The sequence below is a fragment of the Hevea brasiliensis genome, chromosome 8, assembly GCF_030052815.1.
Source record: "Hevea brasiliensis isolate MT/VB/25A 57/8 chromosome 8, ASM3005281v1, whole genome shotgun sequence".
In the NCBI taxonomy this organism is placed as follows: Eukaryota; Viridiplantae; Streptophyta; class Magnoliopsida; order Malpighiales; family Euphorbiaceae; genus Hevea; species Hevea brasiliensis.
The window spans coordinates 6383076-6527254 of NC_079500.1; the positions used below are offsets into that span (position 1 = coordinate 6383076).

At 31.7% G+C, this 144179-nt stretch overlaps 11 protein-coding genes and 1 long non-coding RNA gene across 19 annotated transcripts; 5 read left to right on the forward strand and 7 right to left on the reverse strand.

Moving 5' to 3' along the window:
- Positions 1-13524: 13524 nt before the first annotated feature.
- Positions 13525-15381, forward strand: LOC110653867 (putative disease resistance RPP13-like protein 1). Its single transcript, XM_021809675.2, has 2 exons — positions 13525-13922; positions 13997-15381. The coding sequence occupies exon 2, from the start codon at positions 14007-14009 to the stop codon at positions 15141-15143; it is 1137 nt and encodes a 378-aa protein (XP_021665367.2). The 5' UTR covers positions 13525-13922; positions 13997-14006; the 3' UTR covers positions 15144-15381.
- A 783-nt stretch (positions 15382-16164) lies between these two features.
- On the forward strand, positions 16165-20188 carry LOC110653885 (uncharacterized). Of its 4 annotated transcripts, XR_002494644.2 has the most exons (5): positions 16175-16411; positions 16525-16587; positions 16917-18697; positions 19276-19475; positions 19633-20188. XR_002494644.2 is itself a non-coding variant. In XM_058151099.1 (2 exons), exons 1-2 carry the CDS (start codon positions 19374-19376, stop codon positions 19876-19878), a joined length of 348 nt encoding a protein of 115 aa, XP_058007082.1. In that variant the 5' UTR covers positions 19161-19373; the 3' UTR covers positions 19879-20188. The 4 variants fall into 4 exon arrangements, 1 of the variants encoding a protein (XP_058007082.1); XR_009150531.1 differs by having other exon boundaries at positions 16165-16411; positions 16917-19475; XR_009150532.1 differs by lacking the exon at positions 16917-18697 and having other exon boundaries at positions 16191-16411.
- A 1988-nt stretch (positions 20189-22176) lies between these two features.
- On the reverse strand, positions 22177-24052 carry LOC110653866 (probable indole-3-pyruvate monooxygenase YUCCA10). Its single transcript, XM_021809674.2, has 4 exons — positions 23416-24052; positions 22865-23098; positions 22660-22782; positions 22177-22573 (listed from the first exon to the last, which is right to left on the reverse strand). The coding sequence occupies exons 1-4, from the start codon at positions 24022-24024 to the stop codon at positions 22364-22366; spliced, it is 1176 nt and encodes a 391-aa protein (XP_021665366.2). The 5' UTR covers positions 24025-24052; the 3' UTR covers positions 22177-22363.
- Positions 24053-26928: 2876 nt separating this feature from the next.
- Positions 26929-27943, reverse strand: LOC110653884 (zinc finger transcription factor YY1-like). Its single transcript, XM_058150617.1, has 2 exons — positions 27929-27943; positions 26929-27824 (listed from the first exon to the last, which is right to left on the reverse strand). Exons 1-2 carry the CDS (start codon positions 27941-27943, stop codon positions 27255-27257), a joined length of 585 nt encoding a protein of 194 aa, XP_058006600.1. The 3' UTR covers positions 26929-27254.
- A 39-nt stretch (positions 27944-27982) lies between these two features.
- LOC131169072 (uncharacterized) lies at positions 27983-29661 on the reverse strand. Its single transcript, XR_009150533.1, has 2 exons — positions 28681-29661; positions 27983-28383 (listed from the first exon to the last, which is right to left on the reverse strand). It is a non-coding gene; the product is annotated as an uncharacterized LOC131169072 (long non-coding RNA).
- A 5581-nt stretch (positions 29662-35242) lies between these two features.
- On the reverse strand, positions 35243-36836 carry LOC110653883 (serine/threonine-protein kinase-like protein At5g23170). Its single transcript, XM_021809682.2, has one exon. The coding sequence runs from the start codon at positions 36599-36601 to the stop codon at positions 35501-35503; it is 1101 nt and encodes a 366-aa protein (XP_021665374.2). The 5' UTR covers positions 36602-36836; the 3' UTR covers positions 35243-35500.
- Positions 36837-47531: 10695 nt separating this feature from the next.
- On the forward strand, positions 47532-53030 carry LOC110655255 (ferredoxin-like). The gene is made up of 2 exons (XM_058152025.1): positions 47532-47848; positions 52610-53030. Exons 1-2 carry the CDS (start codon positions 47655-47657, stop codon positions 52857-52859), a joined length of 444 nt encoding a protein of 147 aa, XP_058008008.1. The 5' UTR covers positions 47532-47654; the 3' UTR covers positions 52860-53030.
- An 18271-nt stretch (positions 53031-71301) lies between these two features.
- LOC110650248 (transcription factor TCP8) lies at positions 71302-73715 on the forward strand. The gene has a single exon (XM_021805132.2). The coding sequence runs from the start codon at positions 71593-71595 to the stop codon at positions 73237-73239; it is 1647 nt and encodes a 548-aa protein (XP_021660824.2). The 5' UTR covers positions 71302-71592; the 3' UTR covers positions 73240-73715.
- Positions 73716-78707: 4992 nt separating this feature from the next.
- On the reverse strand, positions 78708-87283 carry LOC110650250 (protein EI24 homolog). 2 transcript variants are annotated; one of them, XM_021805137.2, is made up of 12 exons: positions 86981-87283; positions 86662-86727; positions 85728-85878; positions 84439-84491; positions 83966-84103; positions 83759-83822; positions 80914-80999; positions 80748-80830; positions 80305-80381; positions 80089-80204; positions 79211-79278; positions 78708-79042 (listed from the first exon to the last, which is right to left on the reverse strand). In XM_021805137.2, exons 1-11 carry the CDS (start codon positions 87100-87102, stop codon positions 79212-79214), a joined length of 1023 nt encoding a protein of 340 aa, XP_021660829.2. In that variant the 5' UTR covers positions 87103-87283; the 3' UTR covers positions 78708-79042; position 79211. The 2 variants fall into 2 exon arrangements, with proteins under 2 accessions (XP_021660829.2, XP_021660828.2); XM_021805136.2 differs by having other exon boundaries at positions 79179-79278; positions 86981-87281.
- Positions 87284-87495: 212 nt separating this feature from the next.
- Positions 87496-90483, forward strand: LOC110650245 (uncharacterized). The gene is made up of 2 exons (XM_021805129.2): positions 87496-87682; positions 90049-90483. Exons 1-2 carry the CDS (start codon positions 87597-87599, stop codon positions 90152-90154), a joined length of 192 nt encoding a protein of 63 aa, XP_021660821.1. The 5' UTR covers positions 87496-87596; the 3' UTR covers positions 90155-90483.
- Positions 90484-91585: 1102 nt separating this feature from the next.
- Positions 91586-96966, reverse strand: LOC110650249 (probable magnesium transporter NIPA4). 4 transcript variants are annotated; one of them, XM_058151101.1, is made up of 9 exons: positions 96266-96964; positions 95138-95194; positions 94687-94777; positions 94431-94591; positions 94205-94332; positions 93978-94115; positions 93011-93103; positions 92346-92451; positions 91586-92133 (listed from the first exon to the last, which is right to left on the reverse strand). In XM_058151101.1, the coding sequence occupies exons 1-9, from the start codon at positions 96426-96428 to the stop codon at positions 92018-92020; spliced, it is 1053 nt and encodes a 350-aa protein (XP_058007084.1). In that variant the 5' UTR covers positions 96429-96964; the 3' UTR covers positions 91586-92017. The 4 variants fall into 4 exon arrangements, with proteins under 4 accessions (XP_058007084.1, XP_058007085.1, XP_058007086.1 ...); XM_058151102.1 differs by having other exon boundaries at positions 91586-92127; positions 96266-96962; XM_058151103.1 differs by lacking the exon at positions 93011-93103 and having other exon boundaries at positions 96266-96966.
- Positions 96967-104075: 7109 nt separating this feature from the next.
- LOC110648735 (ATP phosphoribosyltransferase 2, chloroplastic) lies at positions 104076-109702 on the reverse strand. Its single transcript, XM_021803069.2, has 11 exons — positions 109211-109702; positions 108509-108568; positions 107456-107569; positions 106618-106683; positions 106405-106512; positions 106210-106293; positions 105675-105776; positions 105424-105537; positions 105266-105346; positions 104921-105040; positions 104076-104428 (listed from the first exon to the last, which is right to left on the reverse strand). The coding sequence occupies exons 1-11, from the start codon at positions 109481-109483 to the stop codon at positions 104333-104335; spliced, it is 1218 nt and encodes a 405-aa protein (XP_021658761.2). The 5' UTR covers positions 109484-109702; the 3' UTR covers positions 104076-104332.
- Positions 109703-144179: the final 34477 nt, after the last annotated feature.

Below are 144179 nucleotides of genomic sequence, written 5' to 3' on the forward strand. Positions count from 1 at the left end.
ATATCATTTTTTGTGCTACTAACCATTCTCTTTGTAAGAAATTCTCCAACATGATGAAAAGTGAATTTGAAATGAGTATGATGGATGAACTTACTTTTTTCCTTGGATTGAAAATCAAACAAATGAAAGATGCAATTTTTATAAATCAGTCCAAGTACATTAGGGATATGTTAAAGAAATTCAAAATGGAAGACATGAAAAGTATTGGAACTCCCATGAGCTCAACAATCAAATTAGAGAAAGATGAAAAATGTAAGGAGATAGATAATAAACTGTATAGAGGTATGATTGGTTCTTTACTCTAGTTAACAATATCTAGACTAGACATTCATTTTAGTGTATGTTTATGTGCAAGATTTCAATCATGTCCAAAAGAATCTCATATTGTAGCTGTTAAAAGAATTTTTAAGTACCTCATTGGCACATATAACATTGGCTTGTGGTATACAAAATGTGAATTATTTGATCTTATTGGTTATAGTGATTCAATTTTTGCTGGTAGTAGATTGGACAGAAAAAGTACTTCTGGAACTTATCAATTTCTAGGTCATGCATTAGTTTCATGGCATAGTAAAAAGCAAACTTATGTTACACTTTCTACAGCAGAAGCTGAATATATTGCAGCTGGAAGTTGTGTTGCGCAAATTTTATAGATGAAGCAATAGCTTGAAGATTTTGAAATTAAATTTGATCACATTCCCATAAGATGTGACAACAATAGTGTTATAAACTTATCAAAAAAATTCTATCCAACACTCTAGAAACAAGCATATTGAAATTAGACATCATTTTATTAGGGACCATGTTCAAAATGGTGATATTCAAATTGAATTTGTCCCTTCTGAAAAACAACTTGTTGACATTTTTGCAAAGCCACTTAACGAGGAAACTTTTTGCAAAATAAGAAGAGAACATGGTATGATTGATGCTCTTGCTTAACATTTGATGCATATTCATGTTTCTATATAAAAATGAAGTGATATGTTGATTTGTAGTGTTAAAAATGTGTTCTGAAATTTCTGATGTAATTTGAAAATTTCTGGGTCTAATGTGACGTGAACAGTATTCTGCAGAATTTTATCATATTGGCATACTAATCTGTTTGCTAATTTTCTTGTTTGCTAAAAGCTTTACCACTGCTCCTAATTCTTCATTGGCAAACTGGTAGTCAAGTCTGATTGTACTAAAATTCTAAGATTATTTTTCTTTTCTGAGGGCCTGTTCTGTATTTAAAAAAAAAAGGCATATTACTTGAATACCCCTTTTTGTCTAAAACTATGTTTCATTATGTGTTTAGAGGGCAAAATAGACTTTTCATATATTAATGAACATAATTTCTGGCACAGGACTCAAAAATTTGAAGAACCATCAATCTTCTCTGCTTCTCCACTGATACACAGTATCAATCTCTCTGCAAAATTTCCATTTCTATCTTTTCAAGTTTAAATTTCAAAATTTTTCGCTTTTCCAACGCATCTATTCCCGAAATCTGATCGAATGCATATCCTCTCCATTGTTAACCCGTTTCACTCACAACCCTCTCAACCATCATCTCCCTTCATCTTCTTTAAAATTTCCGAAACCCATTTGCTCTAAAACAAAGCTCTCATTCCGCATTCTTCAAAACAGAAAATCCCTAAATCCTTCCTATTCATTCCTCGATATCTCTCTCACTTTGCCGAAGGAAATCATTCAAATTGATTTGTGTTCTCTCTACAAGTATTAGGTATTGATTTCAAAACATTGTTGGATAAGTGTTTTACATTTTTTTTTTCTTTCGTCTCTCACTCTTGAAATTAGTTGATGGATTTTCTTATATTGAGTATTCTCATGACACCAAAATGGGCTATATGAAAAAATCATGAATTTGTTGTTGTTGATTCTCAAAAACCCTAATATTTCTTACTGTCAGTCCTAAAATTTTTTAATAATACATGACATTGTGTCAAAAATGTGTTGATATACTTCTAATGGTTATACGTTGACTGCTCACATTATTCATTTTTGTGAACCTAGCTTCTCTATCCCTACTACCAACTTTTTCTGATTTGGTCATGGTACGGTCAAAAGGAAAAGGCAAAGAAAAGGTCACCACACCCTTATCATCTTCAGATTCTACCAATGCTAGTGTCCCTACATCACCTCCTCTATAGAAAGAAGCTCCTCTGGTCATTGGAAAAACAAAAGAAAAGTCCAAGAACAGGACCAGTGAGCCTGTCCAAGAGAAAGGTTCTAAAAAGGAAAAGACTTCAAAAGCTCCAATTGTGCTTATGGAAAGGGCCAATCATGAACCAAGGTACATTCACTGGCCTGCTTTTAATGAAGTCTCTGTTCCTTTACAGTCTTTATTTAAATACCAAAAATGGGACAAATTATGCTAGAATACTAAAGGAATATATGTGGATTTAGTTCAAGAATTCTACAAAAATTTGAGAATTGATGATGCTAAAAGTGATGAATCTTTTAAGGTTAAAATGAAAGGAAAAGTTTATGAGGTAACAGCAGAAAGGTTAGCCAGAGCCTTAGGCATCCCAAACAGTGAGAATAAAATCTATTCTCATAAAGAAGTCTTTACTGTTGGAGGGTTCAATAAAAGAGATTTTGAAGCAGAAGTATTTAAAGGAGAAGTGAAAGATAAAACCAGTATAACCCATGCTCACCAACACATCAAAATCCTTCATAACTTCATCATTTATGTGCTGAATCCTATAATTGGTAGTTCAAACTATTTAAGCACACTTGATCTCTGCATAATTTGGCATATTGTGAATGAAATTGAGTTTAATCTCGCCTACTTTATGCTAAAACAAATCATGAAATGGAAACCACCTTACAGACTACCCTATGCCCATCTTCTTAATGGCATATTTAAAGACTTTGGGATATCCCTAGAAAATGAGAAACTTAGAATAAATATGATCCCAATTACAAGTCTGCAAAAAGATGATGATGACAAAAAACTAAGGTTTGAACAAGGTGTTAATTCTAAGCGTAGTGCAAGTGGTACTTTTAATGTTGAAGGAATTCTAGAAGAAGTGAATAATTTAAGGTAGTTTGTTGAGATTGAATTTGGAGAAATACAAAAATTTAAATCTTTTCAAGATATTCTTATGAATGCACTTGATTCCAAGATCGATGAAACTTTGATGATGATGTATAAAATTTTGGATGAGTTATCCAAAATCAAAGTTCATTTGGGTCTTTCAAGCACTGAAGCTGGAGAAACCAGTAAGGCTGCTGCTACTAGTTCTGTTCCATAAACAAAAAAAGAAGAGGAAACAGAAGAGGAAGAAGAGAAAGAAGAACAATAAGAAAAATAAGAAAAAAGAGGAAGAAGAAAAGGAAATAGAACAAGAAGAGGAAGAAGAAGAAACTGAAAAAGAGGAAGAAGAATCAGATGATAGTAATGGAAAATGAGGTAGCAAAGAAGGAAATGGAGATGACATGAGTGACTTTGCTTCTGAGCCGGAACCACAAACTCCTACTCCTGCTGCACTTGCTAAAGGAAAAGCAAAATCAGCTAAAGAGGAACAAAGAAGTAAGCAGAAAGAAGAAACTGATAAACCATCTGGCAAAAAGGCTAAAACTGGCAAAAAGCCTATTGCAGAATCCGGTACTGTTTGTAACGCCCTCATCATAGGTAGTCTGTATATTTTACTATTTTGATGACTAATGTTTATTCGAACAGTCAAAATGTCTGGAATTACACCTAAACTATAGTGAGGAGGCATAAATTAAAGAAATAAATGTAAAGAAAATATAGGAAAAATTTAGAGAATTTATAAATTGGTACAAAAATAATAAAAATCACCCGGTATGCATTATGAAAGGCATTTCGGTCATTTCACTCCCAGAAGTGAATTTTGACCTAAATGTCAAAATTAAAAATTTGAGAGAATAAAAATTAACATAAGTCAAAAACCTTAGGAATTGAATTAGAAAAGAAGAAGAAAAAAAAAAGCATATGGAAAATTCAAAAATTTAAAGTACAAAAATTTTAAAATTATAAATAGGCACTAGAGGACAAACTCCCACCCACTTACATCTTCTTCCTCCATTTCTTCTCTCTCTCTTTCCCCTTGGAGCCGACACCTTTGTTCCTTCTTTCCTCCATTGATGGCAAGCTTTAAAGCTTGATTTTTCAAGCTTCTACCCATCAAAACCCATAGCCCACTTCACAAAAATTTCTCCCCACACCCTAAGGAAGCTATAGATACCCATAAAGAGGAGAAAAGTTAAAGTTTAGGAAGCTTGAAGTTAGGTCACCACAAAGGTTAGTGCTTTAAATTTTTAATCTCTTCTTTAAGCATAAATATTATGCTAAATCAAGTGAAAATTTACATGAAATTGAAAAGAAAATTTGAAGGAAAGAACTCTTGATTTTTAGCAGCCATGGAACTTGAAGTTTGTTGCTTTTAAGTGATGAAAAATGGTTCCATGAGAATGAGTGATGAGTTGAAATGTTTGGGAGTTTGATTGTGTAGTGTTTGTGTAAATTTAAAACTTTGAAAACTAGGGTTTATATAAATGATTGAGAACCTTATGTAAACGCTTGAAATTGACCTATTGAGTTGAGATTGTTGCTTATAGAAGTGTATTGCATGCAAATTAAAGTAAGGAAGTTGGAGGAATTGAGATATTGGGAGTGTTTGATTTTCTATAGGTTGGGATTTGAGGAGTCCAATCCCTTTATTAAACCATAACTAAAAATGTGTGTCTCCAATTGGTATGAGGCCAATTGGAGGTGAAATTAGACTCAAAATAGCATATTTTTCATGCAAACACTATGCCCAAATTTTGTCCAAATCATGATTAATTCTCTGCTCAAACCCGGATGACCAAACACTGAAACCCAGAAAATGACCAAATGAACATAAATCTCTCTATACTGGTCCAAATGACCTAAAATTTACATCAATGGAAAGCTTAGATATAGGGCTACAGTTTTCATGAAGAGCACTTGACCCAGTTTTGCCTTTAATCAAGTCAAATTGTTAGCACAAGTTGAGTTACTAAAACTGCCAACCTAGAAATTGATCAAAACACTGTTCCTTTAGTATGCTTGACCAGTTTTGGCAAAAATGCCATAACTTGGTCTCCAAAGTTGCAAATTGAGTGAAACTAGTGCCAAAAGTTTTATAAGATATAGCTCAACAATTTTTATGTTTTGACCAAGCTCCAAAACCCATTGCATCCTAGGGAAAATATTAGCTAAAGATAAGAATTGAAATCTTGAAATGTTAAGTTGAACCCATAATGCCATTTGATACCCATGTGTTCATTTGGCCATAACTCCCACTAGGAAATTCCATTTGAGATGTGCTAATATGATCTAGAAACATGATATTTAGGGCAACAACATTGATTCAGACACCTTTATCAAATTCTAAGTGTAAAGACCCTAAAAAGAGAGTCAAACATACTGCCTTGAAGTTTGACTATTGCCTTTATAGGATTAAGAGTCCTTGTTAATACATTGACCATAACTCACTACACCAAGCTTGAAAAATTATGAAATTGTACCTGGGAGTCTCTAAGACATAGAGGAAAAAATCTTATAAAGGAATCTAAGTCTAAAAATGACCATAAAATGATCAAATGACTGGTCAAAGTTTATTGACCAGGAATTGCCAATTCTGGACAGCTTAGAGGCAAATGGACCAGTTATGGTATTTTGACCATAACTTGAGCTCTATAACCCCAAATTGAGTGATTCAAACACTAAAATTCAAGTTTAAACATAGAAGAACAACTTCCATGAAGGAAGTGTGGCCAAACAGTGGCTACAAACTGATCATATAGATAGGTAAATGTGAGACACAAAAACTAAAACTAAAGAAAGGTCTATGAGATAAATTATCTTATGGTAGGAAATTTAACCCTAACAAGCTATTGAACACTAAACCATATGAAAGAGGTATTTGGGACCTATTTTTCCACTATAAAGTGATATGAACATGTAAATAAATATGTAATAATGTGTAATTGCCCATAGTATACCTAGACTTTTTTATTTAGTTTGGATCGATTGGTATACCAATTAGAGACTACAGATAGCAGTACTGCCTACCGAGAAAATCATGAACTGATAATGTATATCTGGTATAATTGTTCTATAGGCTACATGCCTACTTATTAGTCATTGTGCCAAACTTTATTCTAGCTTTACAAGCCTGACAGCGGTCCTCGTGCCTGACAGATGTATACTGGATAAACATATGGCTGTCTAACTAATATACTCCCATGTATCCATCTTGGATAATTTGTTATAGATTTCTTGGGCACTGATAATAATTAATTAAGACTGAATATACAATAAGTAAACAGAAAAGATCCCGATAATTTAAATTTTTCCAAAGTGAAATGAAAATATAAAATACCTAGAAATTATGAAATTTGCCATATATAGAATTATTATTTAAATTGCTTAGTTATTGTTATTATAAATTATACACCACTAAGCGTTATGCTTAGAGCGTTGGTTTTCTATCGCGTAAGTACTGGAGATTAGCAGCCGCTCAGGCAGCAGCCACCATAGTAGTGTTCGGACAGAGTTTCGACCAGATCTGCCATCGTCCAGAGTTCACCTCACCAGTCTTTTGTATTTTGGTAGGGCCCATGTATAGACTAGTATTTTGGTTCATTATGTCTAGTCATGATGTAATTACTAGTTTAAGATGTATTTCATTTTGGACTTGTAGGTAATCTTTGAGATTGAAATAAAAACTCGTAATTTATTATCTATGAATTTTCATATGAATGCAATAGATAATACTTCATTTTGAGATCTCATAATTAGTTGTGAATGATATAATAAAAGAGAATATGATATGGAAATGAGTGAAATGAATATGAACATATTAACAGGTGATTAGTGGAACCCGCCAGATGCTGATAAAACAGAGGAGGCTCTGTCCAGGTCTCCACAGAAATAAGTTATAAAAAAAAAAAAAAATTCTACACATGGATTACTACTTTTAAATGATATTAAAAGTTGACAATAGATATGATAAAACAAGATAGGGTGCTCCGACACCGAATGTGGCACTTCTTGTTTGGCTATACAGTAGACGGGTAAGGGGCGTTACACTGTTGCTGCATCTGAGTTAGCTGCTAGCCCTATTGTTCCTTTAACACCTGGAACTGCAATGGCTACTGAAATCCTTCAAACTTTGAGTGATAAACCTGTCAAGCCAAAAATGGTGAAGATGGCTGCTCCGAGACAAATCAGAAGAAGCTCTAGGCTGAAAGGATAGATCCTCATACTGAATGTTTACTGATTTTATTTTGTCTGACAGTTTGTCTCTTAGTTTGCTACTTTATTTGCTATTTTTAGTTTTTTGGACTTTAATTAGTTTGCTATATTATCTACTATTTTGTATATTTTAGTTCACTGCACTTAAACAGATTTGGTCTATACATATGTGTATGTTTTCTCCCATGTTCTTTTGATGCTGACAAAAAGGGGGAGAAGTGAATGATTGACATTACTAATATATCTTGTGATTTATATGTTATATGTTGTTATATGTTGTTTGTGAAAATATCTTGTGCATATTTTGAAAATATCTTTTGCATATTTAGTTAATATTCTAGTCATACTTGCCTAAAACTCCTTGTGACTAAAAATACTTATGAATATCTTATTGGAATTATTAAGGGAGAGTTATTTGTTAATATGTGTTGATATAAGTATATACATAGGGGGAGTTATTCCCACATATACATTCATACACATACTCACACTTGTCAATTCTTACATGGTGATTCAATTGAGTTTTGTCATCATCAAAAAGAGGGAGATTATTGACCCCATGAGCTCAAAGGAGCATAGATTTTGATGATAACAAAACTCAACTAAAATCAAACTAACATTGTTTTAAGTGTTGTGCTTCTTTAAGGATAAAAAAAAAAGATTCATGGAGTTGATGATGAACTTGTGTTTTAAAGAAAGGTTGACATCCTAAGAATAACACAAGATGAATCAAAGACAAAAAAGAAAGAAAAAGTTACCTTCCAAGCTGCATTAAAGATCAAATTTGAAGGTACATGTAGTATAAAAGTAAGTTTAAACTTTTAGGATTGCTTGTGAAAAGAATTGAGGAATAGAAGCCATTGGCACTTATTTTTAATCTCTCAAATTCTTATCCTAAGTTTTCAAAACTTGTTTTTGAATTATCAATGGCCTAAAAGTATTTTATTATAATTTGGTGTAAAGTTTTAAAGTGTTCAAAGTTATGCAGAAAAGTTTTCCTGTATGCTTACTGGTTAGCTACTAGTTCTGGTATGCTAACTAGTTTGCTATTTGTTTTGGTATGCTAACTGTCTCAACTCTGCACAACATCGCAGAAAACAAAAAAACAACAGCTATTTTCTTGAAATTTAAAATTGTAACATTCAAATGAGTTCTCAAACGGTAAAAAACGTTTCAAAGCTATAAATACATATATCCTTGGCCATTTTGCACTGAATGAAAATCTCTCTACTATTCCTAACCTTTTAAGATCATTAAAAGCTTTCATTCAAAGTGCTCAAATTGTTTTTATTGCTCACCATTGGCTTACCTACTCATCTCTTTTTTATAGATTCTGTTGTATTGAGTGAGATTGAGTTTTAAACACCTTCTTAGCATTTATAAGATGTCATACAAGCACCTATTGAAGTTTGGTTGTGAAAAGTGTTTGGGATAATACTTGGTAGAAGTGTGAAGCTACTTGTAAAAACTTTAGTGTAAAGATTTATAAAGGGCTTTTGTCTCTTGCCTTTAAAAGAGAAGATTAGTGGAGTGAAGACTCAAAGTGGGATCTTTGAGAAAGTGGATGTAGGCTTGTTACGCTGAACCACTATAAAAATTCAGTATTCAATTCTTTCAACCCTTACTCTTTAAATTTATGCACTTTAATTTTCTGATTGAAGTATATTTGCTGAGTTGAAAATTAATACTGTTTACTATTAACTCTGATGCAAACTGAGAAAATTTGTTTACTATTAAATCTGCTGATATCTGATATAATTTGCCTACTGCTATATCTGCTGTCAACTGATATATTCTGTTTACTGCTTTGTTTGTTGTGCAGTGATTTTATTCAGATTACTGAAATTTTTACTGACTATCAATATATTCTGTTAGATCAGTATACTGAATACTTATGAGCTAACTCTGCATAAATTAATTATTTGAGCAGTATCACACACATATTTCACATTAGAAAAATTAGGTTGAACTGAGCTGTAATTTTTCAAAGGTTTTGAGCAAGAACCGAAAAATTATTTTAAGTCCAATTCACCCCCCTCTTGAACATATTTTGGGACATCAGTGAGCTTATGATAACCTTATCCTTTTTTATTTAAGCTATAAATTTAAATAAATAGATAGTAATTTTAATTTATCTTTATTCAAATGAACCCTTATAAAAAAATAATTGTTAAAAATTTAATCTTTACCCTTTTATTATGCTATAAAAAAAGTCACATAATTACTCAGCTATTAATGCAATAACACAACACCAATACTACTACTAGTCGAATAACCTTAAATGTTAATTTATAGGCACCAATTATAACTTATACAAGAAGAGGTTGATCAATCATGAACTTGTTGGGATTATATATATATATATATATGTGTGTGAGAAAAAATATCAAATATACCTGTATAGTCTTTTTACCAAATAAGTTTCTATATTTTTTTAATTAAGGTCAAATAAATTCACATCTAATAAAATATTATTTACAATACATATATGTTTGCAATATATGTATGTTCGGAATTTATAAATTGAATCAGAAAATCCCCCTCCTCCCTCCACCCACACAACAAATTTAAGGATTAATCCACACCATGCGAAAGAAATTCATTGATGTGATTGATTTGCCAATAACCTGCATTAAGGATAAAAATTTATTGTTAGATTGATGTGGTGCCCTCATAACCAAGCCCAATATGGGTGCCATTTCAATTGGACCAAGCCCAACAAATAATTTTAATTAATAATTACTATGATCATTAGGTGCTTTGAAAATTTTATATAATCTCCATTTTATGCTGAAATGTCATATAGAATCTTGGTCATACAGTCTCTTAGAGAATCTTGCATATGGTATACCCCAAGGACGAGAAGCAAATGTGATATATTATGTCGGTTTGTCACCAAAGAATGTTTCAAAGGATTGAATATGAAATTAAAAGAATCTCTAAACTTCAAATAGTCAAAACTCCACATATATATAGCCAGATCAAATTAAGATCTCGCCATCTTTGGTAAGGGCACGACCAACCAAGTCCATGTCATTAGTATTGCGTACCTGCTGATTTCTTCATGTATAAGTTTGGAGATTTGACTAAAGAAAAAGAAAAATGCACAGTTCAAAACTTCAAACGATATATATCTACCAGCTTTGTAAATAATATTGACGACAATGAGCTGTGCACATGCACATTCATTAATGTTTTTGAAAGATTCTGGATAAGATTGCTGGATAGTTTGAACAATTAATAGAACCTTCTTAATTAATTTGTTAAAAAAAAAGAAAGAAAGAAAGAAAAAAAGATGATCATGCATTAATCGCTTATAAAATGCCCCCTTATGCTCTTCTCAGACCTAAACATCTCCATTCTCCAAGCATATTAGCTATGGAAATCTTTCAAAAGAAACTCACCTGTATCGATATCGACAAAGGTTTACAAATACCAGATTATAGTCTAGCAGCGTTGCCAGCTTCCGGAGATGGTAACAGGGTCGAATTTCTCGTGGCAGATATGGAAGGGAGGGCTTGGAATTTTGCCTGCACTACCAAAAGCGGAAACACTCTGAAGCCTGTATTTTCTAAGGGGTGGTTTGAATTCGTTCATCATTGGGATCTCAGAAGTGGTGCCACCATCACTTTTTTTAGGGAGGAAGACCAAGCTACTGGAGCTCAATACAAGATTAAAGTACGAAAAGTGTGAGAAGCTAAGCACTAACGCTTCATGTTTCTTAAGATATTGCTAGGTTGTGTGGTACTTATAATATCATTTGTTCTTTGTTTTGTATACCCTATAGGGAAATAAAGAATAATTGCTTGCCCTAAAAACAACAGATCGAGTCTGTGAACTTTCCTGTTATAGTCAGGGTTTGTCACATGCAGTGTTCTGTTCATTATGTTCTCTTATACTTGTTTTCAGCTGTTAGGGTTTGTTGGGAGTGTGCTTTGTAATTAACTGCTTTTAATATTAAATGCTTGTTTCTCATGGTTTTAGTTTGTTCGTTTATGTTTATATATATATAATTTTATAGTTTGTTCGTTTATGTTTATATATATATATATATATAATTTTATTTGAACATAAATTATATTTTTAAATATATTTTGAGTAGGAGAAAATAATATTTAATTAATTTTTGATATATATTGTAATCAATCACAGAAAATAAATTAATTTATCTAAAGTATTTTTAACAAATAAATTATTTTCTTTCAAGCAAACAACGTACTACTAATTCCCATTAAAATTTAAATGCTTGTAATTGGAAGAAGATTTGCTTCGATTAATCTTTCAAGGTGTGTATTGGACATTTTTTTGGATGTCGTCGGTTAATGAATAAATGTTTCAAGTCAAACTATTTAAACTCAAATTACAAAATATATTTAAATCTGTATTGAATTTAGTATTTTTTTTAACAAAATAAAATATAGAGCTTTTAAAAAAATAATTTAAAAATATAAAATTTCATATTGTTATAATTTTGTATAACAAATTTTAAAAAAATTACTTATAAAAAAATAATAGTAATTATTTTAATTTGAATAATCTAATTATATTGACAAAGTATTTAATTTTATCATTCGGTAAGAAACACGCTTCACTTAACGGTAATACAACATATTCAACTCTAAAGTCTTTCTACGAGCCCAATCTAAAATTCATCAAGTTTTGATCTCTCATAAAAAAAAAAAAAAAAAAATTACGTGCTATTATTGCACTTTTACCTAAATAACAAAATAAAATACTTAATATAACTCCATAATTAAAAAAAAAATCCTCATAAAAGAAGAAACAACAAATTCTAGATATTAACTTCCCACAAAAGAGGAGATACTATTTTTTTTTTTTTCAAAAGAGGAGATAAAACTCAAATTTATCAATAAAGTTAAACATAAATCTCGGATTTGATTTGACTATATTAATCATATTTATTAACTTAATGTATATATGACACATAAATTACAAATAAATAAATAAATTTTATTTAACATTATAATATATACCATTAAAATTTAACTAGTTTATAATTTTAACTCAAAGTCAAACCTAAAAAGAGTCTAATCTCTATAAATAACAATAAATATGTTCAAAATAAAGTTAGTGAATCTTTAAAAGGAAAAAAAAATTAATAGAAAGAACATACTTTGAGAGAATATAGAACATTTTTATTTAAAATGGAAAGATAAAAGAAAATCAAAATCTAGCTTTATGTTTTAAAAAAAAAATATTGCTATAATTAATAATTTATTATATGAGATATCTAAGGATAATTATTATATATATGGCCTAATAATCTGAAGAGAATTTTTTTTTTTTAATTTCAAATTAAAATCTCATTGATCCAATCGTTAAATTATTATGCCAAATGGCATGTTAATCTCTATTTAGAGCATGATCTTGTTGAATTTTTTGGAGCCACATGACAACTTATGGTGAATTCTTTTCTAGACTTCCTTTTTTACATATATAATTAATTTATTAAAAAGATTAAAGGGTGTATGTTTAATTAATTAAATATATTTTGTACAAAAAAATTAATTATATTAATTTAATGATTATGGAGTAGTTATAATATAGAAAATTATTCAAGATATTTTTACTACTGAATTTGCAATTGAATTATTGAAGAGGTTATTTCAGTGGCAGATTCATTTATTAAAATGAAGGTTAATTAACCTCTTTTTTTTATAAACATTAAAATAAATAATTTATTTGTATGACTTGCTCGAATATTATCTTCTTTCTGCATAAAATTATAAGTTAGATTGATCAAATTTTATCCTATTAAATTTTTAAATGTCAAACTTTTAGTATTTGAAAATTTTATTTTTAATATGTATATTTTTTGTAATATGTTGACCTAAAAAATTTTTTTTTCTAAATTCGTTGGGATATTTATTTATATAATATTTTTTTAATTATTTTTTATTTTTTAAAATAATAATAATAATAATATATTTCCGCTTTGTTATAATATATTAATTGAATACTCTATTTAAATTTGTATATAAATTTAAACTAAAAAATCTCATATAGAATAATCTCAACGGGAATATTCGTTATATTCTTGGGGAGTTGGGATAGGCAAAAGAAAAAGAAGCACACGGCTCTCACCATTTTTCTGACAAAATAATAATAATAATAATTCCCATGTCTAATTTTGAATTTATTAAATTTTCATCCTACCCATTTCTAAATTAATGTACAAATTTAATACATAATTTACGATGATATTGTTGTCAAAACGACCATTCAATATGAATAAATTGACCCATGATTGGTAGCTTAGATGGCTTTAGTATGTGGCTTTCAAGTGACCCTTGATTTAGATTCACTCATTTTTTTGAGATAAACCATTAAATCACCGCGGAAAGTATGCATTTCAAGTATGAACTGAAGAATTTTCTGTTTTCTAAGAAATCATTCTGGAATCTTTGGCTTTTGTATCTATATGTGCCGCTACGTGCATGAAACGCTTGTAGACCCTTTAAGCCTGGGCAGCTTAGCAGATCCCTGTCTCTGCTTCAGTGCTCTATAAAATGGTAGGACGTGTCTGTTTTTTTATCAAACACGGGAGAGGGACTTCCAAACTTGGCAATTGAAAGCTCAAGTCTAATTGCTCAAAACAAAGCTGCAGCCTACAAGTACAAGCCAAGAAGAAGCCAACAGAATTTGGGTAACGAATTTTACCTTGTTCTTTTTCTTGTTCTAATTCAAGCCCAGCTATATTTAATTTTGATTTGTTTCCAGGAAATAAGGAATGGCTACAATATCAAAATATCCGAGAAGTAATCGAGGAGAGATGTTCAATAAGTTCTGGAAAAGAACCCCATCAACTTCATTGTGTGCTGATGAATCATTTATTTATGGGAGACAAAGGGACAAAGAGGCCTTTCTTGAATTGATACTCAGCAGTGAAGCATTTGGCAATTGTGGGGGTTCTGTGTTTGCCATAGTTGGGATGGCAGGGGTGGGCAAGACCACTCTGGCTCAGCTTGTCTACAATGATCATAGAGTGATGAATTCTTTTGATTTTAAAAGATGGGTTTTTGTTTCTGACAACTTCGATGTTGTGGAAGTAACAAAATCAATCCTGCAAGATCCAGAGTTTACCACGAGGACTTATAACGGCAATGATCTAGATTTACTTCAGTCGATGCTCAGAGGAAAACTGTCCAAGAAGAAGTTCTTCATTGTTCTGGATGATGTATGGAATGAGAACTATAAAAAATGGGAAATTCTGTGTAAACCCTTTGCTGCAGGAGCCCCAGGAAGCATCATCATCGTCACAACAAGAAACAAAGGAGTCTCAACAGTCATGGATGCCATTTCTCCTTACCATTTAAATTTCCTGTCAAATGATGACTGTTTATCAGTGTTTGCAAAACATGCACTGGCAAGGACTAGTTTCAGTGAGCATCCAAATCTTCTAGCAATTGGGAGAAAAATAGCAAACAAGTGTGAAGGCCTACCACTAGCAGCCATAACGTATGGGGGCTTGTTGCGCACTAATTTAAATCATCATGAGTGGACAAAAATATCAGAATCTAAGATATGGGATTTACCTGAGAATAAAAGTAACATTCTTCCAACCCTGCTTTTGAGCTATGATCATCTTCCTCCCCATTTGAAGAAATGTTTCGATTGCTGTTCCTCGTTTCCAAAGGACTACGAATTTGATAGGAATGAATTATATCAGTTATGGGAAGATAAGGGTCTTTTGCCTTCAACAACTAGAAAGAGAATTGAATGTTTTGAAGAATTATTATCAAGGTCATTCTTTGAGAGATCAAGCCACGAAGAATCACGATTTGTGATGCATGGTTTAATTAATGATCTGGCTAAGTTCACTGCAAGTAGTTCAAATAATAACAATTTCAGAAGAGACTTGTTTTAAAAACAAGATCGAAAGAACAAACAAACAGTAAGAATGATGAGTAGTTGCTTTTGTACTTTCAATTTTTCATATTAAGAACAGAGTTTCAATTTTAAGTTTGAATCAACTGCAAAATGCTTTATATTTGTATGCATGATGTTTATTCAGAAGAATTCACTCAAGTCATGTGTGATATATACAGCCACTCAAGTCCATGCTCTAGGATTTTATCCATGGCCTAATAGAGATTCTTGGCCATGCTACATTCACAATTTCAATTTGCAATATTTCTTTCAGTTGACTTGACTTGTTGGAAGAATAAGAAGATGATATCATAGAGAGTAACTATTACACACGGTTGGTGCTTTTACAAAAATTATTAAATTTTAATTTTTTTTATAATTAATTTTAATTTAATTTTATAAAAATTATTATAATTAAAAATTAAAAATTTTTAAATTAATTTTATAAAAAAAATTAAAAATTAAGAATTTTTATAAAATACTCACAAAATTAAATAATTACTTGTGATATTTATCCTATAATAAAAATAAGACATTAAATTATTGAACCGCGTCCTTCCACATTATTGATGTTGGTTGGCAGCTTCGAATCAAGCATTATGCCATTATTGGTCTCCCATTTTTTTCTCTCTCCGTGTGAGTCCAACTAGGAGGACTCGGTTGAATTTTAAATGGAAATTTCCATACAATTTAAATATCAAATTATTGAATATTAAGAATATGAGAACCAAAGAATGAAAATGGGATAAATAATTTGCTCATTTCATTTTGATTATAAAATTTTTAACAATATAAAAGTTGATATTCTAATTTAATCTTAAAAAAAATTATTTTAATTTAATTTATTATAAACTCAAAAAATAAAATACCTCTCATATATTTTATATTTTAAGGTAATAATAAATTTAATTTGCATAAAAATTCTATTAATTTTCTAATAAAGGAATAAAAAATTGGTTATGTATATTTCAAATCTAATGGACTTAAACTCTCTTGTATACCTAAATAAAGGTCATAGTCTAGCAGACAGGATTTCACTCAATGCTCTACTTTTTAACCACTTTTTCCTTCATTGTAAATCAGCCGCCCATTCCTTCTACTTTCCTCTTCCTTCAACACTCTTGCCCTGCTTTTTTAAAGTCTTCTTCTTTGCCAATAAACACGCAAGACATATTCTTTCTCCTCAATCTTTATCTTTTCCCTTATTCCAATTTTCTTTCTTCTCTATCAGTTGCTAAGCTCCATAGATCTCCTTGCACCTAACAGGTAATGCTCAGAGATATTATCCTCATTAATTTGCTTGTTTTATTTTTTGATTCTTGATTTTTTTTTCTTTTTAAGAAGTGGAATACATCAACTGATTTGATCTTTTGACACAGCCTCAAGTCAAGCTCCCTAGATCTTGGATAATCAGCTGAAAGGAGGAAGAAAGAGAGGTGAAGGTAAGTTATAAAATGGTCTCTGACTTCTAGATTTGTTTTCTAATTTGATGTTTTAACTTTAAATAATCTTTCATGAAAAGATCTACTATTAACTTTATAGATCTCCACCATTTTAAGGCCTTAGCTAAAATTGCTATTTTTTTTCTTTATAATTAGGGTTTTTTAGAAACGACCAATTTGCAAAATAATATTATTTGGTGATTCAACAAAAACTTGGTCTCACTCTTGATTTCAATCCTCAGACCGTATTGTCTATGATGTGCAAGTTTTGAAAGTTATTATTATTTGCTTTTTCTTAAACATTTGATTTGAAAATTTGACACATGCAGAATTGCTCAAGTTAACTAAGGGATATGACTTATACGAAGAAATTGTGATCATGTATTTGAGGATGACCTTTGAAGGGGTTTCCAATAGATTGTGCAAAAGAGTTCCAACACCATTGTTGGTGAAGGAGTTTAATATTCATGGAAGGGAAAAGGATAAGTATGTTGTATTTGAATTGTTGATGAGGTATGAAGCAAATAATTTGAGCTCCTATGTTTCCAATGACGGGCATGGATGGAGTAGGGAAGAAAATTTACACTCAACTTGTTTATAATGATGATATATTGAAATTTGATTATAAAGCATATGTATATATCTCTAATAAATCTAACATTCTTGTCTCTGAAGAAGGTTTTAACCATTCTAGATGATTTGTGGAATGAGAACTACAATCATTCTAGTATTGGTATTTTTTAATTTTTGAGATTGAGCTATCATCATCTTCCTTCATATGGAGTGATGATTTGCACAATGCTTTGCATATTGTGCAATGTCTTGCACAATGCTTTGCATATTGTGCAATGTTTCCAAAAGATATCCAATATCTTCCTTCATATGAAGTGATGCATTGCACAATGTTTTGCATATTGTGCAATATATTGCACAATGCCTTACTTATTGTGCAATATTTCCAAAAGATTTGAATTTGACAAGAATGAGTTGGTTTTATTATGGATAGCAAAAAGTCAATGCTTAGACCTTAAATATTTTCATGCTTTATAATCAAAGTTTTCAAACTTTATATCATCAAAACAAGATATGTGATGTGATTTAAGCCTAAGTGAAAGTAAATACAAGAGTGGTAGATATGAAAAGTGTCAAAGATTTGTTTAAGAGCATTCACAGAGTATTGTCTCTCTCACTGATCTTCTAAATAAATGTGTGAAATGGTTTGGATTCAAGATCTTCAGAAGTACAATTCTTGCATGACCATGATGGAGCCCCTTGAAATTAGGATGTACTATGCCTTTTGGAGGAGTTTTAATGTAGGATAGCTGCACAATTACTTTCGAAAGTAAGTGATCTAGCTCAATAGAAATATGTTCTAATTTGGACATAAGTTAGAGGCTACAAAATCTTAAATGAAGCTTCAACAGTCATCATTCACTTCTAGTTGTTATGACATCTATTGCAGAGAACATTCTTAGCATTATCTTTCTGTTACCATAAATCACTATTCGTTACTAGTGATGTCCTACATGGCTTAGTGCCAAAATTAAAATGCTTAAGGCTCATCTACAAGGGGAACTTCACATTACATGATTTCAATATTTGAGAGAAGAAGCAAAGCGTTGAAGAATTAGATTTGGGGTGGGTTGATTTCCATTATAAGCAAGATCTGGAGGGATTGGTAATCAAAGGCAAAAGAGGCAAAAGTTGAAGTACAAATACTGTTTTCTTTCTAGATGACAATGGCTGGCTACTTCCATTTTGGTTAACTTTCTTTTTATCATTACACTCAAGAATCTGAGATGCATATGTAGGAAGCCTCCAAAACCTCACCTCTTTGGAAGATTTGTGGACATTGGGTTTCCTCAAACTCCGAACCTTACCACTCCTCACTTCACTTGGATCCCCAGTATATAAGTCTTTTCCTCTTCTCTAACACTAGTTTGCTAAAGAAAAAGGAAACTATTGGCCTGTTCGCTGGCATCCTCTACGTTAAGATGGATGTCATGCACTTCCAATGAATAGAGTTGAATAAAATTCAGCATAAAAGAGACGATGAATTGTTGGTAGAGATCTGTGGTCAATTTTCTGCTTTGAAAAGAGAAAAGTTCAGGTATTATTCCTTTATTCAATCTCTTACCTTGTTCATCATTATATTTCACTTTCTCATGCTGATGGAATCTTTGTAATCTTCTTCTGTTGTCTGTTCTTTTTGTGCATCTCTTATGATGATAGAGTTAAATGCAGAGATCATATATGCATAATTCACGAATACGGTAGCTGTAACATTGCTCACGGGCTTTTTTCAGTATGACTGGTGTTTCTGAAATTATTTCCTAGAGGTTTGAACTTGTTGCAACTTCTTTATCAGGACTATTGTTCTAATTTTATAGAGAGCTATATTTGCAGGAGTCATTTTCAATTATCATGCACAATTCTTAAATTGTTTGTGGCAATTTTAATTATCCTAAATGTTGTTTCTGCTTTAGATAGTTGGATTGTCCATATTTTCTATTTTGTTGTTTTGAAATGCATTGTATTAGCCAAAGCTTTGTTATTTTCTATGGACAACTGTGATTATGATATGCAATGTTATTCTTTCCAAATCTTTTATAAACAATTCTCGGTCAATAGGATATTGTTAACTTGTTCTGATATGCAATGGCACTGACTTATTCTTTATTGTTGCAGATAGCTGCAAACGGAAGGGGTTATGTGAATGCGTTGCAAGACACAAAGGCACTTGGAATCTCTTGGGAAATGGAAGCTCAGTTTGATTTCTCACCAGGATGCAATTGGCTCCATTTGCATTATCTTTGTGGCTGCTGCAACCACCAAATTACATTCGCCACCACCCTTTTGCTCTGGTTGCTTTCATTGGAAACTTTACGGTCAGTAGTCTTTATTTGACCAACAGTACTTTCTTGGATCCTTTCCATTATATCGCCTAGATCACGTGACCATCATTGATATTCTATACTCAAAATCAGATTTCTGTGTCGGCTAATTGATTAACTTATTTTTCATTAATTTGATTTGTCAAAACAGGATTGCCATGGTGTTTTCTCTGACCAGCATGAATTGTTACTGCATTTGCTATGTAGAACATCCTCTTCAAGACAGGTTTCAAGTATCCAACTCGCGAGAACGAAAATGGCCTTTCCCCATAATGAAGTGGAGCTGAGCATAGTAGGAGCTGCAACTAGCTATGTGAATAATGTTCGGAATACTGTAACTGCACTAGTTCTTTTTCTTGTTCAATTGCATTCAAGTTTCTTTGAGGACATGAAATGAATCATATTTTACAGCATCTATGCCTGTAATGGGAGGGACTTGTATGTATTTTATGAAAGACTGGTGAAGGAGTTATAGTAGCCACACATGTTTGCTAATGGCAGGGGAACTACAAAAGGACCAATGCATGGCCACCCTTGATACTTGGCTGAACAGCCTCCATGTGTTTTTGAATGCCTAAATTCACAACCAACCAAGATGAATTGCGTAAAATATATAATAAATTGCATATACTGAAATTGGCCATTGGAAGTCATTTAATAGCTTTTTGACCTTCAAAAGTTATGTCAATTCGTTTGATACGCTGAAATACTTGGGAGTTATCCTATTAGCATTTTTTTTTTTAAGGTACTGAAATCTATTAATAATAAATTCATAATTTTCCAAATAAAATATTATGTAATGTAATTTTTTAATCTTAAAAAATGATCATTTAATAAATTAATAATTAACACGTCATTGTAATTTATTGAATAATTAATAATTATCAGCCACTAATTATAACTATTACCAAGTTTGCTAATAGTTTCTCTGCAGGGAGTCTCAGTTGCCTCTCGACTCTTTTTAGATCATTCTCTATTTTATTCAAGAATTGCAGATGATTCCTGGTTTTTTTTTTTCTTTTTTTCAAGATTTTTAGATTGAGTTCTTATTATTAATTGGATATTTAAATTTCAGTAAAAAATAAGTAAAAGACCTTTAATAAATAGTAAAACTTGTATCTCAAATTATGCAACTATTTATTATTATTATTTTTATATATTACTTCAATTCCATAAATACACAACTCAACTCAATTAAACATTTATCTCAAAAATTTGGGGTCGGTTCGCTTTTTCCACTCTAAACGATTTTGGGTTAAATCATCAGAAATATGTAATACTTCTAGGTCATGTTATACTACTCTCCTCCAAGTCAATTTAGGTCTATCCCCTTTTTTTTTTTTTCTTTCTATCCTTTAACCTAATGTGCTCTACTTGTCTAATTAGAGCCTCCGCATGTCTACGCTTCATATGACCAAACCACCTCAATCTCCTTTCTCTCAACTTATACTCAATCCGCTTAATTTTTTTTCTAATATATTCCTCCATTAATATTAGATCAGTCATATTATTTCATTAAAATTAAAATTAGATGGCTAATCTTTTTAAATCATTCTTAAATTTAATCAAAATTTAACTTTTTTAATGCACATTAATAAAGGTATATTTAAAAAACTAATAAATTAATTATTTTTTTAAAAAAGTATATTATAAATTGAAATATAAAAAACTAATAAATTAATTATTTTAAAAAAAAGTATATTATAAATTGAAATATAGTAAAAAGGGTGAGTTTAATTTAATAAAATGTTAAAATTAAGTTCTGATCATATGAGAGTGGAGTGAATTCAACAAAGATAAATTTAAAATTATAATAATAATGAAAAGTTAAAATTAAACTCGATTACGTGGAGAGTGAATTGCATTCGATAAAGATAATTAAATTTAAGATTATAATAATGATAAAAAAAAATTAAATTAAACTTGAATATGTGGAGAGTGCAGTGAATCCAATAAATATAAATTTAAAATTGTAATAATAATCAAAAGTTTAAATTGGACTTGATTATGTGGAATGTGAAATGAATAAAAAAATATATATGATAATGATAAATTATTAAAATCAAATTTTGATAATATAGAAAAATAATATTTATTTTAGTTAATTTAAAAATAAACAATAAATGATAAAAAAAATTAGCCTAATAATTAATTATATACCTAATTAAACTTGCGAGAAAAGGTAAAATCACTAACATATATATAATTAAATTTTTGAAATTGAGTCTTATTATTAAGAATATTGAAATTTCGGCAAAAATAAGTAAAAGACCTATAATAAATAGTAAAACTTGCATCTCAAATTATGCAACTATTCTTTTTATTATTATTATTATATATTACTTCAATTCCATAAATATAGGTCTATTTTCAGTTTTACATAAATTAAAAATATATCATTAATATAATTAAAATAACAATTTTTACTTAATTTTTTGTCTGTTCCTCCATTAATATTAGATAATTAATATTATTTCATTAAAATTAAAAGGCTCGTGTTATTAAATTATTCTTGAATTCAATTAATAATTTTTTATTAAATTATATTTAAAAAATAATAAATTAACTATTTTTTAAAAAAGTATATTACAAATTGAAATAAAATTAAAAAGGGTGAATTTATTTTTATGAAAGGGATATTATAAATTATTTCAAAAAAATAAAATATTAAAATTTATGTCAAATATACAATGGATGGAAGTAATAAAATAGCTAGGATTTTTCATTAAAAACACAAATTATTACATGATTATATGTCATAAACTAGCTAGTATATATTTAGATCAGAACACTAGAATTAGCCTAAGGAAATTCCTTAGACTAAATGTCTCTTATTCTATTCAAAACTATTTATGTCATAGGCAGCATATATAATTTGGTGACTAACTAGGATCCTCAAGAGCTTCTCCATTTTCTTTCTCTTCATGGCTCAAAATGCCATTAATATCATCAGCTACTGCAATTGCATCCTTGGAAACTCCAGAAATACCATCCCTTGCAAGTCCAACACAATAAGCACCGTTTTCACCCTTCCAATGGTTAGGAAATGGATTTCTGGGCATGCCCTCTTCATTAAGAATGTAATTGTAGTCCTACACAAAACATCAATGAGCACAATTTATAAAGGAATCTTAATCAATTCATTATAATGCAATGATTATCTCATGGAATTAAATACCTTAAGCCAGTCATTGGCTACGCTTTTGTAGCCCGTTGCGAAAACTATTGCATCAAAATATTTCTCAACACCATCACTGAACTTCACCATGTTTCCATTTATGGAGTCAATTGCAGGAACAACCTACAATATAATAATCACAACATGGGAAAACAAAAGAAATTAATCTGAAATCTTTTTAAGCTTTTTTTGAGGCTTATTTTACCTTTATCTCTCCAGTATGAATCTTGTTCACTGTTCCAACATCAAGAACAGGAGTTTGTCCTGTTACAATTTTATGAGTGAATGGCCCTCTTCGTGGTCGATGAATTCCAAACTTAGACAAATCACCCAACTCCATTCTTGAGAGCAAGGTGACCATAGCATCCACAAACCACATTGGAAGGTACTTTAATAGCACCATTCCCATATAGATCTGTTGTTTTGTAACCACATGAACCTGCAAAGTCATTTCAAACAAAATAATCAAAGTGATCAACTTAACATTTTTATCACGAAAATTTCTTACCTAGACTAGATCCATCTCATAGACTAAAAGAGTTATATTTTATAAGTGGATCCCATGTGTTTTTATCTTGGTCCATGGTGGACTTGGTCCAGAGAACAAAAATCGTTGTGTTGCATGCGTGTAGTCCATGCAAGAAGTGCTTCCAAAATCTGCCAACTTTGCATGTCATCCCCACGAGAGAGACAGAGAAAGAAAACATGCAAAAGGAGAGAAAGGGAGAGAAAGTGATGGAAAATTAAAGAACTTACCGGGCTCCTAACAACCAATGAAGCATAAGCTCCATGGTTGGAAAGATCAAAACTAATTTCCATTCCCGAATTGCCAGAGCCAACAACCAGAACCTGTTTGTTTTCAAATCCAGACCCACATTTGTAGGCACTAGAATGAACAACTTCTCCTGGGAAGCTATCCATTCCAGGAATCTCAGGGATAAAAGGCTTACCATTTTCACCTGTAGCTACCACCAAAAATTTAGCAATATAAACTTCAGTTTCTCCAGAAATTGTGTTTTTTGCCTCAACAATCCATTTCTTTGAACTTTCTCGGAAAAAAGCAGATACAACGCATCGATTACAGTGAGGTTTTATATCAAAGTGTGATACGTATGTATCTAAGTACCTCACGAACTCCCTCTTGGGCATAAATGTTGGGGTAGTGGACAAGTGAGGCATATAGGGTAGCTCACAAAAGGCTTTAGCTAAATGTAAGCTTAATCTATCGTAAGCCCTCTTTTTCCATAGAGAAGCATAGCAATCTTCTCCTTCTAATATCATATTAGAAATGCAAAATTTAGAAAGACATACTGAAGTTGCTAAACCAGCCGGTCCTCCTCCCACTATCACTACTGTGGCTTCCATTTTTGCAACAAAGGAAAGAGTGTGTGTTTGTGGATGTGGGTGGAGGAGGAGGTGGAGGTGGAGGTGGATTATCTGTGTGTTTTTTTTTTTCCCAAAAACTAGAACTAGAAAAAGGTTTTCTTGATTTCTTGCTGTGCTTGTATGGGAAAATGCTTGCCTTCAATCCCTTTATATAGGGGAAAAAAGGTAGATAAAAGGCAAAAATGGTTTGGTGAATTTGTACATGGGCATGACATATGTATTAGGGAACCTTCATGAATTTGACTGCAAATATTTTGTGATATTTTTTTTAGTTTTCAGGAAATATTGTGAATTCATTGATGAAATTTAAATATGAATTCACTCAAAAATAGTTTCACCTTTATTAATTAAAATTTAATTAAATTAATTGTTTAAAAATGGTCTACTTTAAAGTTTTTCATATTTAAAGTTTTTCATATATAAATCAATTTTAATTATGTGAAACATCCATATTAAAGTACAAAAATAATGTAAATCAGCTTCAATTATAAGAGAGATGCTAACAACACTTACATAAATATAATAATGATAAAATATTAAAATCAAATTTTCATTATGTGTGATGAATCTAATTTAATAAAACATTAAAATTAAATTCCAATCATACGGAGAATGAAGTGAATTCGACAAAAATATATTTATAAAATTAAATTCAACTTGTGGAGTGAATCCGATAAAAATAAATTTAAAATTGTAATAATAATAAAAAGTTAAAATTAAACTCTATTACGTGCGGAGAGTATGATGAATCCGACAAATATAAATTCAAAATTATGCTAATGATAAAAAATTAAAATTTAACTCGATTGTTTAAAGAGTGTAATGAATCCGATAAAAATATATATATGATAACAATAAATTATTAAATTCAAACTTCAATGATATAGGAAAATGATATTTATTTTAATTAATTAAAATGTAAGTAAATAAATGAATTCTACCTTGTGCAAGCCTAATAATTAATTGTATCCCTAATTAAACTTAAAAGGAAAAGCTGAAATCACTAATGTGTATATAACAAGCATTATGAACATATCATAACACTTAAAAGAATTAATCTATAATAAATTATTTAGTGTATTTGGTATATATTATTACTCTGAATATGCGTTTTACTTTTCTAAAATTAAATAAAAATTAATTTTTTATATATAAGAAAGCAATATATTTTGATGCTCTCAATGTATACCATAATTAGCCATAATCTACATTCACCAACCATGAACATAATTACCATATATATGTAATAAACTTGCACTAGATGAAACATTAATTTTCATCAGAAATGCTTTGCATTTCAGTTTCTTGTTACGGGGCTCAGAAAATTAGGTTGATATCGTCAGAAATGGTTCTTTTTCAGAGGTTGGCTACGAATTTCAGACTCTTTATGTGCCATTTGTAGTTTGGTTGGTCTTCAATGGGACAGAGAAACTGAAGAAAAGAGCCAATGAATCAAAACAGGAATTACTTGGCAAAGAAAGAAAACATTTGGAAGAGGTAAGGGTTAGGACTAGCTCATAATCCATAGATAGAAGAATTCAGGAGTTACAAAACAACCATTCGATTGTCATTCGACTAAGAATAAAAGTTACCACAAAAAAAAAAATAATAAAATAAAAAATAAAAACTTCAAACACACGTGTTGTTGGAAAGCAGCGGTGAGTGGACGGTTCTGAGAAATACATTTATGAAGCTGATTCTTGCAAAGATAAACTAGACAGACATCAAAGCTTATTTACTTTGTTTTACCTCAACTTTGCAGTATGATTTATCTATTAAAAAGTTCATTTATACCCTTTTTTTTTTTTTTTTTTTTTACAATAGATAATTTATGGATAAGCAAATTTTAAAATTATGGCCTAAGCCCATACGAAAGTTAATGTGATTAGGGTCAAGTAGAGGTTATAAAAGAAAGCCCGAATCAACTAAAGTAGAGGTTATAAAAGAAAGCCCGAATCAACTAAATCCAGCTACTCTAGTCTCCTAAAAATTTAATTCAAGTCTATGAAAAAAAAAAAACTATATGTAGCTGAAACTCAACCTGGTCATCATGACCCAGCAAGCTAAGGTTCCTTGCGCCATTGCACCGCCACTCACCAAGACATGTTCTCATCAATTGTCAAAGATAACAAGTCGCAGCCTCGTACTATAGACACCATTCATGGTTTGTTGTTCCATTTGAAGATCAACGGAATTCCTAAGGCAACCATCGTCTCCAAAGCTTCAGGCAATCAACTAGGCCCCAAGGTCAAAGAAATAACAGGACATCATGAAAAATAGCCGAGGAAGAAGGTGGTGGAGCTCTTCGGTAACTCACTCACGCTTTCGAGGCCATCTCAGGTACCCAATGAGGCACCATCCTCAGCATGGTTTCACTTCCTCTCACCATTCATAACCAAGTCTTGAGCCGATAATATCTTTGTGCTTTCCTATACACATGCAACACACAAACATGGCAAGAAAGAAATGACATGAAAGATAGGCAACCCAACAAAACCCTCACCACTGACGAATCGGCTACAACTAAATCAAAAAATCGAAATCTACACTCCAATCTAATGGAGGGGAGGAAACCCATGATCAGGTTAGAAGAAGAGAGGCTTTCCCTTGCTTAGTGGAGGGGGCAGGAGACGGCCAACTAGTGGCAGTGAAGAAGGCCCTAAGCCATAGTCAAAAAATTAATAAGTGAGAAAATTCTCATTATATAAGGAGTTTTGTATATATATCACGTCCACTCAGCTTTAATTCAGTGGATTATAACATAACAACCAAATATGCTAATTATTGGAAGATAAAAACTAAATTAACTGCCACATTTCAATTGCCAATTTAATCATGTCTATCCACAGGGTACCACCATGACAGCTTTTTTATACTTGCAGCTTGACCAAGAGAAAATAATTCATTATCCTCATTTTGTTAATTTCCTGTACAGCCACTCCACTGTACAATTATATGTCAAGCGAAGACCATTGGAACAAAATTGCTAAACGGGAGAGGGCCAGTAAGTTAAAATGCAAGTGATCAATATGCCCTAAAGAATTACAGATTTCCTCAAGTTCAGCATTACTTCAGAGAAATATAAAAAAGAAAACCATATTACAAAATAAAAATTAAAAAAAATAAATAAAACGACCCTAGCTGTATTTCTCTCTTCAGTCTTCATACTCCGTCTCTTCATCATCATCTTCATTGTTTTCCACATATCTTCATCCATCCTCTGCATTGTCACGATCCTCCTCCTCTGTCTCTTCACTATCTTCTTCCTCGTAGGTTTCTTCTTTTACTGGCCAAGATTTTTTCACCGCTTTCAAAGTGGCAAGACATGGACTTGAACCTTTACGTTGTGTGATTTTTGGAGGAGGCATCTTTAACCTAGGCTCGGAACGGCTCTGCTTCTGACTTTTCCCATTTATCCGCTTCTCAGCATAAGCAACTTGATCACTAGCCTCATCCATCTCATTGTGAGCATTGGGAGCGGCATTCTCAGCATTTTCAACAGACATATGTCCAGGATGCTCTCTTCTCAAATGTATTTTAAGCTCGTATTCATCTATGTAGGCCTTTATACAACCTTCATTTGGACAAGCATAAGGACGATCCGATGGTGCAGAGCCACATGCCGCTGCTGAAGGCCTGGGAACTTTAGATATCTTTTCCGGAGGTGTGGTATATTTCACTGTATCTGCAGTTGAATGCTGTAGAAATTGATGAATACTCTGTGAATTAGATCCTTCTAATGTACCAAAAAAAAAAAAAAAAAAAAAAAGGATGATGCTCTACAGAAGTTGGGACACTACATGTAAAAAAAAGAAAGCAGCTGCACCCATACAAATTATACAGTAATACCGTGCTACACTGTAAGTATTGTAATCTAAAATGCTTTACAGTCAATCATGAGAAATCTGATAAGAGTTAGGAACACAAACAGAACAAATTCAATATAAGAGAGAAGTTTAATATTGATTTCACTGTAATTAATATCCAAATTACGATGATATAATCTCAGCACTACAATGACTCTTCCCTCTTTTAGAAAACAGAAAACAAAGAAAAAATAACAAAGACGGGAGAAAATCCCAAATTAGCTCAAGCTAGCCCAGCTATTGCCGAAATACAAGAAAATCCCTAATGCTTGTTGTATCAGCTGATAAACTCTTATATATAGCTGGAGAGGTGCTGCAATATTGATTCAAGGGCCATGTGGAGTGCCACCCGCAAATTCCTAATGCATATCCTCCATTTGATTCCCTTCCAGCTGTCCTCTCCTAGAATCATTCTTCTTATAGTTCTTTCTATAGTAGACTCTCAAAGGATTTAGATTTTGGCCCATCATTCCTGACACATCAACACTGCTCATATCAAAATCCCATTCAGAAAACACGATCAATTACAACTATAGAAGTATGAATATTAGATGCACTATATACAGTATTATAAGACAAGACTCCAAGAAATGAGCACTTAAAATAATTTGTTATGGCTGACGACTACATCAACCTCCTGAATCGTCTCATTGCCTCATGCAATAATTGATCCATTTAAAAGATCAATGTGTATCAAATATTAGGGACAATGTACAATGATATTTAAATTAAAAGAGCAAACGCTACTGGTGAAAAGAACAAAACAAACCTTTTCATGGTGAGCTGACAAATGGTTCTTCAGTTTGTACTCATGAGTATATCTCTTTCCACATTCTGGGTATGGACAGAAATGGTAGTTTTCTTGTGAATGTGTTTTCATGTGTGACCTTAGGTTGAAATCCAGCGAAAATGCCTGCAGTTTCCATAACCAAAATTAGAAAAACAAAATGAATATATCACACATAAGTGCAAACAAGACTAATTGTCAGTCATCATGATGCAGGAGCAAGTTCAGAATTGTTTTACTGTTCACACATTGTAGCACATCACAGTTCATGCTGCTGTAGCAGTTTTAAACTTCAGGTTATATATGTCTTTTGCTCATCTTGTGATTATGTTATTCTAGTCGAAAGTCAGCCTAATATATTCAGATTTTATGTACATGAACTATTTCAATTTGGAATTATGCTATATACAGGGCTGTGATACTCAGTTTAAAAGCAAATTTCACGTTAGAACTCTCACATAGCCTCACTCAGTGAACAAAAACAATGGTTTCGTGTCCACTTGAGATTCATGTATAACCTGAAGCATATATTTCCTTTCAAGTTCCCAATCATGTATTATATGAATCTATTTATTGAAACTCACTCCCCCAGTCCTACCCACCTGCAGCCTAGATAACTTCCACATGCAATACTCTAAGTTGGACAGTTTTAGTTCTGATTATAAAATATAAGAAGAACAAGAGATATTGATAAATATAAGAAACAGAACAATTTCAAGCATATAGGATCACAATGTGGAGAAGCAACAATTCTGGCCAACAAGTGTAACCAATAGCAAAACCTGAATTACATAAACACCAGAAGAATTAAATCAGATGCACTAAAAACACTATTTAGTCCATGCTAATAGAAGCATTTAACCATAGAATCTCATCATCAGATTTCTTGGTAATATGCAAGTAATGAAGAAAAAAAAAAGTCAGAAAGAAAATAAGAGAAAAAATAGTAAGGGTAAAATGATTGATCACCATGAAGGAATTAGACCACAATAAAATGATTGATCACAATGTCATCCACATAGACTACCAAGAGAATTAGACCAGCCTCAGATTGCCTATAAAATACTGAGTGATCACACTTACTCTTTTGCATACCAAATTCCTGTACTGCTTCACTGAATCTCCCAAACCATGCCCTAGGACTTTGTTTCAAGCCATAAAGAGACTTCCGAAGCCTACAAACTTTACCCAACTCCCCCTGAGCAACAAACCCAGGTGGTTGCTCCATATACACCTCCTCCTGAAGATCACCATGAAGGAAAGCATTCTTGATATCCAATTGATGCAGGGGCCAATCATATGTAGCTGCTAAAGAGATAAACAAGCGAATAGAAGTAAGTTTAGCTACAGGAGAAAAAGTATCAGAGTAATCAACCCCATATGTCTGAGCATATCCTTTTGCTACAAGGCGTGCTTTTAACCTAGCCACAGAACCATCAGGATTTACCTTTACTGTATATACCCATTTGCAACCAATAGCTTTCTTACCAGTGGGCAAAGGCAATAGTTCCCATGTACCATTAGCATCTAAAGCCTCCATTTCCTCTTTCATAGCATCACACTAGCCAGGATGAGACAGTGCCTCGTCAACAGTGTTAGGGATAGGAACAGAGTCTAAAGAAGTAACAAAACATCGAGAACAAGAAGACAATTGATTATAAGAAACAAAAGAAGAGATAGGGTAAGTATATGAACGTTTACCTTTACGAAGAGCAATGGGTAAGTCTAGATCAGAATCATGATCAGTATGAGGTACAGGATCTCCCAACGAAGTAGCTGGTGGAGGATCTGAGTCAGGAATCTCCAATCTCCTGGAATAAACATGAACAACGGGAGGTCGAGTAGGTCTAGAGACAGAAGGAACAGGCTGTTGGAAAGGACTAGACATTGGTTGGACAGTATATATTAAGAGATCATCCTCCTCCCCCTGACTCTCATACACAGATGATGGAGGAAAAAATAGAGTGGACTCAAAAAATGTGACATCTGCAGAACAAGATAACGATTAAGAGTAGGAGAGAAACAACGGTACCCTTTTTGGAGCCGGGAGTACCCAAGGAAGACACATTTGAGAGATTTTGGATCCAATTTAGTAACCTGTGGACGAACATCACGCACAAAACAGGTACAACAAAAATACGGGGTTCAATAGGGAACAAATATTTTGTAAGAAACAAAGTAGTATAAGGAATATCCCCATTAAGGACAGAAGACGGCATACGATTGATAAAAAAACATGCCGTAAAAACTGCATCCTCCCAAAAGTGTTAAGGTACTTTCATCTGAAAAAGAAGAGTACGAGTTACCTCAAGAAGATGACGATTTTTTATTTCGGCCACGCCATTTTGGGATGGGGTATCCACACAGGAAGACTGATAAAGAATGTCATTTTGTGTCATATAAGGCTGAAATTGTGCTGAAAAGTATTCTTTGGCATTGTCACTTCTTAATATGCGCACAGAAATATTAAATTGAGTTTTGATTTCATTACAAAAGGCACAAAAGATAGAAAACAACTCAGAACGATTCTTCATTAAATAAAACCAGGTAACACGAGAGTAATCAACAAAAGTAACAAAATAACGAAATCCAGTTTTAGATGTAACAGAACAAGGACCCTAAACATCAGAATAAACTAACTCAAAAGGAGATGAAGCCCGTTTATTGACTCTAGACACAGAAGGCAAACGATGATGTTTTGCAAACTGACACGACTCACATTCTAGTACTGATAAAGACTGAAATTGAGGACACAGCTTCTTCATGGTAGACAAAGAAGGATGATCCAATCTACAATGAGCTTCAAGAGGTGTTAAGGTACTGGAGCAAACAAGCGGTACATGATTTTCCGAATGTAGAGACCACGACTCGCGTCCTCTACCAATAACTGCTTTCGTAAGATCCTCAAACAAACACCGATCAAGAAAAAGGAAACAGAACAATTTAAGGTACGAGTAAATTTACTAATGTAAAGTAGATTAAAAAGAATTTTGGTAGACACAAAATGTAAGACAAAGAATTTGACGGTCGGGTTCGCAGCCTAACCCATGACACAAGAAGTAGAACCATCACTAAAGTAACATGAGAGGAAGTGAGATTAGACCAAAAGCGGATAGAAGACTAGAATTACTGTCATGTGATCCGTCGCACTGCAATCAATAACCCATTTGGATGAAGAAGACACAAGGCATGTAGTGGATTTACTCGACTCGTGATCGCAGCGATGTGGGAACCGTAGGCTTTAGAGATGCCTGATACTGGGAAAATTGTGCAAAATCCTCTGCAGATACCAAAATAATTTTCTCAGAGGAAGATACTGTAGAATTCTCTGCTGCCATATTTGACATCTGTGATAGCTGATTTTTTCTCTAAAGTTGCGGACAATTATATTTTGTATGGCCAGGCTCATGGCAATAATAACAAATGACTCCTCTTGAGTCCTGATTAGAACTAGCCTCTCTATTACGCTGATTACTTCTGTTGCCTGTAATTCCTCCTCTACTTCCTCTTCTATTACCCTGTTGTCCACTTGGATTACGGCTAATAAGAGCACTACTGGCAGGCTGTGAAAATTGAGTACTCTCTGTACGAAGGACCCGTGTGAACGTTTCATGCAAAGAGGAAATCTCAGAACTGGAGAGGATTTGAGATTTTGCAGTCTCATACTCTGAAGGAAGGCCTGCAAGAAAACTTATAATGACCATTGCTCCCGTTGGGCTCTTTGAACTTTCACATCAGGACTAAAAGGCAACAATACATTAAGTTCCTCATATACCCGTTTAAAATCCATAAAATAAGCCGTGAGAGACTTATCATCTTTCTCAGCACGGTAGAATGCCTTACAAACATCATAAATACGGGAGATATTCTCTTTACCAGAATACAGAAAATCTAAGTAATCCATCAATTCGTTAACAAATTCACAGTGATTAATTAAACTAATTACCTCACTATGAATCGAGTTGCGAAACTGCAAAAACAATCGAGCATCCTCCCTTAGTCAAGTTTGTCATGTATCATCAGTGGGTGGATCTTTAATAAGGTGATCATCCTTATCAATGCTACGCAAATAGACCCTAACAGTCTTACTCCACTCCAGGTAATTCGAACCATTAAGTTTGTGTTCCGTGATCTTAGTCATCACCGGAATCACATCAGAAATAACATTCTTACTTGTGGATTCCAAAACATCACCCTTGAATGGCAAAGCTACAGGGGCATGCCCGCTCATTTCTTTTTTTATATTCTTTTATTTTACGATTTCTCAACTGGGCCTCAAATCAGAATCAACATTTTGCCTTCCTATTTTCTTTTCCCTTCCCTGAGTTATCTCAGTAACCAAACAAACAGCTAAAAGCAAACTTTAGTGAAATGATTCCATAAAAACTCGATTCAACTAACAATAAACCAGAAACCCAAACTCCAACCACTTCAAAATTAACCAAATTTTTAAGTCTAACCCATTGTTTGGATCTCCTAAACTACACTTAGTTCAGATTAGAATTTCACTTAATCCCATTAAAAGCCGGTTAAAACATAAAGACATTAAATTTAAGACTTCATTCTTTTTTTTTTCTCCTTCAATTTTCCTCAGATTCTTGACGGCCAACAATTATAACTAAACAATAACAGAAATCCTATACCAATAAAATAAAATTAAATATTAAAAAATTGAAAATTAATTACCATTCTTTTAACCATTTAGCAGCAGGAGCCTTGGATTTGATAAAAGGGCGTCGCTCGTATATATTGTAAGTGAACTGAGTCTCCATCGATCTTGGCCTCGTTCTCCTTACTCGAAGCGAGAGGCTTGTAAACAAGTGGGAAATTTTAGGGTTAAGAAGGTTTTAATTTTGAGAGCAGGGATGGAAACATGGATTTTTTTTTAGTATTTAATTCAATCAAATGTTATAAGAATATTAAATTTAAAATAAATTTAAATTTAAAAAATATTTGTAAATTTAAATTAAATGCAAATTTTATATATTAAATATTTAATACTCAAATTTATTTAAATAATTAATTTATTAAATATAAAATATATACTTTTAAAAATATTTATCAATTTTTTTATATATTATATTTTAAATAGTTAAAATAAATACAAAATGATTATATAGGTCAAACTTCAATGATTGAAAAATTATGAGAAGCAAAAAAAATTAAAAAAATTTAAAAATGAAAATACTCAAAGTGAAAAGGGTGTTTGGGTGTATGATGGGGTTATGGAGGTGATCACTGGAAAAACAAGTAATGTTGTGAAAAAAAAAATAAAAATAAAAAAAATATATATATATAAAAAGTAAAATTAAAATTGTTTATTTTAACAGTAAAAAAATAATTTTAAAAATAAAAAAAGAAAAATATTATTTTATGAGATAATGTAAATCTTAAAATGGTAGTGTTTTATATTTAAATTATATATAAAATATTTATGTATTTTTTAGTCATTAAAGAAAATAGAAAAAACTAATATATTACTTATCAGTTTTAAATTTTATTGTTGCTTGCTCTCTTAAATTAAATCATCTGAATATTATATAAAAAGGTAAATAATTTAAAAATATATATATATATAATAATATTAATCCTAAAATTAAAGAATTTTAAATTTTATATAAAGTTTCTATATATAATTTTGATTAAATGAATTAAAAAAATCAATATATTATCAATCAGTTAATAAATTTTATTATGTCTTAATCTCTAAATACATATTTATTAATGGACTACAAAGTTTTTTTTTTTCAAAATAAATAATTTAAAAAATATTTAAATGCTTCATTGGGAAGATTTTTAATTATTTAAAAAATTTTAAATATATTAAATTAATGCAAAAAAAACAAATTTAAAATTGCTTTAAAAAATTAATTTTAATATACATAAATTAATTTAAAAATACCCGATCCTAGCAGTTAATAAAAAATGGTTACTCTTATTTATGCTAACCTCCCCTCAATTTTAATAGAACTTCTATATGAAATCTTCACATTATAGAAAATTTAAAGTTCAAACCATAATACTCACAAAAAGAAATGGAAAATTTATAATTTTGTCCTTCAGTTTTGTCATATATTATATTTTATTCCCTAGATTTTAGAAAACTAATTATTTAATTTAGTTATTGAATTTTATACTATATTATAGTATAATCCTTTAATTTTGAAAAATTATTATTTAATTACTAAATTTTACACTATATCACATTTTAATCTTTGTGATTTCATTATATAAAATAATTTAGCCTTTTTATCAATAAATAAAATTATTATAAATATTAAATTTATAAGAATAAAATTATTTTATATATTAAAATTAAAGTGATTAAATAATTAATTTCTCGAATTCATGGATAAAAATATAATATATGCAAAAATCAAGAATAAAAAATTAATTTTTTAAAATAGAAAAATTAAATTATAATATCAATCAAAATCAGGATCAAACTGTAAATTTCTCATAGAAATTCAGGATAAGTTGTTTGAAATTAGACAATTGGCTCCAATGACCTATATGGAAAATGAATAAAGTAAAGAAAGAAAAATTAATAAAAAAAATTATTTTAATTATATATAGAATATCCTATACGGATAATATGATCACAAAGCAAAAGACAGCACAAATTAAAGCAGAGCTGTAACATCATAATAGAATGACGGGCCGTCAAACCAATCTTTGTTATATTCCTCAGCCACCAACATTTGGGAGTCTTCTGTTTGGACTGAATGCTCTTCAGCTTCATCTCCTCATTCATCATATGACCCAGCCGAGTTCAGTGACTCGGTTCTTTATGATCTCTAACTCATTTCAGTGTGATATCAGCCAAAATCTCCCTTAACAAAAGCTTCCCTTTTGAAATATCACTATAATTTTCACATTTTCCCTGCCATTTCTTGGCCAATCTTCTTTGCCTTCTAATCAGAATCAAACTCCTTATAAGGCTTGTCCAGCTGCTGGGGCTGCGTACTGTGTTTACTCTTTCAACAAAGCAATAACTATCCATTCCCCTAACAATTTCACCAATTGATGGGCGATTTTCTTCCTTATAAGACACACAACGTGCAGCCACATTCAGCAAGTTCCTTATCGTGCCCTCTATGTATGGTGGCAACCCAATTCTTGGATCGCAAATTTCTTTAACGGGTACTCCACGCTTTTGAATTAGTGGTATTGCCCATTCTACGATTGAAGCTGGTGCCTTTGAAACATCTATGGCTTTTCTGCCGCTTATTATTTCTAATAACACTACCCCATAACTAAATACATCATTTTTAGTACTTAGTTTGCTAGGGGTAGTGTAACAAGGATCTATGTATCCTATGGTGCCAGCGGGTTGACTCTCATGGTGAGTCGATGAGTCGATTCGTGACACGGCGAGTCCGTAATCTGCTAACTTAGCATTCCAATTTGAGTCGAACAAAACATTAGCCGACTTGATGTCCCTATGGATAACCAAAGGCTTGCTTTCATGAAGGGATTGGACTGCCCTAGCGATTTGGAGAGCGATCTCTACACGTTTAGGCCAAGAAGGCGGAGTTTGGGCTACATGCAACATTTCATGAAGAGAACCATTGGGCATGAACTCCATGACCAGAAGCTTTCTGCTGATGATCTTCTCCTCACTAGCAGCTGCAGCTGAGTCATGACTTGTTCCAAGAAAATTGATGATGTAAGGACTTTGATCACGTAGAGATGATAATATAAATATTTCGTTATCGAGCTTCTTGGAGTTGTCATTAGAGACATGATCGATACCAATAGATGATTTCTTGATTGCAAGAACTTTATTTTCTTGGAGAAGTATTCCTTTGTAGACTGATCCATGGCTTCCTTTACCTATGAGTCTTGATGGAGAGAATCCTTCAGTGGCCTTTACAAGATCTTGATAGTCAAACTCTGCCATGTCGATCTTTTCTTCTGGTTGTTCTTTTCTTGTTATCGGTTAGGAAGAGAGAATCCTAGTGGGGTAGTGTGGTTGTGAAAGAAAGAGAGGAATGGATGGGTTGGTTATGGGCGTTTGTATGAAGGGAAAGTGGATTAATTTTCTTGGGCTTGGAAATAATGGAAAAGAAAAACAAAGCAAAGTGTGCAGAGAATAAAGCAGCTTTGGCGGAGAATTATTGAAGAAAGGAAAAGCACAAATGCCGTCTTAGTTATAAGAAAATGCCTTCTGACGAGGGATAAGAGCAGGACTGAGCTGTTGTTGGTTCCTCCACCACATTTTTTCATCATCATTATTATTTATAAATATTATTAATTAAATATTTATTTATTTATTTATTATAATTATTATTTTACTTATTAATATGGTTGATTAGTCGCATAGTTTCCCAATGACATTTGAGCTCAGTATATGTACTAATTTTTTTTTCAATTGGCTCCTAAATTTTTATTAATATATAATAATTTATAATTTGTTTATTATGATTTAAATTAAATTATCAAAATTACTTGTTATCATTAAATAGTATCAAAAATTAATTATTTATTTTTTTAAATTTATAAATTAAATATAAAAAATAATATAATAATTTTCTATCCTATAATCTCAAATCACATGTTTTTTTTTTCAATTTATATTTTTGTTTTCACTTTTCTTCTATGGGCAGAATATAATTTTGTTTTATCTAACTTCTTATTTAGCTTTTTATATCATTCATTTCAAAAATTATTATCTTTACATATCTCAAAGTAGACAAAACTAGTAATCTCAATTCTCATATAAATTTTAAATTGACTATATATATATATATATATATATATAATATTAATGTTCCTTTATTCTTTTACAATCCAATAACTTCAACTTCTTGGTAAAAAATTTTGAAATGACGATGGAATTGGTTTGGGCTAGTCAATGATTAAACCAGCCTCACCCATCAACAGTCTGTCAGAAGTTAAGCCCAAGCCTAGCCTTTCTCCAAGAAAAAAAAATATCTGGGAACTCAATTTCTTTCCATTGGGTTTATGATTGGGCTCATATTGCTTTCAATTCATGATTATTTCCTTTTATAGATTACTTTAATCAGCAGAAGCTCTATTCAATAAGTCATATCACAAACAATCCATAAACTACTTATAATACTAAGTAATTATATAGTAAATTTTACCGCACCAAAAAAAATGAAATTACTGAATAGAGAGCGGAAGCCAAGTGCACGCGAGGTAAAATTCCTGCTAAATCCGTGTAATCATGACGTCACTCAACTTGTTTCACCATAAATCGGGTGGGCATGACAGCTTTCCGTGTTCAGTTTCAGACGATAATGCTTCAGTTCCCGCCAAAAAGTACCCACTATAACAGTCACAGTTAATAATATCCCCAGTCGTTCATTTTTATTAGGACGACGGTTCTGGGCTTCATCACCGGCCTCAGCCCAACTCTTTATGGGTTGAGCCATTTTAAAATATTAATTTTAATATTTATAAAATATATTTCATTTTGGGTTGAACCATTTTAAATATTAATTTTAATATTTAAATTTCAAGTTAAAATAAAATTAGTCCCATAAAAATCTAATTGATGGAGTTAATTATTAGCCATATATTGTTGAGTTAATCCTTAAATTTAAAAATCAATTCGAATTAAATTTAGATATAAAAAATTATAAATTATTTTAATTTAAGATAGGATCATATTAAATTTATTAACCGCTACTAAATAATTAATTAAAATATTTTGCATAAAAAAATATTCTTCATTGTTTCATTACAATATTAAATTAATGATATAATGTGAAATTAAAAAAATATTTTTTTAGATTATTTTAATAATTAATTCACAATTAAAATCCTATCAAACTTGATTGTGATTGAAGTACTTTTCCTGAATCCTCACTATTGAGGGCAAAGTACAAATCTTCCAAATTATAAGGGTAGATGTGCAAAGTCATTCTTCCATAAATTTTCACTTACTTACTGGGACTGAGAAACAAAGACAGCAGAGAAGAAGCAGTGACTGTTGCAGCCTTCTTCTTTATTTTTTTTGACCTTTGAATGAAGTTGCAGCTTTTTATGAGAAACTTACATTTTATCTTAGCCATTTACTTTTGAGTGCAAATAAGTCAAAGGTAAGGGTCAAAAGAGGAAAGTAAAGGGAACAGAAAGAGATGAGGATCAGCAGCACTGGAAAATCATTTGATGGGCCATGCTAAAATAAACTTTGCAGTATCAGTATCAGTAAGTGTCTCAAAATTTAGTACACATACCACCAATTACAAACTCCCCATAAAGGAAGTAATCCATGTGGCTGCTGAAATTTTCTGACAGTCCTTGACCTCCATTTTTAAATGTGATAAAAAAGAAAACCCAAAAACTCTTTCTTAAAAAAAAAAATATTATATTATATTGAAATTTAAAAATCAATCACTAATCACAAAGTTATTTATCTAACTTTGACTTAATTCTTTCGCTAAAAATATATTACCCATTAAATAAGTGTTAAATAATCTATCATATTTTGCAAGATGTGTTGAAGAACATAGTTGCAGAGTGTTAATTCTTGCTATGGTTGTGACACTGTCATTGCCTAGCAGGCACTGCAGTGATAACTTGAAGTGACATTTATACCCATGGGAGAGAGATTATAATGGTACTCGATTAGTTAATGTGATTAAAGAAATATTAACACCATGGTTGGATAAGTGAAAAGGACGAGGATAGAAAACAACAAGAGAAAAATAATTTTAAAAAATATCTTCTTTCATTTGGATAAGAGAGAGAAAATAAGGGAGGGAAGGAAAATATTTTTTTTTCTAGATATTTTTTCTTTAAATTGAAGATAAAATAAGAAATAAAAAAAATTAAATTTGTTCTATCTATCTTTTATTTTTTGTGTTAATTTTATTTTATTTTTTTATTTTTTAAACATTCAAACATAAAAAAGAAAAATAAAAAATACTTTTTTTTTCTTTTATTTTTCTTCCTCTTTCAAAATTTATTCAAATATAGTGTAAGAAGACCCGATAAAGATATGGGTTGGTTTAGTGTGGTTATTTGGATTTAATTAATTATATTTATATTAATTATTAGATGATTATTTGTTTATAATAAAATAAAGTTTTATTTAGAAAGTGGGTCCAGTTGGAATTGGCTGGCTGCTAGCGTGTGGAAATTATAAATATTATTTGGGATGATAAAATGATTTGAGCACCTCTAATGTTTTTTCAGTTTGGCCACCCTAATGATATGAGTGGACAAAAAACTACTTTAATTAACCATTGTTAAAAATAATAATAATAAAACATGAAAAAGCAAAGAAAAGCATCCACAAAACTTTATCTAGAAAGCATTATTATGTTAATATAATATCCAATAGGAAAGATACAACTATATCTCATTTTTTTAATTAATATAATTTATATATAGCCATCAAGTTTAATTTTGAATTTTAATGACTTAATTAACAATTACATGTGCATCTAATCAATGATGGGGCATAGATTATTTTGTTAGAGGTTAAAACTAACGATTTTTTTTTATTATTTTTTAAAAAAATATTTTAACAATAATGAAAATTAAGTCAAAAAGTCCAGCATTTAGCATTCAATCAAAAAACTAATATGGCAATCAGAGATCAAGCGTTTGGTAAAGAGATCAATAGAAAATAAGTCATGATGGATAACGAGTCTGAGAATTATATGGCTTGGCTAAATCCAAACCAAGCATAAGCATAAGTGGAGACATCTTAGCGATAGTAAAACTAGATGCTCGTCCAACATGCTTGAGCAACAACCAACTAAGCGTCACTATAACGAGTCAATGATATAAGTAGATTTGTAGATGAGAATCTCAGGACAACAACCAAGTATGTTGAGATTCTCAAAGTTAATTACAATTGATTCTTTAACCTTCAATCTATAAATATCATAACATGGCATAAATAAAGTATACATTACAGAAATCTTTTTTTGCATTCTCAAAGCAATTTGTCAATCAGAATTATAACTTGAATGATGGAATAACTGGCCAATAAGCCATCGATCTCACTCTCTCTTTGTGTTACAAGTTGATAAGGCATTAAAACTGGTTAAAGAAAATTCACGGCAATATTAAATTAAAAAATATAAGTTAATAAAATAAAATATTTTTGTGATGGCAATCAAAACAAAACCTAGATTTATCTCAAATTAACTATTATTTAAAAACATGTTGATCTCTTTGAATAATTCTTATCTCTCTTTAAATGCCAAGTGGCATAAATATATGTTTTTTTAATTATTTTATCTATCACTGTAAGTTTTTTTTTAAATGAAAAATCTATAATGTATTAATTTGTGTGATTTTTATTAAATTACTTCCTCATTAAGATGGCACAAATAAATGTCACAATCAATATCCGCATTAAAATCACTAAAAATCATTTAATCGTTTATCAATAATAAAATGTAAAGTGATATGAATTTGGGACAAAATCTTCATTTAATAAATCAAATTAATGCATACATACATTTTAGAATATTTTTGGATTAATTAAAATGACTTAACTTCTCAAATTAAAGAAACTATAGATAAATGGTATGTGCATAATAAATTTGTTTTCCTGTAAATTTTATATTTTAAATATTTATACTTGAACAAGAAAGGATATATTATGTCGGTTTTAAATTTTAAACTACGTATAAGATTTAGACAAACCTTAATTTTTAAAGTAAAGTTAGGTCTAATATATTTTCTCATAATGAAAATTTATATAATTTATATGTATAATAAATACACTCACGATGATAAAATTTGTTATGATGTTGTTGTACTATAAAAGAGAAGAGGTGTACAAATCCATGCAGACTTGAAACAACAACCTTGTTTGGATATCGAGAAAAGGGGAGGAAAGAAAATAAATAAAAAAAATAAATTAGGATTAATACTTTTTTTTATTTAAAAATGAAGGAAAAATAATGAGAGCGGAAAAATAATCATTATTTTCCTTTTGTTATTTTATCTTTCTCTTTAAATTAGTGAGAAAATAATAAAAGTGTAGAATTATACATCAAAATTATCATATTATCATTTTTTAAAGTTTTTTTTTTAATATATGAGATAAAATTATAAATTTATCATATTTTTATTTTCTCTCTTTATTTTTCTCTATTTTTATCCAAACAAAGCAAAGAAAATAAAAAAAATATATATATTTTTTTATTTTTCATTCTTTATTTTTCTCTCTCTAAAAAATTTTTCAAACAGAGTGTAAAGAAAAAATATAAAAAATTAAAGGAAAAGAAAGAAAAACAGTGTGGGGTTGGGATGGGATGAGCTGTGCCACTGCATTTGATACCTCTATTTGATGCTTACCAGAGCTTTCTAGTATATAGCAGCTTGCTTGCTGCCCCTGGACTTTCAAAACCCCTATTTTCAATGTTATTCACCATCAAAATCAATCAAACACCATTCTTCAATCTTCGCCTTCCCAAATCCCTAGTCACCCTTTTCTTCATAGACCCTAATTAAAGATCAACTTCAAAAGGGTTTTCAGAGATTGTTTTCCTCCATGTTTTGCAACATCAATCTTGACTGTGCTTGTTGAATCAAAAAATCACGTTACTTGTCAGCTAGCCAGGCTTTCGTGCGCACAAGTACACAGGACTAATTGTTTCCTGAAACCTGAATATTTTAGTCCTGGAAAATACTGTTCAAGTAGAGAACAAGGGCAAAGAACGACTGTACAGTTGCAGTCTTTTATTATAGGTAAAAATATATGATCTAGAGGCATAGAGTTGTACCATATTGCCCCTATATCAGATAAGCTTTCTTGGTTGAGCTGAGGATAGTATTGGTTCTAGAGAGAGAAACAAAGGCCAAACTTTTAACATTCGTTTTTACGTCACCCACGGGTGGACTTCTGCTACGATTTTTCCCCCCTCAACCGCTTTATTTGGCAAATTATTATTTGGTGGAAAATCATTTGATGGGCCATACTAAATTAACTTTGCAGTATTGGTAGTAGGAGTAGCAAGTGTCGCAAAATTCAGTACATACACAGACCACTAATTACAAGTTCCCCATATAAGAAGCAAGAACTAGTCCTTGTGGCTGCTGAAATCTTCTGACACTCCTTGACCCTCATCATTTTTAAAAGAAACAAAAAAAAAACCCAAAAACCCTTGTTTTCAACATTTGATTATATTATATTGAAATTTAATAATCAAATCACTAATTATAAAGTTATTTGTTAATTATAAAATTTGTAAAAATGGCACAAGTTCTTACACGTAGTAGAATACCAACCCAAGATAGTGTGATGCATGCACAGTAATTTCCTGCTGTGTCAGTGACCACTGTCCTTGCCTAGCAGGCACTGCGGTGATAACATGAAATGACATTTATACCCATGGAAGAGAGATTATAAAGGTACTTGATTAGTTAATGTGATTAAAGAATATTAAGAAGATAGGACAAAGATATGGGTTGATTTTGTGTGGTTATTTGGATTTAATTAATTATATTTATATTAATTATTAGATGATTATTTGTTTATAATAAAATAAAGTTTTATTTAGAAAGTGGGTCAGTGGAAATTGTAAAAATATTATTTGGATTGAAATATAAGGCAAGCTAAAATGATTTGGGCACCTCTAGAAGTTTTTTGTTTGGCCACCATAATGGATGACCTCCTCTCTCTCTCTTTAGTCTTTCCTTTGTCCCTGAGGCTTTCGACCTCTTCTCTTACTGACCTGGCAGCTTCCCTTGTTTCTTGAGGGGGAGTACTCATCCTCTGTTTTTAAAAGTGGGTCTCCCTCTCCTCCTTCGGGCGGAGTTGATTTATACTGATGCAGATTAGGGGTTAATGAAGAGGATTTTAGGGGAATTACATGTCTAAAACTCTTAGTCTTTAATCTTGAGCTGCTTATTTTATATGATTCTATTTCTTGTTCCTGCGTGGGTTTGCTTATAGGTTATAGTTTCTCAGTGGTGCTTGTTTTGAGAAGGAATGATGGTGGTGGATTGTAGAGTGCAGTTTGGGAGGCTGGCCCAGAAAGTGCGAATGGGACGCCAAAGAACACCACACCCTTTTTGACCTCTGTGCTTATCGATCATCTGTAGCCATTGGAGTTTCAGTTATGTTTGGCCTTGTTTGACCATTTTTTTACCTCTCTGCGTATCGATCATTTGCAGCCACTGGAGTTTTAGTTATGTTTTCCCTGTTGGGAGATACTTGGGACGCGTCTAGGCAAGGAGTTATTTCGAATATGCTCAAAATGCAACAGTCATGGTTGCCGTTTTAGCATTGATAAGGATTTCTGGTGCTTATTTGGGTGGCTAATTTGTCTTGAGGAAGGAACAAACAGCCTGGTGAAAGAGGCGGCATTGAGGAAGATTGGCTTAGTGGAGTGCCGGGTTAGGATCAATCCGGTTCAGATCCCAATATGTCTAAGGTTTCTGTGGATATAAGGTATCTAAGTTATCAGGCCTGACTAGCCTGAGCTCATTTGATTTATGATTTTAAGCTAAAGCTTGATTTGATTTATAGGTTTAGGTCTTTAATATGTAACCTTTGGTCTTTAACGGGCCCTAGACCTTTTCTATTGTAATGAATTTATCTATTAAAAAAAAATGCCACCCTGATGATGATAAGTAGATATAGTAACGGGTCGAATTTTTATGGGTATCCGATTCAAATTTTAATAGGATGGATTTAAATATTATATAATCAGATTTGAGACGAGTTCAAATTTAAAAAATAATACGTGTGTCGGGTTTTGATCGGATTCATGTTTTACATATCGGGCATCTATTACTCGGATTAATTTATATGAATATTTAATTAAATAATAATAATAATAATAATAATAATAATAATAAAACATGAAAAAAGAAAAGAAAACTATCCTCAAAACTGTACTCATAAACCATTATTATGTTAATACAACTGTCAATTTTTTAATTAATATAAATGATAGCTATCAAGTTTAATTTTGAATTCTAATGACTTAATTAACAATCACATGTGCATATAATCAATGATGGGGCATAGAATATTTTGTTAGAGGTGAGACCTAAATTTTTTTTTATTATTATTTTATAAAAATAATTTAGAAATAGAAAATTATAAGTTAATAAAACAGATATTTTTGAGATGGTAAATCAAAACAAAACCTATATTTATCTCAAATTAAGTACTACTTGAAAATTTCTTAATTTCTTTGAATAATTATCATCTCTCTTTAAATGTCAAATGGTATAAATATATTTTTTTAATTATTTTTATCTATCAATGTAACTTTTTTTTTAAATAAAAAATCTACAATGTATTAATTTGTGTTATCTTTATTAAATTACTTCCACATCAAGATAGCATAAATAAATGTGAGAATCAATATCCTCATTAAAATTACTAAAAATCATTTAATCATTTATCATTAATAAAATGTAATTTGGAACAAATTTTTTATTTGTAAAATCAAATGCATGCATACATACATTTTAGAATATTTTTAGATTAATTAAAATGAATTAACTTCTCTCAAATTAAAGAAATTATCATATAAAAGCGGAACATATGTGTATAATAAATTTATTAAAATTATTATATATACATCCATTTCGTTAAAAAAAAATTTCTTGCTCACATTTAAAGCTCCATTTGTTTTATGAAAAATCATATTTTTTAGTGTTTAGAGCATTCAGAAAAATAGGTTGACGAAAAATATTTTCTTAATTAAAGAGAAAATTTAACCAATTTTAAAATAAATAACTTAAAGGAGAAAATTATTTTCAGAACATGAGGGAGGATTAGACCACTAGTTTAGACACCCAGTGAATGTTATCTACACTTAAAATGGTGAAAAATTAAAAAACTTTAAATTGTTCAGTTGGTTTTATCTCATTGTTTTTCAAAGTACAAACATTGGATTATGGTTAATAATATAAACCATAAAAAATCTAATGCCAAGAAAAAAAAAATTCTGTGGTGATAATAAAAAATCATAATGTATGCCACAAATGATTGACATGTGGCAGATAGTATTCCATAGGGTTAGGTTGAAGTTAATTACCCGGGAAGGGATGAAATTGTGCTGAGTTTAAAGATTTAATAACAAAAAGCTAATTATAATTGCGTTTTACAGCTGGACGCTATTTTGAGGACAGACGCTATCCTCAGACGCTACTGTAAATAGCGTGTAGATAATTTCAATTAAAAATTATTAAATAAAATATATTGAAAGAAAGTTAGATGTTATTATTTTAATAAATAATATTGTAATAATTAATATGGTAGGTCATAATATTTTTATTTTAAAAAATTATTTTTTAATTTAAAATTAAATTAAATTTTAATTAAATAAAAAATTAAAATATAAAATGTTATTAATTTTGTTTAATAATTACTTTCAAAAAATAATAAATTACTAAATATTTAATTAAAATTTAAATTAAAATAAAAAGTTACAATATAAAATATTGTTAATTTTGTTTTAATAATTATTTAAAAAATAATTAATTATTAAATCTAAATGTTATTAATTTTATTTAATAATTATTTTTTAAAAATAATAAATTACTAATTATAAATAAGCATTATTATTAATTTTTCTAATTATTAATTTTATGAAATAATTAATATTTATTTTATAATATACTAATTAAATCAAGATTCGGCTTAAATTAAATCTTAAATCTTAAACCTTTTACTTTTACCGGTTCAATGACTAAATCAATTTTAAAAACTCTATTTGTCTCGGTTAATGTGTGTATTTAGTCAATATTAATTTTATTTACTATATGTTTAATTAATTTTAAGCTAAATGATAAAAAAAAACAAAATATTTAAGTCAATTATCAATTTAATTAAGGGTGACAACAAATTGGATATTTATGGGTACTCGATTTGATTGAACCCTAATGAAACAAGTTTGGATAATATATAATTAGGTTTGAAATGGATATAGATTTGAAAAATAATACCTATGATAGGTTCGAATTTAAATAGGATGATTTTCATAAATACTTTACCTATTGTTATTCTCAATATAACGCCTTTCATTTTTATCAATTTAATCATAAATTTTTTTTATTATTTTTAATTTTAACAATTATGTATAATTAAAAATAATTAAACTCATCAATTTACAAATTATTCAAATATTTTCATTTAAATGTCAAATTTAATTCATCTATTTAATTTTATTAATTTATTCAATAAATTTAATATTTTTATCATTTTTGTCAAATTTCTTATTTATAAAAAATATAATAATTGAATAACATATTTAATAGTACAACAGAAAAAATAATAATAATGTTTATTATAATTAGTAATTTATTTTTTTTAAAAATAATTATTAAAATAAAATTAATAACACTTAAATTTAATAATTAAATATTTTTTCAAAATAATTATTAAAATAAAATTAACAATATTTTATATTGTAATTTTTATTTAATTTAAAATTTAATTTAATAGTTAGTAATTTATTACTTTTTAAAGTAATTATTAAAATAAAATTAACAACATTTTATATTTTAATTTTTTATTTAATTAAAATTTAATTTATTTTTAAATTAAAAAATTATTTTTTATAATAAAATTATTATAATTTAAAATATTAATTATTATAATATTATTTAATAAAATAATATTTATATTTTATTTAAAAAAATATAAAATAAAATAATTAATCGTTCACATATCTTTCCATTTTTTTAATTATTTTATTTAATAACTTTTAAGTGAAATAATCTGCATGCTATTTATAATAACGTTCACCCTCAAAACACTATTATTATTAGCATTCAATTTCAAAATTCTATTATTATTAGCGTCTTACCCTTAAAACTTTCAACTCAGTACAATTTCACTCATTTTTTAGTAATTAACTTAAAACTTATCCCTTTTTAGTATATTATTTTTCTTATTACCCCCTCTTGGTGAAAAACCCCTTTTATCAAGTGCACTCCTCCCTCCTATCCTTTAGCTTACCAAACCAAGAAACAAACTCTCATCTCTTACACGGAAAATGGCCTCCACAGCTACCCTCTCCAGTACCATGTTTAGCACCTCCTTCACCCGCCGGCAATCGGCCACTAGCCTACGGGCTCTTCCCAACGTTGGACAGGCTCTTTTCGGCTTGAAATCCAGCCGTGGAGGACGGTTTAAGGCAATGGCAGCGTACAAAGTGAAGGCCATAACTCCAGGGGATAAAGTGGAAGTGTTGTGTAAAAGAACTAAGAAATTTTGGAACAAGAATTCTGATTTTTATTGCCCCATAAATCAAAGATATATATAAAAAATTATAGCTAAGAAATAGGTTACTAATCAAGCTAAACTACCAAAATTATATCAGAATCATACAACAAAAGGTAAGAACAGATATGTATACAAAAATTTCTAAATAAATGCAAAATAAGTGGCAGCTAACAGCTGCCTTTCCAATACCCCCCTCAAGTTGGAGCATGGAGATCTCGAATGCCCAACTTGCAAAGAAGAAAATCAAACTGATCTTTTCCCAACGCCTTGGTGAAGATATTCGCAGGTTGTATTGAACTACGTACATAATCTGTTCGAATGTTACCATTCAATATCTCATCACAGATAAAATGATAGTCCACTTCAATATGCTTGGTACGTTCATGATAGACAAGATTAGCAGCTGTATGCAGGGCTGCCTAACTATCACAATACAAATTCATAGGTTAAGTATGCGCCACACCAAGAGAATTCAATAATCCTTTCAACCATTTAAGTTCACAACTTGTAGTACTCATAGACCGATATTCAGCTTCAGCGGATGAGCGAGACACTGTCTGTTGCTTTTTAGTCTTCCACGAGATAGGGGATTCACTCAAAAGAACAAAATAACCAGTCAAAGACTGTCTCGTCAAAGGACAGCTAGCCCAATCAGAATCACAGTAAGCAGACAATTTGAGATCACAATTTGCATGCAGTAGTATACCCTGACCTGGATTTCCTTTCAAATAATGCACAACTCTAACAGTTGCCTCCCAATGAGCTTTCTTCGGTTGTTGCATGAACTGAGCAAGAATATGCACACAATAAGACAACTCGGGCCGAGTTATTGTTAGATAAATAAGCCGTCCCACCAGACGCCTATACTGAGCAGGGTCATCCACATCATCACTCTCGGTAAGGGCCAGCTTGCAATTTTGTTCAAGAGGAGTTTTAGCCGGCTTGCAACCCAGTAATCCAACTTCTGAAATTACATCCAATGCATATTTACGTTGACACAAGAAAATACCATTCGAGTTTCTGGCTACTTCAATCCCTAAGAAAAATTTCAGCTCCCCCAAGTCTTTCATATGAAAGCAACGACTCAAATAGTTCTTGAATTTTTGTACGGCGGAAACATCATTGCTGGAGATAATAAGGTCATCCACATAAATAAGCACATTCAATTGAACAGTCCCAGCTTGAAAAGTGAACAAAGAGTAATTTGAATATGATTGCTGAAATCCATAAGTTTTCAGAGATGCAGCCAATTTCGCAAACCAACATCTAGGTGCTTGCCGCAAACCGTATAGAGATTTTCGGAGTTTACAAACCTTCCCTGGTGATTGAGAAGCAAATCCAGGTGGCATCTTCATGTAAACCTCTTCCTCCAAATCACCATGTAAGAAAGCATTTTGGACATCTATCTGATGGAGTTCCCAATTCTTTACAGCCGCAATGGCAAGAAAGGTGCGCACAGTAACCATTTTTGCTGTAGGAGCAAAAGTCTCCTGATAATCTATGCCTTCAACTTGATTATTTTCCAATATCACTAACCGCGCCTTGTATCGTTTAACACTTCCATCAGAATTGTATTTAATTTTGTATACCCACTTGTTTCCTATTGCTTTCTTCCCAAATGGCAGATTTTTAACTGTCCATGTACCATTATCCTCCAAAGCCTGTATTTCTTTTCTCATAGCCGCTCTCTACCGTTCATCCTTAACTGCTTCTGCATAAGAGCTTGATTCATATCCTGTAGTAATGGCTGCCAAAAAACATTGGTGTTGTGCAGAGAATTTATCATAACCCGCATAATGTGCTATAAAGTAAGACGTACTTGAGGAATTAGATTGGGAAGGTGAGCATATCGAGGGGCTTGTTTTGATGGCGTTTGTCACATAATCCTTCAAACGAACACTAGGTTGCTTGGCCCTTTGCCCCCTACCTAGTTGCTCTTCAACAACTTCACCTCTATCCACTCCCTCACTGTTTTCATGGATCAATTCTTCCATTTCAGGATTCACCTCACTTTCTCTACCCACACTTTCATCGTGTTCCTTTCCCAAGTTGTTCTCTAAACCATCAACTTCATCACCCAACTCCTCAACTCCATTTTTAATGAGTTCATCACCCATTGTTTTCTCATTTGCATATGAAAATTCTGTTTCAGCGAATACCACGTCTCTTAATATAAAGTATTCTTTAGTTTCCAAATTATACAATATCCATCCCTTCTTTTCAAATGGATACCCAACAAAAACACACCTACAACTTCTACTACCAAATTTATCTTTATCCCGATTCAGATTATGCGCATAGCACAAACAACCGAAAATCCAAACGTGTTTGTAAGAAGGTACTTTCCCAAAGAGCATCTCATATGGGGATTTACCATTTAATAACATAGATGGAGTCCTATTAATCAAATACCCGGCTGCAAGTACACATTCTCCCCAAAATTCTATAGGTAAATTTGCTTGGAAACGCAAAGCTCTTGCCACATTAAGAATATGGCGATATTTTCTTTCCACTCAGCCATTTTGTTGAGGTGTTCCTACACAGGAAGTCTGATGCAACATCCCTTGTTTTTCAAAATATTCTTTCAAGCACATAAATTCACTTCCGTTATCACTTCTGACAATTTTCACATTTTTTTCAAATTGGCGTTTAACCATCACAATAAATTTCTTAAGAACACAAGCTACTTCTTGTTTTCCATTCAGCAAATATATCCAAATAGCATGAGAGTAATCATCAATAATTGTTAAGAAGTAAATTGCTCCACAAGAAGTTGGGACTCTATAAGGTCCCCACAAATCACAATGTATCAATTCAAAACAACCATCAGCTTTATTGTCACTAGAAAAGAAAATCTCTCTTGTTTGCTTTGCTCTAAAACAAACTTCACACGTTTTATTAGTTTTCCTACCAATGCTACCAGCTTCTGGAATTAACTCTACCACCTTATAAGAAGGATGACCCATTCTCTTATGCCAAAGCTCAAAAGATCCCACATCAGTTACCTTGCAAGCATGTACCGATGTCACTCCCTTAAGAAAGTACAGCCCCTCGCATTGCTCACCCGCTCCAATCAAGTTCCTCGAATTTAGGTCCTGTATAGTATAAATTTTGTTAGTGAGTTGAATAACCAAATTTGAATCATTAAGTAGTTGTGATACAGAGATCAAATTGCAATTCAAATTTGGCACATAAAGGACTCGTTGCAATTTCAAGTCTCCTCCAAGCAACACAGTTCCTTCTTTCACCGCCAAGGTCTTTTCTCTATTATGTAACCCGACTGAACATGGCACAATATCACGCAATTCACTCAAAAATGCCAACATTCCTGTCATATGATGAGAAGCTCCTGTGTCAATAATCCAAGGAAATATCCACTGCGTACCTGTCAGCCTCTTATTGCCACCATTCTGACAAGAATTCAATATGCCCAGTAAAGTAGCCCACTGTTCTTCATTTAATCCACTAAGACCCTTTCAATCTGAATCTGTCACAATTCCACGCCCACCATCAACTCCAGTTGCTTGTGTGGAGTTGGCACGAGCAACTCTTCCCTTGCTACGTCCTGCTCCATTGCCACGCTTTTGACCACCTCCTCGTCCAACAGAAGTTCCACGTGGTCTATTACCCTACCATTCTGGATAACCTATCAGCTGGAAATAACTTTTAGCATCATGTCCCTCTCGGTTGCAATTAGAACAAATTGAGGATTTGTCTTTACCCCCCCATGAATTTCGACTACCTGCTCGAATTGCAAAACTCATAGGATTGCCTCTTTCTTCTTAGGTTCGTGTCATAGTTCGCACCCGCTCTTATTGAACAACCATAGCATAGGCACGATTCAAATTGGGCAAGGGTTCAGTGCTCAAAATATTAGAGTGCACTGTTCTGTATCCTTCTTCATCCAAGCCCATCAAAAACTGATGAACTCTCTCTTCTTCACGCTTTCTTTCCAATTCAATGGTAAGATTACATTTGCAGCCTGTACAGATACACACTGGTATCTGATCATAGTTGTTTATTTCATCCCATAACGTTTTGAGTCTTCTGAAATAGGACACGATCGGTTGACCTTCCTGTCTACAATTTTCCAAATTCGATCTCAGTTGCTGTATTCGTGGACCATTCCCAATCGAGAACCTCTATTTAATATCCTCCCACAGATCCTTTACGTTCTCCATGTGAGAGATGGTCGAGCGAAGCGTCGGTTCAATGGTGTTAAACACCCAAGAAACTAGCATAGAGTTAACCGTCCACCAATCTTCGAGTTCCAGTGAGTCATCTGCTGGTTGCTTGACAGATCCATCAATAAAACCATATTTTTTTTTGGCCCGCAATGTAGTTCGCATAGCTCGCGCCCATTCTTCGTAATTCTTGCCCTTCAACTGAACTTGGATAATCAAGTTACCTGGGTTATCATTCGAATTCAGTTTGTAAGAACTAGAAGTTTTCTTTCCTGATCTAGAACTCTCATTTTTCTTTTTATCAGCCATGGCTCTGATACCATGTAAAAGAACTAAAAAATTTTGGAATAAGAATTCTGATCTTTATTGCCCCATAAATCAAAGATATATATAAAAAATTACAGCTAACAAATAGGTTCCTAATCAAGCTAAACTACCAAAATTGTATCAGAATCATACAACAAAATGTAAGAACAGATATGTACACAAAAATTCCTAAACAAATGCCCTAAATAAATGCAAAATAAGTGGCAGCTAACAGCTGCCTGTGTCGTGATGATGTCCATATTCTTGAAGCTTTTGAGGAAGCTAGTGTTGACCTGCCATGCTCATGCAGGGTTGGTGCTTACACTTCTTGTGCTGGGAAAATTATTGCAGGAACTGTGGATCAGTCTGCTGGGAGCTTCCTTGACGATGAGCAGATAGATGCTGGTTGGGTTCTCACTTCTATTGCTCTTCCTCGGTCTGATATTATTATCGAGACACACAAGGAGGAGGAGCATACCGCTTAATGTTATTTCTTTCTTTCTTGTTTCCTAAGTCTATTGGTTTGTGGGTTGGCTTAGTTTGTTCTTCAGAACAAGATTGTTATGTTTTCTTGTTAATCGAGTAATGTTTAGGTTTGTCGTTACAAACGGAACTCTTGTAGCTTAATAAAATTTTATATGTGGGCGTGTTTTCTATCTTTCTTGATTTCTCTCTCTCTCTCTCTCTCTCTCTCACTCACTTTTTAAAGCATTTTGTTGCAGTTTATAAATTCATTCATGGAATGTGATACTTTCCAAGATTTTTTCTGCTAATGTTGTGAATGATGCATATATCAATTCTTATCTGTTATAACAGAAATGCAAATTTAAGGTATACATACAAATTGCATAATCACACAGTATCGAAAAGAGAAGAAAAATAACACTGAATTTAACGTGACTTGACCGTAAGGTCTACGTCCACAAGCAAGATAAGAGAAAAAGTTTCACTATGATAAAAAAAGAAGGAAGATACAATCATTCAGAACTCTCAAACCCTAATCCTAATGTGTTTACCGAATATCTCACAACTCTGTTTATCTAATTATAAAGTTATTTATCTAATAATCAATTATTAATTACAAAGTTATTATCTAATTTGACTTAATTCATTTGTTAAAAACATATTATTTAGTAAACTAGTATCAGATAATCTATCATATTTTAAAGACAAAATCTACATTTAAATCAAAAGATTTGCTATTGCAGATTATGTTAAAGAGCATAGTTGCAAAATATTAATTCTTGTTGTGGTAATGACATTGTCATTGCCAAGCAGGCACTACAATGATAACTTGAAATGACATTTATACCCATGGAGGAGAGATTATAATCGTACTTGATTAGTTAATGTGATTACAGAATATTAAGAAGACAGGATAAAGATATGGGTTGGTTTTGTGTGATTATTTGGATTTAATTAATTATATTTATATTAATTATCAGATGATTATTTGTTTATAATAAAATAAAGTTTTATTTAGAAAGTGGGTCCAGTTGGAATTGGCTGGCTGCTGGTGCACGCAAATTGTAAATATCATCTGGAAAGCTAAAATGATTTGAGCACCTCTAATGTTTTTTAGTTTGGCCATCCTAATTACGATGAGTGGACAAAAAACTACTTTAATTAACCATTGTTAAAAATAATAATAATAATAATGCATTAAAAAGAAAAGAAAAGTATCCACAAAACTTTATCTAGAAAGCATTATTATGTTAATATAACTTTATATATCCCATAAGAAAAATACAACTATATATCATTTTTTTTAAATTACTATAAATTATAGCCATCAGTTTAATTTTGAATTTTAATGACTTGATTAACAATTACATGTGCATCTAATCAATGATGGGGCATAGAATGTTTTGTTAGCGGTGAGAACTAAGGAATTTTTAAATATATATATATATATATATATATATATATATATATATATATATATATATATATATTAACAATAATAATATAACTTGCTTAAATTCGAATCAAAAAGTCAAGTGTTTGATTAAGAGCTTAATAGATAATAAGTCATGATGAGTGACCATTTCGAGAATCATATGGCTTAGCTAAGTTTGAACTAAATATAAGCATGAGCGAAGACATCCGAGCAATAATAAGACTGGATGCTCGTCCAACGAGCATTGCTATGACAAGTCAACAATTTAAGCAAATTTGTAGGCGAGAATCTCATAATAGTAATCGAGCATATCAAGATTTTCAAAGCTAACCACAATGACTCTTTAGCTTTCAGTCTATTAACATTAGAATAAGACATAAATGAAAAACATTTACACTACTGAATTCTTTCTTTCATCCTCAAAGCAATCTTTCAATTAGAACTTTAACTTGAGCATCAGAATGGCTAGTTATTAGGACACCGATCTTACTTTCTTTCTGTGTTACAAGCTAATAAGACACAAGACTGATTAGAACAAAATATAAATAAAAAATTTTTACACTACTAAATTATCTCTTTCATCCTCAAAGCAATCTTTCAATTATAACTCTAACTTAAGCGTCGAAATAGCTAAATAGCTAGTTATTAGGCCACCAATTTCACTATTTCTGTGTTACAGGCTGATAAGACGCAAAATTGATCAAAGGAGACTCACGGCTGTATCAAATTGAAAAATATAAGTTTAATAAAACAAAATGTTTTTTTGATGGCAATCAAAACAAAACCTAGATTTATCTCAAATTAAGTATTATTTTAAAATGTTAATTTCTTTGAATAATTCTTATCTCTCTTTAAATGTCAAGCGGCATAAATATATGATTTTTTAATTATTTTATCTATCATTGTAACTTTTTAAATGAAAAATCTATAATGTATTAATTTATGTTATTTTTATTAAATTAATTCCACATTAAGATAGCATAACTGAAAATGTGTAACTCCAATTGGTATGAGGCCAATTAGAGGTGAAATTAGACTCAAAAGATCTCATTTTTCATATAGACACCATGCCTAAATTTTGTCAAAAACTTAACCTAAATACTGCTCAAATCAGGATTACCCTGCACCAAACTCAGAAATGACCACATGTTCATTTGGTCATAATACACTGGTCCAAATGACCTGAATTTGATACCATTGGAAAGCTTATATATAGGGCTACAATTTTCATGAAGACCACGAAACCCATAAATGCCAAAAACCAAACCAAATTGCTGGCCCAAGTTGGGTCACAAAACTGCCCAAAATTAGGTTACCCAGAAAGTGCTGGACCTAACCTCACCAGACCAGTTTTGGCAAAATGACCATAACTTGGTCTACAAGAACTCAAATGTAATGATACCAGTGGCAAAATGTCCACAAGACACAGACCTACAAAATTGGTGCTTTGACCAAAACCCAAAAAATAAGAGAACTAGGTCAAACAGTTAGAATAAGTCACTGCATCAAAACCTGCAATCTGACCAAACTTCACTTGACTCCAGAACAGTCTTTTAGTCATAACTCCCACTAGAAAAATCCAATTAAGATGAGCTATACCTTTCCAGAAACCTAAGAAATAGAGCTACAACTTTGTTTCAGGAAAGGTCCTCAAATTATGAATCTAAGAATCTCAAAAAGTGACTGCATCCAACATCTGAATCGAGCCCTGTTGTACAGGTACATGAACCCAAGTCAGTTAATTGGCCATAAATAATTCCACAAAACTTGAAAAATTGTGATACAAATTTTTCAATGATCATAAGACATAGGGCAACAATTTTTATGAAGATCACCATGCTTAAAAGTGACTGCAACCTGTTTCATTAATTAGGTAAAATTTAAGTCCAAAAGCTGCCTAATTAATGAATCAAAATCTGGGAATAAGTCAGTTATGGTTATCTGACTATAACTTATGTTCTAAAAATCAAATTCACATGATTCAAAAGGGAAAATAAAGATAAGACACAGAGGAACAACTTCCACGAAGGAAGTGTGGCCAAACAGTAGCTACAAACTGATTATATGGATAGGTAAAAGTAAGACACAAAAACTGAAATCAAAGAAAGGCCAATGAGATAAATTATCTTATGGTAGGAATTTAACTCTAACAAGCCACTACACACTAAACCACATAAAAGGGTATGTGGGACCTATTTTTTCACTATAAAGTGATATATACATTTCAAAGAAATAAGTAATAATGTGTAATTGCTCAATTTGATATGTAAAGTCAAAACAGCGAAACTGAACCTAAAGAAAGGTTATTGAATTAAATTGTTTTTAGTAAGGACTTATCCCTAATAAGTCTCTAAATACTAAATTACATGAAATAGGTATGTGGAACCTACTTTCCCACTACAAGGTGACATGAAATTAGTTGATACATAAAATGTAAATTTACCGAAATGGTTTGCTAAACACATAAGTCATAGGAAAATACACTTGAAAACTATGTTTCCATCATATATGAAATAACAATACTATAAATATGTATAGTACATGATATAAAATAATGAGAGTGATAAATACATAAGTTATATGAATAAGTGCTTGGGACCTATGTTCCCATTATAATAACATGGAAATGGTATAAAATATAAGTAGCACATGAAGTGAAATAAAAATATGTTATGAACCCTTAATAGTACATAGCATGAAATAATAAAATTATAAGTGCTTAATAGTACTAATTTGCCCAAAGTATGCCTAGGCTTATATGTATATAGTTGGATCGATTGGTATACCAATTAGGAACCACAGATAGCAGTACTGCTTACAGAGCAAATCATGAACTGACAATATATGTCTGATATGATTGTTCTACAGGCTATATGCCTACCCATTGGCCATTATACCTAACTTTATTTCTGGCTTTACAAACCTGACAGCGGGTCTCGTACTCGACAGCTGGCCTCGTGCCTGACAGACGATATCGAGCAGGACATATGGTCATCTAACCAAGATACACGTGCATCCAGCTTTTATAATTTGTTATAGGTTTCTTGGGCACTAATAAAAATTAATTAAGACTTAAAATACAATAAGTAATCATAAAAGATCCCGATAATGTTAATTGTTTCCAAAGAGCAATAAAAATATAAAAGACCCAGAAATTATGATTTGCGGATATAAATTCAATTGTTTAATTATTGTTATTATAAATTATGCACCACTAAGCGTTATGTTTAGCGCGTTAGTTTTCCATCGCGTAAGTACTAAAGATCAGCTACTGCTATGAGCAGCAGCCGCCACAGTAGTGTTCGGACAAAGTTTCGACCAGATCTGCCACGACCAGAGTCACCTCACCAGTCTTTTGTATTTTGGTAAGGCCCATGTATAGACTAGTATTTTGGTTCATTATGTCTAGTCATGATGTATTTCATTTTGGACTTATAATTAAACTTGAGATTGAAATGGATATGGATATGTTAATAGGTGATTAGTGAAAATCTGCCAGATGCTAATAAAACAGGGGAGGCTCTGTCTGGGTCTCCACAGAAATAAGATATAAAAAAAAAAAATTTACACATAGAATACATGTTTTAAATGACATCAAAAGTTTACAATAGATATGATAAAACAAGATAGGGTACTCTGGCACCGAATGTGACACTCTTTGCTCGGCTACACTGTAAATGGGTGAGGGGCGTCACAAATAAAGTTCATGAAGTTAAAATTTCAAGTGGAATTCATCAAGTTTTACAAGTTTCTGGACCTAAACATAGTGAGGTTCGCCGATCCCATAGGGATCCGATCGCCTCACTTGGCGGATTACTCTAATCCGATCCCTGTTTGATTTAATTTGGTTTTGATTGGGTTTAGCCTGATCTCATTTAAGTTCAGTCTCATTTTAGTTCGAGTGAGTTCAATTTCACTGGTTTGATTTCATTAAAATTCAGTCTCATATCACTTAGTAATATAGGGTGAATTTGATATTAGTCTGATGTCATCCGATTTCAATAAATTTTTAGGGGAATTTCCAGTTTGGCTTAGTCTTGTTCAAGCCTAGTTCAGTTTGATTTTATGTAAAGTTAATAATTTATTAAGTTGGTTTTTATTTTCTTTGGTTATCTTATCTCATATGTTTGATTGTTTGAACTCAATAAATAATGGTGTCGGGAATTTCGAAAAGAACAAATAAAAATTCATCAAATGAGACAAGTTCGAAAAGTAAAAGGTACATTAAAATTTTGAAAAATTATTGCTAGTCACTCCTCAGGCTGACTCCCCTCTGCCCGATCCACATTTACATTTTCACTCCCCTCTGCCCGATCTACATTACCCCCCCCCCCCCCTCGAGCCTCACTCACATCCTTAACTTCTCCAATCTAGATCGAGCTTCTCCAGCCAAGTGAAGTCCTCTTGAGGGGAGCGCTTAAATAATTTGGTCAAAAGGTCTTCGTGGGCACTTACATATGCGTTTGCCTCTCTTTGGAGGGCGTCGTTCTCCTTGGCTTTCAGCTCTTCTTCCTTAGCCCGGAGATTCTTAGAAAATTTAGCTAAGTCAATAGCTCAGCTTGTGTGCACATCTTCCAATTCTTTCTACAGCCAAGCTATGACTTCCTCTGAAGACTTCACTTGTCCTTCCAACTCCACGATCCGGGTGTTCGCCGTGGCTAATTGATTCTTGAACGCAAGAGCTTCGTGGACTGCCTTGGAGGTCTCCTTCCTTAAGAAGTTAACCTTTTCCCTCACCATGTGTTGGGTGGCGATCGCCTCCAAGCTCAGGCTCATGGAGTGGCTAAGAAGGTCGTCCATGATGCCCGGGCCAGGTTGATGTTCCCCCTCACCATTTGATTCCCTTCTAGGGAACTCATAAGGACTTGAGCCCCTCGGGAGAGAGTTCGCTCGGAAGAGATCGCCTATCCTGACGAGCCCACTTCGGATGAGCGCGAAAGTTGAGGTTGTTAAGGTTGTACTGGTTCAGGGGGCAGAGTCGATCTTACTGGGGTTAGCTCTTCTTCAGTTTGCTCGAGGGAGCCTGCCACTTCCACCTGAGCCCTTTTTTGGGCCTCCAGCTCCTAGGCCCGTCCAACAGCAGCAGTAGCCTCCTTCTTCTGGAGAACCCGTTGTGCGAGCTCCCTCTTTCCTTTCCTCGCTGCCTGCTCAATTTCGGCTCTAATCATATTTGCACACAAAAAAGAGTTTGTGAGTTTTTTTGAACACAAGTAAAGAGATTGGATTTATCCTTGCTGAGCTCAAGGCCGGCGAGCTGGAGTGGGATGTGTTCACCAGCAACAATGTTCATCAGCCACCATTTAAGTTCGATACCCATCACGGCCGAGCAAACAAAATGGCGAGTGTTCACTTGGTTCTTCAATTCGTTCACCATATTGTCCTCATCCCGGTTCAATACCAAGCTCCCTCTGGGCCTCACTGCCAATTGGTTCCAGCTTCTCGGGATGCCTTCAAATCCTCAAGGGTCCTTGGCCCAGAGGATGAAGAAGTGGTTCTTCCAATCCTTTAGCGAAGATAGGAGCTCAATGAAGGGTCCGCAGTTTGGTTTTGCCTAAAATGACCAGTACTCATCGTTCTTCTTTCGATCAAGTTGGTGCAGCTAGGCAAACACCTTCACTGTAGGCTCCAATCCTTTGGCTGTGCATAGGCCTTTGAAGGCAACCAAAATACACTAGGAGTTCGAGTGCAGTTGGGCGATGCAAACCCTATAGTACTTAAGCACGTCCTTGTAGAACTGCTCAAGAGGGAATCAGAGTCCGGCCTTTATCTGTTCCTCGTACACAATGATTTGGTCAGACTCCTCAAAGAAGTGGTTAACTCGAAAATCTCTGTGGCACCGAATCAATTCATACACCTCGCCTGGGAGATTGAACTCCTGGTTAACTTGAATTAGCAGAGTGACTCAGGATCGAAACCACTTCATTGACCGGGAGAGACTCTTTTCTCGGCTTTTTGCTCAGACCAACAGTGATCGATGCTGCTTAAACTGCTATGACGTCCCGCTCACCTATAACCACCACCTCTTCATTGGACGTCCAAGAGACGTTAACCGATGGCGGGCTTCTTTGAGCTCCGATGTTGCTCATTTTGATAGTTTTTTAAAGGAAATAAACAGAAAAAGGTTGAAAATGGCCGAAATCTTTACCGAAAGTAGATCAGTGATAGAGAAAAAGAAAATTATCTTCTCCAAAAAATTACAAGAGGGAATTAGAGAGAAAAATCTAAGCGAAAAAGAGTTGGTGCAAAAAGTGCACACTGAAAAATCGTCGTGGTATATATAGGGGTTAGGGCATTAATGGGCGAGGCATACAAGGCGACGCTTCGGATAATGTGCACATTTAATGCATCTTTTGATTTTCAAAGCGTACGGGTAAGCTGGACCTCGAAAAATGCAATCCGGATTGATGACGTGGACTGAAGACCGACAAAACTAAAAATCACCCAATCAAAATCCAAAAAGATCAGACTGACCAAAGCAAAATGAACAAAGAAAAAGGGATTTTATTAGAGATCGGGAAAGGTCAGACTGACTAAATAAATTGTAAAATTCCACCCGAGATTGGGAGAAATCGGACCAGCTGAAATAAAATCTGAACGAAATAAATTAAAGGGCATCGAGTAAAGGATCAAATGAGAAGGAACCTAGGAATCAGACATAAAGAGATCGATCAAATTTAGCTTGGCAGGAAATCGAATAAAAGAATAATAAATCTGAACCCTTATTCTTTTCTTTGTAGGATCAAGTTTGTTAAAGTTTCATGGTACTATTTGATCTCAGCCATTGATTTAATTTGTAAGGCTTAATTTCTGACCCCTAGATAAAAGTGAAAAAGCAGATAGGGTACTTTTCAATCCCCACCCTAGATCAAATCTGAAAGGCACGATCTCCAACCAATGGATTAAAATGGAAGAGGACAAAGAAGTCCCGAATTCATCTCTGCCCTTCATTTCCTGACCTCTTTAATTTATGACCTTAGGAATTTGCCCTTTCAAATTCCCACGGTTCCTTTTCGGTGATCAAATTCTGATCTTCAATCTTAGGGCACCCATTCCCTATAAATACCCCAAGCGTCACTGTTGTATGGGATCCTTTTTTTGGCTGAGAAGAGCATAGTGTAATATTGAGAACACAAGGCTCTAGAAACGTCAATTTTCTAGAGAATCTGTTATTGCTATCACATCTAGAATCTAGTTTTCCTTTGTTCTAATATTTTCTCTTCATTATTCTGTCATTTTCATTCCCATCACATCATAATCATTTTGTTGTTTGTAAAGCTCCGGGTACACTGCTCATTACTAGGATTGCTGTCGGTAAAATTTCCAAAAATGGCTACTCTATGATTTGTTCATGTTATGATTCTGCATGGACACAAAAATCACCCTTTAGCTTTTGTTGTATAGTGTGTAGGGAAATAATGGGTTTAGAACATTAGGTGCTTAAAATAAGATGAGATTAGTGTTCTAAAAAATCGCATGTTATTATGAGGAATATTTTTATCATTCATCTGTTTATTTAGTTTTGAAATAAAAATCACAAACCACGAGCTCAGAACCATCTAGAGATCGGGACTCAAGGTCCAGAGCTCGAGCAAATATAGGATTCAATCCTGGAATCATCTAGAGTTCAGAGCTCGGGAATCTGAGGCTCCAAACTATATAGAGTTCAGATATAAAAGAATAAAGATAAAGAGCTCTGTTCCGAGTCAAAGGAGCATATTAGTTCATAGACAATAAGGCGAGAAATAAGGATAGAATAATGAATTTTATGATGTATTTTAATGCTTTTTTAAATGATGGCCATTTTTGAGAAGAATAGAATCCTATTTACAATATCATTGTTCATTTTGGTAAAGGTACAGGAGAGGGTCCTTTCTTGTGGCCTTTTTTGAAATTGTATCAATAAAAATCGCATTTTTTTTATCGGAAGGGAAAGCTTCTCTTGTGAGATGTTTTGAATGCGCATTATAATTTTCTTGGAAAAAATTAAAATTACTTTATAATGTTCTACAAAAGTTTTTTTTAGTCAATAGGAGAGTCCTTCTTTGGTGTTCAAAATTTATTTTTGCACTTAATATTAAAAAGGAGAGTCCTCCTTTAAATAGTAACCCCTTTTTTAAATTAAATGTACGTTTATATTCAAGAGAGGGTTCTTTCTTGAAATTATTAGGGAAATTCATCTCTTAATATTATTGATTTATAATTAGTTTGTGAATATTTTAAACAAAAAAATTAAAGTGGCGACTCCTCACTTTCCGCTTCGGTGAGAATCATCCGGCGACTACAAAACCCTTGCAACATATACGTTTTAGAATATTTTTGGATTAATTAAAATGAATTAACTTCTCAAATTAAAGAAACTATGGATAAATGGTATGTCTATAATAAATTTATTAAAATTATTAATTATAATAAAACTCATTATAATTAATGATTAAAATAAAATTATTACACATGCATTAATTTTACTGAAAAAATTTCTTATTCGCATTTAAGTTGCCAAAAATTGCTTTCCTAATCTATTTGCATTCTTTTTTTTTAGTTTCTTAATTTTTTTATTATTATTTAAATAGTTATGTTCTTTACATGATATTAGGGTCTATCTTATTTCAATATTGAACTATTTACAAATGTGTTTGTTTCTAAATATTCATAACTAGATATGAGAGAGTATGTTATCTCTGTTTTGGATTTTAATATATATATATATATAGTTTTGGACAAATCTCCTCTCTTAAATTAAGGAGAATTAGACTCGATTTATTTTCTTATAATAAGAATTTATTTAATATAATCATTGTATATACACTCTTATTTTTTATTATAATAAGATTTATATAAAATTTATTATGATGGATGGTTATAATATTATCTAGAAAAGAGAAAAGGATGGACTTGAAACAACAACCCTGAAGAAAAAATATAAAAAATTAAAAAGAAAGAAAGAAGAAAAACAGCTTGGGGTTAGGATGGGATGAGCTGTGCCACTGCATTTGATACCTATATCAGATGCTTACCAGAGCTTTCTAGTAGCAGCTTGCTTGCTGCCCCTCGACTTTCAAAACCCTCTTATCAATTTCATTCACCATCAAAATCAATCAAACGCCATTCTTCAATCTTAGCCTTCCCAAATCCCTAGTCACCCTTGTCTTCATAAACCCTAATTAAAGATCAACTTCAACAGGGTTTTCAGAGATTTTTTTTCCTCCATGTTCTGCAACATCAATCTTAACTGTGCTTGTTGAATCCAAAAATCACGTTACTTGTCAGCTAGCTAGGCTTTCGTATGCTCAAGTACACAGGACTACTTGTTTCCTGAAACCTGAATATTTTTGTCCTGGAAAACACTGGTCAAGTACAGAGCAAGAGCGAAGAAAGACTGTAAAGTTGCAGTCTTTTATTATAGGTAAAAATATATGATATAGAGGCATAAATTTGTACCTTATTGCCCCTATATCAGATGAGCTTTCTTGGTTGAGCTGAGGGCAGTATTGGGTCTAGAGAGTGAAAACAAAGGCCAAACTTTTAACATTCCTTTTTACCTCACCCTACGAGTGGACTTCTGCTACCATTTTCCCCCCCTCACCCGCTTTATTTGGCAAATTATTATTTAAAACTTTGACGTTTACCCCTTTTAATTTAACCATTTACTTTGATTGTTAATGAGTCAAAGATAAAGGACAAAATAGGAAACTAAATGGAACAGAAGGACATGAGGATCAGCGCTGGAAAATCATTTGATGGGCCATGCTAAAATTAACTTTGCAGTATCAGTATCAGTAGTAGTTGTAGTAGTAAGTGTCTCAAAATTCGGTACAAACACAGACCACTAATTACAAGTTCCCCATATAAGAAGCAAGAACTAGTCCATCTGGCTGCTGAAATTTTCTGACACTCCTTGACCCTCATCATTTTTAAAAGTGATAAAACAAAAACCCAAAAGCCCTTCTTTTTTTTGACATTTGATTATATTATATTGAAATGTAATAATCAATTTACTAATTATAAAGCTATTTGTTAATTATAAAATTTGTAAAAATGGCACAAGTTCTTACACGTAGTAGAAGACCAACCCAAGAGATTGCGATGCATAAACACTAATGGCTTGCTGTGGCTGTGACCACTGTCCTTGCCCAGCAGGCACTGCAGTGATAACTTGAAATGACATTTATACCCATGGTACAGAGATTATAATGGTACTTGATTAAAGAATATTAAGAAGATAGGATAAAGATAATGGGTTGGTTATTTGGATTTAATTAATTATATTTATATTAATTATTAGATGATTATTTGTTTATAATAAAATAAAGTTTTATTTAGAAAGTGGGTCCATGGAAATTGTAAAATATTATTTGGATTGAAATATAAGGCAAGCTTAAATGTTTTGAGCACCTCTAAAAGTTTTTGTTTGGCCACCATAATGGATGACCTTCTCTTTAGTTTTTCCTTTGTCCCTGAGGCTTCCGACCTCTTCTCTTACCGACCTAGCAGCTTCCCCTGTTTCTCGAGGGGGAGTGCTCATCCTCTGTTTTTAAAAGTGGGTCTCCCTTCCCTTCTTTAGGCGGAGTTGATTTATTCTGTTGCAGATTGGGCGTTAATGAAGAGAGTTTTAGGGAATGTGGATGTCTAGAACTCTTGGGTCTTTAATATGTAACCTTTGGTCTTTAATGGGCCCTAGACCTTTTCTATTCTAATGAATTTATCTATTAAAAAAGAAAAATATTATCCTAACGTTGACGAGATGACGAGTAGTAGGAATGACAACAGATTAAATTTTTTATAAGTAGTCAATCTAATTGAACTCTAATAAAATGAGTTTGGGTATTATATAGTCGAAATGAGTTCAAATTTGAAAAATAATAATATAATCGATTCGAGTCTATTCATATTTTACATGTTGAGTATTCGTTATCAAAACTTGTTTTATATAAATATTTAATTAAATATAAAATATATTTTTATAATAATATTATATTTTATTTTACATAAAATTAAATTTAAATATTTTATGAAATTATTAAAATTTTAAAATATAAATTATTAATTAAAATATTTTTTTATACAAAATATTAATTAAAATATATAAAATTAAACGAATTCAGATTTTTTTTTATATAATAATAATTAGATTTGAGACTGGTTCGAGTAGTTAATAATAAATTGTAATTGGGTTTGGGACAAGTTCGAATTTTAATAATATTAATCAAGTTTAGATAGGATAATTTTCGCGAATATCCTACCTGTTACCATTCCTCGTAATGAGTAGACAAAAAGGTACTCTAATTAACCATTGTTAAAAAAAATAATAATAAAACATGAAAAAGAAAAGAAAACCATCCACGATACTTTACTCATAAACCATGATTATGTTAATACAACTATCAATTTTTTTAATTAGTATAAATTATAGCTATCAAGTTTAATTTTGAATTCTAATGACCTAATTAACAACCACATGTGCATATAATCAATGATGGGGCATAGAATATTTTGTTAGAGGTGAGAACTATGTTTTTTTTTTATTTTATAAAAATATTTTAGAAATAGAAAAATATAAGTTATTAAAACAAATATTTTTGAGATGGTAAATCAAAACAAAACCTATATTTATCTCAAATTAAGTACTACTTGAAAATTTCTTAATTTCTTTTAACAATTCTCATCTCTCATTAAATGTCAAGTGGCATAAATATATATTTTTAATTATTTTTATCTATCAATGTAACTTTTTTTTTTGAATGAAAAATCTACAATGTATTAATTTTTGTTATTTTTATTAAACTACTTCCATGTCAAGATAGCACAAATAAATGTGAGAATCAATATCCTCATTAAAATTACTAAAAATCATTTAATCATTTATCATTAATAAAATGTAATTTGGAACAAATTTTTCTTTTTGTAAAATCAAATGCATGCATATATACATTTTAGAATATTTTTGGATTAATTAAAATGAATTAACTTCTCAAATTAAAGAAATTATCATATGAAAATGGTACATATGTGTGTAATAAATTTATTAAAATGATTATATGTATATCAATTTCATTAAAAAAAATTTCTTGTTCGCATTTAAAGTTTCATTTGTTTTATGAAAAAAAAAAATTTTAAAATATTTTTTACATTTTTTAGTGTTTGGAACATTAAGTAGGCGAAAAATATTTTTCTGGCTAAAGACAAAATTTAGTTAATTTTAATGTAAATGACTTAAAAGAGAAAGTTATTTTTCTATTTTTAAAATTTGATAATTTTATTTTATATATATATATATATATATATATATATATATATATATATATATATATATATAACTTAACATTGTATTTAAACAACATAAAATATTTTTACAAAAAAAATACTTTTTTATATAAAAATTATTTTTTATAAAACAAATATAGCGTCAAAAATTGCTTTCCTTATCGTTTTGCATTCTATTAATTTATTTTTATTTTTATTTAAATAGTCATATTTTAAAATTAATTATTTAATAATTAGATATTTATTTATAGTGAAAAAAGGGGTAATTCTGTCATTTAACTGATACTTCAGGTGTCCAAATCCAAACATATACAAAGAAATAAATAAAAACAGAGTGGGGTTGGGTTGGGATGAGCTGTGCCACTTCATTAGATACCTGTATCTGATGCTTACCTGTGCTGTCCAGCAACTTGCTGCCCTGGACTTCCATGACACAAGCACTTCCTCCTTTTCAATTTCATTCACCATCAAAAATGGCTAATTTTTCCTTATTGTCCTTCAATTTTAGTGAATGTTTTATATTCATCACTAAACTGTAATTTATTATAAAAAAAATCCTTTAACCTTAATTTTATTTTAAAAATTACCCATTTCACATATGATAGTAAGTTTTATAATAATTTTATATATATATATATATATATATATAATTTTATTTTTTTTGTCTCTTCCCTTATTATTAACCTGAGTTATAAATAAACACTTTTACAATTTACTTAATAAATGCCTCTAATTTATTATTTAATTTAGTTTAATAATTAGCCAGTTTTATTAATTTAATAAAATTTTACTATAAACAACAAATGATAATAAATGAAGAAATTCAAATTAATTTTATTAATAATTTTAATAAATAAAAATTTATGAAAAATAAAACAATTTTCTTAATAAATAATCATCTATTAATTTAAAAGAAAAAGAGATGGAAGGGAGAAAAAAAAAGAAAAATGATAAAATAATAATAATTATTTATTTATTTATTTTTTACTTATAAAACTTGCTATTATAGATAGAGAGATGATTTCTAAAATAAAATTAAAATTAAGAATTTTTTTACAATAAATTAAAGTTTAGGGACTAACATGAAATATCCACCAAAATTCAGGGACAGTGAGTGTAAATTACTCTCATCAAAATCAATCAAACACCATTCTTCAATCTTCACCTTCCCAAATCCCTAGGAACCCTTTTTCTTCATAAACCCTAAACATCAACTTCAAAAGGTTGTCACTAAGATGATTTTACTGACTGAATTAAATTTGGAGGTTGTAATTATTTTAAATTATAATAAAAAAATTAATTTATTATTTTTTTGAAAAATTTAAAAGATAGAAAAAATAAATTATTAATAAATGCATTGATGCATAATGATAAAAAGAGAATATTAAATATTTTAATAATTAAATACGAAATTATTAAAATGTGAAAAATTGTAATTATGAGCTTTAATTTAATTAAACTAAATTTTACTTTAATGAACTTAAAATCTTTTTAAAAAACTCAAAATTTTAGTAAATTTAAAGGAAAAATATTCCTTTTTTGTACTATAAATTATTGGATCACGAGATAAACGAGTGCAACATCAAATCAGTGTGCATTGCTGGATAAGAAGACGTGTACGGTGGGCCCCTATGGCCCTACCAATATTCTGGGTCAAATCATCCACGCTCCTTTTACAAAAATTGTTAAAAAAAAGGAGAATTTCAATCGCTAAAAATATGGAATTACCAAACAGAGAGGGGCAGCCAAGTGCACGTGAGGTCAAATTCCTGTTAAATCCGTGTAATCATGACGTCACTCATTTTGATTCACCGTAAATCGGGTTCAGTTTCGGACAATAATACTTCATTTCCCGCCAAAAAGTACGCTATAACAGTTACAGTTAATAATATCCCCAAACGCGCACCAACAAGCCCAACTCTTTATGGGTTTAGGGGCAAATTTGCCATTTTGCATATTATAATGGTGTACCCAATCAATTCCAGAACCCTCAAAACATCACAGATCCAGTGGAGGAAGAAGACGACATAGTTCATTGGCGACCCATTCGTGCCTCATGAGCCAACGTCGAACTCAACAAGATACCAACCTTTCTAAGCAATGTCTCCTCTCGTGATTTGAATAAGGAAAAAGTGTTGATGCTTGAGTTTCAAACGCCTACATTCTTCCATAAATTTCCACTTATCAATTCAAGTCTCCTTGCCAGGGCGACTGAGAAACATAGACAACAGAGAAAAAGGCAGTGAGTGTTGCAGCTCAACTTTGAATTAAAGTTGCAGCTTTTTTATGAGAAAACTTACATTATATTTTAACCATTTACTTTTAGGTGTAAATAAAGGTAAAGGTAAAAAGAGGAAAGTAAAAAGAAATGCGGATCACCACTGGAAAGTCATTTGATAAAATCTAACTTGGCAGTATCAGTAGAAGTAAGTGTCACAAAATTCAGTACAGAGGGAGCACTAATTACAAGGTCCCTGCAAAAGAACCAGTCCATGTGGCTGCTGAATTTTTCTGACACTCCTTGACCTTCCTTTTTTTTTAAATGTGATAAAAAAAACTCAAAAATATTTAATTATAAGTAAAAAGATTTTTTAAAGCCTTAATAATTATTCTTCAAATTAAATAAATTTTATCAATTTAACTAATTTATTTAGATTATTAACGATCACTTTTAAAATTAAATAAATTTTTATCAATTTAATCAATTTATTTAAATTTTTATAAGCCCTATTTGATATTGTATATACTCTGTAAAATTTTTGGTTATTTCTATTCGGTTCAATTTTGAAAAGAAAAAAATCGGTTAAATCGAACCGAACTAAATAGTAATTTATATAGTCAAATCAAACTAAATCGAATCGAATCGATTTTTGAATTGATTTATTTTTATGAAAAATTTATGAATTATATTTAATTATATATATATATATATAATAATTGTTTAATTTTATTGATTAATAGTTATTAGGTTCAAACCAAAGTTAAAATTAGATCAAATAATTTGAAAATCAAGTTTAAATTAAAAAATTAATAAAAAATCAAACCGATCGGTTTAAACCAAACCGAACCAAAATAGAGCAGTTCGGTTCGATTCCATTTTTCACCCATTTCGGTTCGGTTCGGTTTCTAAAATTTGCTGTTCAATTTTTATAATTTAATTCAGTTTGGTTCGATTCAGTTCGATTTGAACCGAATGCTCACCCCTAGTGATAAAGATTAGGTCTTTTTTACCTAAATTTTTAACGTTTAGACCATAAAAATAACTTTTTGAGATTTAAATGGATTAACTAAATTGACAATATATTATTTTATTATAATAATCATTGTCAAGATTTTAAATAGATTAACTAAATTAATAAGGGTTTATTTAATTTTAAAAGTAATTATCAAGAGTTTAAATATATTGACTAAATTAATAAAAATTTATTTAATTAATTATAAAAGTAATTATTATGAGCTTAAATGAACTTTTTGCCTTAATTATATTACATTGAAATTTAACTAAATCACTAATTACAAAGCTACTTGTTAATCACATATGTGAGAGTAATGTTGACTTTGAGCCTTTTCATTTACATATTATGAGAATATTTATTTTTATGGTGAGTAATCGAATTTATTACTTTTTATTGTTCATTAATTATTATTTAGTTGAATGTACCTCTTTTAAATTTAAAAAAAAGTTATGAAACTATTGATTATATTGAAATTTAAGAATAAATTATATAGGAAGGATTTTTTTGATTTATACTTAACCCACGATAAATACAAGACACGAGATACATAATATAACTGACTTATTAAATATATAAATCGTGTTTTATATATATAGTAAAATGGATATAGAAAGGAATTTTTCAAAAAAGAATATCTTTTATATTTATCAATTTTCTATATTTAGTGTAATAATCTATTTTTAATTAAACAAACAATTTAATGTAATATAAAAAAAATTGGTTTGTGATTATATTTTAAAATAATAAAATTTAAGCATTTGGGCTCTCACGTCGATCGTAGATTATGTATGTATGTGATTTATATAGATTAACATGTCTTTATATTAGTATATTTTTATAAAATTATCTTAAATTAGTGTGTGTGAGTGTGACCCAATTCACATAAATTTTTTGATAAAATTAAACCTTTTAACTCTCACATTAATCATAGAGTATGTGTGTATAATTTATATAAATTAATATATCTTAATAAAATTGACTTATGAGGAGATATATATGTATATCTATTTTTTAGAAAAAAAAAAAGGCACAGGTTCTTACATGTAGTGGAAGACCGACCTAAGATAGTGCGATGCATGAACAGTACATTCTTGCTGTGGCTGTGGACCACCGTCCTGGCCTAACAGGCACCACTGTGATAACATGAAATGACCTTTATATCCATAGAAGAGAGATTATAGTGGTACTTGATTAGTTAATGTGATTAAAGAATATTAAAAAGATAGGATAAAGATATGGGTTGATTTTGTGTGGCTATTTGGATTTAATTAATTATATTTATATTAATTATTAGATGATTATTTGTTTATAATAAAATAAAGTTTTACTTAGAAAGTGGGTCCAGTTGGAATTGGCTGGCTGCTAGTGTGTGGAAATTGTAAATATCATTTGGAAAGCTAAAATGATTTGAGCACCTCTAATTTTTTTAGTTTGGCCACTCTAATTGTGATGAGTGGACAAAACAAGTACTTTAATTAACCATTGTTAAAATAAATAAATAAATAAATAAAACATGAAAAAGAAAAGAAAAGCATCCACAGAACTTTGTCTAGAAAGCATTACTCTCTCTCTCTCTCTCTCTCGCTTGCTGTGTTCAGGCAAAGACAATAGTCAATCAGAAAACAAACCATTATTCTGCGCACCCTCTCTCTCTCTCTCTCTCTCTCTCTCCTGTTCTGAAGAGAAACATGGAAGAAGAGAATCAAGAGATGGGTTTTTGATCGTTGTTTTGGAAATCCAACGTAAATTAAAAAGAAAAGAAAAGGAAAAAAAAAGGGGAAAAAATCTAACCCATCAGATTCAAACCCACCCCACCACCAAATGGAGCTCACTGGTATGCAAAGCAACAAGCAAAATAATACCACCAAAGAACCCCACCAATCTCACCACCAGCAACAACACCACCACCAAGTTTTGTTTGATGGCAGATCATCAGGAGGAGGACCATCTCCAGGCCCCTTCATGGGCTCCATCTCTATCCAAGCTGACTTGTCTCATGCTTCTCACGTCCACCACCGCCAACATCATGGTCTTGCTTCCTCAGCTCCTAACACTTCTGGGTATGCTCCTTCAAATTCTTCTTCATCTTTATCTTCTTCTTCTTCTTCCTCCTCCTCTTCCACTTCCACCTCCACGTCTTCTGCAGCTCCTCCTCACCTCGTCGACGCGTCTCTTGCTATCGCCACCAGATCTGGGTCTCTTTTAGACTCAACAAAGAAGAATCAGCAGGAGAATCTTTCCATAGTTACGACCGCATCTACAACCACCACCACTTCTGTAACAGCAACACCTCCGAAGCGGTCCTCGAAGGATCGACACACGAAGGTTGATGGGAGAGGGCGGAGAATTAGAATGCCAGCAATGTGTGCAGCAAGGGTTTTTCAATTGACAAGAGAATTGGGTCATAAATCTGATGGGGAAACAATTGAGTGGTTGTTACGGCAAGCAGAACCTGCGATTATAGCAGCCACCGGGACTGGGACTATACCAGCGAATTTTTCTACTCTCAATGTTTCTTTAAGGAGCAGTGGATCAACCCTTTCGGCTCCTCCTTCGAAATCTGCTCCTCATTCGTTTCATGGAGCCTTGGCTTTGGCTCATCATCCTCATTATGAGGAAGGGTTCGCCCATACGGCTTTGTTGGGGTTTCATCATCAGCAGCAGCAGCACCTGATGACAGCAGATCAAATCGCGGAAGCGCTGCCAAGTGGTGGAGGTGGAGGAGGAGGGGGAAGTGGTGGTGGTGCTGGGGGAGATTCTGGTGAGAATTATATGAGAAAACGTTTTAGAGAAGATCTGTTCAAGGACGATAGCCAACAACAACAAGGAGAAAGTGGTGGTGGTACTAGCGGAGGTGGTGGTGGAGGAACAGGAGGAGAAGGATCTCCCGGTAAGGTATTTAAAAGTGGTTTGCAGCTACCAAAACCTCAGCAACAAGACACAGGATCATCTGGATTACTTAGGCCTTCAAACATTCTACCTCCCACTGCCATGTGGGCAATGGCACCAGCACCAAGCAGTGGCAGCACAATCTGGATGCTTCCAGTGACTGCTGGTGGTGCCGGTGGCGGTCCAGCCATTGCCACCTCCACAACTAGGGCTGGACCTTCAGAACCCCAACCCCAGATGTGGCCTTTTTCTTCAGCAACACCAGCAAGCGGAAACTCCATACAAGCTCCATTGCATTTTGTGCCGAGATTCAATCTTCCAGGTAATCTTGAATTTCAAGGTGGAAGAGGAAATGCTTTACAATTGGGTTCCATGTTAATGCAGCAACAACAACCTTCACAACATCTTGGGTTAGGCATGGCAGAGTCAAATTTGGGGATGTTGGCTGCTCTTAATGCATATTCTAGAGGTGGTTTGAATATAAATTCCGAGCAAAATAATCCATTGAATCAACATCATCAACACCAGCAACCTCAAGATACTAATAGTGGAGATGAAGATCCCAATAGTTCTCAATGACAAGCTTAATAAGTGGGTTTGTTGCTCTCATTTTAAATACATAAATATGACAGCTTGATGGCTATGGTTTTTTTTTTTCACATTTTATTGCATAGGAAGCAGCAGGAGCTAGAGATTGTTGTTGGGTTTGCTTTCACAGATTTGGGAATTGAATTTGTGTCAAGTTCTTGGAAATTCCATGGATGATGGAGGCTGAGATTGATCAGTGTCCTAGCAATTTCCATTTTGGTTTTGGTTTGTTAGTTTTTGAATTCTTCTAGATTGATCATGTGGAGTAGTTTGAGATGTAATTTGTTAGTTTGGTTCAAAATGGGACAAAAACAGAGGGGAAAAATAGAGAGACAGGGAGAGCTAGAGTTTGTATAGGAGGATATTTGTTTGTGTTTAGTATAATTATTTGCTTTGTTTTTATGAGAATGGACAAGAAGCAAAAGGAATTGAGAGTTAAAAAAAAAAACCTTCAGTTTGCATTTTCAGATTTTCTTTCATCCCTGTTATTAATTCTTTTGTACCATGCATAAAGCAATACTCTTCTGTTCTCTCTTCCAAAATGCCAAAAGGGTAGTAGCAACTAGAAACTAGCTACAGAGCCATAAAAGTAGATTAAAGACATCTTTATATGACAAAAGGAAATGGAATAGATGGGTCAGGAAAAGAAGAAACTCAGCAACCTACCATTTGTTTATGTTAATTGGGTTTCACCTTCCATCTCTAGGTCTTTGCATTTGCTGTGTGAAAAGAGGGAAAAAGATATCATTTTTATGGAGCGATAAGCATAATTTAAAAAAGCTTTACATTAAATTTTTTTTTTTTTTTTGAAAAATATTGCTTATTTTCCTATCAAATATTTTTCTGGGCACGTTCGATGATGTCTTAAGCTAAGCAGCCTCCATCTTCCTGAATATCTTTTATTTTCCCTTGATAACTTCAAATATTAACAACAATTTCAAGAACTAAATATAAAATCAATTGATCAAACAAATTATTTTATTGATTCAGCTTGTTTGTCTCTGTGTCTTTTCAAGTTCTGAATTTAGATTTTTTTTAAATAATGTTTAATATTTAATTTATTTATTAAAGTGCTCCGCGCTGCTCTGCTCTCACCACTGCTCCTGAGGGTGACTTTTGTTTTGACTTGCACAGTCAATTCAGATGACTTTGTTGTTTTCATTGCTTAATCATTTTCAGGTTTTTGCATTAGATCTCCTCCACTTATTTACCTATTTATCCTTTAGCCCCACCTACTTTTTTTCTTGTTTAATTCACCCCATGCCCTAGTCTTCCTCCCCTAAAAATGGGCAAATAATAGAAAGAAATATAATCCTCATACATTAGTTTTGCCTTTTTTTTTTTTCCCTCAAACTGGTTAAAAAGAAATGGAATCATTTTCTGTCTAAAATGTAAATAAATCCATTTACAATTTTGAAAAATTTGCAAAAATGACATTATAATTGGTCAAAAAGAAAAGTAAAAAAAAATAGTTTATATTATATCTATAAGCAAAAAAATATTTTTATTTTTAACTTTTTGAAGTATATATTAAGATTCAATTATTGCTTTCCACTATTTTGGTATTTTTTATGTTTAAAATTTCTAAAATAACAATAGATGTAACTACTAAACTACTAATTAATTCAATGATTTTCTTTAATGGATCTAAATGATATAAAATTTTGTATTTATAGAAATATGAATAAACTCAAAATTGTGAAGAACATGCACTAGGAAGGAAAATAATGATCAAAATGAAAAAAGGACAAAAAATGAATATATAATTTATATCAAATTAAACATGGAGATGGAGTCAATCTAGTTTATTTCATATCTCAATTTCCCTTTGCAAAGGACAAAGCTCAACTTTCATACCCTTCTCAAGCAAAATTAATAAATTAATAGCATATTATTTAAAATAAATTATTTAATTTTTTTTATAACTTTTGTAATTAAAATATATTAAATTTTGACTTCGATTATTTCGTGACTTCTTGTATTTTCTAATATTTAAATACTCAAAAAAATAAGTCAATAAAAAATATTTTCCTGATCACGACTCAAATTTTGAGCTAGACCGGCACTAAAACTTAGATCTATTTTAATTTATAAAAATTTTTTGAAGAAAAAATCTTATATAGTCATTGATTTTTGAATTAATTTATTTTTATGAAAAATTTATGAATTATATTTAATTTTATATATATTAATTATTTAATTTCATTGATTAATGGTTATTAGGTTCAAACCAAAGTTAAAATTAGACCAAATAACTTGAAAATCAAGTCTAAATTAAAAAATCAATCAAAAATCAAAGTTTCTAAAATTTTGATAATTTAATTCCTACTTAGATCAGTATAAGACCCTCAAAATTCGTAATAAGCTTAACTATCCTTAGCCCAACCATAAGTAACTGTAGTCCAAATTTAAGAAACTAAATAAACAGTGTCCGGTCATAAATTAGACTATCTAACGATGAGTATTAACTCACCCGACCACCTGTAATCACAAAATAACTTAATTTGTGGAGCTCAGCTCACCGTTACAATCTTCAAAATAATAAATAATTAAATGAGAGCTCAGCTCCCATATCCAAGATCAATACTCATCTCAAACATTTTAATATACTCATATAATGTGTTTACAATTTCAAATAAATAAATTATTATAGTCCCAATCAAAATTAGAATACTACTAACACATGCAGAGTTCTAGATTATAAACTAAGGAAATAAAATATAACTAAGCTGCTGATGGTAAACTTGCGAGAAAAAAAGTAAATTATCCACAAAAAAAGTCCACCTATCACCTGAGAAAAAATAGTTGAACAGGAGTGAGCGTTCGACTCATAGAGTAAAATATTGATTTTGAATAAAATTTCTATAATTATCTAAATCTTATGCATTACTATGTATGAAATACATCATACACACATATTTCCAAACAATTCAAATAATATTTGGACAAAAAATAATTTGAAACACTCACACACCCGTGTGTCACATCCATATGGGAGCCGATCCCCTATATAGCTCTCCTAGTTCTAACACCTACCAGCGAGATCAACTTAAGCCGGATTTTCTCTTAATAATCTAAATGCGAGGGTCAGCGAGATCAACTCAAAGTCGTACTCACCCCGATTTATTCACAAAAAGGATTGGGTCCCAGTGAGTTAAGCTTCAGCCGCGACTACCCGTCCTACTCATATCCATGATCACCCGCATACACGCCAATACACGCACACAACTCTAAATTACTTTAAGGCGACATCTACAATAGTCTCATTAAATAAAAATGTAATACAATGTGTACCTAATATTTAACTACCTAAATATATTTATAAGTGAATGCATGAGTATGTCTTGAATATATAATAATATTGAAATTATAAATAAAATTAATATCTACTTACGTATTATACAAATGTCATTGAGGTGGCTAAGAAAATGAGGAAGGTCGACTTGAATCACTAGATAATCATACTTAAGAAATTTATTGATATTAACTCAAAACAAAGAACAAAAGAGTCTAAAATACCCTAGGTTTATACTGAAAATTTGATAAATTTTTTCTTGTACCTAAGACCTACCCAATCTATAAAATAACTCAACTAATACTTCTCAATTCAAGAGGCCTTAGGCCCACAAAATAATAACTATACAATGCCCCTCCTGAGCCTAGTAAATCAGTTAATTCTCACATAAAATAATTATTTAAAAATTTAAGAAGTAATCATTTTTTTAAAGAAATTAACTTTCTCTTTTAAAGGGGTGAAGTTATTTTTCAAATTTTAAACTTTTTTTTTTTCTGGGAGATAAAGATTTTTTTCTTTCATTGATTCAGAAAATAAATACTTTTAATAGGTTGAATTTAGAAAGGACTTGGAGATAAAGATTACACAAGGAAACTATTCAAAAAAAACAACCGCCACTTTATGAACTAGTTTTGGAGATAATTAAAAAAAGAAAGAATAAAAGAAACTCATCCAACTTCTTTCACTCCTCCACCAGTGCGAACAATTATGTATATAATCATATATGAAAATCAGTTTTATGACAAATATTTGTATATATAAATAACTTTTTATAAAATAAATAAAATTTTAATTTAAAATGATATTTTTCTCGTTAAAATAATATATTATTAACTAAACTCAATTAAATTTTTATCTCAAAAATTTAGAGACGGCTATATGAATTCTCTTTCTGCACTTTAAATCAAATTCTTAGATAAAATAATATATTATTAAGTAAAAAAATAAAATATTTAATATAAATCAATTTTGAATGAATTTAATAATTTTAAAATAATTCCGTATATTTGTTTTCACACCACCATTCCGCAATTTGCGCAGTGCATGGAACGAGTACATTATATATTCCAGAAATTACTAATGTTTTTTTTCGGAAGAATGTGCAAAACTACTGTTTTGGGAAAATATATGATGGGTGGGTGATCATCGTGGACTGCTAGATAGATCGTAGATGTCAATGCAAGTGGACGGTCACGATTGATTTGTTAGGCCTGACATGGTGTCGGCACCATAGAATATATATTTAATTATTTTGATATTGCATTGTCTTTGAGGAATAAATTTAAGTCCACGCGCTTCACGTGCACCAATCATTGGTGTGCTAAGTGCGGTTTTGGTGGATTGAATTGGGTCTCTGCTTTTTCTCATTCACATACGCAAACCAAACACAACAAAAGCTAATGAATTATTAACGTTTATTTTATTTCTTTTATTTATTATATAAAAAATAATTTAAATATAAAAAATTCATAAGAGATTATTTAATCCTTCAAAAGGACCAATTGTTACTAATGAGATTTATATTTTCTGTCAAAATTATTATTAAGCAGAAAAATTTAATATTATATTAAAAGATCAGTAAATTTTATTATCTATAATAATAAAAAAGTAATTAATGTTTAAAATTTTGATATTATTAATGAATTATACCTAAGAAAAGTTCTATGGTTTTGGAAAATATGAGGAAACCAAAGAATGAGGGAAACTAGTAATCTAAAAGCAATACATGTGCAAAGTATAGCATAACCAGAGAAGAAGACAAGTGTAAATCAAGGCTTGGCTTTGTGATTTGCTAAATGATGATCTAACATGAATTGTCCAAGCAAAAGCAAAAGCAAAAGCAAAAGCTTTTGTTAGGGTTTGGTTATCATTAATGTTCTCAAGACAAATATGGAATGAATTTTGCAGTGCTCATAATTATTTCAGTTTGATTTTAATTGTGAATAGGTGTATTCATGATATGAGCCCATTAATTCACACTCTTTGATCCCATCTGTCAGTCATTTCATATGACTGCTACTTCATTAGTCCTGTAATTAAAGACATATCATTCAGCTGATAGATGCAGTTTCTAATTTCTATTTCTTCAATCCTCATATTAAAAAAAAAAAGAGATATTCTGGGTTTCTTTAAAGCAAGGGCAGGAGGAGAAGAAAAGCAACAGTCAAGAGGAAAAGAGAGAACTCCTCTTTACTGTTTATTGACAGAATTATGGAGACATTCTGTTCAACGACAATTTCCCAAATTTGATCAGTCTGAGTGTATATACATATATAGATATAGTTTTCATGGTGCAGTGACTCTACATACTTCCTTCAAGAGTTAAATGAAACATGCTGTACAGATACTCAAGTGACACCTGATTTTCTATCTACACGAGGTACACCATGATTCCTTTGACACAATGGGAGGCATGCTTTACCATGAGACTTTGCATTTCATTTCTCTAATATGTCGAGCATGTTTGCTTGGCTAAACTGCTTGTACTGTATGTGCATACTGTTGCGTGAACAAATAAACTAAATTAAGAGTTGAACAATTCTGGCATCCAAGTTATAGATAAATAATTATGGAAAGCAAAAAGGAATAAATTATCCACTTCGCATATTTGAGAATTAAGTTGGAACGATCTTACATTTTTCACATGGTGTAAGAATCAAGTCGGACCTTAGAGTTCCTTGTTGTCTTGCATTTGCTCATGTGATTCTAAAGGGATGAGAGATAAGATCCACATCCTACAGAAAAGCAATCAATCAAGATATGCAACTAGACTAGGCTAACATGATAAATATTGAAAGTGAAGTGATGTCAGTTTCTCTGCTGTAAGAACAGAACAAAAACAGACAGTCCTTGCATCATTGCAAATCGATGCCAGAGTATTCCTCAAGTTCCCAGTTATATCTTGGAAGAAGTAATTGAGGTGAACAATGTTCTACAATATTTCTCAAGTTGAAGTGGCAATGAAAACTTCATTGCAGATCCTAATGAAAGTATTTGATCACATCTCTAGACAAGGTAACAACTGCTGGGACTGCGCTGTCTTCGATAGACAAAAAGTTACATTTCAGCCTTAAATGATGAGCTAAACCAAAAATTTGGCCCCAGTTATTTTAAAAATTTTGGCCTTATATTATCACCATGTAGTCATAGATAAGGCCAAAATAGTCACATAATCCAACTCCTAATAGCTAATGAAGCAAATAGTTACAGAGCTTAAGAAGAGAAAGAGAGGAGAAGGGAAGAAGTGAGACACTTGAGCAACTCTATATTTTCTAAGTCTATTCAAAGGTCGGTATAATGTAAATTCAAAGTTTTGGAGAATCCCGCTAAGCTGAATGAGAATGCTGCTCAAACCAAGGTAAGATCAGAGACAGCTAATCAACCTCATCATTAAGCAATTATTAAAAGTTCGTAAGCGTGAATATGAAAGTTCAGAGTTGTAAGATAATTCAAAAGGCCTTTTTCATTAGTTTATTGCATAATATATGTGTGCTTGAATGCTATTTTCTTTTCTACAAAGAGATGCTGGGATGTGGATAGCTTACGATAATGTATCTGCTGCATAAAATATTGGAAGCCTTCCCAACCCTGCACCTTTCCATTTTCTTCTTTGAGAGGAGACGAGTTGCTCGGCTCCTGAGCTTGTTGCAGTCAAAACAAACTGCAAGACACATGGTCATCAAACAAACAAATAATGCATGTGGTTATGAGAGATAACAAACATATATATTGTTCATCAACCACAGGAATGAAATATGTACCAGCGGGAAAAGAACAGCCATGACACCGTAGCTCACAAGAGGAGAAAAGAAGAAAATAGCCAGAACACAAGGGCTTCCTGCAAAGCCAATGAAGAAAGTAAGGTTGGCCATCTTAACCAAAACCCTAAATGTACGCAATTTAGAATATTAAGAGCATGTACAATGTCTCGAGCAATTTTTCATGCCATATGTGAAATAAAATAATAATTGTTTCAAGCATACCGAGATATATTAACACAAGACATACACAATATTCGTGATTTCAGGTCCTTCACTTTGCAGTGTTATTGAGCATGATTCAGTTGAAAAGGAGTAAATTAGTTGATTGCATGGAAACTTTAAAACAAATGAGATTGCACATAGCAATGTTAACATAAAATTTCAAGGATAAACACAAGTAATATGAAGAATAGACTCCAGCACCAGCAAGAAACTATTTTTACCAAAACCAGCAAAAAAAGCCCAGTTAGATTCAAAGAAGTCCAGCCGTCTGTCCAGTGCCACTTCAGACAAATTCCACTTGTACCTAAATTAAGAAGCAGAGTTAGCAATTATCTAGTCAATAGTAAGTGCAAAACAACAAATAGCAGATGCACACTCATCACTTACTCAAAACAGTAATAAGCATACATCCAGGAAAGAAGTACAAAATTGAGTGCCTTCCCTATATATGGTATGAATCCTGTAGCATAAACCTGCATTCAATTGTCAAGCGTGTAAACCAAAATATAAAAGGTATGTTTAAGTGGCACCATGTTCAATGCAAGAAAAAGTGTTGGTGAAAGATGCAAAGCAAGTGAAGTTCAAAAATAATCTTTTCGAATCCAATGTATGGAAGCTGGGTATGGAAGCCAATGATATGTGGATACAAATGGCATCAAAGATTAGAGAAGTAGCTAGAAAAGTACTTGGAGAGTCTAAAGGACATGGACCACCCTCAAAAGAGAGATGGTGGTGGAATGAAGAAGTACAAAAGGCAATGAAGAGAAAAAGGGAATGGTATAAAAAATTATCTAAATGTGATAATAATGAGGCATATGAACAGTACAAGATAGCAAAGAAAGAGGCAAAAAGGCAGTTAGTCAAGCAAGAACACTGTACAGCCATACGACCGGCTATGTTATATGGTAGTGAGTGTTGGGCACTGAAAGATTCGTATGCGTCTAAGATAAGAGTTGCAGAGATGAGAATATTAAGGTGGATGAGTGGCCATACTAGACTAGATAAAGTCCGAAATGAGAGTATTAGAGAAAAGGTATGAGTGGTAGCAATTGAAGATAAGTTGAGAGAAGGGAGATTGAGATGGTTTGGTCATGTGAAGCGTAGACATACGGAGGCTCCAGTTAGACAAGTAGAGCACATTATGTTAGAGGATAGAAAGAAAAAAAGGAGTAGACCTAAATTGACTTGGAGGAGAGTAGTACAACATGACTTAGAAGCATTATACATTTCTGAGGATTTAACCCAAAATCGTTTAGAGTGGAGAAAGTGAATCCATATAGCCAACCCCAAATTTTTGGGATAAAGACTTAGTTGAGTTGAGTTGAGTTGAGTCAAGCAAGAGCACAGGCCTTTGAAAAGTTATATGAGAAACTTGAAACTAAAGTAGGGAGAAAGATATTTATAGATTAATAAGGAGGAGAGAAAAGAAATGTCAAGATCTTAATCAAGTTAGGTGCATTAAGGATGAAGGAAAAGTGTTGGTGAAAGATGAAGACATTAAAGAAAGATGGAGAAATTATTTTAATGATCTCTTTAATAATAGTTAAAATGGTAATAGCATAAATATAAACTATAGAAAAATAGAAAAGAATTTGAATTATACTAGAAGAATTAGATCTTTTGAAGTAAATGAAGCACTTAAGAGAATGAAAATGGGTAAAGCTTGTGGACTCGATGAAATACCAATTGAAGTGTGAAAGCATTTGGGAGATATGGGAGTGGCATGGTTAACTAAATTATTTAATAAGATTTTAAATTCAAAGAAAATGCTCAATGAATGGAGGAGTATTTTAATACCTATTTTTTAAAATAAGGGAGACATAGAGTTGCTCAAACTATAGGAGAATTAAACTCATGAGTCATACTATGAAGTTGTGGGAGAGAGTTGTGGAGCATCGACTATGTCATAATACTTCTATCTCTCCCAATCAATTTGGTTTCATGCCCGGTCGTTCAACAATGGAAGCGATCTTTCTCATTAGAAGCTTGATGGAAAAATATAGAGATGTGAAGAAAGATCTACACATGGTTTTTATTGATTTGGAAAAGGCTTATGATAGTGTTCCAAGAGATGTCTTATGGAATGTGTTAGAACAAAAGAGGGTATCTATTAGGTACATACAAGTGTTGAAAGATATGTATGAAGGAGCAATTACTATTGTGCGCACAATGGGAGGGGACACAAGAGATTTTCCGATCTCAATTGGATTACACCAAGGATCAGCCATAAGCCCGTACCTTTTTACATTAGTTTTAGATGAATTGACGAAACATATACAAGAGAGTATTCCTTGGTGCATGATGTTTGCGAATGATATTATTCTAATAAATGAGACACAAGAAGGATTCAATAGAAAGCTAGAGCTTTGGAGAAGTACTCTAGAGTCAAAGGGTTTTAAGTTAAGTAGAACGAAGATAGAATACATGCATTGCAAGTTCAGTGAAAGCCAAACTGGTGATAGGGAAAGAGTTAGTTTGAATGGAGTGGTACTGTCCCAAAGTAATCACTTTAAATATCTAGGCTCAGTCCTTCAAGTAGATGGGGGATGTGAGGAAGATGTTAGTTATAGGATTAAAGCCGGATGGTTGAAGTGGAGACGTGCCACGAGAGTTTTATATGATTGTAAGATTCCCAATAAGTTGAAAGGAAAATTTTACCGTACAGCCATACGACCGGCTATGTTATATGGTAATGAGTGTTGAGCATTGAAAGAATCGTATGCGTCTAAGATAAAAGTTGCAGAGATGAGAATGTTAAGGTGGATGAGTGGCCATACTAGACTAGATAAAGTCCGTAATGAGAGTATTAGAGAAAAGATAGGAGTGGTGCCAATTGAAGATAAGTTGAGGGAAGGTAGATTGAGATTGTTTGATCATGTGAAGCGTAGACATACGGAGGCTCCAGTTAGACAAGTAGAGCACATTAGATTAGAGGATAGAAAGAAAAAAGGGGTAGACCTAAATTGACTTGGAGGAGAGTAGTACAATATGACCTAGAAGGATTACACATTTTTGAGGATTTAACCCAAAATCGTTTAGAGTGGAGAAAGCGAATCCATATAGCCGACCCCAAATTTTTTGGATAAATGCTTAGTTGAGTTGAGTTTATGCTGAAAAAGTTGACTTTGCTACAAGAACTCAAGCAGAAGATAATGATAATAAGAAAACAAATAGAATATTGAAATCATGTGTGTTTTTGTGTACCATGTTGACATATTCAAAGACATTGTACCTCTAGAAAGAAGAAGCTCAAAAGCAATATAGAATACAACTGCTCCCCAATTCCAATCATAACCCTGTAGAAAAATTTTACAACAAAAGGATGAACTGACAGCATTCCTTCTAAAGCACAACTGTGCATATAAAGACAAAAAGAATAAAAACAATCACAGGGAAAGCTAAATTTCAAAAATCAAATAGTTACAAGTTGGAAACCTACCCTCCTAGACCAGCAGGCTTTTCTGTTGAACCTGAGTTGTCTGAGGTTGTTGTTGGATCATCCTGGCTTAAGGGTTCCAATACGATACGTTCATCTCTTCCCATTGCAGCAAAACCAAACTTAGCAATTTCATTGTACCTTGATTAAGATCAGTTTAAAACAGCATAGATGAATAAAACAAACTACTGCACAGGAAGCATCTCTCAGAAGATAAAAAGAAAAAATTCACATATTTCAACTCTAAAATTGGTTATAACTCAAAAGCCATAAATTCATAAAGAAATTTGAACACCCAGATAGAAATGTAATGTCTTACATTCACTACTCATTGAATAATGTCAGGATAAATATCAAGAGATAAGATCATCTGCCCTATCCCTCTCTAACTCATGGATATCATATTCTCACCACAACAGTTAACAATTAGTCCAGAATATGTCAACAACAAAGTTAAAACAGAAAGAGAACAATACCAGATAGTGCTCAGAATAAAGCTAAATATATATAATGGGTAGAACCAAAACACCTGCATTTAATACGCAGTGAAAGAAATTAGAGGTTGTGAAAATCAATAGAGAACTGACAAGCACATATTTTACACATGCATATCTTTTGTACAAAAAATTAATATCAATTATTCTTCATCAAATGGCTAGAAAAACTTCAAAGAGAGAAAGAAAACCTACCGTGCAATTTCATGAACCATTTCAAAATGATACATATATAATTCTGACTTCTTGGGTTCAGATAAAGATTTTTAGGGGGTAGAGGAACACACTGTTATCTAACAGGGGGGAAGAAAATTGAAAACTTAAGAGAACACAATTCAACCTATGAAGAAAAAGTGTTTAACACAAACAAAAGCCTCAATAGAAAGCAAACTGAAATCCAAAGAATTCTAAGATTGTTTAGTTTTTCTTTCTGTGGCATCCACTTGAGACAATGCACTGCTTTTTCTAGGTGATTCAAAGTTTTATTTTCAAGTTAGTTTACACAGATATGCTGCAGGGTATTCTAGTTCTGAGTTCTGTTCAATTTAATGAGTCAAAAGCATCTTCACCAGTTCAAAGTTTTATGAGATATGGGACTTCCACACAACTCTGCAGACCTATTCTGTAGTCCAGTCATGTCATTGCAACTTAAGGCGAGACCTTATTGGCTTGACTATTGAATAAGCAGTAAGCAAGTTTAAATTCCATACTTTCCAAATGTCAATTGTAGCCTTCTTAGAGTTATGCATAGTTGCATACCTTTAAGGCTGCATATGCTGTCAAATTTGACGAAGATCAACTTAGCAAATAGCAGTTATCTTATATGATACAAAGGGGACACTAGGTGTATGACCTAGAATCTTCCTACCTTCATGTTTCTTTGAAAATGAACTGAATTAAGATCCAGCAAATTTTCAAAAGGATATTTGCACTTAAAAATTATATCTTGCCTTAGATGTTGAATTAGTGTTTGTGCTGCTGTTGCAGTTGACATGATTGGGTACTGTGGTCTTCCAGACTCCTTTATTTGTTGTTTAGATTAGTGGTTATGATTTAATATTTTATAAAACTACAATTTAATGTTTTCTAAGGCTAAGAGTAAAGATTGTATTATTATATTTTGTATGTGTTTGCAAACTATATAAGCTACCTATCCCAGTTTCATGATCCAGAAACTAAAGAAAACCCACGCATCCTAATAAGTAAGAATTTCATAGAATTTACAGAAGCACGAACACAAAGTCATAAGCATGTATGATCTGCATACTTACATAAAAGAGTTGTATGAGTACAACGCGTAAAAAAGAATAAAGTTTTAAAATACTGCTGAATGTGCATGGCTCTTGAGAACTAATATCTGAATACTGATCAGGTAGTATCCATTGTAATGTTGGGATGACGACTGAGTTCAGGACAAAAATACTGCATTGAAATGAAGATTGAAAGAGTTATATCGTGAGATTCTGACATGCATGATTTCAATGATAATGTACAAAAGCAACCAAAAACATTAACTAAGTAGATTAAGCAAACACCCAAAGAAATTGAATTGAATTTCAAAAGTATATTCATAATCATAAAAGAAAACTTTTCCAATTCTAATCTGCAGTAATATTCTGACACCATATATGAAGGTGTGAATGTCATCAAAAGAGTTATTGGCATTGCTGCCAAGCCCACAAGAGAGTTACTGGAATTGCAAACTTAAGTACATTCTTGCTTTGGTCCATAACTAAAAATCAACAATCCCACCTCATGAATGCATCTACTATACATGAAGCAATCATTTTTCACACTATTATTAAAAATCAAGTATAAAAGTCTTAATTGTGGGTGCTTAAAAAAACATTATCAATCTATGAAATTAATCAAGCAACCATGAGGAAAACCATGAGGGATCTCTTGGATCCTGACAGAGCTCATAGTAGAATCCAGGAACTAGCCAATTAAGCACGAGAGTGAAGATTTTACACAAAAGCAACTTGCTTGATTGATTTTGTACCAAGCCAGCTCCAAATGGAGCAACAAGAACTCAAATTGCATAATTGCCTCCCTTTAGCTCTAAATTTGACACCCTATATAGCTCAATAACCCAGAATACTCGAAAATGACCCAAATAGAGACTCTAATCAATACGCATTCTATCGCTAATTTGCAAATTTGAACTTGAAGATTAGATTATATGTGTACAGAGAGAAATATTACCTTCCCAAGAAAAAGAAGCCATTCAAGAGAAAACACTGCCCTGTTCTAATCAAAAGCTTTCTTGACCTGCCACCCAAAATTTCAAAAAAAAGAAAACAAGAACGATGACAAAAATTCCAGTTAAACTTCGAATTCCAGATTTTTTATGATCAAACACCTCAAAAAATTCTTCTTTCCCTGAATTTTGATTAACAAGTGTAAAAAAGAAAAAGCGAAAGTTTTTCGTTGTATTTCTCGTCAACCAAACACAGAGTTCTTTAAGCAATAGAAACGTAAAAGAGAAGCAATAAATTATTTAGATAGGAGAGATAGAGAGGACCTGAGACAAAGAATAACTACTCTGTGCAGGCAACAAGCTTCTCGAAAACCCTCAAGCCATAGCAAAGATGCTTGCTTTACTTTCATTCGGAACACTCTTCTTAATGGCTTTGCTGTTTCCATTCCGGACAGAGATAACAGAGACCGAAACTAAAAGGCACAAAGGGTGCTTCACCATAAAATATAAGCAGCTGTTCAGCTCTGAATTTGGCTGGCAATGCTATGATACAGAAAAGGTTGGGCTTGGGGAATCTTCCAGTCCATGGAGATTGTTTCAGAAGTCTGAGGCCCGAGCTCCTGTGAGTTCAAGCCCGGAAACGATTAGAATATTGTTTTTATATTAAAAATATTCATATTTAATTATAATTTAATTTTAATTATTGATTAAATTTTATTCATTTTAATTGTGATTATCTATAATATAAAATTTATTTTGTTAAAATAAAATAATTTTCTGAATTTTTTAATAATTAGTCTTTATTTTTTATATGAACGAAGAATTTTCTCATGGACAATCCAAATTAAACGGTACCGTTTTTGTGCAATTTCTCTAGAAATCACCATTAAATTGAAAATTAATAAATCCTAAGGAGGGAGCTGGTGAGAGAGCCGGGGAAATGGCGCAACCGAGCAAAGAGCCGTGCAAGAAAGAAGCTTGCGACATTCAAGCTTGTCTCTCCAAGAATAACTTCCTTCCTCAGAAGTAATCTCTCTGTCATTTTCTTTTCTTTTTTCTTTTTGGTTTTAGATTGTGATCTTATGATTAACTTATTTATATTTTTTATGCTTTAATTTTGGATTTTGAAAATTTTGTTACTGAAATAATGCTGGGTTAACAAATATACGATTGAACCTATTTCTATTGCTTTGGTGATGCCCTGTTTATGCTGATGTATTGATTTATTGATGTATTCAGAGCTCTGTGTACATGGGTTTTAGCAGTTTCTTGCTTATCATTTTTCAATTGGTTTTCTTAGTTAATATCTGTATTAATAATGGACTTTGATGTTACAAGGAAGGAGATGCACTGGTAACAGCTCTTTAGCTTCTTCTTCTTATTCTTTTCAAGATAAATAATAAATTGAGGTAAAAATAGAAAATTCATTGGAATTGACTAGGCCTGAAATTTTTCTTGCTTGTCAATGGGACTTAAAGAGGGAAGGATGTTGCTTGCTTATGCAGCTTGAAATCTTATTGATTTTTAACTAAAATGAATGTAACTAGTTGTTGTAAGAGGTTGAAAATATCTTGTTTGTCCATTCCCGTTCTTCTCCTCTCTTACTCTCTGGCCTGGCTTCTGGTATGACAGTTGCTTCATTGCCATGGAAATGTATGCTATTCCACTTTGAGCATAAATCCTCGAGAAAGATACCAATGGCCCAAATGCAAAGCTTTCTCTATTCGAACCAAAAATAAAAGCATATTTAGGCAATTTCCCTCACTAGTAGTTGGGGATATTTAATCTTACTGGAAAAAATTGCTTTCCACTTTGAGCATTTGACTAAAATGCATTCATTTTAACTAAAATGAATGTAACTAGTTGTTGTAAGAGGTTGAAAATATCATGTTTGTCCATTCCCGTTCTTCTCCTCTCTTACTCTCTGATCTGGCTTCTGGTATGACAGTTGCTTCATTGCCTTGGAAATGGATGCTATTCCACTTTAAGCATAAATCCTCGAGAAAGATACCAATGACCCAAATGCAAAGCTTTCTATATTCGAACCAAAAATAAAAGCATATTTAGGCATTTTCCATCGCTAGTAGTTGGGGATATTTAATCTTACTGGAAAAAATTGCATTTTCTTTTGGTCTGTTTAGTAATTACCAGAGTGTATGTGTGTGTACCACAACTTGAACCAAGCTACAAATTTAATAACTTCAAATCGACAACTCAATTTAACCTACTTTCTTTGTTGTTCGCTAGTTTTCTTAACGGAAATATGAATATGGGCATTAGTAATGCCAGATGTACTATCTGCTTCATTGAATTAATTGACCAGAGCCAGAGTTTACAGATCACATCAGCTCTTTTTTCAATATTTACTTCAGCATGTTTATTCTATTCCAAGACTGCAAGATATGTAATATGTTTTTCGAATGGATGGTAACAACCACTATATTAATGCTGAATAATTCCTAAATCTCTGCTTTATTGTGAAATTCATCATAGCCTGATTGAGCCAATTCACTCCTTGTTTGTCTCTCTAGGTAGTCTATAGTGCATTTATCGCTGACAATTAGAGGGATTCTATAGTGCATCGTCTTAGTAGATGACTTGCTCTGCCTTGTAGTTATTTTTCCATTTGTTAGTTGGTTTGATTGCACTTAACGGAAATATGGTTCTGTTCAAGAAAACTCCACTTAGTAGGTACTAGGCACAAAGGGAAAATCAGTTGGTACAATGGTAATACTTACAGCCTTGATACTAATGATGGTGTCTGCTTGAATTTTGAATACAGATATCTCATGAAAATTTTTTTCTACCTCTGTCTCCTTTTTCTTCTTTACAACACTAGCAAATGCTGTATTCATTATGGTGGGAGGTGAGTGTATGTATCGTGCGATCGTGAATATCATCCTCCATTTCGTTTCTGTCTTTTCTTTTTGCCTGTCATATAATGGTAGTTGTGGGACATTGCCTCCAGCCAGATAGTTGTCATATTCCTACATGTTGATAAGTTTTCCAGTCAGTTGGTAACTCACCAATACTGAAGCTGATACTATGCAGGGTGTAGGAAATGATTAGCAGTGCTGACTGGATATTCTATTCTTGTGTATGTGAATTTAGTCCTGTAAGAGACTGTATAAAGAAAGGATTGATATTTATATGGGTTGGTCCCTACTTATTTAGTTTGATTGCATTGGTCTTGGTCTGATGACTTTGATAATGTGCTAGAAGTCCTATGTGGTTTCATGTGATCTAAGTTAATTGAATACTTTAACAAATCTCCATACTTTTGAACTAACATGTTCCAGTTGCATTCACTTCTGCACAATCCTGGCACCACTGATTACTATCTTTTGTTTTCATGAAAATTTCTGATTAGCAGTTTGAAATGGTACATACAGGTGCCTTAAAGTTATTGAAAATCTTCATTCTTGCTGTGAGAAATGCGAGTACAAGTCAACACATTGTGGTTCTCTGTCTAGCCTTCTGAAGCAAATTCCCAAGTGAGAGCCAATATCTTCTGTGTGCAAACTACAAGGCATTCATGTTTTGCTAGTTTTCACTAGGGGAATACAAGAAATCATGGTATTTCACGGTATACAACAAATCAATTTCTTTTGGCTTTTCCGGTAGAGATATGTGAGGATCTATAATAATACTGTCCAAGAAAAAAGAGCTAGAGAACTTTTTAATGGGGATTTCAATCACAATCACAAGAAATGTTCATTGTACTTGCATGCTTATTGACATGTTTTAACTGCTCAAAGATTCATATGAACAATGCGAAGTGGATTCTTAAATACTTATGCTAGTTACAGGTTGCTTGATTTCTTGAAGATTTCTTGCATCTAATATTGCATTTCTTTTCTAGTTTGGCTGCTGCTCTCTGATGATGTTGAATTAAGAACCTTGGAAATTGATTGGAGTTTCCGTTTAACTAATGAAAGCTCTCAAAAAATAACAATGGTGACCAGACAATCTTTTCTTGAATTCCGAAGGAAATGTCATGTGATTCTACGAATCCGATCCCAAAGCGCAATTCTTGAACATGGTTATGATGAAGTTTATTTCACGTTGCCAGGTTTTCCAAGCTCACTGGCATTGATAAAAAGCTATTATTTTTATACGCAATTAATTTTTCAAAAAATAAAATAAAGGAGGAGATTTGCACCTCAACAGGCATGCAGTTTTATTCATATTCTCTTCCTTTCTTCTCAAAAAGGTGCAGTGTGCTTGACGCATGGTATTTCGTCTTATAAGCTAAATCCACTAATCCTGGTATGATGAAGGAAATCAACTCCTCTACAGTAAAATAGGCTCAATTTATTTATAACAATTTTTGAAAGTTGATTTATTTATTTATAATAATTTTTAAATTTATAAATTAAACTTATAAACTTAAAAAATTAAAGGATCTAAGTTTTCATTTTAATGTTTATAAATTATGTTTATAAGTTAATTTGACTAAATATTTTGAATAACATAATTTTTTCAATTTCATTATAAATCTTATTTGATATCTTTTTTTATCACTTTAATAATAAATATATTTATAAATTATTTTTTACTGAACATGTTTATATATCAATCACCTATGAATATTTTAATAAACACGTAATTACTTAAAATTTTAAATGCTCATAAATTAAAATTACTTTATATAAGTTAATTTTAATAAATTAAGTCAAACACCTTATAAGACGAGCTCCTTTCTTCCACTAATATTCCAGCACTCCGTGTAAAGTAATTTATGCATCATTGACATGAATGAAAAGAGTAGAAGCAATGGACCACATTATCCAAGATTATCAATTAAACATCGCAAGTGACAAGAAGTTGCCTTTGCCATCTTAAAGTCCCCCTTTATCGTGTTGATTAAGGAAACATCTTGATAAAGCATCAATTTACAACTAGCTACGCAAACTTGCAAGCGGAATATTCTTGGAATAAACATGTAAGAATATGCTTTCATCCAAAAATGAGAACCACTGTTTGCTGCAATGCATGCAAGCCCCACGTCCATGTGGCCACAGCCTTATGCTTTGCAGGATAAATTTTGTAAGCAAATTCAATTCGTGACAAAAGAAACAAAGAAGCACTATATTTTACCAATGTGCTCAAAATTACATTGGCCAATTCTTTCCGTATGAATTGGGGGAGCCGGGAGCGCGCACAAGGAAACAGATGAATGCTAGACTCTTTGTGAAGCCAAAAAGAAACACGGAAGGGAAAAAGCTCACCCTCCTTTCTCTTACAGTATCCTGGAAACAACATGATTGCAGTACTCTCATAAAATACAGGTTGATGTCAGTCATTCCCTTCCCCAAATAGCATTCCTTTCACAATTGCAGGAAGAAGCTGATGAATATATCAATTTTGCGATGATCTCAATGACTCCTGACGCCGAAGAGGGATGCCTTCAGCACCATAGCCGTCCTCCTCTGTGTGCTTAGGAAGTCGCACAGGCAGAGATGTTGACACTGTATCTCAATTCAAAACATAAATCTAGATTTAGAATGACATAAACATGCATTCACTTAAATTATAGCAAACATGAACCTGGGCAACATGTTACAAACGCATTAGGGCTAAAAATGAAGGTTGAAAACTTGGTGAGCAATGCGAAATTGCAGATTAATATTAATAATTATGATGATGATGATGATGATTATGTTAAAAGTTAATGTCAAACGCATACCATCAGCCATATCCTTTGTCTTGTGAAGAAGAAATGTTCCTGAAAGGATGGTCACAAACCCACACATTTCTGTGACAATCTGAGTTGGACTCTGCCTATCCCAATCCTGAGGAGAAAATCAAATTTCAACATTGGTTACTTATGATTACCCACAAAATAATAATAATAATAATAATAATCAGAGCAAATTGTACTGTGTAAGCCAAAAACATAATAAAAATCAATGGCAGGGTCCAATAATAAACTAAAACATAAAGACATAGATTTTGCAGAACTCTAAGCCTCAGAAGGCAAAAGGCTCTATGCGAATTTTTGCCACATTATATTCCATAAAGCATAAATCTCTCATTTTGATGATGAGTTTACAGAGTGCCTGGAAATAGGAGCCAGCAAATAGCATGCTTTTTTAGAGTTGGCACGGAACAGACCATGAAATAGGGTTCATATTAGAAGCCCAAAAGCACTTAAAAATGGGAGGTCCCAACTGTGAGAATACCAAATATTCACCTGAGAAGACCGCTTCGGGCAATATTTTCTTGTACAAGATTTTTATTTTTCCTTCAACATTTTTATGGATTCTTTTCAAGAATGTACTCCAGTAAGGCAGTTTTAACATGATTCGTCATTCAGATCAAGTTGATTTTATCAGTTGGTAGAAATTTTACCTTGAACATGATTACACTAGCCACGATGGTGAGCGATGTGAACATAACATAATATATGGGAGATACGACAGCAGTGTTGAATGTATCAAGTGCCTGGAGGGGCAAAGGCAAAAGATAAAAAATTGAACAGAACACTACAATAAAAGGTGGCAAACTTCTCAGATATTAAAATAATTAGTATATAGTCAAGAAGTTTCTCATTCTAAGTACTAAGCAACTGCAAATCAATTCCTGCTTTTAGGTCTAAGCCTCAAAACAGAAAAGATTTACATCACTACAATCCAAAAATTCATTCAACAAACAAAGGTTTAGATAACATGAACCATTTCTAAAAAACCAAGACGACCCAATAGACATTAGATACTCACTATAGGACAGTGTATAAAATGTCTTACTTCAAAAGCTTCTCCTTTTTATTCTCTTTCATATAATTTTAGCAACTCTGTACTCATCTATCCAACCAATGTTTGTTATATGAATTAACAAATAGATTAGTAAATGCCACAGGTTAAGCAGTATCAAATTTAACAGATGAAGAAAGAAAAACTTCGATAATTGCAGATAAGGGGAGAGAAATATTATCTGAAGGACAAGGGTTTGAATATGCTATTAAATAATCTGATGGACAAGGAACTGAATATGCTGTTTCTAAACAATCTGATGGACAAGGAACTGAATATGTTGTTTCTACACTTCAGAAATGCCTAGGATATCCTTTTGCCCACAACGAACTAAAAGGCCAAGTACTACCATCTAAATGTGGCCTGTATTTTACTGATCACCCAACTTTTGGCATTTCTCCATAAGGAAAATTTATTAAGAGAATTTGAGCATAAGAATAGGAGGACAAGAAAGTCCTAAGAAGAATATAAAAAATGAACAAAATCAAGTAGAACAAATGTGCAAGCATATAAGCTTGGCTATCAAAACCTAAAAATTACTGAAAAAGACAAGAAAAAATTGTTACCTTGTTCAAATAATTCATTTGGGTAAGCACACAAGTAATTACAACTAAAGTAAAGGCCCATGTTTGGGGATATATTAGCTGATTCATTCCTGACAATGTCAACTTCAATGCAATTCCAAGTGCTTTAACACTCATGACCTGTCAAACAACAAATTTTGAATAAACAGAAAGGGAAAGAATACATAAAAACAAACGGAGGAAATAACAAACAACATAACAATACCTACCGACAAAGAGCCAACAAGAGAACACACCCCAATATAGACCATTATATGCGTCTGGCCATAGTCAGGAATATAGTGGAATATAATTACAAATACAGCTGTTATGACCAAAGCCGCATAGAACAGAAAAGCTGGAAGAGGAAAAAAAAGGGGTTAAATGTTCAGTTTTAAGTCCCTTGCTTTTGCATAATCTATTGGGAGTAAGTATAAATGATATAATAACTATTACCAGGTTCTGTAGCAAGATCCCAAACTTCTTTAACAGATTCAATCTCACGTTCTTGAGGAGCATGCAGAACAATTGTTGTAGAACCCACGACACAAAGAACACAACCAAGAATTCCAAAAATGTGTAGCTTCTCATTCAAAATAATATGTGCAAGAACCGCACTGCAAAGAAACAAAAAGATCAGAACTTAATGCCAGATTAACCAAGAAAAAAAAATTTCTTAAATATGAGATGATGTTGTGATTATCTATCATGCCTGATAATAATACTCAGAGCACCAAGGGGTGTGACCAATATAGCAGGTGCAAAAGCATAGGCAGCAAAATTAGCAATTTCCCCAACAATCACTGTTAAAATAACAATCAAGCATTAGTATGGACTTCTTATTAGCAAAAGTATAAAAACTAAGCTAGTTAAGTAGACAATTAGACAACCCATGGAGAGAGAGAGAGAGAGAGAGAGAGAGAGAGAGAGAGAGAGAGAGAGAGAGATATGGATAATATGATTCTTATAACTAGTTATCACAAATGCTATACAAATATGGATTTGAAAACCATCTCTAAAGTTCTCAGGATCAATGTTAAAATATCTATTAAAAAAAATAAACAGGACTTGGACGATCTCTACACTTTGCACCATGGGGAACTAATAAACATTAAATTGCAAGAAAAGAAAAACTAACCACATTTTATGATAGTAAAACTCACTTGTTATCATGCCCAGCCACCAAAGTGGTTCATATAAGTAAGAATAGCCTCCGCTTCCTGTAAATTGTTTTGAACAAAAACTAAATTTCAGTGAAATTCCTGTAAATCATGGTTACACAATGATATATGAGAGAAGCACAATAGTATGCAAACACTGAATGTGAAAAATGGCTTATTTATCCCAATAGCTTTTGTGGATGTTAGCAAGAAATTCAAACATGCAATAACTGTTCAACTTCTCCAAGAAAGTCAATAAAAAGAAATGTGTAGACACACCACAAAAAAGCTGTATAGTTGAACTCTGTATATCTTATAGCCAAGAAATTTTAGCTCCTGCTGACATGATGTGAACTCAAAGCTTCATACTTAATCGCATTTGTCAGGAAGCTGAACTGATTATGAAACTGCTGGCAATGACAAGTGGAATGCTTTAATAAACCTCAAGCATTCTCTGAAATGCTATTACTAAGATACGGATCTTCCTAGATCAAAAATCCCAACTAACTGAATGATGGAGTAATGGAAAGTCCAAATTCCCATTTTTCCATTACATTGTTTCACGCACGAGTCATGAGCACAACCATACTAATAACAATGCAAGAACATAGTTTATATCGGCCACCAACCCAAACTTACAACAACGATCTCTTGATACTCTTTAATTTTACCATTCCATTACACAAAGAAATTGAAACTCCAAAATTACGAGTTCATAGAATCTCTCTCTTGAATCCTAACCTGGAATAAATAGATTCCAAATCTACTGAACAAAAGTGAAACGAATATTCAAACATTTGGTAACTGCATTAAACCAGCATAAAAACTTAAATTAAGTATATAGACCACGCTAACTGCTCAACAAAAATCTAACGATTGTTTTCAGTTCAACTTCCCTCTTGCCTGATCCAAGTTCAATCGGTGTAGTAGTAGAAAATGATCAACATTCTTAACAAGCATACTAAAGAAAACTTCCAAATGAAAAGAATCTTCACATTTTCCATCACAAATAAGAGAAACATAGATCCAAAACGAATGAAATCAATACTATGTACAGAGCAATCCCTTATAGAAGAAGTCATTGAATACACCAAAACTAAATGACAATTTATTGTACAGCAAAGTAGATACCTGCCCTGATGCCAGAGGCACCAGCTTTTTTCAATCCCTTCTTCTTGACAATGAAGCTAGCACCGATAAAGATGCTCGAAGAAAGAGCCAAAATCAACCCCTTGATATTATCAGAGGACATACCCTTGTAGGTGTCTGCCCAACTCTGAGTCTGAGTAGCCATGGGTGTAATTAACTAAAAGCACCCACAAAACAGCCCCCAAATCCTCCACTGGTTCAAGCCAATATCACAAAACCACCATATCTGCACAGATTTCCAACTCAGCACCAACTTCAATAGGCTGAAGTCAAGAAATTGACCAACACCCAAGATTCCAAATGTAATTCCTAGTGAGTAGCCGGAAATATATAGTATTTGCAGGAATACTCAATTCAGTTTGAAGTAGATTTCACACGAAATCTAATTTTTCTCAGATGGGTAAGTCAAAATGGTGTAGACTCGGATGTAAGGAGCAAGAAAGATTGGATCTAAAAGAGACATGGAAAAAGAACAGAGAAGAAATTGAAGATTGTGTCGGCGCTTAAAGAAAGAGAGAAAGAACACGGGAGAGAGAGAGAGATGGATACAGCTGTGAAGGTTACTTAGATTGGAAGAAGGGAGAGAAAGAACAAGCGTTCTTATTCTCAACTCGTTTTACCAAAATAAGGACTCTCCTCCGACTCAAGGTTGATGAATTGAGTGGCACACCCCATCTTCTTTTTTATTCTTTTTCTTTCTTCTTTTTAATAGTTTTTGCTTTTTTTTCTTTTTTAATTTCTATTTACTCATGATCCATGTTTTTCCCATTTTAATCTGATTTATTATTTTTTTTCTTAGAGATTGGAATTTTTTTCACTATGAAATTAATAAGAAAATTTCATCCTAAGTTTCAAATGAGTTCAATAGGCGTAGAATGACTAAGTTAAGACTCAAATTTTAATAGAATTTAAGATTTGAATCTAAAATTAAATTTAAAATATTGAATTTGATGATGATTCTTAGAAAAAAAAAAGGATAGGAGTATATATATATATATATATATATATATATATATATATATATATATATATATATATATATATATATATATATATATTAATTATGTTGTAGCAATAAGTGTTATGTGCAGTGTTAATATTAATTATACTTTTTAAAAAGAAAACTCGAGTTCAATAAAATATTATCGAGAGAGACATTTATGAATTTCAAAATAATTAATTTTTTATAGAAGAAAATACCTTCATATAAAATAATATAAATTATTATATTGTATTTATATTATCATTTACATTATATATGTTATGTTTTTATTGTTTAATAAATTCTTAAATATATATTTTATAAAATATGAATATGTAGGCTTTGCCACCTCTCAAAATGTTAGATTTAGGTTATTTTTACAAGTTAGGTGACCATGCCTTCTCTAATCACCACCCAATTAATATTATCTATTTTGATATATATATATATATATATATATATATATATATCAAAATTTATCTTTAAAATATATTATTCAGTTATTATTATTGATATATAATATTAATTATTTGACCTTATATATGCAGTAACACTTATATAAATCCTCATTCTACGCTTACTTTCTTCATCCTAATTTCCTCATTCCTAATAAGACAAAAATAGAAATTCCAACGTCCATCTTTCAGCCTAGCACTATTCGTATAAAATGGCAACAAATATTCATATTTTTAAGCACCATTTTTAGAAAAAAGTAATTAAATGATTGGCATTTTTCTCTTTCAGGAATTGAAAGAGCAAGTCTCGAACTAGACTTTTTCATTTTGCTAAAAAAAAATTGATTTTTTTGGATAAATATAAATAATATTTGATATTGTCATAAATTTAAACTATATCAGCTTGATTTTCATAATGAATTATGTTAAACGTACTCAACAGTATTTAGTACTATATCTTTAAAGTAATTATTCTTAAAATTTAATTAGTTGTGTTTCTTTTTTGGAGTTTTTAACTAATAGAAAAAGATAGTCAACACTTAATCATATAATTAGGAAGAAGGTATAATTAAGGATATATCTTGAGTGGGCTCAACGATAAGATTTGTGGGTTGAAATGGCACATCTTCATCATGGAATGCATACAAGGGGAAACCCAGAGGGGAAAAAATGGTCGGTGCACTCATTGGCTGTTTTCCTCTTTACATTCTTTCACCCTTAGTTAGGGGAGCTTAGCCACCACAGATAGGTTGAAAGTTCAGTAGCAGCAGTGAACATAGTTTAGTGGTGGCTGTGCATACGTTGGCTGGGAGATTCAGGTTTAACTACTCCCTCTGCAAAAGATTGAAGTGGGTTAAGGGTGTCAAAGCAATATTGAAATGGGTCTACCTTTCTTTGCTTGAGGTTCATCAAGTTTGCCATTACAGGATTGGGTAGAAAGATAAAGCAAGAAAGGTAGGTTAAAAGTAAATGGAATTTTTGGGCCAATCTGTGTCTGTGGTGTCATTGACTTCATCAAGAGGCAAGGGGTAATATAATTTTCACGGGTCCCTAATATTTGGTTCTTTCTTTCTGTTTTGGTTAGGGAGGGCTGTGGTCCGGTTTTAATTACGATTGAAGTTAGAACCGATGATTTTGGTTAGAGAAATTGGGATTCGACTTAAGATTCTTTAGTTTTGATTTCAATTTGGTCCAGTTCAACTCTATTCAATTTAACGTTCAATTTTTTTTTAAAAGGGAAAAATTTTGTTTTGGTTCAGTTTAAGTCCGATTCTGATTAATCTTGATTTGATCAGTTTCAATTCTAAATTAGACAAATACAATTTCAGTCAAGTTCAACTCAATTTGGTTTGATTTTAATCAAACCAAAATGGTCAAAATTTTTCTTTTTTAAAGGGAAAATTTGGATTTTTCCATGAAATCAAATCATTTTCAATCTTATTTCAATTCCAAATTAGACCACCGCAATTCCCATCAATTTCGGCTGTTTTGGTTTGTCTTATATCCCTTGCTCTGTGTTGTAGATTTTAACTAGGTTGATCACCATCATCCTCCTTAGTTTGACTTCTTTCTTGTGTCTTTGTTTTGGGATTTTGTGTTTATTTCATTCCTCTTGTTTTTCTTGGCAGAATGAAGAAAGCATTCGGTTTTCACTAGGGGCAAAAAATTATGTGTGTATATATAATATTTCACATTTTTTTTATGAAAAATCATTATATTTGATTCACGCATAAATTTAGAGAGATTTTTGGAAAGTATATTATTAATAAGAATAAAAAAAAAAAGGAAAATAATAAGGGAAAAATTTATCTAAATTTGATTTATTATGGATCTAAGACATAAATATATGGATTTCACTTATTTTCATATAAATTATATTATATATATTATACGTTGAATTCATGATATAATAGAAATTTCTTACCTAACAAAGTAAATCTAACCCTTTATTAGGATCGAGGGAAATGAAAAGAATAGAAAAGAAAAGAAATGTGATTTCTTATATTTCCTTTATTTGAATAGCAAATAAAGAAAATAAATGAAAAAAAATGAAAAGAAATTATATTTCTCAATCTCTCTTCATGAACTCAAAATATTTCTCTTGATAGAAGGAAATGGAAAGAATTAGATATATTTATATTAAAATTTCTTATACACTTTTAATATTATATAATAATAAAATCATAAATTCATGGCAATTAAATAATTTTATTACGAAGAAAATTTTATTTCTCTTCTATTTTAGTAAAGTATCCAAATAAACGAAAAAATAATTAATTTTTTTTTAATTTTTTCTCTTTAATTTCCAATCATTTCTCTCCATCTATCCAAACAAAGGAAAACAAAATTAAGACTACCCCAGATGAGTTTGCATGCCTAGAAGCATTCGTTACAATTCTATATTAAAAAGCTTGGAGACAACGTCGATTCAAATCTATTTTTTGCACTATTCAAAGATTCCCTCATCGGCCATGTTCCGTTCCATGGGTACTACATGCAATGTTGCCTGTGGTTCACTGGCAGCATGGTTGGGTTCATGGCACTATTGGAGGACCATTATTATTATTATTATTATTATTATTATTATTATTATTATTATTAAATCATTTTAAAATAATAAAAATAAAATAATATCCCTGATACTTGATTCTAATTTGAAGTATATATTTTAAAAGAAATTATACTTTTAATTGTGATGATAATAATCGAAGAGTTATTATAATATTTATTAAATTTTGAAATTAAATATTTTATATTAACAAATTATCAATAATTAAATATTAAATTTAATTATAGTAAATACGATTAAAAATATTTCACTAAACGGTTTTGATATTCTTTTAAAATAAATAAGACTATTGATTTTAATGTTATTGATGTTTTTAAATTAAAAATTAAGAAATTTTATAATAAATGACAATTATATTTGATAATTAATACTTTTTCATTATATTTTTTATTTACCATAATTATGAAAATAAATTTTTATTTCATTTTTTCCTGATTTATTATATATATATATATATATATATATATATATAATTGAAAATATATCTTTATTAAATGTATATTAAAATAAGATAAATAAAAATAAAATAATATTAAGCAATTAAAATTTATTAAATATATAAAAAAGAGAGAAATGGTAAAGTATTTAAATTTATGGGACTATTTTTATAGTATAATTTTAAATTAATTTATTAATTTTAAGATATTTTATTAATTTTAAGATCAATAATTCTTAAATTTTTATAATTAAATAAAATAATTAAAAGAATTATTAAATAAGAAATTTATAAAATTATTAAAATATATATAATATTTTTTAAATTTGTGGTAAAGATATTTAAAAGAAAATTAAAAAGAGAATTAAATAAAAAATAGAATTAAATACTTCGTATAAAATATAATAATTACTATAATTATAAAATATAATAATTTTTATATAGTAAATATCATGTAATAAAATTAAGAGAAAATATATCTATATATTAAATTCTTCTTTCTTTTAAAATGTCACGTGACAATAAGAGAGAGAGAGAGAGAGAGAGAGAGAGAGAGAGAGATTTTCATACTAAAAACAAATTTGGTAGAGAGGTTTTGCATTGTAAAGAAACAAATATTATGTTTTTAAGAGGGAATTTGGCTTAACTAATGAATATAAGCTTATAAACACCTAAAATTTATGAGCTAAAAAATTATTTAAAAAATAGTTTGCAAGTATATTTATTATTAAAATAATAAAAAAGATATAAAATGATATTTATGATAAAATTTTAAAAATTAAATAAGAATTAATATAGTAAAATATTTGATTATAGTACATTTAAAATTTTAAGCAGTTATATATTTTATTATAGTGTTTATAAGTATTTTTTATAAGTAATTAATGTGTTTAATAAAAAATAACTTATAAGTACATTATTATTAAAATGACAAAAAATATATTAAATAAAATTTATAATAAAATTTTAAAAATTAAATGAGAATTAATATAATAAAATATTTGATCAAATTATTTTATAAATAAAAAAATGAAAATTTAAGTTTTCAACTTATTTTTTAATTTATAAGTTTAATTTATAAGTATAAAAATTATTATAAATAAATATATTAATCTATTTTTAAAGTTTTGACAAACTTATACTCTATATACAAAAACTTCAAATAATTTCCTTGCATATCTCGCCAAACAAAAGAACAGAGGCAAGGACGGATAGCATATGCCGACTATAGCAGTTAGCATTAGCACAACATTATTCGGTTACAATTGAATTAAATTAAATTTTTAATTCAATTATTTAATTTAATCATTTTGATTTTAATTTAATTATTAAAAAATTAATTTTTAATTTAATTGAATAAAAAAAAATCAAATAATCGAAGAGAACTGAACCTATATAATGCTATGTTCTTTTCATACTTTTTTTGTTTTATTTTTAGTATTAAATATTAGAATTATGTCGTTATTTTATTTACTATATAATTTTAATTAAATTTAATTTTCATGATTGTTTTAAAACTTAATTTTAAAATAAATTGAATAAAGTTTTAAATTTTACGACATTAATATATTTTACATTCAGTAATTCATAATATTAAGCGCTTCATTTTATTTTTGAATTAAATAGTCTTTTTATTTAATTATTTATTATTTTAAAAAAAAAATAAAATATTTATTTTTATATATATTTATGAAATAATTTTATTAGTCAACTATTATAAAATTAACATTAATCATCCTATTCAAACAAAGCACAAGCTCCCAAAGAAAAATATTGAGGAATGGATTTATTTTTTTTTTTGGTTTGTCACTTTTCATTTTTTTTTTTTTTTCATCTCTCCATTGTCTGCAATCCACATCTCCCCACGCTCCACAAGCCCATTTTGCCTAAAGCTCACCGTCGCCTTTAGCCCTTTACTTGCAGATCTCACAATAGCTGTTGATTAGTGATTACACCTAGCCTGTCGCTCACGGTGTCGCAGTCAAACCCCGCGTCGCATTTCGCTTCCTCCTTGAGCTTCCGACTAGCACTATTCGATTTAAATTGAAAGATTAAATTATATTATCTTAATTTAATAATATAATTTAAATTTTGATATAATTTGATTTGATTTAATTTAATTTAATTTTATATTTTAAAAATTTTAATTATTTTGATTCGATTTGATTTAAAAAAAATCGATTTGAATCGAATCGAATTCAATAATATTTTTTATTTTTAAATTAATTTATTTTTATAGAGAATTTATAAAATATATATAATTATATAAATATAAATTGCTTAATTTCATTAATTAATAGTTATTAGGTTCAAACTAAGGTTTTATCAAACCAAATAACTTGAAAATCAAGTCCAAATAAAAAATAAGCAAAATTCAGAACTAATCGATTTGAACTGAACCAAACTAAAATAGAGCCATTCAGTTCGATTTAATTTTTTATTTATTTAAATTCGGTTCGATTCTAAAATATAGTAATTCGATTAGATTCGAACCGAATACTCACTCCTATTTGAGCCTCACATCCTCAACCGTTGCTTTAAATAATTGATTGATAAAATTATTTAAAAAATAATTTAATTTATTAAAATTATTATAAAGATATATAATTAAATTTTATAATTATTTTATCGACTTATAAATTAAATTAAATTTCAATTTTTCATATCTCAGTTATTTAATTTTCAATAGAATCAATCAAAGTGCACAGGTCTAACTAGCATAAAGACAATGATAGTTGCCTGCAATGTCTTCTGGTGTCTTTATTTTATCAAAGTGCCAGAAAAGTTTTGAGTCACTTGTCGCTCACCATCTTCCTCCCTAATCACCACCCACTCAAAAAGTATACTATGCACAAATGATAACTTTTTTTTTTTCTTTTTACCGATGAGCACTCTAAAAGGTTAAATTTATTTTCTTTATTAAATGGGAGAATATTTATGTTTTATAAAAACAGCATATCCACTAATTAAAAATCTCCTTCGGTTTAAAAAAAAAAATGAAAATTTCAAATATTCACATGCAAAATAAAATAAAATAAAAAAAGAGTTGGTTGCTAACTCAGCTACAAGTCAGCTAGCTGTATCATAATTGGTGATTTTAGCTTCATGTGGTTGAAATTGTTTGGCACCTCGACAACCATAGCCACAACACTGCCATTGTTGAATAAGATATTGTGTCGTTGTAAAATCAGAGTGACAAAAAATTCTAAGGTTATTATTTATTTAGAGGGTATTTATTTTAATTTATAAATTATTTAAATCAACTTATAAATTATAATTTTAAATCAACCTATTTTTTTTTTTTTAAAAAGCTGAAAAAGAGAATGTTTTAATTTTAATACTTTTATTAATTTAACTAAATATTTTATTTTATTAATTTACAAATTCTAATGCAAAAATTCAAATCATGAGATACAAAAATTCTTTAAGCAACTCAAGTCCTGCTAACCGCTCATAAAATATGCCCACTAACAGAAGATGTACCTAATGGACAGACCAGGTATTTCAAGAAGCAATACAAAGAAGCAATACAACTGTAAACAGAAGTGCTAACGGTTCATCCAAAAAACAAAAAGACAGACGTGGTAACGACAAATGACCACAGGAGCTACAACCCAAGTTTTGAAAGAAGCTGCCGCCACCTTGGAGTCTCTTCGTCGAAAATGTAGGTTATAGGAGAAATTAAAACTCCACTTCCTCCAATCTGCAAAAGGCCATTTATATAAGCAATAAAAAATTCAATGGGCCCTGCCAAATGTTAATTAGTAGAAGCATTTCATAAGAAGTTAAACACTTCAATTGAATCCTTTGTCAAACATGGAATCAGGTACAAAATCTCAAGGAGACGGAAGATGATTAAACATTGTTTTAATGTGTAATGTCAAATGGAATATTAAGAGTTTATGGTAAAATCAGCAGACGAGAGAGAGAGAGAGAGAGAGAGAGAGAGAGATGACACCAATCCCAAATACACGAATAACCGTACATCTTGAGCCAGAACCAGTAAACATGCGACACATCTGAAGGTAATACATTATTATACCCAAGCCATTGTTATACTAAAGGCGCCATTCATAACTAACTAAATGTACAAAGAAGTATTCCTCACCAAAAGAAAGAAATAAAAGGAAAATCCTGGACCTTAAACCAATTTATAGTGACAGATCCTAGCTTCTATTATAATTAAACAACTCACCGCTCTCAGTTGCTGCACAGACTTGTATAATGCCTTTTTTGGGATACAAATGACTATGGCATAATAATCTGGTGAAACTTTTCCATCACGTTTGCAGTAAACTGGACTTACAGTAGGCCCCTGCATGTGACACAAAAATAACATATAAAAGCTAGAAAATGAATCACCCTAAGGGTTGGCTGAGTGGCAAGAGTCTTAAGACTCAGTCATCGTGAGTCTTTCTCCTGAGTCCAAGACAAGGATATTGGTAAAAAAAAATAGCAAGTAAATGCACTGCAAGTCAACTGTTCCAAGATGTGGGATTTGCAAGCAGGGGAAAGAAACTGCAAGTTAACTGTTCATCACCTGCAACCCAGAAAGTGATGGCTGGCTCAGAACACGTTCTGCCACTTCGTCTGCACTACTTCCTCTCATGTTTGCAGTCACCTGCCATTAAAATATTACCACCACAAATATGGAACAAGGCTCAATGAGGGAAAGAATTAAACATATGGCATACACACCGTGAACTGACCAATTGCCCTCAAATGCGCCTCCAACCTTTCAAGAATCTCATGTGTTGTGTCCAGCACACCCTGCCGTTGCATTAATGATTTCCTGCTAGCAACAAGAACAGCCTGAAGAATAGGTCAACTTTAAGGAAGCCAATATGTAGTGAAGGCATTATGTTAACCATTTTGCATAAAGATCTTTTCTAAGCTACATGAACATGTTTGCATGGTCATGAAGTCAGTTGTGCAGTTTGATAGCTTACCTGGCTCTCCAATAGAACTCCACCTTCAATTTCTTTCAGGTTGTTTTCTCTTAACGTTGTTCCACTACTCACAAGGTCCAAAATAGCATCAGCTATTCCCATCTAAAAAAGAAAAAAAAAATTATATAAAGAAATGTGGATGCATTCTAAGCACCATTTTCGAAGGTGTGGAAGAGGAAGCCTCGAATCAAGAAGCAAGCACCTGAATATTGACTCATCTATAAATAAGTAAAAACAAATAAAAAGATGAAAGTTTAAACTCCACTCCGTCTGATGAAACATTTACAAGATGAAAGAGGATAAAAGGAAAAGGATACAAGAAAATAGATGGGAAATTTTTCATAGTTTTTTATGTAGCATGTAAAAATCAAAATTAAATAAAAATTATCTCCCAACCATCTTACTTGAAAGGTGATGATGCATCATATGTGGAATCATCAATAAGGACTAGAATTAATGATTTCACCCTAAAACATCGATTAATATTAGACTAAAAATGATCCCTTTTGTCCTACAAAAAGGGCTTGTGTCTCACCGCAGGAGCAGCTTCCAATGCTCCATCAGCAGTTGAAAATGTCACATGCTCCAGCCCATTTTCCTTCATAAACTTAGGACCCAGCTGTGCAAAAAGGCAGCAGAGAATAGATCTTAACAAAACTGTATAACTAAAAGCTAACAAAATAAAAATTACACTATGATATGTTACAATTAACTCAAACACATATCATACATAAGTGAAGCCAGTAGCAACTCGCAGGGGTTTCTCAGCAGTCCATTGAGGCATTTGGGCTAGCTCCTTCATTGAATTTATATTTTGAAAAATTCCATATTGAGGAATCTGGGCCAAAAAAAAAGGATAGGTTAAGAATATTACCAGTGAAAACTATGAAATCAGCATGCCAAAGTTCTAACTAGTCATATGTGAAAAATGAGAACAACTTACTGCAAGGGATAAACGGCAATCCCCATACTCGAGAGCATCATGAACAAGGATAAGATCTTCATTCCCCTGACAAAAATTTAGTTCAAATATCAATATCAGAAGTTAATGCACTTTTCCATATCCATATCAAGGGGCAGAAACACATCCAGAAAAAAAAAATGATAGAATGAGAATGATCAACATGACTGCAGGCTTACAACTTGCCATCAGTTGTGCCAAAAACAAAATTGTGAAGTTATAATTCACCAATTGAAGAAACTTAAAAATACTAGAGGCTTGTGGCAAATGCTCTGCATCTAAAATTTAACTACTACTTGACCCTATACTTCAAATTGCACTAAGGATGTCGAGTTTTGCTCAGTCTATGGGCCCACAGCGATGTCCTATAGTGTACACATACCATTTTGTATGTTGAAAAGCTCAGATGTCTTTCTACCATGTTTTAAGCCATCAGCAGTACTGGCTACTGTATTCAAGAACCCATCATGTGGTTCTGATTAATTAGCAAACACTCATGCTTTTGCTATTTGTTAACAAAGCATAAAGAATTTAAGAAATTCCAGACTTAAAAAATGTCTCAATTCAGGAACAACACGTATCAAATTACCTTGTATAAAAGGACATACAACTATGTATATCATTTATTAACCCACTAAGATTACATGATGAAATCTTTAAAATATATCTTTGCTGCGTGAATTAAAATAATTAATGAAGGAGAAATTCAGTAAGATTTTCTGCCCCTTACAGAATGTACTACCCCTGGCTATGCATGTATCACTATTTACTAGCATCAACAAACCTCCAAAAGAACCAACTGAATAAGCATATTGCTTACTTTTCCATATTCACTGACTGTATCAAACCCCACAATTCCAAGGTCCAAATCTCCTGATAACAACTTTCGTACAATGTCTTTGGGTCGCTGGAACCAGACTTCCAAATTGGAGAGCTGTAGAAGAACAATACCAACAAAACCTTTATCCATATTCATGAACCAAAAAAAAAAAATCTATAGTAAAAAAGGAAACTTCACAATTCCACTAATTCAATGGTCTAATGTATTTACCCACATGCTAAAAACACGAGATATACAACTTAAGTAAACCACATTAATCTATAGTAAAAAAGGAAACTTCACAATTCCACTAATTCAATGGTCTAATGTTTTTACCCACATGCTAAAAACACGACATATACAACTTAAGTAAACCACATTGCAAGCTCAAATAGAAGGAAAATTGAATTAAAAACTTTGGACTACATGCTTAAAGTTGTAGCATATATGAAAGTATTTAATTTCATGCATATTTTTCTTTTCAACTTAGCATACTTCAAGCATGTCGAAACACTTGTTCATCACTATTTGAATTAGTTCAGCATAACATCTAGAATCATCAAGAAGGCAAAAAGTTTGAGCTTCATATAAAGTTGTTATTCTTCACAAACCAGATACACCAAAGAAAATGGAGGAATAATTAGCTGATTTTCTTCAAGGTTTTCCAAAGACCCTGAAAAATATGTTTTGCATGTAACCCATTAATGTCTTAACCTTCACCCAAACTTCTATTCAAAATTATCAAGAACCAAATCAAATAGTTTTTTCTACCAAAGTTCTATCATGCCATTCATTACTAGATATTAAGTCAGAAAATACCCCAATATCTGCAAGTTCTAATAAACCATGGTTAGCTTTTAGCAGGTAACTTATCATTCATCATTTGAGCCAACATGCACATAGATGTGAATAAAAAAAGGTTCAAAACTATCTAAGCATGGATCTTCTTCAATACTTTCATTGAGTAATTGCAAAAGCTACCATATTTGTGCATGCTTGAGAGAGAGAGAGAGAGAGAGAGAGAGAGAGAGAGAAGAAGAAGAAAAGAGAAACCTGAGGAATTTCTGCAACATATTGTCGTGGATTGACCTGCTTGACGGACAGTTGACAGTCCTTTACAGAAAGTAAAGAAAAGAATCAGAATTAGATGGGGTGACAAATGGAAGAAAGAAATCTGCAAATTCAAAATAAATAATCTTTTTCTATTTAACATTTACTATGCAACCAAGCCGAATCATGTCACTTTCCAACACAAATTAAAAAAAAAAAAAAAAAGAGCCCTTCACGCGTGCTGAAAAACAAATGAAACTAGAGTCCTAATAGAATCAGAAATTGAGGTTCTGACATGCACTTTCGTTTTATTTTGCATGATTTTCTCAGAAACCAAACAAAATCCTTAAGCATATATTTTCTTAAATACTAAATTGAAACTAATTTTAAACAAATCAATCCAGGAAGAAAATTCAAAATTTCTGAGTCCTATCTTTCAGGTCATTTCCTCACAATCCGAACACATAACTAGCTGATTACTCAAGTTAATTCAGCTAGAACTTAACAAGCCAAAGCAGAATCCTAATATAACTGTTAAAGGAGCATATCTAGTGAAATAGCAATCGAACTCAGCTAAACCGTACAATTGAGTTCAAAAACTGTCTTAACTCCTAATCAATAAAAATAAAAAAGCAGTCGCCTTCGAATTTGCCTCTTTATTTCTAATTTCCATCATTTTCTCAGGAACCAAGATCACAAACATACCTTGAGCAAATCAAGAGTGTCGGAGGCCATGCGGCCTTTACTAGGCAAACCGAGACGAATCTCATTCCTGTCAGAAACTCTGTCATCGATTCTGCCATTAACAACTGAGACCTGAGACTGCGATAGGCAACAAACAACAGGTCTAAGAGACGAAATTGAAGGTCTTAAAGTAATTACACGAAAAGACGAAGAGGACGGGAAGAGAGAGGTTGACGAAGAGAGGGAGGCGGCGGCGCATGGTTGGAAATTTGGCTGGAGAGGAGTAATAGACATGGCTTTTTAGGAAAAGCAAAGCCCTATGTTCACTAGAAACGGAGATATTTTAGAGAGGGAGAGGAGCAGTGTGTAGATAGAAAAGCCGCTGGCCGCCGTAGAAGCCCAAGTGAAAAGTGGCTCTAATGAATTAGAAGGGAAGATACTGTTTTGAGTGTGCGGTTTGATTCTGTTATTGCGAAGCGTGTGAGGCTTTCCTTCAGAGTCAGAGATGTTTTTGGTGGATGCTAACACCATGTCTTTAGTTATTATTATTATTATTATAAAATTATTTATAAATTAATATTTTATTTAAATAAATATCTTTAAATAAATAATTAACATCATTTTAATTTTTAAAATAATTTTTAAAAATATTAATAATAAAAATCATATCACATAATATTATATTATATATTATTAAATTATGTTATACTCGATTCAAATAAGAATGCGTGATATAATATATGAACGAAAATCTTCTTAGATTAATTGATTTAAAAAGTTTTAATAAATTTATTTTTTTTAATTTATTCTCTAAATATTTAACTGGAATTTTTTAATAAATTTATTTATTATTTTTTTTTATATAGCAAATGAAATCAACCAACTCGAAAAACAACATGCAGCATCAGTATCAACTGCAGGATATAGAACGGAAGGTTTTGTGGGCCTTTCTATTTTGGGCTTTGTTTGTTTGAGCCTCCGGCTGCACTAATTTTCTTGTAGCAAGCCTTGGGCTTATAAACATTTCTGAAATTGGCTCAACACCCAACACTTTAAGGGGAGTGTTAATACGAAATTAATAAGAGTGATTATTATCCTTATAATTTTTAACTCTCGTTAATATTAATTGAATATTTAAAAAAATTAAATTAATTTTTTAACTTATTAATATTTCTATCTTTTTAAGGAGTTAAATGTTAATTTTAAAAACCTTAGGTTAATAATTACTCGGTCAATAAAAAGTAATTATTATTCGTATAACTTTTAACCTCTTATTAATATTATCTAGATAAATCTTCGGTTCATTAATATTTATATTTTTTTTTTGAGAGATAAAATATTAATCTTAAGAGGTCTAAGTTAATAATTATACTCTTTAAAGTTTAAAACTTATGAGATAATATTTAATCCTTAATTTTTTTAATTTTCTCTTAAAATTAAAAATCATAAAAGTAACATTTAACTCTTAATTTTTTTTAACTTTCTACTAAACATACAATTCTATTTAAGCGCTGTCTTGTTCCCTAGCGAAACTAAGGAGAGCTCTACATTGAACCTTTTTTTTTTAATAAATATTTTATTACATATATTAAAATTTAGTATAATTAATCTATTAAATTTTATATTGACACTTCCAAATGTCTATAGAAATTTTGAACAAATGTGGTAAATTTTTATTTTTTTTAATTGACTCTCTTAAGTTTTTTATTACTACCTATAATCTATAATTTATTAATTATGATTGAAATTGAAACATTTTTTCATTAAAATATATATTTGCAAATTAAAGTTTCATTGTTAGTCATTATTTGAAAATTAAATATAAATCAATATAGTAACTCTTCAATTATCAAATTAAGCAATTAATTTAATTTTAATTACTTGGGAATAACATATCATAAGCATAACAATTTATGCTTAACATCACATTTAATCAACAGTACTATAAACATTTAACCAACAGATTTCAGAGACATTCATAACTTTGGATCTTGAAACATAAAGATTATGTTTCTATGAAGTCTTGTGTTTTAGAAAATTAATATTATTTTTATGAGACTTTTATTTGCTAATTTGTATTAATATGTTGTTACTTGGCATGTTTAGTATAATTTATGCTGAACCTTCTTATCATCATGAATTTTGTTTTATATATTATATTTGTGTAAATTTTGTTAAAATTAGTATTATAATTATTTTGGATTTAGATTTGGGTACCTGACTCATGTACTCCATTTTGCATTTTCTGTAAAAATATATAAAAAAAATTCAAAGATTAATTTGTTCTCAAATTAACTATAAACTTTAGTGACGAATTAAACAATTAAATAATAAAAAGCAAATGTAAATTATAACAAAATATATGATATTATAATTAAATTATAAAGTTTTATGATAATCTTTTTATTCCGTCATAAAAAATTAAATTATTTAATAACATAGAAAATTAAATTAAAATTTTTTAATAAATCATAAACAAAAATTCACATTTATATTATTATTATAGAGTTTAAATCTCTTATGTTACGAGACATACACTAGATTATTAAATAATTTTAAGTCACCATATATAACAAATCCCTAAATTAATAGATCTCAATCAGTACAATTTGCAGTCTTTCCCTTTTATTAAAATTCTCAGCAAGAGGGGATGAAGAAAATAGAATGTTTCTTTTAGGGTTTTGACCTTTACAACTCTCATAACTCTCTCTCTCTCTCTACATCCCCCAATAGACAAGAGAGAAGCGAAAAGTGTTCGGAGAGACTCGAACTTCAGCATTGGGATTCTGAAATTGAAGACGGATTTGAAGATTTTGTTGGCCATCGCTGAGTACTACTGTAGAGTGACTGAAAGGGACTGAACTTGTACTTTTGCCAGAATAACTTTCCCTTTTTATAAGCAAGAAATTTTATTTAAAAAAGATTGAAATGGAAGGAGTTGCCTTGGACTACGCCCTAGCCAACAGGCTATGCCCAATATTCCCACCCTCAAAATAGCGGACTCCTTGCAATTACAGGTATTCAAAAACAGAGGAATAGAACACAACAAGCTCACTGTGCCATTACAGGTACTCAAAAACATAGGAATAGAACGCAACAAACTCACTGAAAACAGAGAAAGTAAATCATAACAAACCCACAAAATACTCACAGCGTTTCAGTCCTTGCTTGGCAAAAGAATCAGCTACAAAATTGGCCTCTTTTAAGGTGTAAGAGACCACGGTGCTAGGGAGAGCTGAGGAGGCTTTAAAGGATGGAGTTAGTGATAGACGAGACAAGCCAAGGAGCCGAAACTTTTGCCATAATAAGGTTAAAGGGAGCTACTTCATAATATATTATATTAAAATAGCTAATTCTATAAGTAGGCACTCCTGGAGCTTGGTATCTCAGTTTTTGGAACTTCATCTTATTACTGATTTTAAGATTCTTTACGCAAACAAATGCAAGCCAGCCCTTTGAAAGCAGTGGCTTCTTGTGTTTCGTCCTGCGAATGGAGCCCCTAAAGTTCCTAACTTTTCCACTTTCATCCATTAGTTGAAATTCTACTGCATGGAGGCTTCCCAAAGATGGGAGAGACTTCAGTGCCGCTGTTGGCACTGACAATCTCTTCTCAATATCCGTCTTGGTTAAGGACTAGGAGAATATTGTACTAATCTACGGAGAAAATATTTTTATCTTAGGTATGGCTAAATATTTATCAGAGTAAAATATATTTATCAATATTATCATTTTTCTTCTTAATTTAGGATTTAAATAATTAAAATACTCTATTTTATGAAAAATATACTTTTTAGAAAAGACACTTTTAGAGAGTCTACTTTTTAAAAAGTATAAAAAAATATAATATAAACATGCACTATAATAAATTTAGATTTTAATACTATGCTTTATATGCTATAAAAAAATTAAAATATAGTTTTAATAAGAATTATCAATTTATATTACGATCATAATAGAAAACACTTAGTAATATGCATAAATTCCATAATCTAAAATCTTTAACAATATTATTACATTAATTTACAACGTTATTGTACATGATATTATATATATTATTTATTACTTTATATTTTACTTAAATGTCTAAATATGTATTTTGATTTTATTTATTACTTTAATATTATGTATAAAGTAATATTAACAAAATATTGTTAAAACTTAGATTTATTGAAGTTGTATTTTGTATACAAAATAAACTTTTTAAAAAGTAAATTTGATTTTAAGTTATAAAAGACAATAATACTCGTAAACTAGGGAATACTTGTGCTATAGTACGGTGGTAATATGTAATTTTTTTTTAATTTAATATGCTAATTATAATTTAAATTTTATTTCTTAATTAATTTGTACTTATAAATAAAGACAAATTATTATTATTATTATTATTATTACTCAATTAATTTTCATTCAAAATTTTCTCTTAATTAATTTAATTTAAGTAATTACACGATTATAATTTAATTTAATCATTAAATCATTTTTAATTGAAAACATTATTGAAAAACATTTTAGTAATAATTAACAATAAGCATAATAAACTCTCATTACACCGTGTGACAGTTTAAGAGAAAACTCACCACATAAAAACTTTAAATGAAACTTAGCCACTTTATATATATATATAATAAACAAATAATAATACTCGTAATATAATTTAACATATAATACTTTAATAGATAAATTGATAAATTATGTTATCCTTGTGTGATTTATTAAATCCAAAAATAGGATGGACTACTTCATGAATCAATAAATTGATTTCTCAAAAAATTCTACTTTCTTAATCAACTTATCCTGGTTAAACAAAATTTTGGGTTAATTACCGTGCGAGGGTGTCATGGGAAAGAAAATATGAAAAAATGGTTGAAAATTTAAAAATTACAAGAACGGGGTGAGTTGAAAATACAGACGCGAGTCAAAATAATATTTTTAGTTGGGACGCTATTAAAGATAACGTGCGGGAGCCAATAAAAAACAGCGTCCAAAAAAAAAAAGAAAGCTGGACGCTACTTATAGTAACGTCCAGTTTTTGTTTTAATTTTTTTAATATTTTAAATAAAATATAAATATTATTTTAATAAATAATATTATAATAATTAATATTATATATTATAATATTTTTATTATAAAAAAATATTTTTTTAATTTAAAATTAAATTAAATTTTAATTAAATAAAAAATTAAAATATAAAATATTATTAACATAAAAAATTAAAAAAATTAAATGAAAATCTGGACTTATAGTAGCGTCCAGCTTCTTATTTAATTTTTTAATTATTTTATTTTTATATTTTAAATAAAATATAAATATTATTTTAATAAATAATATTATAATAATTAATATTATAATATTTTTATTATAAAAAATTTATTTAATAATTTAAAATTAAATTTTAATTAAATAAAAAAATTAAAATATAAAATATTATTATAATAAAATAATTAAAAATTAAATAAAAAATCTGAATACTATTTATAATAATAGCGTCCATTTTATTTTTAATTTTTTAATTATTTTATTTTATATTTTAAATAAAATATAAATATTATTTTAAGGAATAATATTATAATAATTAATATTATATATTATAATATTTTTATAAAAAAATTATTTTTTAATTTAAAATTAAATTTTAATTAAATAAAAAAAATTAAAATATAAAATATTATTATAATAAAATAATTAAAAATTAAAATGAAAAATCTAGAGATTTTATTTTTAATTTTTAATTATTTTATTTTATATTTCAAATAAAAATATAAATATTATTTCAATCAATAATATTATAATAATTAATATTATATATTATAATATTTTTATTATAAATTTTTTTTTAATTTAAAATTAAATTTTAATTAAATAAAAAATTAAAATATAAAATATTATTATAATTAAAAATTAAAATAAAAAATCTAGACGCTATTTATAATAGCGTTCAGATTTTAATTTTAATTTTTTAATTATTTTATTTTATATTTTAAATAAAAATATAAATATTATTTTAATAAATAATAGTATAATAATTAAAATTGTATATTATAATTTTTTATTATAAAAAATTATTTTTTAATCTAAAATTAAATTAAATTAAAAATTTTTATATTTTTTATTTAATTTTAAATTTTATAAAAAAATTTTAATTTAATTTAATTTTAAATTGAAAAATAATTTTTTATAATAAAAAATTATAATATATAATTTTAATTATTATACTATTATTTATTAAAATAATATTTATATTTTTATTTAAAATATAAAAAAAAATAATTAAAAAATTAAAAATAAAATCTATATCCTATTATAAATAGCGCCAGATTTTTTATTTTAATTTTTAATTATTTTATTATAATAATATTTTATATTTAATTTTTTATTTAATTAAAATTTAATTTAATTTCAAATTAAAAAATAACTTTTTTATAATAAAAATGTTATAATATATAATATTAATTATTATAATATTATTTATTAAAATAATATTTATATTTTATTTAAAATATAAAATAATAAAATAATAAAAAAATAAAAAATAAAATCTGTACGCTATTATAAATAGCACTAGATTTTTTATTTTAATTTTTAAATTTTTTATTATAATAATATTTTATATTTAATTAAAATTTAATTTTAAATTAAAAAATAATTTTTTATAATAAAAATATTATAATATATAATATTAATTATTATAATATTATTTATTAAAATAATATTTATATTTTATTTAAAATATTAAAAAAAATTAAAACAAAAGCTGGACGCTACAATAAATAGCGCCCAGCTTTTTTTTATTTTTAAAATTTGGACGCGAATGGTCGTGTTTCTTGGGACACTATTAAGAACAGCGTCCCGACTGGTTTGCCTCCACACACTATTCTTAATAGCGTCTAAACTAAAAATGTTATTTTGACTCGCGTCTGTATTTTCAATTCACCCCGTTCTGATAATTTTTAAATTTTTAATCTTTTTTTTTGTATTTTCTTTCTCACGAGACACCCGTACGGTAATTTTCCCCAAAACTTTAGACCAATTATAAGCTGTGAGTGCCACAGAATCAGAATCACAACTTTTCTTTTTCTTTTTTCCATTTTGGTTCAATATCTAATGTCGCTTCCTAACAACAGATAAAATTATTGCAGTTGGTTCCAACCTTTGAGGCTTGTATTAATCAATCAAACTTTTTCTTTTTCATGTGATTTAATTATTTTTTATGAATTTCATAAAATTAAATACAATCAACAACGATAATGATTTTACCAAACATTAATGGGTATGGAAATCACATATGTACGGAGGAGTTATTCCAAATATATAACATCAAAATCAACACATATACAATATTAATCTCTTTGAGAAATCACATATGATGAGAACAGGCCAAGCAGTCTAAGTAGGGATGGGGGTGGAGACTCGACATCTCAATCATGAGCTTCAATCAATCTTAGCGTCATGAGGGAGCAGCATATGCAACAAAGGAGCCATCGACTTTGAAAGAGGGGCTAAGAGAAAGTTAGGACATAGTAATAATATACAGTAGGTAGATAACCTAGTGATAAATTTGAACCTTTTAAAGGTTCAAAATTCAAATCCCACCACTCACCATCATCTGAAATGCAGAAACAACATGAAGGAAATATTCCTGATAGAGCACAACTTGAGCACGTTTAAAAGACCAGCTTGGCTTGATTTATGCCTTAATCACCATAATCTTGTACTCCACACCAGTGAATTCGTCACGCTCGCTATATAAACTGACAGTGTCCCCAACGTTGAGGTTATGAAAACGAACAAAAGCAAGCCAGTTCCTGCAAGCAAAAACAGGCTTTGGGTGGCCTTTTCTGCGAACGGAGCACTCAAAGTTCCAGAAGTAGCCCGTGTGATCCATGGTTGGAATATACACCACATGGTGGTCTCTGAAGTCCGGAAAATGTCTCAAGGAATCTGTTGGTACTGCAAATCTACAGTTAATATCAGTTGGGGTTAGCGGTTTGGAGAAAATGAAAGCCATGAAGGTGCAGATTTCTGGCTAATGGAATAGGGATATTATTGCAGACATTAAAGAGAAAATGGTCCATCCTTTATAGCTTAAAAATCCACTGATTACAAGTGGGGCAACTGCTAGTTTGATTTTGTTTGTGAACCAAGTGATAGCTGCACCAGATAGACACATACTATCGCCATTGTGACGTTCACCATTTACTGAACTGAAGATTCTTTCCATTAAAAAGACAAAAGAACTAAACTGATGATTGAAATGTGTAATTAATGAGCGCTTAAAATGCCAATCAAATAAGATAAATTTTATAATCTTAATGTTTTCTGATCAAATTATCCTGACCAAACAAGGCTTAAAGTTATTATTGTCTTGCGACATTACTTTTAAGCACTTAATTAGCATTGGTTTGGAATATGGAATGATATGTGTATTTGGAATGTGAAACCATCACTTCCCATATGCGAAGTCAAACGTATCACATTCAACATAGGAACCGCCATTGGACTAAATTGAACATTGAAATGACCCTTGTCTGTTTGGATTTAGACAAATTAAGAAATTGGCAATTAAAAGAAGACAGAAATGAGCACTTGCTTTTCTCTTTCCCTTGGGATAGAAGGAGGATGCTGTTCGATTATCTCTAAACTTCATTTTGAATAAATTATTTGCAAAAAAGAGAAAAATCATTAAATTGTACTTAATTTTTATTTTTTAAATAATTTTTTAAATTAAAAATAATTAAATTTTTTATTTTAAATATAAAAAATAATAATAAAATAAAAATTAATTAAATTAAAATTCATGTAAAATTCTATATTTCAAATGAAATAAAAAAAATGATATTGTATATGTTAAATACAATTAACTTTTTTTTGTTTTAAATTGCCTGGGCCTCGGGCAACACTTTAGTAACAAATAGAAGTGGGGTGACTCAGTTGTTGATAGTTGCATGTGAACAAGAACAAAGATGGCGACCCAAGTGATAGCTATCGCAATATATATATATATATATATATATATATATATATATATATATAAAACTTCTTGTAAAGTGATACTATAAAGGCGATTGTCACACACGGAATATTAGAGTTAGAAAAATTTTATACCTTAAAAGTCATTTTGGATTTAAAAGAAAAACAAATTAAGGGACTGCTTAACATTATTATTAAATTATTGTTAAAAAAATTATTTTTTAAAATATATTAATTAAAAAATATTTAAAAATAATTTAAAATTAAATTTGATAAAATTTATTTAAAAGAACATTAAAATAATAAAATAAATTTTTAAATAACTTTTTTCAATAGTATTTAAAATGACATTTTATTTATAAAAGCAGTTTTAACTTTCGAAACTTAATGCTAAATAGATACTAAAATTTCCTTTAAAAAAAAAAAAACTATAACACATGTCCGCGTGGTCCTCACTTGTTTTTAATATGTGCAATGTAATTTGGGATAAATTGATATATTTTATCAATTTCAAAATTTAATTGATCAAATTTTTACGTTCTAAATTTAATTACACATTTTCATTAATATGATAGTAAATTGACATATATATATATATATATATATATATATATATATAAAAGTTAAACCCTAAAAATGATTTTATAAGAGTGTACCACTTAACTTAATAAGAGTGCAATAAAAATTATTATGCAGCAAAGCCTTTTTTTATTTTTATATAAAAATTAGCTTATCACATTAATATTAATTTTTATTTAAATATTTTCAAAATTTTTAACTGGCAAAACCTTATCTCATAAAAAAGTAACCTTATATATTTTTAATTTATATATTTAATTATTAATAAAAAAATTTTTACCCTTATTATTATTCATTTATTAATTCTCAATTCTTTAATTTCAATGCAAACACACTTTTAAGGTCAATTAAAATGTATCTATCGGTTCTTGTATATAGTTAAGATATAAGCCACGCACAATTAAATTTTTTAGATTTTAAATGTGCGAGAGATTTTTTTTTTTTTATTGAATGTCAATATGTGTACAAAAATTATATATTTATAATATTTTTCAACTTTATATCATAAATTTTTATAAATTTATATTTTGATTTATAAATATACTATATAATTTTAAAAAGTCAAAGCATTATGAGAATGAAAATACATATCTTTATATTTACTTATAATAATAATAATAATAATGAATATAAAAAATAATTTTATTAGAAAATAGTAGTAATTATTTTTAATAAAATTTGTATTTAAATAAATTACATTTTATTTATAAATTAAAAATCAATCAATCATTAAAATAAAAAAAAAAGTTGGCAATATCAATAGTTTGGTTTAGGAAAAAAAAAAAATCTTGTAGGCCGTTTAATTGGTCAGTACACAGAACAATGCCAATTCTTTGTTTCAAAAAATTATTAGGTACACTCGATATTTGTACTCCCTCACTCACAAAACACATTTATCTTAAATAAAGAAATTAATTAATTTTTATTTCTACATGGAGCACTATTTTTTAATACTCCTGATATACTTTAAAATTTTCCTTTCTCAATCCTCATTCGAGATTCTAATTTCTATACATAGGTGCCCTCACTCTCTCTTTTAATTTCTATTATAATTTTAAATTTTTAACCACTTAAATATTAATGTAATAAATCAAATTATTTTTTTATTCCATTTTTCTTCAATTATTATTAAATTATTTTAAAATTATTTAATAATTTATTTTTTCTGGAAAAATAGGCTATGAATGATACTCTAAAAAATAACAAATTTTTAATTGAAATTATATTCTTTGATTATTATTGTTATTGTTATTAAAACACAATTAACATTATTTTGAAAATTAAAAAAAATTGATATTTATTAAACTTTTCATAATATCTATCTAAATCCGTAGCTTACATATTTTAGAAATTTTAAAGTATATAATTTTTTTTTAACAATGAAACAAATTAGATAGTAACGTGTAGATATATTTTTATATATTTATACTAAAATTATTCATATATTAGTATTAGGATTATGTAATACAATTATTAATTATCTTCTTCAATTTGCTATTTGACTCTAACATTAAATGTTTTTAATTTTATTTATCAAAGCATATTTTATTTAATGTATTAAAACCTTTTCTTAATAATTTAATTATAAATATATTAAATTACCTTATAATTCTTAATTATAAAATACTATTATATTATATATACTTGATTTATAATTATATATTTATTTTATAGTTAAATATTACATAATTAAGAAATAGTTAAAATAACTTTTATTATTATATTAATTATATAATATACTAAATTCTATGTATACTTTATAATTAAAAATTATATAATTTATAAATAGATATAACGTGTATTAATAACCAATTTTAAAGTTTTAAATGTTAATTGAAGTATATTTTTTTATGAAAATAATTATATAAAATTATTTTAAAAATTAAAATTGTATCTATATTTATAATTAGAACTAAAAAACGAGAATAAAATTAAATTAGAACCAAAATATAAAAAAATCAAATTGAAATCGTATTAAAATTTCAGTTCTGTTTCGATTCTTAAATTGACCCAAACCAAAACCGTAAACGCACTTACCATATCACCAACTTTCAAGTTCCAGAAACGCAAGCCCTTCGAGAAAGGACAATTGTAACGCCCTCACCATAGGTAGTCCGTACAATTTATTGTTCCGACGACTCATATCTGTTCGGACAGTCAAAATGTCTGGAACTACACCTAAACTATAGTGAGGAGGCATAAATTAATGAAATAAATATTAAAAAGAAAATATAGGAAAAATTTTGAAAAATAAAATAAAATTTAAAGAATTTATTAATTGGTATAAAAAAAAATAAAATAAAAATAATCCGATGAGCACCATGAAAGGCATTTTGGTCATTTCACCCCTAGAGGTGAATTTTGACTTAAATGTCAAATTAAAATTTGGAAATAGAATAATTAACATAAATTAATTTTATGAATTTGAATTTGAAAAATGAGAAGAGAAAGAAGAAGAAAAGAAAAGAAAAGGAAAGAAAAGAAAAGGAAAGAAAAGAAAAGAAAGGAAATAGATTTATGAAATTTAAAAAAAAAAATAATAAAGTACACATAAATGTATATAAATAGACACAAGAAGACAAAACCCCACCAACCATTCTTCTTCCTCTTCTCTCTTTCTCCTTGCCGTTCCCTTGCTCTCTCCCTCCCCACCATTGTTATCAAGCTTAAAGCTTGATTTCCCAAGCTTTCACTCACCAAAATCCATAGACCCCTTCACAAAAAATTTAGCCCACACCATAAGGAAGCTTTAGATACCCATAAGAAGAAGAAAGATTAAAGTTTGAAGTGGGTCACAAGAGGTTAGTGCACTAATCCCTCTTCTTCTCTTTATTAAACATGAAAAGCATGTTTAGCTAAGCATAAATACCATTAAAACAAAAAGAAAATCTAGAGGAAAGAACCCTTGAATTTTTGGCAGCCATGGAACTTGAAATTTATTGCTTTTAAGTGATGAAAAATGGTTCTATGAGAATATGTAATTAGTTGAAATGTTTGGGTGTTTGATTGTATAGTGTTTGTGTAAATTTGAAACTTTGAAAACTAGGGTTTGTGTAAATGTTGAGGACTTTGTGTAAAATGTTGAAATTGATCTATTGGGATGAGATTGTTGCTTATAGAAGTGTATTGCATGCAAATTGAAGTAAGGAAGTTGGAGGAGGTTGAGTTTTGGAAGTGTCAATTTTCTGCAGGTTGTGTTTGTTGAGGGCAGTGTACATTTTAGGCCATAAATAAAATTGTGTGACCCCAATTGGTATGAGGCCAATTGGAGGTGAAACTAGACCCAAAATAGCCCATTTTCCATGAAGAAACCATGCCCAAATTCTGTCCAAAACTTGACCTAAATACTGCCCAAATTCGGATTTACCTGCAACCCAGAAAATGACCAAATGAACAGTACGTGTTCATTTGGTCATAACTCTCTCTATACTGGTCCAAATGACCTAAAATTTTAACCATGGAAAGTTTAGACATAGGGCTACACTTTTCATGAAGACCACTTAACCCAGTTTTGCCTTTAATCAATTCAAATTGTTAGCACAAATTGGGTCACTGAAACTGCCAACCCAGAAAATGACCAAATGAACAGTACGTGTTCATTTGGTCATAACTCTCTCTATACTGGTCCAAATGACCTAAAATTTTAACCATGGAAAGTTTAGACATAGGGCTACACTTTTCATGAAGACCACTTAACCCAGTTTTGCCTTTAACCAATTCAAATTGTTAGCACAAGTTGGGTCACTGAAACTGCCAACCCAGAAAATGACCAAATGAACAGTACGTGTTCATTTGGTCATAACTCTCTCTATACTGGTCCAAATGACCTAAAATTTTAACCATGGAAAGTTTAGACATAGAGCTACACTTTTCATGAAGACCACTTAACCCAGTTTTGCCTTTAACCAATTCAAATTGTTAGCACAAGTTGGGTCACTGAAACTGCCAACCCAGAAAATGTCCCAAAATACTATTCCTTTGGTATTTTGACCATAATTTGAGTTCTATAACCCCAAACTCAGTGATTCAAAAACTGAAATTCAAGTTTAAACATAGAGGAGCAATTGTTATGAAGGAATTGTGACTAAATAGACATCCCAACCTAGTCAAATTCCTAGATAAGGATAACACATCAACATAAACCTAAAGAAAGGTTCATGGGAAAAATGCTATATAGGATAATTAAAATACTCATAAGGAGAATTTAATATTAAAAATGATATGAATATGTAAATTAGGACTAATGTCCTATTAATATGAAATTTATGGTACCAATGAACAGTACTAGATAATAGTAATAGTGAATAGTGCTAAATTAATTAAAAATATTTAATTGCCCATAGTATACCTAGACTTATTTATTTAGTTGGATAAATTGGTATACCAATTAGGGACTACAGATAGCAGTACTGCCTACCGAGAAAATCATGAACTGACAATATATGTCTGGTATGATTGTTCTACAGGCTATATGCCTACTTTATTTCTGGCTTTACAAGCTGACGAATGGCCTTGTGCCGACAATTTAACCTCGTGCACGACAGACGATATCTTTGGATAGACATATGGCTGTCTAACCAGTATACACCCGTACATCCAGCTTTTATAATTTGTTATAGGTTTTCTTGGGCACTGAAAAAAATAAAATAAAATAAAATAAAATAAAATAATTAAGACTTAAAATACAATAAGTAACCATAAAAGATCCCAATAATGTTAATTATTTTCAAAGAGCAATAAAAATGTAAAATACCCAGAAATTATGAGTTGCATATATTATTTCAAATTATTAAATTATTGTTATTATAAATTATGCACCACTAAGCATTATGCTTAGCGCGTTGGTTTTCCATCGCGTAGGTACTAGAGATCAGCCGCAGCAGCAGCACCAGTAGTACACTGACGGAGCTTTGATCAGATCTACCATTGTCCAGAGTCACCTCACCGGTCTGTTGTATTTTGGTAGGGCCCATGTATAGACTAGTATTTTGATTCATTATGTTTAGTCATGATGTAATTACTAGTTTATGATGTATTTCATTTTGGACTTGTAATTAAACTTTGAGATTGAAATGAAAACTTGTAATTTATTATCTATGAATTTCTATATGAATGCAATAGATAAAACTTCATTTTGAGATCTCATAAATAATTGTAAATGTTATGATACATGAGAATATGATATGGAAATGTGTAAAATGAATATGAACATGTTAACAGGTGATTAGTGGAATCCGCCAGATGCTAATAAAATAAGGGAGGCTTTGTCCGGGTCTCCACAGAAATAAGATATAAAAAAAAAAAAAAAAATTTCTACACATAGAATACATGTTTTAAATGACATAAAAAGTTTACAATAGATATGATAAAACAAGATAGGGTGCTCCGGCACCGAATGTGGCACTTCTTGCTCGGCTATACTGTAGACGGGTAAGGGGTGTTACAGGCTTTGGGTATCCATTTCTGCTAGCGGAACACTTTCCACAACTGGCCTCCATGGCAACTGACAGCCTTTTCTCAACATCTGTTTGGTTTAGTGATTTTGAAAAAATGAGTAGGCGATCAATGGCTGCAGACATGCCATTGAAATCAATATATATAGATGAAGAATAATACAATGAAATCCATTTCAGAGAACTTACCATCCCATCACTTCGCTGGCAGTGAAAGCCTCGTATAAAGGCACAAAAAGACGATACCCATCGTAGGGATGGAAGATATAGAAAAAGCAAAAACATCATATCGAATGACTTTTATTTATGTAGTAAAGTTCATTTTCCATTATAGGTGAAGGAAGTTTAGGGTTTCAATCTTTTATAACTCTCACATAATTTTCTCTCTCGTCTCAACCCAGCAATAGAGACAAGGAACTGGTTATGTCCGTAGGAGCTGTTCTCTAATAACCAAGGAAAATGAGGAGGAAAACTTAAAGAAGGAATCATTAAATTTCCATGAATCTATGATACATTAGTACTGGTTATGTTAGTACTCTTTCATTAATGAATTCTTTTGTAAAATATTGAAAAAAGTCATCTAAGTGAGTGTATAAATATTTTTAAAGAAAATAAGGAAGCAAATGATTGGTGGCAATGTTTATAGAAAGAGCTGTATATTTACAAAGGCAATGATAATTTCGAAGCAAATATTAGATAAATATTTTGTTACAGTACTTCACCAAAACTGTGGAAAGCAACAAAAATTAATTATTGACCAGCATGATTTATAGTTATAAAATTAATGAGTACTAATGCTATATGAATTAAGTTCATCCATATTTACTGTAAATATTAAATAAAAATAATTATGTAATTTCATATTAAAAAAATAAATATTTTTATATTATTACCTTTTAATTAATTTTTATAGGAAAATTACATAATTTAATAATAAAGAGTATTATGATAAAGAGTATTAGTACTTTTCATATTAATTGATCACTGTAAATATGAATCAACTTAATTCAAAAATCATTTCTAATAATTAATTATCATTATTTTTAAAATTAATTGGCCGATTAAATTTTTAGGTTGTGCCTATGAAGGAGAGATGTGATTGTTACTAAACCCGATCTTACTAACTTTGCACTCGATCAATTTTTTTTTTATCCCTTTTTAAATTTAATATTGTGTGGGATGAAGACGGTGAAAAGATCTCAAATCTCTATAACTTATCCCGATGATAATAGTATATTATTTTTTTATTAAAAATAAATTATTTTTATGTATTTATGTATTCAAATATTATAATTTTAATAAATAAATGTATATTATTAAAATTGTATTTAAAACTTATATTCCTAACTTATAATTTATTTTTTAATAAATAAATTTATATTATATAATGATAAATTAAAATTAAAAAAAAAACCCCGATTCCACTCCCTGGCAGGGAAATCCCCGCTTTGATCTCAATCTCTATTTCAACCTCAATCTCCTATGGAGTGGGGATGGGAAAGTGATCCTTGCCCTCAACTTGCCTCATTGTCATTTCTAATTTGTTGTCCCGAAGAAAGTGACCAAGAGGGGGAGTGAATTGGACACTTTAGGTAATTTTTCAGTCATTGCTCAAATCTTGATGAAAAATTGTAGCTTTGTACTTCTATGTATGTATATAACTCTATTTTTAAGATGTAATTTAAGTGATCAAACAAGTTATGCACAAATAATAGTTCATACACAAAATAATCACTTAATATCAAGTGTATCTTTTCACATATAAATCAGAAATTGCAAGTTTAATTGTTCAAACTCAGTATTAACTCAATAAAACAAATTCTCAACACATTTAATAGATAATCAGAGAAATAAAGTGCTGAAAATTAAAGAGTTAAGTGAAGAAGAGAATCAAACACAATGTTTATAGTGGTTTGGCTCTTTTGGCTTACATCCACTCTTCCCAAAGTCCCACTTTGAGAGTCACTCCACTATTTAATATTTTCAACAGGAAAGATTCAAAGCCTTTACAGTCTCAGCAAGCTTCCCAGTTGCTTGACAACCTTTACAATGTCTTTGCTTGAAAACCTTCCACAAGCTTCACAAGGTGCTTGAAAACCTTCCGCAAGCTTCACAAGGTGCTTGAAAACCTTTCACAAGTGTGTCCTCACACTTACACAACCTTAAATAGGTTTTGGTATAGAAGAAATCACTCTTAATAACTCTCGGATGCATAATTTAATGCTAAAAGATTGAGAGAGAAGATTTGCCACTCAACCTCAAGAGTTTTTGAATAAAAGCTTTAAAAATAGTACAATAAATTCTTAGTGAATAGGAACAATAAATTCTCGATTTACTATTGAAAATACGTAGCTCTACACAATAGTCCCAAGTCGGTACTGTAATATGCAGCTTACAGTACAAACATCAAGAGCATTGCATAGTCACCACGGTATAATCCCAATAGACTAACTCTCTTTTTTTTTTTTTTTTTCAACCAGTTCTGTACTCATCTTCTTTCATCTCATATATAGGCTCCTTCTCATTTCCATCTATTATCTTTGATACGATCCTTTTCGATTGATAATCTACCATAACTTTATGGTTCAAAGGGTTAGTGACAAGCATGTCATCTTCTAACCCATCTCTCGGTATCCTCTTTTTAACAGGAGATACAATGTATATATAGGGGTGAATATAATTAGGGTCATCAATACATACTTAAAGGTATTATAATTAGGAAATGTACCTCTGATAACGTCTACCAGATTTGGCTCCTCTCGAGCCATAACATACACACGGGGTGCTACTCCAACCTCGGGCCGTTCTGTAGTCTCAAAAGCCCTCTGTGATATACCAGCTGTCTCAAGCCTCACAGGTCTTCTACCCCTTTGCACTGTCAGGGCAGACCTCTCAGGCAGTGGTAGTGCAGTGGGAGCACTCCCCTGTGGACAACTTCGTATGAAATGATCCGTAGACCCACATCTGAAACATCCACCAGTCAACAGTCGACACTCCCCTCTGTGTATCCTACCACAAGGGGTACATTCTAGCACTGAAATTGATTCTCTTGTTACTGTACCCGGGGAACTAGCTATAGATACTCCAGACTGGCCCCTCTGGCCTTGTGTCTGGCTTTGTGAACCCTTATGCTTCTTACTATTAGTAGCTGGTGCACTAAACTGGCCCTGTCTAGGACCTCTCTTACGTTGTCTGTCCCTCTTAGACTGCTCCTTATTTCTGATTCTCTCCACATCCAGAGCTAACGCTACTAATAGGGAGAAATCTGTGAAGTGGTGAGATGTCACTATCAACCTGATGTTGTCATTCAGTCCATCCTTAAACCTTCTGCACTTATCAACCTCTGTAGGCATTAGCTCTAATGCATATCCACTAAGTCTCATGAATTCCCGCTCATATTCGGTCAGTTGCCTCTGTCTCAGTGCCAGGAATTCTCTCTATCTGGCCTCCAAGTACACATGATTGATGTATTTCTTTCTGAATTCAGCCAGAAAGAACTCCCAGGTGATCTGTGCAGGCTGTACCACTCTAGATACTGTCACCCACCATCTATATGCATCCTCCTGTAGCAATGACAGAGCACATTCTAACTGCTGCTCTGGGGTGCAGTGCAACTACTGCAATACCCTCTCTTTCCTCTCCAGCCAATACTCTGCTGCGGCTGGATCATCATCCCTCTTACCTCTGAAGTCAACTGCCCCATACTTTCGCAGTCTCTCTAGTGGAGATCTGTGTACAGGTTGCGGCTGTGGGGGTGGAGGTGGCTGTACAGGTGGTGGTGGTGGCTGTGGATGTGGAGGTGGCTATGGCTGAGGAATGGCTCCAGCGACCTGATGGAACAGCTGTGTCATCTGTTCATAGAAGGCCTACTGTGCCCTACTCACAGTACCTCGAGATGACTCTGCTCTACTACCACTTCTCCCCCGACTAGGAGCAGGTGCGTGACTCTCTACTTCCTCCTCTATCGGTCCTGGAGATCCGTGCTCTGAAGAATCAGATGCCATCAATCCTATAAAATAGACAAAGAAATAGATCTGCATTAGTGTCACCTTAACTCTATTTAAAGGCCCATGCATGTGATGCACTCTATCTATTTCTAACTATTTAGGTCTAGGACCGCCTAAACCTCTGCTCTGATACCACTAAATGTGACGCCCCTTACCCGTCTACTGTATAGCCGAGCAAGAAGTGCCACATTCGGTGCCGGAGCACCCTATCTTGTTTTATCATATCTATTGTAAACTTTTGATGTCATTTAAAATATGTATTCTATATGTAAATTTTTTTTTTTTTATATCTTATTTCTGTGGAGACCCGGACAAAGCCTCCTCTATTTTATTAGCATCTGGCGGGTTCCACTAATTACCTGTTAACATGTCCATATTCATTTTACACATTTCCATATCATATTCTCTTGTATCATATCATTTACAATTATTTATGAGATCTAAAAATGAAGTATCATCTATTGCATTCATATAGAAATTCATAGATAATAAATTATAAGTTTTCATTTCAATCTCAAAGTTTAATTACAAGTCCAAAATGAAATACATCATGACTAGACATAATGAATCAAAATACTAGTTTATACATGGGCCCTACCAAAATACAAAAGACCGGTGAGGTGACTCTAGACAGTGGCAGATCTGGTCAGAGCTCTGTTAGTGCACTACTGGTGCTGCTGCTGCGGTTGCTGCGGCTGATCTCCAGTACCTACACAATGGAAAACCAATGCACTAAGCATAACGCTTAGTGGTGCATAATTTATAATAATAATAATTTAACAATTTAAATAATAATGGTAAATTTATAATTTCTATGTCTTTTACATTTTTATTTCACTTTGGGAACAATTTAATTTATCAGGATCTTTTCTGTTTACTTATTGTATATTCAATCTTAATTAATTATTTTCAATGCGCAAGAAACCTATAACAAATTATAAAAGCTGGATGCACGGGTGTATACTGGTTAGACAGCCATAAGTCCGCCCGATATCGTCTGTCGAGCACGAGGCCACCGCCGTGACGAGACCATTGTCGGGCTTATAAAGCCAGAAATAAGGTAGGCACAATGGCCAGTAAGTAGGCATATAGCCTGTAGAACAATTATACCAGACATATATTGTCAGTTCATGATTTTCTCGGTAGGCAGTACTGCTATCTGTAGTCCCTAATTGGTTTACCAATTTATCTAAACTAAATAAATAAGTCTAGGTATACTATGGGCAATTAAACATTTTTAATTAATTTAGCACTATTCACTATTACTATTTTCTAGTATTGTTCATTGGTACCATTAATTTCATATTAATAGGACATTAGTCCTAATTTACATATTCATATCATTTTTAATATTAAATTTTCCTTATGAGTATTTTAATTATCCTATATAGCATTTTTCCCATGAACCTTTCTTTATGTTCATGTTGATGTGTTATCTTTATCTAGGAATTTAACTAGGTTAGGATGTCTATTTAGTCACACTTCCTTCATAACAATTGATCCTATATATTTAAACTTGAATTTCAGCTTTTGAATCATTGAATTTGGGGTTGTAGAACTCAAGTTATGGTCAAAATACCAAAGGAATAGTATTTTGGGACAATTTCTGAGTTGGCAGTTTTAGTGACTAAAATTGTGCTAATAATTTGATTTGGTTAAAGGCAAAACTGGGTTAAGTGGCCTTCATGAAAAGTGTAGCCCTATGTCTAAACTTTCCATTGGTGAAATTTTAGGTCATTTGGACCAGTATAGAGAGAGTTATGACCAAATGAACATGTACTGTTCATTTGGTCATTTTCTGGGTTGGCAGTTTCAGTGACCCAAAATGTGCTAACAATTTGAATTGGTTAAAGGCAAAACTGGGTTAAGTGGTCTTCATAAAAAGTGTAGCCCTATGTCTAAAATTTCTATTGGTAAAATTTCAGGTCATTGGGACCAGTATAGAGAGAGTTATGACCAAATGAACACGTACTGTTCATTTGGTCATTTTCTAGGTTTGGTGCAGGGTAATTCAGATTTGGGCAGTATTTAGGTCAAGTTTTGGACAGAATTTGGGCATGGTTTCTTCATGAAAAATGGGCTATGTTGAGTCTAATTTCACCTCCAATTGGCCTCATACCAACTGGAGTCACACATTTTCAGTTATGGGTCAATAAACCCACTGGACTCATTGAGTCCAAACCTGCAGAAATTTGACACTTCCAAAACTCAATCTCCTCCAACTTTCTTACTTCAATTTGCATGCAATACACTTCTATAAGCAACAATCTCATCCCAATTAGGTCAAATTTTAAGCATTTACACAAAATCTCCAAGTCATGTACACAAACCCTAATTTCTAAGTTTCAAACTCAATCAAGTCAATCCCTTTTCACTTCTCATACATATAATCATATCAATCACCATCTCTAAACTCATTTAATTATTTGAACACAATAAAGCCCAACACATTTCATGGCTGCCAAAATTTGGGGACATCATGGGTTCATAAATTTCTTGTTAATTTCTTGAAATTTCCACTTATCTCAAGTCACTTTCAAGTATTAAAAGAAGAAGGAAGGGAGAAAAGCACTAACCTCTTGTGACCCGACTTGAAAATTTTCCCAAAACTTCAACTTTCCTTCTCCCTATGGATACCTAGAGCTTCCTTATGATGTGGGCTAAATTTTTAATGAAGGGGACCATGGGTTTTGGTGGATGGATAGAGAGGAAATCAAGCTTGAAGCTTGAAAGAAAATGGTGGAAGAAAGAACCAATGTGTAGCCAAAAAGAGAGAGAAGAGGAAGAAGAAGACTTAGTTGGTGGGGTTTGTCTTCTTGTGTCTATTTATATACATATTTTTCTATTGTACTTTATTACTTTATTTTATGTCATAAGCTTTTTCTTTTCTTTTCTTTTCTTTTCTTTTCTTCTCATTTTCCTAATTAAATCCATAATTTTAACTTATGTTAATTATTTTATTTCCTAATTTTAATTTGACATTTATGTCAAAATTCACCTCTATGGGTGAAATGACCAAAATGCCCTTCATGGTGCTCATTGGGTTATTTTTATTATTTTATATCAATTAATAAATTCTCTAAATTTTATTTTATTTTCTCTAAATTTTTTTTTCTTAACATCTTTAATGTCAGTTTTACCTAAAAAAACCTTAAATTTGGTCCCAAAATTATTTCCTATATTTATTAAATTTTCTTAACATTTATTCCATCAATTTATGCCTCTTCACTATAGTTTAAGTGTAGTTCCAAACATTCTGACTGTCCGAACAGATATTAGTCGTCAGAATAGTAAAATGTACGGACTACCTTTGCTGAGGGCGTTACGAAAACTGCCAACCCAGAAATTGTCTAAAATACTATTCCTTTCGTATGCTTGACCAGTTTTGGCAAAAATTCCATAACTTGGTCTCCAAAGCTGCAAATTGAGTGAAACTAGTGTCAAAAGTTTTATAAGACATAGCACAATAATTTTTATGTTTTGACTAAGCTCTAGAAACCATTGCATCCTAGGGAAAATATTAGCCAAAGTTAGGAATTGAAATTTGGAAAATGTTAAGTTGAACCCAGAATGCCATTTGATACTCGTGTGTTCATTTGGCCATAACACCCTAGGAAATTCCATTTGAGATGTGCCAATATGATCTGGAAACATGATACTTAGGGCTACAACATTGATTTAAACACCTTTGCCAAATTCTAAGTGTAAAGACCCTAAAAAGAGAGTCAAACATATTGCCCTGAAGTTGGTTATTGCCCTTATAGGACTGAGAGTCCAGGTTAATACATTGACCATAACTAACTACACCAAGCTTGAAAAATTATGAAATTGTACCTGGGAGTCCCTAAGACATAGAGGAACATATCTTGTGAAGGAACCTAAGTCTAAAAATGACAATAAAATGATCAAATGACTGGTCAAAGTTTATTGACTAGAAATTGTAAATTCTGGATAGCTTAGAGGCAAAGGGACCAGTTATGGTATTTTGACCATAACTTGAGTTCTATAACCCCAAATTTAGTGATTCAAAAATTGAAATTCAAGTTTAAACATAGAGAAGCAATTGTTATGAAGGAAGTGTGACTAAATAGACATCATAACCTAGTCAAATTTCTAAATAAATATAACACATCAACATGAACCTAAAGAAAGGTTCATAAGAAAAATGCTATATATGATAATTAAAATACTCATAAGGATAATTAAATATTAAAAATGATATGAATATGTAAATTGGGGCTAATGTCCTATTAATATGAAATTAATGGTACCAATGAACAGTACTAGAAAATAGTAACAGTGAATAGTGCTAAATTAATTAAAAATGTTTAATTGCCCATAGTATACCTAGACTTATTTATTTAGTTTGGATAAATTGGTATACCAATTAGGGACTACAGATAGCAGTACTGCCTACCGAGAAAATCATGAACTGATAAAATATGTCTGGTATGATTATTCTACAAGTTATATGCCTACTTATTGGTCATTGTGCCTAACTTTATTTCTGGCTTTACAAGCCTGACAGCGGGTCTCGTGCCCGACAGCTAGCCTCGTGCATGACAGACGTATACTGGATAGACATATGGTTGTCTAACCAGTATACACCCGTGCATCCAGCTTTTATAATTTGTTATAGGTTTCTTGGGCATTGAAAATGATTAATTAAGATTGAATATACAATAAGTAAACAGAAAATATCCTGATAAATTAAATTATTCCCAAAGTGAAATAAAAATGTAAAAGACACATAAATTATGAATTTACCATTATTATTTAAATTGTTAAATTATTTTTATCATAAATTATGCACCATTAAGCGTTGTGCTTAGCGCGTTGGTTTTTCATCGCATAGGTACTGGAGATCAGTCCTAGCAGCCGCAGCAGCAGCAGTAGTAGTACTCACACAGAGACCGATCAGATCTGCCAGTGTTTACTTGTCACCTCTACAATTGTATTTTGGTAGAGCCGATGTACAGACTAGTATTTTGATTCATTATGTTTAGTCATGATGTAATTACTAGTTTATGATGTATTTCATTTTGGACTTGAAATTAAACTTGAGATTGAAATGAAAACTTGTAATTTATTATCTATGAATTTCCATATGAATGCAATAGATGATATTTCATTTTGAGATATCATAAATAGTTGTGAATGATATAATAAAAGAGAATATGATATGGAAATATGTGAGATGACTATGAATATGTTAACAGGTGATAGTGGAACCCGCCAGATGCTAATAAAACATGGAAGGCTCTGTCCAGGTCTCCACAGAAATAAGTCATAAAAAAAAAAATTCTGCACATAGAATATATGTTTTAAATGACATCAAAAGTTTACAATAGATATGATAAAACAAGATAGGGTGCTCCGACACCGAATGTGGCACTTCTTGCTCGGCTATACAGTAGACGGGTAAGGGGCATCACATTTAGAAATAATAATGGTAAATTCATAATTTCTGTGTCTTTTACATTTTTATTTCACTTTGGGAACAATTTAATTTATCAGGATCTTTTCTGTTTTCTTATTGTATATTCAATCTCAATTAATCATTTTCAATGCCCAAGAAACCTATAACAAATTATAAAAGCTGGATGCACGGGTGTATACTGGTTAGATAGCCATATGTCTGTCCAGTATACGTCTGTCAGGCATGAGACTAGCTGTCGGGCATGAGACCCATTGTCAAGCTTGTAAAGCCAGAAATAAAGTTAGGCACAATGACCAATAAATAGGCATATAGCCTGTAGAACAATCATACCAGACATATTTTGTCAGTTCATGATTTTCTCAGTAGACAGTACTACTATCTATAGTCCCTAATTGATATACCAATTTATCCAAACTAAATAAATAAGTCTAGGTATACTATGGGCAATTAAATATTTTTAATTAATTTAGCACTATTCACTGTTACTATTTTTTAGTACTGTTCATTGGTACCATTAATTTCATATTAATAGGACATTAGCCCCAATTTACATATTCATATCATTTTTAATATTTAATTATCCTTATGAGTATTTTAATTATCATAAATAGCATTTTTCCCATGAACCTTTCTTTAGGTTTATGTTGATGTGTTATCTTTATCTAGGAATTTGACTAGGTTATGATGTCTATTTAGTCATACTTTCTTCATAACAATTGCTCCTTTATGTTTAAACTTGAATTTCAGTTTTTGAATCACTGAATTTGGGATTATAGAACTCAAGTTATGGTCAAAATACCATAACTGGTCCCTTTGCCTCTAAGCTGTTCAGAATTTACAATTTCTGGTCAATAAACTTTGACCAGTCATTTGATCATTTTATTGTCATTTTTAGACTTCAGTTCCTTCACAAAATATGTTCCTCTATGTCTTAGGGACTTTCAGGTACAATTTCATAATTTTTTAAGCTTGATGTAGTGAGTTATGGTCAATGTATTAACTTGGACTCTCAGTCCTATAAGGGCAATAACCAACTTCAGGGCAGTATGTTTGACCCTCTTTTTAGGGTCTTTACACTTAGAATTTGGCAAAGGTGTCTAAATCAATGTTGTAGCCCTAAGTATCATGTTTCCAAATCATATTAGGACATCTCAAATGGAATTCCTAGTGGGAGTTATGGCCAAATGAACACACGGGTATCAAATAGCATTTTGGGTTCAACTTAATATTTTCCAGATTTCAATTCCTAACTTTGGCGAATATTTTCCCTAGGGTGCAATGGTTTTTAGAGCTTGGTCAAAACATAAAAATTGTTATGCTATGTCTTATAAAACTTTTGGCACTAGTTTCACACAATTTTCAGCTTTGGAGACCAAGTTATGGCATTTTTGCCAAAACTGGTCAAGCATACCAAAGGAACAGTATTTTGGACAATTTCTGGGTTGGCAATTTTAGTGACTCAACTTGTGCTAACAATTTGATTTAGTTAAAAGCAAAACTGGATCAAGTGGTCTTCATGAAAAGTGTAGCCCTATGTCTAAGCATTCCATTGATGAAATTTTAGGTCATTTGGACCAGTATAGAGAGAGTTATGACCAAATGAATAGGTACTGTTCATTTGGTCATTTTTTGGGTTTTAGTGTTTGGTCATCCGGGTTTGGGTAGAGAATTTGTCATGATTTTGACAGAATTTGGGTAGGGTTCCTTCTTGAAAAATGAAGGTTTGAATGTCCCAAAACACCTCCAATTAGCCTCATACCAATTGGGGCAACACAAAGGGAGATATGGCAATAAAAAGCTACTGGATTCAATAACAACACAACCTGCAGAAATCCCAATTTCAATCTCCTCCTTCTTCCAAACTCCAAATAAGCATATATGGCACTTCTATAAGCATCAATCTCAACTCAACCAAGTCAATTTCAAGTATTTACATAAAGTCCCCACATCATATACATAAACCCTAATTCCAATCACCCAATTTACACAAACTCAACTCTTTTACACTTCTTATCATATCAACTATTCAAACATCCTTATGGAACCATTTTTCATCATTTAAAAACAGCAAACCTCACAAGATTCATGGCTGTGAAAATTAGGGTTCTTCAATTTCTTTTTATTTGTTTTCATTTTCATGGAATACTCACCCATCTCATCATTCTTACAAGATTTAAAGAAGAGAGGGAGTGGTATTTTTGCACTTACCTTGTGACCCAACTTGCAAACTTCAATTTCTCTTCTTCAAATGGGTATCTAAAGCTTCCTTATGGAGTGGGGAGAATTATTTGTGAAGAGAGCTATGGGTTTTGATGGGTAAATGAAGAGGAAATCAAGCTTTAAGCTTGATAACAATGGTGGGGAGGGAGAGACCAAGGGAAACGACAAGGAGAGAGAGAGAGAGAGAAGAGGAAGAAGAAGACGGTTGGTGGGGTTTTGTCTCTTGTGGGTATTTATATATATACATTTATGTGTACTTTATTGTTTTTAAATTTCATAAATCTATTTCCTTTATTTTTCTTTTCTTTCCTTTTTCTTTTCTTTTCTTTTCTTCTTCTTTCTCTTCTCATTTTTCAAATTCAAATTCATAAAATTAATTTATGTTAATTATTTTATTTCCTAATTTTTAATTTGACATTTAGATCAAAATTCACCTCTAGAGGTAAAATGACCAAAATGCCCTTCATGGTACTCATCGGGTTATTTTTATTATTTTATACCAATTAATAAAATTTCTAAATTTTTCCTATATTTTCTTAACATTTATTTCTTCAATTTATGCCTCCTCACTATAGTTTAGGTGTAGTTTCAAATATTTTTTTAAAGTCTGAACAGACATGAGTCACCGGAATAGTAAAATGTACGGACTACCTATGGTGAGAGCATTACAATTCTTCCCCTCTAAATAAAATTTCGTCCTCAAAATTTATACAGAGTAAATAATCGAGGGGCCGCTATCTCCTTGTCTTTTTGCCTTTTTGTGTTATAATACTTTACTTTTTCTTTAGTCTATCTTATTAATCCTAGTTCTACAATCTTATCCTTATCTCAATTTACTATTGGACATACATAGCTCTACACAATAGTCTCAAGTCAGTACTGTAATCAGCAGCTTACTGCACAAACATCAAAAGCATTGCATAGTCACCACGGTATAATCCCAATAGACTAACTCTTTTTTTTTTTTCAACCAGTTCTGTACTCATCTTCTTTCATCTCAGATACAGCCTCCTTCTCATTTCCATCTATTATCTTTGATACGATCCTTTTCGGTTGATAATCTACCATAACCTTATGGTTCAAAGGGTTAGTGACAAGTATGTCATCTTCTAACCCATCTCTCGATATCCTCTTTGTAACAGGAGATACAATGTATATATAGGGGTGAATATAATTAGGGTCTTTCAATACATACTTAAAGGTATTATAATTAGGAAATGTACCTCTAATAACGTCTACTGGATTTGGCTCCTCTCGAGCCATAGCGTACACACGAGGTGCTACTCCAGCCTCGGGCCGTTCTGTAGTCTCAGAAGCCCTCTGTGATGTACTAGCTATCTCAGGCTTCACAGGCCTTCTACCCCTTTGTGCTGCTGGGGTAGTCCTCTCTGTCTGTGGTATTGCAGTGGGAGCACTCCCCTATGGACAACTTTGTATGAAATGATCCGTAGACCCACATCTGAAACATCCACCAGTCAATAGTCGACACTCCCCTTTGTGTATCCTGCCACAGTGGGTACATTCTGGCATTGAAATTGATTCTCTTGTTGCTGTACCCGGGGGAACTAGCTATAGATACTCCAAACTGGCCCCTCTGGCCTTATGTCTGGCTCTGTGAACCCTTATGCTTCTTACTAATAGTAGCTGGTGCACTAAACTGGTCCTGTCCAGGACCTCTCTTACGCTGTCTGTCCCTCCTGTACTGCTCCTCATTTCTGACTCTCTCTACATCCAGAGCTGACGCTACTAATAGGGAGATACCTGTGAAGTGGTGAGATGTAACTATCAGTCGGATGTTGTCATTCAGTCCATCCTCAAACCTTCTGCACTTATCAACCTCTGTAGGCATTAGCTCTAATGCATATCCACTAAGTCTCACGAATTCTCGCTCATATTTGGAGACTATCAGCTACCTCTATCTCAGTGCCAGGAATTCTCTCCTTCTGGCCTCCAAGTATACATGATTTATGTATTTCTTTTTGAATTCAGCTAGAAAGAACTCCCAGGTGATCTGTGCAGGCTGTACCACTCTAGAAACTATCACCCACCATCTATATGCATCCTCCTATAGCAGTGACAGAGTACATTCCAACTACTGCTCTGGGGTGCAGTGCAACTGCTATAATACCCTCTCTGTCCTCTCCAGCGAATACTCTGCTGCGACTGGATCATCATCCCTCTTACCTATGAAGTCAACTGCCCCATACTTTCGCAGTCTCTCTAGTGGAGATCTGTGTACAGGTTACGGCTATGGGGGTGGAGGTGGCTGTACAGGTGGTGGTGGTGGTGGCTGTGGCTGTGGAGGTGGAGGTGGTTATGGCTGAGGAATGGCTCCGGCGACCTGACGGAACAGCTATGTCATCTGTTCATAGAAGGCCTGCTGTGCCTTACTCATAGTACCTCGAGATGACTCTGCTCTACTACCACTTCTCCCTTGACTAGGAGCAGGTGCGTGACTCTTTACTTCCTCCTCTATCGGTCCTGGAGGTCCGTGCTCTGAAGGATCAGATGCCATCGATCCTATAAAATAGACAAAGAACATATCTGCATTAGTGTCACCTCGACTCTATCTAAAGGACCATGCATGTGATGCAACTATTTCTTTCTATCTATCTAAGTCTAGGACTGCCTAAACCTGGCTCTGATACCACTAAATGTGACGCCCCTTACCCGTCTACTGTATAGCCGAGCAAGAAGTGCCACATTCGGTGCCGGAGCACCCTATCTTGTTTTATCATATCTATTGTAAACTTTTGATGTCATTTAAAATATGTATTCTATGTGTAGAAAAAAAATTTTTTTTTTTATGACTTATTTCTGTGGAGACCCGGACAGAGCCTCCCCTATTTTATTAGCATCTGGCGGGTTCCACTATCACCTGTTAACATATTCATAGTCATCTCACATATTTCCATATCATATTCTCTTTTATCATACATTCACAACTATTTATGAGATCTCAAAATGAAGTATTGTCGCAAGGGTTTTTGCGGTCGCCTGGACGATCACTCACCGAAGTGGAAAAGAGTGAGGAGTCGCCACTTTAATTTTGAGGGAAACTAAAGAAAACCATTTGGGAAGATAAATTAAAAAATGAAACCACTTCAAGACAGAGATTCTAGGTTCGGGGTCCGTAAACGGGTGGGGAAGGTGTTAGGCACCCCACCTCGTCCCTTAATAAGGGTAAGTAGACTTAATTTCACGTTCTTCACAAATTAGTTAAGAGGGCTCGGCTGGAAATGTTAATCCTTTGGTCAAAAGGAAATTTTAATTTTTCACTAAATTCGGATCGCCCAGATACATAAGTAAATGAGACAACCTTAGTGAATTGTCGTCGCATATCATTTTTGGGTTTGGGGTTGTTTTGCGTATAGGTTAAAATTAAGTGTGAGAGTCAGATAAGAACTCTCCTCTGATCTCTCTTAAGTTATTTGGGGAGATCGGATAAGAATCCTCTTCCGATCTCTTTAGAAGTATTTAAAATTTAGGATTGAGAATCGGATAAGAACTCTCCTCCGATCTCTTTTAAGTATTTATTAAAATTTTAGCTCAAGGATCGGATAAGAACTCTCCTCCGTCCTCCATTTAAATGTTTATGGAAATTTTAGATCGAGAAACAGATAAGAACTCTCTTCCGATCTCTTTCAAATTATTTGTTGTAAAATTAGGCGAGGATCGGGTAAGAACTCTCCTCCGATCTCTATTTAAATTAAAATTTGAGTTGAGACCGAATAAGAACTCTCTTCCGATCTCTTTTAAATTAACAGGAACCTGAATGGGATCTCTCCGATCTCCCGAATTTTAAGTTCAGCTACATGTCATAAAGACCTAAAGCTAAGGATTCTGGCGTTCAAAGGTGCTAGGGATAAGGTTTCTTTTAACTAATTGGTATTTTGTGACTAAACGAGGGATACTAGACTTGATTTACCAATCTTCCATATAGTCACCTTACCAATACCTATTAATGTCCGATCTATTCTGTTTCGTTTACTTTGGTTTTATTCCACTTTATGGCATTTTTCCGAATCGCCGTTTACGTCAGCCTAATAGTTTGGCTATTTTCCTGACGTGTTATTCAGGCTCTCTCTTTTAAAAGAGACCCTTAAGTTGCAGTTACCTACGTTTTACCCAACCACTCACACGCCACTAGGAGCTAGAAAACTTGCATTCAGAAATGTCGAAGATAAATAAAATGATGGACTAATCACTAAAGAGATAACTCGAGAGTAACATTCTTTGGGGTCCTTTTGCACAAAATGAACTTGGAGAAAATCGCATACGTAAGAAGAACAAAGAAAGTGCGAAAAGTAAACGTAAACACTTAATAAAACAGCAATACGAGCTCTTACATGAGAGCCAAATCTATTGAAATAACTACGGGGTGGCAAATAGTGATAAGGCAGTGACTGATTAGCACGAGGGTGATGTTAAATCGTGAATCAAGGGTGCTTAGCTAAAATGCAATCAGATTAAGATAAAAACCGAGTGGAATGAAGTTGAGCTTGGACAACGGGAATGAAAACAAAGATGATAAAGGGCTGAAAGTGAGAGTATGACCAGATACTGAACAAACTGAAAATGTAGAGTTCCAGTATTCAGAATCCTTTTCAAGAAAACACTTCAGAAAACTAGTTTCAAAAGTCTTTCTAATCAACACTTCTAAGTAGCAGAGTAACAAACTGAATGACGTTTCAGAGTTCTTCCGCTATAATAACTACCTCTCTTTTTGCCCGTCCCCTGAACAGTTTTTCATGCAGGTATTTATAGGAATCGGGTGCTCCCCCTGAAGGGTCAAGATTTCGAAGGACATGATCGGATGTTCAGGAATTAAAGAGAATCAAAATGAATGGCTGAGATCACTCTTTAGAATATTTGTCCTTTTCTTCTTTCAATCTGACGGTCCCAAATCTTCTTGTCCGGAACGATCTGAGGGCTAAGAGCGAAAGACGCTGGTATTGTCGTCTTCTCTCTTGATCCAAGGGTTTCGGGTTTGTCCTTACCAGTGAGATCAACGGTGGGGATTGGGATGTACAGGATTGTCATGACATACCCTGGCACCTGTCAGCATTGCGGGCGATTCTTAGGCGTGCGGTGGAGATCTCGTCTGCCACGCTTTAACTACCTCGGCTCTGATTCTGACGACGGTTATTTGGGATTTGTCTTATTCTTTTTGCCTTCCGATCCCTCCCTCTTTTCAATCTTCTTGACATGTTCCTATTCCGATCTCTCATGCTGATCTCCCATCTTCCTATCTCTATTCTGATCTTTCCCTCTCTCAGGTTCGGTCCGGTCGAAGCATTAATTTCCCCTCGATTCCCGAAGCGTCCGCTTCGTTTTCTGCTTAGCAATAAATGTTCGTTTTTCCCCTATATATACCCCTGACGAAAGAGACTTCTCTTCATCCGATTCTACTCTCTTCCTCTTACTTCCCAGTTCTAGCTGCTCCGACGGAGGTTCTGGCTACAACTGTGGCTTTGATCCTTTTCCGATGGACTTCCTTACTCCTCGACTGAAAATTTACGACCCTGGTGATCGCATAACCTTGTCTGATGATGGTGAGGGAACTGGATCAATTGACCGATCTGGATTGCGGACCTCGACTGTGCCGATCTCGAGTCGTTCAACTGAGTTTATTCGGCTTCTCACCACATTGGGTGTTCCGACAGCGGTTTCCCTCCACATTGGGTGTTCCGACAGTGTGTTAAGCTCCGGTCAGCAACACCCTGTGGATTAGTCACAATGTTGACTATTGACATGGGCCTCTTTAGATAGGATGTTCCGCTGGTCTTTAGAGATTGGCCTTTTGATGTAATCAGATGTAATCCGATCTTGAGATCGCCCAAATGATGTAATCTGACTTTTGGAAATGTATTCTGATCTCTTGAGATCGCCCAAATGATGTAATCCGATCTTTTAGAAATAAAAATCTTTTTTTGCCAATTATCATTTTATTATTATTGCCTTGGTTATTTTCCGATCTCTAATATATTTGTCCGATCTGGTTCCTAACAAAACGACTCTTTAACTGATCTTTTATTCAAAATATTCAACTTATTATGCCGATCTTCAGTTAACCGATCTCTTTGGAATGTTCGAGAGACGTGTCAGAACAGCTGGCAAATCTCGTTAACCGATGCACTGCCTAGAACCTCGTGAGCATTAAATGCTCGGACAAGTATAAATAGGGGTGAGGGGTTAGCCATTTGCTTCTGTATGTCATTTTCAATCTCTCGCTCACAACTTCAAAGTTCTCTCGTTTCCTCAAGTTCTTCCGACGCCGATCAGACTCCGGTAAGGGCTTTGATCTTCTTTTAGTTTAAGTTCTTTATTTCTTTTGAAAATGAGCGGTGCCGAAGGTCAGAGAGCGGCGAGCCCTCCTTCCATTCAGTTCTCATGGTCGTCTGACGAAGAAGAGGTGGTCGGGCCAAGTGCACAACCAGAACCTCTTAGGGTCTCCGTTCCAGCTCGGGGGCGGATCGCACCATCAAGGCATGCACCTTCTTCAGGGAGGGAGAATCTTCCTATGGACGAGCTGCCATCGATCTTGCGAGAATCCGATCTGCAATCGTTTAGCCAGGAGTACAATATTCGTCCTGATTCGTATGAACTCATCCAATGTCACGGCTATCACCGAGCCGATTACTTCTTTGAAGAGAATGATAGGGTTATGGTATACGAGGAACAGTTAAAGGCCGGTCTGCGGTTCCCTCTAGACGATTTCTTCAAGGAGGTCTTAAAGTTTCACCGAGTATGCATTGCTCAAGTTCACCCCAACTCGTGGCGAACCTTAGTAGCCTTCCGAGGCTTGTGCCGAGCTAAGGGAATCAGTCCTACGGCTAAGGTGTTCGCCGAACTGCACAGGCTAACTCGCCGAAAGGACGACGAGCACTGGTTCTTTCAGGCGAAGCCTCATTGTGGGCTCTTTACCGATCTGCCCTCCTCCCTTAAGAATTGGAAGAACCGTTTCTTCATTCTGAGGAGCAAAGATCTGAGCTGCTTTGAGGACTTCCCCCGTAGCTGGGGCCCCTGCTTCCGAAGCGTATCACCCTGAACAAGGAGGAAGACCTAATAGTGATGGAACTGAAGAGTCAGGCGGCCACTCAAAAGTTCTCCTGTTTAAATGCGGTGACTGCCGAGCTGCACCATTGGACCATACAGCTGATCACCGGCCAAGATCGCGAACTTCCGCTCTCTGACCTCGGCATTGGTAATTTCTACATCTCAGATCTCAGGACCTTAGCGATCTCACTGACCTCTTCTTTGTGCAGGTATGGCGGGTGGTGAGGGTTCTAGAAAGCGGAAGAAGGAAAAGGAGATTTACCGGAAAGTAAAAGAGATGAAGCGTTCGGCACGACTTCAAACACCCGGCCATGAACCTGGGGAGATACAAGGGGACCCGCCTCGACCTTTGGGACCGCCGATCACAGAAGCTGTCCGATCTCCTCCTCAACGAGAAGAGCAGCCTCCACCTCCTTCAGTTGCTCCAAGCACAGAAAGGGGTCCTTCTCAATCTTCTGTGAGGGCCTCTTCTCGTGGCGCTCAAACGCTGATCGACTCCCTGAAGAATAATCGGACTGTTCGGGAGAACCCCGATTTTGCCAAAGTCTTGGGGTCTTCCATCTGCCTCCGAGAGGATCGGGACAGGCTATCCCCGGACAGCCTCGATGACATCTTGACTCGATCCATGAGCCTGAACGTGGAGTGCACAGTGAACCGCACCATAGTTCGGGAAAAGGCTCATCGCCTGGGTAAGGAAGTCGAGAAGAAGAGTCAGGAAGTGGCTTCCCTCCGATCCCAACTCTTATCCACTCAGGATTACATCTCTCAAGTTGAGGGGCGGGCGAAGTTCTATGAAGACAAGCTGGCCGAACAGAATCATGTTCTGGCTGAAAGGGATCGTGCTCTCGGGGAAGTCCAGGCGCTTCATGCCAACGAAGCTGCTCAGGTCGCTCAACTTATCGAGGAGCTTAAGGCGAAAGACGAAGAGATGGTGAAGGGAATAGCCAGTGCCTATGTGAATGCTCACCAGGATCTCTTGGCCGAGCTCCAGAAGCGTTACCCAGAGGAGGACTTCTCTTGGATGGCCGACCTGGCTCCCGGGGGCGAGGGTGAGGATAGTGAGGAGGAGGCCGAGGGTGAAAGAGAGAGTGAGCAAAATGTAGATCAGGCTGGGGGTGATCCTCCAGCTGAATAACTTGTACAAATTTTGAAATGAAATGGAATGCCTCTTTTGTTCAATGAATGGTTGTGATCGAAAAATTTCTAAGCACTTGATTGTCTGAGTATATTGAAATAAATGAAAGCGATTATTATCCTAAGTGTG

Coding starts and splice junctions, on each gene's coding strand:
- LOC110650248 (XM_021805132.2), top strand. CDS start 71,593: ATGGAGCTCACTGGTATGCAAAGCAACAAGCAAAATAATACCACCAAA.
- LOC110650245 (XM_021805129.2), top strand. CDS start 87,597: ATGGCGCAACCGAGCAAAGAGCCGTGCAAGAAAGAAGCTTGCGACATT. Junction 87,683..90,048: donor AATAACTTCCTTCCTCAGAA/GTAATCTCTCTG, acceptor TGGTACATACAG/GTGCCTTAAAGTTATTGAAA.
- LOC110650249 (XM_058151101.1), bottom strand. CDS start 96,428: ATGGCTACTCAGACTCAGAGTTGGGCAGACACCTACAAGGGTATGTCC. Junction 94,333..94,430: donor GGATCTTGCTACAGAACCTG/GTAATAGTTATT, acceptor TTCCTCTTCCAG/CTTTTCTGTTCTATGCGGCT. Junction 92,134..92,345: donor GACAAAGGATATGGCTGATG/GTATGCGTTTGA, acceptor TTTTGAATTGAG/ATACAGTGTCAACATCTCTG.
- LOC110653866 (XM_021809674.2), bottom strand. CDS start 24,024: ATGGAAGCCACAGTAGTGATAGTGGGAGGAGGACCGGCTGGTTTAGCA. Junction 23,099..23,415: donor CATTGGTTGTTAGGAGCCCG/GTAAGTTCTTTA, acceptor ATGACTTTGCAG/GTTCATGTGGTTACAAAACA. Junction 22,574..22,659: donor TAGCCAATGACTGGCTTAAG/GTATTTAATTCC, acceptor TGTTTTGTGTAG/GACTACAATTACATTCTTAA.
- LOC110653883 (XM_021809682.2), bottom strand. CDS start 36,601: ATGGCAGAGTTTGACTATCAAGATCTTGTAAAGGCCACTGAAGGATTC.
- LOC110653885 (XM_058151099.1), top strand. CDS start 19,374: ATGCAATTGGCTCCATTTGCATTATCTTTGTGGCTGCTGCAACCACCA. Junction 19,476..19,632: donor CTTTCATTGGAAACTTTACG/GTCAGTAGTCTT, acceptor TTGTCAAAACAG/GATTGCCATGGTGTTTTCTC.
- LOC110653867 (XM_021809675.2), top strand. CDS start 14,007: ATGGCTACAATATCAAAATATCCGAGAAGTAATCGAGGAGAGATGTTC.
- LOC110648735 (XM_021803069.2), bottom strand. CDS start 109,483: ATGTCTATTACTCCTCTCCAGCCAAATTTCCAACCATGCGCCGCCGCC. Junction 105,538..105,674: donor GAGTTCTATTGGAGAGCCAG/GTAAGCTATCAA, acceptor CCTATTCTTCAG/GCTGTTCTTGTTGCTAGCAG. Junction 104,429..104,920: donor CTGTGCAGCAACTGAGAGCG/GTGAGTTGTTTA, acceptor GGCCTTTTGCAG/ATTGGAGGAAGTGGAGTTTT.
- LOC110655255 (XM_058152025.1), top strand. CDS start 47,655: ATGGCCTCCACAGCTACCCTCTCCAGTACCATGTTTAGCACCTCCTTC. Junction 47,849..52,609: donor CCAGGGGATAAAGTGGAAGT/GTTGTGTAAAAG, acceptor GGCAGCTAACAG/CTGCCTGTGTCGTGATGATG.
- LOC110650250 (XM_021805137.2), bottom strand. CDS start 87,102: ATGGAAACAGCAAAGCCATTAAGAAGAGTGTTCCGAATGAAAGTAAAG. Junction 80,382..80,747: donor GGCTTTTTTTGCTGGTTTTG/GTAAAAATAGTT, acceptor TTGGCTTTGCAG/GAAGCCCTTGTGTTCTGGCT. Junction 79,279..80,088: donor TATGCAGCAGATACATTATC/GTAAGCTATCCA, acceptor GCTTTTCTGTAG/GATGTGGATCTTATCTCTCA.